The sequence below is a fragment of the Enhydra lutris genome, unplaced genomic scaffold (assembly GCF_002288905.1).
Source record: "Enhydra lutris kenyoni isolate GAN:26980312 unplaced genomic scaffold, ASM228890v2 scaffoldscaffold1, whole genome shotgun sequence".
Classification (NCBI taxonomy): Eukaryota; Metazoa; Chordata; class Mammalia; order Carnivora; family Mustelidae; genus Enhydra; species Enhydra lutris.
Genome location: NW_019154085.1, coordinates 75761262 through 75905440, shown reverse-complemented (window position 1 = coordinate 75905440; position 144179 = coordinate 75761262). Strand labels below are relative to the sequence as shown.

Genomic DNA, 144179 nt, shown 5'->3' with positions numbered 1-144179 from the left:
AAATTTTTCTATTTCTTCAAAAAATGCTGTTGGAATTTTGATAGAGATTGCATTGAACAAGTAGATCAGTTTTAGTACTATGGACATGTTAACAATATTAAATCTTCCAATCCGTGAGCATGAGATGTCTTTCCATTTATTTGTGTTCTTTTAAATTTCTTTTAGCAGTGTTTGTGGTTTTCACTGTACAAGTCTTTCACCTCCTTAGTTAGATTTATTCCTAAGTATTTTATTCTTTTTGATGCTATTGTAAATGTCATTGTTTTCTTATTTTCCTTTTTTTTTTTTTTTTTGGACTGTTCATTGTTAATCTGATAGATTTTTAAATAATTTGCCATTATCTGTCTTCCTTCTTTGCCATGATTCCTTTTTATAGTAAGTCCACTTATTCATGAGGCAGAACAGGATGCTAGGGTCTGTGTCCCTCTGATGTGTACCCATTTCACTGTCAGTATTCTCCATGTTTCCAACAATAGTAACTTCAGTACTTCAGGAGAACAGAATCAAAACATAGAATCAATCAACATAGTAACATAGGAGGCTCCTGAGATTTGTTTTTCCCATAGATATACCAAATATACAGGTGCACATTGAGGAATTCCCCATGAAAAAGATCCAGAAACCAGCTGAGTTACTTCAGTGAAAATACACTGAAATGGGTAGGAAAGGCTGAGACACACTTTTGTCATAAAACCCATGCCATACAATCAGAATGGAACTCCCAATTGCCAAATTCTTCTTGAGGAGCAAAGGGGGTTGGGACCCACATCTAACACTCCAACTTTCAAGATTCCCGCATTTAAGACAGGTTCCCAAACACCTAGTTCTGAAAGCCAGTGAGGTTTTCATCTATAGGACTCACAAGAATTATATCAAACAGCAAAGCAGTTCTTAACTGGCTATCTCGGTGAAGGTACAACATAGAGGAAACAGACAAAAAATATCCATCTCCCATTTTTTTTTCCCTGAAAGGACTTTATCTGCACATTTCAAAAGCTGCTGCCTAAATGTCAGCAGGCACCTAGGGGCTCTGATCCTCCTCACAGACTAGGAAAGTTGGCACACATTTCCCCCATCTTCTTCCTCAGGCCTACTCCAAGTCACCAGTGATTCCCTGAGAGAAGCTTGTATATACATCTGTACCTCATTTTTTGCAGCTGCTGATGAAGGGATGGGTCTCTGGACTGCCTGGCTCTGACAGCCAATGGAGTTTCCATTCATGAGTTCCACAGGGATACAGCAAATAAAGAGGCAAATGTTAACTAGCTATCATCCCAGAGCTCAACACAAAAAAAGCAGGCAAAAATGTCCATCTTCCAGTCTTCCTCTGAAAGGGATTTACTTGCATACTTTAAGATCTGCTGCCTGAGGGCCAGGTTTCTAATTTAGCTTGTCTCTAGTGGCTGGCAGCCATCATCTCCAGACACTGGGAAAACCAACAGATACCTCCCATCTTCTTCCTCCAGCCTGCTCCAAGTAACTCACCAGTATCTCCTGGAAGAAGCTTGTATACATGTCTGTACTCCAACTTTCTCAGCTGTCTCCAGGGATAGATTCACAATCACCTGGCTCTCATAGCCAGTGGGGCTACCTTTCGCCAAGTCCCACAGAAGTATAGGAAATAAAGAAGAGGTCTTAACTGACTATCCCTCCAGGGCTCAACACAAAAGAAGCAGGCAAAAATGCTGCTCTCCAAGTTTTCCTTGAAAGGGATATAGCTGCAAACCTTAAAAGCTCATGACTCAGGCTTCTAATTTTAATACATATCTAGGTCCTGACTGTGAAAAAAATAGATACTTTCTCAGCTTCTGCCTGAGATTCCAGCTTCTAATCAATCTACATCTAAGTCCCAACTGTAATCCTTCCTTTTGGAACACTGATGGCCTTTCCCACTGGGAGCTGCTAAAACAAAGAAAGCATCTTGGTGAATCACAAATGTTTGAGAGAAAACCAAGAGCTTGCCTGGGCTGATTAACAAGGTTGATATCCTACATGAGATATTATGTCAAGAGTGCAAGAGGTGTTGCCAAAAATAGTCTCTGTTTTCCTATAGCCCAATGTGAAGGTATCTGAGGTCATAACATGCTGAGACCCTTCATGTCATCTCACCAACCTCAATCATTTTTTTTTCAGCTGGTATTTACTTAATGCTTTATATTTGTCAGCTATATGATCAACTAAGAAACATGAATAAATTGACCATCAAATTTTTAAGTAATCCAAAATAAAAAATTATATGCCTAGCTCTGTTAGATATGCTAAGTGGGAGATACAAAGGCCATGTAAGATTTAGCCCTGAAATATCTTTGAACATACAGACATATATATGTATGTCTGTACAAGGTTAGTAGAATCTTGTAGAATACAATCTAAGGCAATATATAATTATGTGGTCCAGAAAATGTATACCATGAGAAATAAGAGTTATGATTTTTGAACACCTTCACAGATTGTGTGAAGACTCTAAAGTTCTACTTTGGTGACTACCAAAATTCTTCTTTAACCAGTGAAGAACTTTGACTTTTTTGAGTGAAATAAGTCAAGCAGAAGAGAGTCAATTATCATATGGTTTCACTAACTTGTGGAGCCTAAGGAATAACATGGAAGATATTGGGAGATGGAGTGGAGAAGTGAGTTGGGAGAAATCAGAGGGAGAGACTGTGGACTTTAAGAAATGAACTGAGGGTTTTGGAGGGGAGGGAGGTGGGGGATTGGGTGAGCCTGATGGTGGGTATTATGGAGGGCACGTATTGCGTGGAGCACTGGGTGTAGTGTATAAACAACAAATTTTGGAACACTGAAATAAAATAAAATAATTTTTAAAAAAAGAGTGCAACAGGTGGCTCTTTTATGTAATATACAGAAACCAGCAGAGTCTAAGGAAATGAAGAACAGAGAAAAACGTACCAAACAATAGTACAAGATAAAACTCCAGAGACAGACTTTAATGACATGAAGATAAGTGATTAATCAGATAAGGAGTTCAAAATACTGGTCATAAAGTTGCTCACTTCATTCAGAAGAACAATTCAGTGAAAATTTTGACAAATAGAAAATATAACAGTGTCAATCAAAAATCACAGAGCTGAAGAACACAATAACTGACCTGAAAATCTCAACAGAGGGACTCAAAAGCAGAGTAGATGAAGCATAAAAATAGATCAACAGGGGCACCTGGGTGGCTCACTGGGTTAAGCATCTGCCTTTGGCTCAGGTCATGAACTCAGGGTCCTGGAATCAAGCCCCGCATCGGGCTCTCTGCTCAGCAGGGAGCCTGCTTCCTCCTCTCTCTCTCTGCCTACCTCTCTGCCTACTTATGATCTCTCCTTCTCTCTCTGTCAAATAAATAAAATCTTTAAAAAAAATAGATCAACAAATTCAAACGAAGGGATAGAACTCTTCCAACTAGAGAAGTTAGCAGAAAAAGCAATAAAAAAGAGTGAAAATAGCTTAAGAAATTTATGGGACACTATCAAATGGGCCAATATTTATATAATAGGGATCCCAGAAGAAGACAGAGAAAAAGACAGAAAGCTTATTCAAAGAAATAATGGCTAAAAATCTCCCTAACCTAAGGAAAGACACAGATACCCAAGTCAAAGAATCCTGAGAATAAAAAAATAAGAGAAATCCAAAGAGACCCTCTCTAAGATGCATTAAAATTAAATTGTCAGATGTTAAAGGTAAGGAAAGAATCTTAAAAGCATCAAGAGAAAAGTAAATTGTTATATACAGGGAACCCATATAAAACTAACAGCAAATTTTTCAGGAGAAAGTGCAGGCTAGAAGGGAGTTGGATGATATAGTCAAAGTAATGGGGGGGACAAAGACTGCTATCCAAGAATACACTACCTGGCAAAGTTGTCCTGCAGAACTGAAAGAGAGATAAGTTTCCCATACAGACAAAAGCTGACAGATTTTATCACCACTAGACCAGTCTTAAAGGAAATGTAAAAGTGACTTCTTCAAGCTGAAACAAAACGGTGCTAATCAATTACATAAAAATATATGAGAAGATTAAACTCAGTGGTAAAGGTAAATATATAGCTTAATGAAGAATACTCTAATATTGTAATGGCGGTAGGAAAATAACTGTTAACTCTAGTATAAAAGTTAAAGGACAAAAGTATTAAAAATAAATACAACTATAAAAATTTGTCAGTGGATATGTGATGCAAATAAAAAGATGTAAACTATGCTATAAAAAACAAAATATGTTGAGGGGAACTTAAAAATGTAGAGCTTTTGTATGCACTCAAAATTAAGCTGTTCCCAGCTAAAAATAGGCTCTTATAAATACACAAGATAATTTATATAAGCGTTAGGGTAATTAGAAGGCAAAAGGTATAGTAGATACACAAACAATAAAAAGCAAGAAATCAAAGCATACCATTACAGAAAATCATCAAATTACAAATTAAAAATTCTCCCTAGACAAAAAAGAACAAAGGATTTACAAAGGAACAAAACAACAACATAGCAAGACTAGGTCCATATCTATCAATAATCACTTTAAATATAAATGAACAAAAATTCTCTACTCAAAATATATACAGTGGCTGAATGTATTTAAAAAAAAAACAAAAACAGACCCAATTATATGCTGCCTACAAGAGACACATCACCTTTAAGGACACACACAGACTGAAACTGAAAGGATGGAAAAAGATATTGCATGCAAATTGAAGCCAAAACAAGAGGGAGCTACACTTCTATCAAACAAAACACACTTAAGCCAAAGGCTATAGCAAGAGACAAAGAAGATCATTATATAATGAAAAAAGAGGTGAATCCATCAAGAGAATATAACATTTGTAAATATTTATATACCTAATATAGAAGCAACTTAATATATATAGTTTATATTAATTGATATAAATAAATAGAAAGCAATACAATAATAGCAAGGAAATTCAACAATCTACTTTCAACAATAGGTAAGCCATTCAGACAAAAAAAATCAATAAGGTAACATTGGAGTTAAAGGATATATTAGAGCAGATGGAACTACCAGGTATATATAGAACATTCCAGCCAATAGCAGTAGATTACACATTTTTCTCATACACACATGATACTGCCTACCAAAAAAATGGATCATATGGTAAGCCACAAAACAAGTTGTAATAAATTGAGATCCTATCAAACATTTTTTCCAACCACAATGGTATGAAACTAGAAATCAATAAGAACACTAGAAAATTCACAAACATGTGATTGAACAACATGCTCCTGAACAATCAATAAGTCAAAGAAATCAAGAAATAAATCAAAATAATCTTGAGACAAATAAAAATGGAAACAAAAGATACCAAAACTTATGGGACAGAGTAAAAGCAGTTCAAAGAAGGAATTATATAATAAATAATTTAATAATTATATAAATAAATAATTATATAATATGTAATAAATTATATAATAAATAATTATAATAACTTGTATGATAAATAAATTATTAAATAGTAATAAAGTAAAAAGAAAGTTCTCAAACAACCTAACTCTACACCTCATGGAACTAAAAAAAGAATAGACTAAGCCCAAAGTTAGTAGAAAAGGAAATAATAACAATTAAAGTGGAAATAAATGAAATAGAAATTAAAAAGAGAATAGAAAAGATCAATGACGATAAGACCTGGTCTCCTTGAAAAGATAATGAAATGGACAAACTTTTCCTACACTTACAAGAAAAAAAAGTAGACTCAAATATATGAAATTAGAAATAAAAGAAGTGACATTACAACTAATACCACAGAAATATAAAGTATCAGAAGAGACTATTATAAACAATTATACAACAAATAATTTGACAATGTAGAAGAAATGGATAAATTCCTAGAAACATAAAACCTACCAAGACTGAATCATGAAGAAACAGAAAATTTGAAAAGACTAATTACCAGTAATAAAATTGAATTTGTAAATAAAAATCTCCCAACAAAGAAAAGTCCAGCACCAGATGGCTTCACTGGTGAATTCTACAAATATTTAAAAAGGAACTAATATCAACCCTTTGTAAACTCTTCCAAAAATAGAATAGTATGAACGTTTCCAAATTCATGTTACAAGGCCAGCATTACCATGATACCAAAATCAGCAAAGACTCACACACACACACACACACACACACACACACACACACACACACACACAAATTGCAAGTTAATATCACTGAGAAACATGGATGGAAAAGTCTTCAATTAAAAATATTAGCAGAGTTCGGGATATCTGTGTGGCTCAGTGGGTTAAAACCTCTGCCTTCGGCTCAGGTCATGATCTCAGGGTCCTGGGATCTAGTCTCGTATCGGGCTCTCTGCTCAGTGGGAAGCCTGCTTCAACCCCTCTTTCTCTGCCTGCCTCTTTGCCTACTTGTAATCTCTGTCTGTCAAATAAATAAATCAAATCTTTAAAAAAATATATTAGCAGAGTTCAACAATGTAAAGGATCACATACCATAATCAAGTGGGATTTATTCCAGGGTTGCAAGGATGGTTAAACACACACAAATCAAGATGACATATCACGCCAACAAGATGAAGGATAAAAATCATATGATTGTCTCAATAAACAGAGAAAAAGCATCTGACAAAATTCAACGTCCTATCACAGATATATTCAGAACATTCCATCCCAAAGCAACAGAATACACATTCTTCTCTAGTGCACATGGAACATTCTCCAGAATAGATCACATCCTGGGTCATAAATCAAGTCTCAACCAGTATCAAAAGATTGGGATCATTCCCTACATATTTTCAGACCACAATGCTCTGAAGCTAGAACTCAATCACAAGAGGAAATTTGGAAAGAACCCAAATACATGGAGCATCCTTCTAAAGAATGAATAGGTCAACCAGGAAATTAAAGAAGAATTGAAAAAATTCATGGAAACAAATGATAATGAAAACACAATAGTTCAAAATCTGTGGGACACAGCAAAGGCAGTCCTGAGAGGAAAATATATAGCAATACAAGCCTTTTTCAAGAAATAAGAAAGGTCTCAAATACACAACCTAACCCTACACCTAAAGGAGCTGGAGAAAGAACAAGAAAGAAAGCCTAAACCCAGCAGGAGAAGAGAAATCATAAAGATCAGAGCAGAAGTCAATGAAATAGAAACCAAAACAATAGTAGAACAAATCAATGAAAGTAGGAGCTGGTTCTTTGGAAGAATTAATAAGATTGATAAACCCCTGGCCAGACTTATAAAAAAGAAAAGAGAAAGGACCCAAATAAATAAAATCATGAATGAAAGAGGAGAAATCACAACCAATACGAAAGAAATACAAACAATTATAAGAATATATTATGAGCAACTATACACCAGCAAATTTGACAATCTGGAAGAAATGGATGCATTCCTAGAGACATATAAACTACCACAACTGAACCAGGAAAAAATAGAAAACCTGAACAGACCCATAACCAGGAAGGAGATTGAAGCAGTCATCAAAAATCTCCCAACAAACAAGAGCCCAGGGCCAGATGGCTTCCCAGGGGAATTCTACCAAACATTTAAAGAAGAATTAATTCCTATTCTCCTGAAACTGCTCCAAAAAATAGAAATGGAAGGAAAACTTCCAAACACATTTTATGAGGCCAGCTTTACCTTGATCCCAAAACCAGAAAAGGATTCCCTCAAAAAAGAGAATTACAGACCAATATCCTTGATGAACACGGATGAGAAAATTCTCACCAAAATACTAACAAATAGGATCCAACGGTACATTAAAAGGATTATTCACCACGACCAAGAAGGATTTATCCCAGGGCTGCAAGGTTGGTTCAACATCTGCAAATCGATCAATGTCATATAATACATTAATAAAAGAAAGAACAAGAACCATATGATACTCTCAACAGATGCTGAAAAAGCATTTGACAAAGTACAGCATCCTTTCCTAACGAAAACTCTTCAAAGTGTAGGGATAGAGGGTACATACCTCAATATCATCAAAGTCATCTATGAAAAACCCACCACAAATATCATTCTCAATGGAGAAAAACTGAGAGCTTTTCCCCTAAGGTCAGGAACACGGCAGGGATGTCAATTATCACCACTGCTATTCAACATAGCACTAGAAGTCCTAGCCTCAGCAATCAGACAACAAAAAGAAATTAAAGGCACCCAAATTGGCAAAGAAGAAGTCAAACTATCACTCTTTGCAGATGACATGATACTATATATGGAAAACCCGAAAGACTCCACTACAAATCTGCTAGAACTTGTACAGGAATTCAGTAAAGTATCAGGATATAAAATCAATGCACAGAAATCAGTTGCATTTCTTTACACCAACAACAAGACAGAAGAAAGAGAAATTAAGGAGTCAATCCCATTTATAATTGCACCCAAAACCAAAAGATACCTAGGAATAAACCTAACCAAAGAGGCCAAGAATCTATACTCAGAAAACTATAAAGTACTCATGAAAGAAATTGAGGAAGACACAAAGAAATGGAAAAATGTTCCATGCTCATGGATTGGAAGAACAAATATTGTGAAAATGTCTATGCTACCTAAAGCAATCTACACATTCAATGCAATCCCTATCAAAATCCCATCCACTTTTTTCAAAGAAATGGAACAAATAATCCTAAAATTTATATGGAACCAGAAAAGACCTCGAATAGCCAGAGGAATATTGAAAAAGAAAGCCAAAGTTGGTGGTATCACAATTCCAGACTTCAAGCTCTATTACAAAGCTGTCATCATTACAAAGCCAGTATGGTACTGGCACAAAAACAGACACATAGATCAATGGAAGAGAATAGAGAACCCAAGAAGAGTAAATGAAACAAGATGGAATTGGGAGGGAGACAAACCATAAGTGACTCTTAATCTCACAAAACAAACTGAGGGTTGATGGGGGGAGGGGGGTGGGAGGGGGGGTGGGATTATGGACATCGGGGAGGGTATGTGCTATGGTGAGTGCTTTGAAGTGTGTAAACCTGGCGATTCACAGACCGGTACCCCTGGGGATAAAAATATATTCTTTGTTTATAAAAAATAAAATTAAAAAAAAAAAAGAATCATGAGAGAGGGGCACCTGGGTGGCTCAGTGGGTTGGGGCCTCTGCCTTCGGCTCAGGTCGTGGTCCCAGGGTCCTGGGATCGAGCCCCGCGTCAGGCTCTCTGCTCTGCGGAGAGCCTGCTTCCTCCTCTCTCTGCCTGCCTCCCTGCCTACTTGTGATCTCTCTCTCTCTGTCAAGTAAATAAATAAAATCTTAAAAAAAAAAAAAAAGAATCATGAGAGAAAAAAAAAAATAGAGAACCCAGAAATAGAGCCTCAACTCTATAGTCAACTAATCTTTGATAAAGCAGGAAAGAATGTCTAATGGAAAAAAGACAGTCTCTTCAACAAATGGTGTTGGGAAAATTGGATGGCCACATGCAGAAAAATGAAATTGGACCATTTCTTCAAACCACACATGAAAATAAACTCAAAATGGATGAAGGACCTCAATGTGAGAAAGAAACCCATCAAAATCCTTGAGGAGAACACAGGCAGCAACTTCTTCGACCTCAGCCACAGCAACTTCTTCCTAGAACCATTGCCAAAGGCAAGGGAAGCAAGGGCAAAAATGAACTATTGGGACTTCATCAAGATCAAAAGCTTTTACACAGCAAAGGACACAGTTAACAAAACCAAAAGACAACTGACAGAATGGGAGAAGATATTTGCAAACGACATATCAGATAAAAGGCTAGTGTCCAAAATCTATAAAGAACTTAGCAAACTCAACACCCAAAGAACAAATAATCCAATCAAGAAATGGGCAGAAGACATGAACAGACATTTCTGCAAAGAAGACATCCAGATGGCCAACAGACACATGAAAAAGTGCTCCACATCACTCAGTCTCAGGGAAATACAAATCAAAACCACAATGAGATACCACCTCACACCAGTCAGAATGGCTAAAATTGACAAGTCAGGAAATGACAGATGCTGGCGAGGATGCGGAGAAAGGGGAACCCTCCTACACTGTTGGTGGCAATGCAAGCTGGTGCAACCACTCTGGAAAACAGCATGGAGGGTCCTCAAAAAGTTGAAAATAGAGCTACCCTATGACCTAGCAATTGTACTACTGGGTATTTACCCTAAAGATACAAATGTAGTGATCCAAAGGGGCATGTGCACCCGAATGTTTATAGCAGCAATGTCCACAATAGCCAAACTATGGAAAGAACCTAGATGTCCATCAACAGATGAATGGATAAAGATGTGAGATACACACACACACACATACACACACACACAATGGAATACTATGCAGCCATCAAAAGAAATGAAATCTTGCCATTTGTGATGATGTGGATGGAACTAGAGGGTATTATGCTTAGTGAAATAAGTCAATCAGAGAAAGACAACTATCATATGATCTCCCTGATATGAGGAAGTTGAGATGCAACGTGGGGGATTTCAGGGGTAGGAGAAGAATAAATGAAAAAAGATGGGATCAGGAGGGAGACAAATAATAAGAGACTCAATCTCACAAAATAAACTGAGGGTTGCTGGGCAGAGGGGGTTAGGGAGAGGGTGGTGGGGTTATGGACATTGGGGAAGGTATGTGCTATGGTGAGTGCTATGAAGTGCATAAACCTGGCAATTCACAGACCTGTACCCCTCGGGCTAATAATACATTATATGTTAATAAAAAAAAAAATTCAACGTCCTTCCATGATGATAACACTCAATAAACTGGGTATAGAGGAAACATACATGAACATAATAAAGGCCTACATGACAAGCCCACAACTAACATCATATTCAACAGTGAAATGCTAAAAATTTTTCCTTCTAGATCAGAAACAAGACAAGAATGCCAATTTTATTCAATATAGTACTAGAAATACTAGCCAGAGCAATTAGGAAAGAAAAAAAAAAGATATTCAAATTAGAAAAGGAAAAAGTAAAATCATTTCTATTTGCAGATAACATAATATCATATATAAAAAAACTTGAAGAATCTACCAAGAGCCTGTTAGAATAAACAAATTAAGTTGTAGGTTACAAAATCAATACACAAAAATAAGTTTCATTTCTCTAATCAACTATCAAAAAGAGAAATTTATCCCATTTATAATAACATCACAAAGAATAAAATACTTAGGAATAAATTTAATGATGGAGGTAAAAGATCTACACACTGAAAACCAGAAGACATTGATGAAAAAATTGAAGTCATAAATAAATGGAAAGATATCCTACATTCATTGATGGCAAGAATCACTAATATTAAAATGGGAGTACTACTCAAAGCAATCTACACTTTCAGTGCAATCCATATCAAAATGCCAATGAAATTTTCTACAGAAATGGAAAAAATAATATTAAAATTTATATGAAACTGCAAAAGACCCTGGAGAGACAATGCACCTCGAGGAAGAACAACAAAGTGTACTGCGGGAGGCATCACATTTTTTTTACTTCAAACTAGATTACAAAGCCATAGTACTGAACACAGAATAGTACTGGCATAAAACCAGACACATAGATCAGTGAAACAGAATAGAGCATCCAGAAATAAACAATTACATAGATGGTCAATTAATTTCTGATAAAGGAGTCAAGAATATAAGACAGTCTCTTCATTAAAAAGGTGTTGGGAAAACTGGATAGCCATATATAAATGAAAAAACTGTATCCCTTATACTATACACAAAAATCAACTGAAATGGATTAAAGACTTGAACATAAGACTTGAAATCCTAAAACTCCTAGAAAACAATATAGGTGTGTAAGCTCTTTAACTCTGGATGTGGTAACAGTTTTTTGGATTTCACACCAAAAGCAAATGAAAAAAAAAGCAAAAATAAGCAAGTGGGACTATATCGCACTAAAGTGTCTGCATAGCAGAAGAAACTATCAGTAAAAACAAAAAGTTAGGGGTGCCTAGGTAGCTCAGTCAGTTGTGTCTAACTCTTGATCTCAGCTTAGGTCTTGATCTCAGAGTCATGAGTTCAATCTCCACATTGGGCTCCATGATTACCATGGAGCCTACTTTTAAATAAATAAATAAATGTAACCTACAGAATAGGGTGGAAGAAAATATTTGCAAATCATATAGCCAATAAGCAGTTAATATCGGAGATATTCAAGAAACTCATACAACTCAATAGCAAAGGAAGGAAGGAGGAAATGGGTAAAAGACTGAATAGACATTTTTCCCAAAGAAGACATATGAATGGCCTGTAGGTACATGAAAAGGTGCTGAATACCATTAAACATCAGGGAAATGCAAACCAAACCATAATGAGCTAATACCTCATACCTGCTAGGGTAGCTATTATCAAAAAGATAAGACAATACTGACTCCAGGGGAATGCAATGTTTCATTGACCTTGCTCACATACTCCTCTGATTGGGTAAATAGATAGTTTCCTCAGGTAGAGCAGAAACCCCAAAGAGAAAATTAAAGTCTTCTATGAAAGGGACAAGTTGAGAAATGGACACGGGAATATAAACAACAAATGAACACTCTAAAAATGCCACTCAAAGTATCAGTGCCTGAGTTGTTTGTTACCAATTAAGGACAACATAACAAAAGTTGTACTATAATGGAAATCACTATGCCACTAGATTAAACATAGTTTAGCTTATATTTATTTATTTCATAATAAGACTCAGTGAAACTGACATCATGTGCCTCCTAACACAATGCACTGAAGTGGGGGGGAGCACATCATCACTTTTGGGGCTTTCCTACCAAAATGCACACATTACCTAAATCTCATCATGAGAAAACATCAAACATCAGACAAATCCAAATCGAAGGGCATTCTACAAAATAAATGGCCCATCTCTTCAAAAATGTCAATGTTATAAAAGGCAAATAACAAAACAAAACAAAACAAAAACACCTGAGAAACTATTCTAGACCTAAAAAGACAAAAGAGACAAAGCAACATGTGCTCTAGGACATCCTTTTGCCATCAAGGACTGGTAAATTTGCAAAAGTTGCCTAAGATCTATAGATTAGAGGGTAGTATTATGAGAATGTTAATTTCCTGATTCTAATCATGTTATGGTTACATAAGAGAATATCTTTGTCTTCAGAAAATAAAAGCCAATCATTAAAGGTAAATACACAATTTTTATAGCTTCTTCTCAAATGATTCACACACACATACACACACACACACACACACACACGTACACAAGAGGGAGGTGGTGAAGACAGAAATATTTGTGCATATGTTTGTGTAGTGGAGAGAAAGAAAGGATGATAAAGCAGATGTGGCAAAGTGTTAAATGTGAGAAATCTTGTTTAAACACATATACGAATTTGTTGCACTATTCTTATAAATTCCCTGTAAGACTGAAAGTATGTTTATTTAAAATTAAAGGAAAATAAAATTTTAGAGTTCATAAATAACAGCAACAATACAAATGCTTCTATTTAAATATTCACTCAACTTGCTTAAAATGCACATGTAATTTTTTAGCTATTGCCTCAACGTCTTATATTTTTGGAGTATATAATTCAATATACATGTGAACATATGTAAGAATATGAACTATTTGAAATAAAAATGTTTTTTTTAATAGGAAGCCAGAAAAACAGATATATACGGACAGTCTTAGAGTGTGAAAAGTGAAATTTTAATACTGATTTCATGAAATTGGGGATTTTTAAAAAATTGTTTAATTTTTCAAAATTTAAAAAAAAATTGAAATCCTGCCTATACTTCCAGAAAACCTCCTGAAAGCTTTTTAAAGATAATGTTGAAATCTTTAAATATCAAATCCAGAAGAAAAAAAAAATGAATGCAGATTTACTTGGGTCCAGAGCCCTGCAGATGTCCAGAAGTCTCACCCAGAGCAATCTCCAGAAAGGCCCCATCTAATCTTCGGTCCATTACTGTAGAGATGCCCACGGGTACTTGACTTCTGTGCCAGACTTAAAGGCAATCAAATACTGGCAAACCTGGGGTCCTGCCACCTTAGCTGTCCCGGCAGTCATTTTTTGCAATCCTGCCATCTTTTTCTCCCACAACAAGGCACCACCATTGAATGGGGCCTAATTTCCTCATGCTTACAGACATTCACCTGCAGCTTTCTCCCTGTCTTACTATGTGAGCCTCTCTTCCCCCTCCACTACCCATTCTCCCCTCCAGGTGTACCTGCCGGCAGAAAACAAAAGCCAGCAAAAATCTTAGGCCAAGTGGATTCTATTTCCAGACCTATCACTAACTTTCCCGGAGGAAGGTGGTCTCTATCTACCTGCAGGCTTGAAATGGGGAAAGTAGAGAGTATAAGGAGAACAAATACAGTACATCTTCATTTTATATTCATGAGCCTAGCAAGACCCATTTTTGTTGCAAAGAAAGAACATTTGTTCAGTAATCTTCCTGATATGCCGTTTAGCCAATTTTAACTCGCCCTGGAATAGAACAGTGCCAGCTACTGTTTCAAATGGTTAGAGCAAATACTGTTGACACTGTGACCATGTACCTGGGCCTCTGCAGAATCTACCTTGGTGGACTGTTCCCCTAAAGGATTTTTAGCACAAGCACTGGCATCTCTCTGACTGACGCCTTTCTCTGGCTACAAAAGCATGCTTAGCTGGAATGCAAGCCAGCCTGCCAGAAGAAATTAACTCCCTCAGGAGCAACTCTTAGTCAATGAAGGATTACACTGTCCCATTAGGGGCAATTACGAAGTATGTTCTCTATGCTGTCCAATACAGTAGCTGCCAATAAATGTGCTTATTGAGCCGTTAAAGTGTAGCTGGTCCAAACAGATAGCCATTTTAAATGTAAAATATACACTGGACTTCTAAGACATAGCATGAAGAAAGATAAACTATATCATTAATATTTTTATTGATTAAATGCTGAAATTACAATATTTTGGACATATTTTTCTAAATAAAATATAACATCAAAATTAATTTTACCTTTTTTCTCGCTTTACTTACTAGAAAATTTAAAATTACATATGTGGCTTATACTACATTTCTGTTGGACAGCACTATATATAGTTTATTAAAGTTCTTTTGCAGAAATGAGCTGTAAATGCCCACACTAACAGCCCAACCATTTTGATTTGATATCTCCCCCACTTTTGTCTGCACTGAAAACATTAATTTAGAAACTGTGACACACTATAAAACGGTGGGGGTTTTTTGGATGGAGTCTTGCATAGATGAGATCAGATTTAAATCTGTGCCCGTTGTAGGCATGGCAGAAGATTTGTATTTGGGGAAAGACAGCTCCTTGGTAAAATAATATATTTTTATACCCCTTTAGGTTTAGCAAAGCAAAGGAGAAAATGGTAATGGAATCCATGAGACCATGAGAAAGGAATCTGCTCTATTTTCCTTGTGGCTGCGTGTTATCCCTGAAGAGATTATGATGATGTTGGCTGGTTTTTGCTTTTCCTTGAGAAACCTTGAGACAGAGCAAGTGGGGGACCTTCACTCCTGAGAGGGGAAAGCAAGAGTGAAGACACATCCATCTGGGGAAAATGAGTCAAGCCCAGAGCCACAGAGACAAAGGAGGGGAAAGGAAGGAGAAGGCCTACTAAGGAGGCTCTTTGGAAGGCAACTCTAGGAGAAATGGCACCCAATGTTTCAACTTAGGTTTCTTTTCCTGAATTGCATTATCATCTCTTGAATGCTTTAGTAAAGTTTTATAAAGTGCCAAAGCTGTGTGCTTTGGGTAATTAAGGGTTAGGAGCCATGTCTGTCTTTGGGGCAATAACTAGTCTGGTAAGAAAACTAGATGGAAGACGCATACGATGGTGATAAGCAGAAAAGCCTGAAGCAGTGATTTTGTGGGGAAAAGTGACCAACACTTTTCCAGCTAATAATAATAATACATGCATGTTTTTTAAGCCAGACACCTTTGAACTACTAGGTTCCAAGTATTTTCATAGATCATCTCATTCCATTCTCGCAATAACTATGTACATAATATTATTATTATTCCTGTTTTATAGATAGGAAAACTGAGGTACAGAGATACTAAGTAACTTGATCGGGATCGAACAGCTAGCAAGTCAGGTACAAAGACAGAGTCAAGGTACAAATTCTGGTGCTGTCTTAGGGCTGTAACCACTGTGATATTCTATCTCTTGGGACAGGTTTGTGAAATAAGGACCTACTCCCTGTGGATTTTCAGAAATCAGGAGGGAAATCTTCTAAGAGAACTGTATGGCAAATCAGGCCCTTCACAGAAGATCTCAAGTAGATGGGAAAAAAATCATTTTTCACAAAAATTCTCAAAGAGACAGAAAATTTGAAAGGAGAGAACCAAGTTCCTAAACTTCACATACATAATAATTCCTAGTTAGTGATCAAACGCACTCGTTAGTGATCAAACGCTAACCTAGTTAGCGATCAAATGTGGAGATGTCCTGTATTTCCTTTTATACCTAAACATCCCAATATATTGAACATTGACTTTTAAGCTGTCCAACCAGTTAGCATTTTTTCCTAGTACAGCTTTGAGTGTATGACAGAGTATCTGTAGTATTCTAATACAGTGTTCACTAATTTGCTAACTATAGATATATGACTTTAAAAATACTACAAGTGATATTAAATTTTAACTCAATATAAACCTCAACTTCAGGCAGTGAAATCCCCATTATTGCTTTTCCAGGGTATTTTCATTCTACTTAATCCAAGGATTATCAGACACATGCTGCAGGACTGAATGAGACTGTAGAGACTCTCCCTCTTCATTATTATAGTCTGGCCATTTTCCTTCACTGAATTGCTTATTCAGATGTCCACAATTTTTTTTACCAAATTCCTTATTCAAAAGACTTAGAAAAAAAGACCTTTTTAATATGCTATATATGATTTAAGCAGGAGAAAGCTCAGCCATCACCACTCTTCCTTCCTTGGACTTGCTCTTTCCCTATGATTTTTCCCATGTATCTGTTCTCCATCCCAAACTTTGTTTCTGTAAGGATCTAGACTTTTGGAAACCAGACCAGGAAGACCAGCAGGCCTGTAGCATCCCATTTTGTCATATCTTACTGCTCAGGAATGAGCCAAGAAAACCAACTGCTTCCATGGTAGAAAGGAAAAGGAAATCCCTAGGAGCAAGAAACTGTCAGTATTTCAAAATCATTATTCTGCATAAGGTACTTCACCTTTTTACATACATTATCATAGTTCATCCTTAAATAACCCTAATGTTGTTTATCGTGTTGTTTAATGTTACTATTATTATTTATGCTATTATTGGCATTATTTATCTATCCTCAATATTGCTATTATTTATCCTCATTTTATAGTGAAGGAAACTGAGACGTGGTAGTTTGGGCTACCTAGCTGCAGTGATAAGGCAGCCTCTGAGATGACCTCTGGACTTCACACCCTTAGGTCATCCCCTCCCACTGAGTTTCAGATGATCCAGCGACTTGATTCTAACCAAAGGAAGATGGTGAAAGTAATGAGATGTCACTTTTAAGATAAGTTGTGCCTTCTCTCACCCTTTCTCACTTGTTTGCTTTGATGGAAGCCAGCCACCATATTGTGAGCTGTCCTAGGGAGAGATCCTCATCAATGCCAGGGAGCTGATGCCACCAGTCAACAGCCAGTGGGAAGCTGAGGCCTGCCAACCACCACAGGAGTGAGCCTGGAAGGGATCCTCTCCCACATTGGGCCTTGAGTTGACTGAAGCTCTGGCCAACACCTTGACCACAGTCTTGTGAGAGGAGACCAAGCCAGAGGACCCAACTAAGCTGCACCCAACCCCTGTCTTGCAGAAAATGTGAGATAATAAATGTTGTTTTATGCACTAAGGCATAAGGCATAGTGTACTAAGGCACTAAGGCTTACTTCTAAGCCTTAAAGTAATGTATTATATGACAATAAATAACTAGGATAGCTGGTAAATTTAAACTCAGGTGATCTGGCTCTGGACATCAAGTTTTAGCCAGCATGCTCTTCTGCTCCCTAGGAATTGGGATTGGTTCTCTCAGCTTCTGTCACGGAGGCCACCATGTGCAGCCAGTCCCAGTATGTTCCCTCCTATCTCCCAAAGGCCCGAGCAGTGCCGAGGTGCCAGCACAGAGCACACACCACCCTCAACACCTTCTCTTGTACTAAAGAAAGATTCCTCTCCTTTTGCTTGAACTAAAAAGTCACTGGTGGGGTGCCTGGGTGGCTCAGTGGGTTAAAGCCTCTGCCTTCGGCTCAGGTCATGATCTCAGGGTCCTGGGATCGAGCCCCAAATCGGCCTCTCTGCACAGTGGGGAGCCTGCTTCCCCCACCCCCCAGCCTCTCTGCCTACTGTGATTTCTGTCAAATAAATAAATAAAAATCTTTATTAAAAATTATTTTTAAAAAAAGTCATTGGTAATGCCGGTTGGATTCTTGTATCCATTCTCATTACCATTTCAGTTATTTCCCTCCTATTCCCTACTTTCTCTTTTTTTACTGTTTTTCTGCTCCCTTTTTGCTCTTCTTCAGTCTAAGACCTTATTTTCCTCTTTATTTCTATGTTCTCCTGTAAACTCTCTTCTCCTGCTTCTATTTTCACTTACAGAAAAAGGCACTATTTGCCACCTGGAAACTTTACTGCTTGTTTGAAAAGAACAGCTTTCTGGAAACATCAACAGAAGGAAAAACACAGGTGGAGGGTGGGCTTGGGGGGATGGTGCAAGAGAACCCTCTTTAGTGTTTTAGTTTTAGTGTTGCCACCCGCCTCCTATATCAAAACATCCCTTAGGGCAGTTAAAATCTGCTGGCCACCCCAATTAAAGTGTTTTCAAAGAAACTGTCAGAAATAGTTCCAAGAGCACTTTTAACTTATTACATGTGGGTTGCATAAGCACTGGAAGCTTGTTAAAACATTCAAAATATGATATGAATTGAGTCATACAACAGCGGGGTCAAAGCTTTAGCTTTTCAGTGTGACTAACATGATTGTCTGGGACTCAGGCACCCTGGACAAAAACAGATGTTAAAGAAAATCAATTAAAGGATATCTTTTGCTCCTTCCAAGAACCTACATTGCTAACTTTAAAAATATGCCTGTAATTCCTTTGTATTTGGGTTAACTAAGCTTTTAAGCATAGCTGTAACAGGACTGCTCATATTACAAATCAGATATGGGAGGCAAAGGTAAATCTTTATTTGATTTAAACGCATTTTACCTTCCTCAAGAGCCCTACCCACTAGATTGTGTGGAAAGAAAAAACAATGTGCATAAAAACAAGCTGTTAAGCTGCTCCTCTGGATCCAAATGAAGAGTGAGATTTAAACAGCCCCTTTCCTATTTCTCATGATAACTCAAGGGTCATCCTGGGTAGGACAGTTCTGCTTAGAGCTTGGCAGACACTTACCACCCTCTCCCTCTCATCACCTCCTTCTACAAAATGCCAGTAGCAGCCCTTCTTGGCATGCTGACAATCTTAACCATCCTTACATACTTCCAAACCACCACCATCTGGGTCAGTAAAGGGAGGGTCTGCCCTCCCTTTAAAAAATAACAAATCTAAGTAATGCTCAGATATTTGGGTAAATTACTTAGTGTACGAGACCCTTAACTCCCCCACCTCCTCCCCAAGATGGCATCTGGGCTTTACACAAAAAGGAGTTAGCCAGGACCCTTAAATCAGTGTAGTGTTCCCAGGTCCTCATGTCTCCAAGACAACGTTCATTACTCAGCTGGCTGGCCTCCATAGTTAAAGTCAACAGCTAGTGTCATTCCTGAGCTGGTCTCCATATAGAGTCAACCCTTGTTGATACATGATTAAAGGAGAATTATTCTCAAATGTAACACTTCAAGTATGACCCTGTTGCACAATTGATTTGTCCAATCATACCATGGTACAAGGGAGGAAATATTCTTATTGATCCTATGTAAAAAAATCACATTGCTGTGAAAGTAAAGAGACTCAGTAAAAATATTTGTTTCTCAATTCTTAGAAGTCAGTGAGCATCAGATCCCAAAGGCAGAGTCTATTGAAGATTTGAAATGGCTTTTAAAAAAAAAAAGAAAGAAAGAAAGGACTCTCTCCTATGTGTATGAGAAATACATTAATACCAAAAATATTCTGAATAAAATAATATTCTGAATAAATTATCACATTAAAATTTTCCTCATTAATTTATTAAGTCCACTGTAATTAGTATTTATTTTAGGGGCATCTGGGTGACTCAGTAGGTTAAGTGTCTGCCTTTGGCTCAGGTCGCAATCTTGGGGCCCTGAGATGGAGGCCTGTTGGACTCCCTTGCTCAGGAGGGAGTCTGCTGCTTCTCCCTCTTCCTCTGACCCTCTTTCTGCTTATGTGCACTCTCTCAAATTAATAAAATCTTGCTAAAAAATACTTACTTTACTCTGTTTTGGATCAAGCAATTAGCTTTGATAAATTGCATCATCGCCTTTTGGACAGAAAAGAGTCTTGCAAATTCTGACTTGGTCTATGGGTACAGACTGAAAGTTTCCTAAGCAATGTTACCTTGGAAGATTGTACCCAAGTCTCTATTCTTTGAACTGGCCATAGTTCAGAGTACTGACTGCAGTCTCTTTCCACGGGGCCCTGAAACTGTCTCTTCTTAAAAACATAATCACTAGCTTGTTTCCTAAACTGAATCTCAGGCAAGCTCCAAAGGGAAGCAGATACCTGTTTAACGACGAGGCTGAATTGTTATAGACAACTGATTAGAGTACCAGCAAAATCAGAATGAAGCACAGTAAAATTTTGTATTGTCTATTTTGTAAGGGTTTAATCAATGTTTCCCATGAACTAAGAACCTATTGTGGACAATAAAGGCAGTGAGAAATTTCCAAGGCCTTCCCTTAAAATCTGCCACCTGTGAGATTTTTACATAAACTTATTCCAGGGAAGGCTGAGCTCTCTTCTGCTCTGACAATTCTTCCCATCCAATTATTACAAGAGTAATACAGAACATACCAAACAAACCTAATAACATCTAGCATCTTTCCAGTGGTACCGGTTGTGTAAGATATAGAAATGCAGCATTCAGACATTCACATCCCTCTTCAAGAAAAGACTTGTGGCATCCAACTATTAACTCCTTCAGTTGGCTTCTGCTTTTGAGCTCAGGTCATGGTCCCTAGCTAATGGCCAAGCAAGATGTGTCACATGGTTCTAGAGTTTCACCCAATGCAAGACTCTTCTTCTTTTTTTTTTTTTTAAGATTTTATTTATTTATTTGTCAGAGAGGGAGAAAGAGAGCAAAAGCAGGGGGAGCAGCAGGCAGAGGGAGGAGCCGGCTCCCCACTGAGCAAGGACCCTAATGTGGGACTCAATCCCAGGACCCTGGAATCATGACCTGAGCTGAAGGCAGATGCTTAACCGATTGAGCCACCCAGGCATCCCTGCAAGTCTATTCTATTAAGCAATCTTCACTCTAGACCTCTCTGTTGAGGTTTCAGACACCTCGTCAGATCTGCATCATAGTACTGTTGACTCTTCCCACTCAAACCTATTTCCTGTCTTCTTCCTTTCTCAGGTGTTACTATCACATAAACCATTTATATGCCTGTCTTCATCTCAGTGTCAACTTCTCAGAAGACCTAAATGACACCAGTGGTACCAAGAATGACCAAAAAAAAAAGCAAGTGGTAAGTTGGAATTTTGAGACTATATCCCTAACTGCCTAACTGGCAAAGATGAGCCCATTCCAGATGATATGTGCAGCACAATTAGTCTTTGGCACAGTACCATAGCACAACTGCTAAGCATAACACTAGATAGGAAGAGTTTATTGATTTGGGGGTACTTTCTTGGAATACAGGATTGAACTCTCTGGAAAGGATCCAAGGGGACAGGGCAAATTCACTGGTAGGGTGACTCCCAGACACCTGGAGAAAGCAATGACTTGTCTTGAGTAAAAAATGAAATACCTAAATTGTCACAGCTGACCCCAGAGAAAGGAAATAAAAAGCCCAGTCAAGTGGGTATGGGAGAGTGAACATAGGAGGCCAGAAAACCTACCAGAAAAGTATTTTCCACAGGAGGGAATGGAGAACATATCATTCCACAAGGCGAACAGGAATGTGCTAGCTACAGGGATATTAGTGTCATGAGGATGTCCACTGCTGGCTCCTCTTTACAGGTAAGAGCTGACAACAGAAAAGGCTGTCTTGCCATGTATGAAAAAAACCAAAGATAGCATGATCCTCAATAGTGAAATACTAAGAGCTTTTCCCATAAGATCAGAAACAATACAAGGATATCCACTCTCAAAACCTTTATGCACCATAGTACTAAAGTCCTAGCCACAGGAATCAGACAACAAAAAGAAATAAAAGGCATCCAAATTGGTAAGGTAGAAGTAAAACTTTCAATATGTGCAAATGACATGATACTATATATGGAAACCCCTAAAATCTCCACCAAAAATCTACTAAAACTGGTAAATAAGTTCAATAAGGTTGCAGGATACAAAATCAATGTACAGAAATCCATTGCATTTCTCTACACTAATAATAAAATAGCAAAAGCAGAAATTAAGAGAACAATCTCATTTACAATTACACCAAAAATAACAAAATACCTAGGAATAAACTGAACCAATGAGGTGAAATGTATATACTCTGAAAACTACAAGACATTGAAGAAGACACAAAAAGATGGAAGACCATTCCATGCTCTTGGATCAGAAGAATAAACATTGTTAAAATGTCTATACTGCCTAAAGCAATCTATACTTTTAATGCCATTCCAATCAAAATTCCACCAGTATTTTTCAAAGAGCTGGAGCAAATAATCCTAAAATTTGTATGGAATCAGAAGAGACCCCGAATTGCTAAGGAAATGTTGAAAAACAAAAATAAAACTGGCGGCATCATGTTACCTGATTTCAAGCTTTACTACAAAGCTGTGATCGCCAAGACAGCATGGTACTGGCATAAAAACAGACACATAGACCAGTAGAACAGAGTAGAGAGACCAGATGTGGACCCTCAACTCTATGGTCAAATAATCTTCGACAAAGCAGGAAAAAATATACAGTGGGAAAAAGACAGTCTCTTCAATAAATGGTGCTGGGAAAATTGGATAGCTATATGTAGAAGAATGTAACTTGACCATTCTCTTACACTGTACACAAAGATAAACTCGAAATGGATAAAAGACCTCAACGTGAGACAGGAATCCATCAGAATCCTAGAGGAGAACATAGGCAGTAACCTCTTCGATATCAGCCACAGTAACTTCTTTCAAGATATGTCTCCAAAGGCAAAGGAAACAAAAGCGAAGATGAACTTTTGGGACTTCATCAAGATCAAAAGCTTCTGCACAGCAAAGGAAACAGTCAACAAAACAAAGAGGCAACCCACGGAATGGGAGAAGGTATTTGCAAATGACAGTACAGACAAAAGGTTGATATCCAGGATCTATAAAGAACTTCTCAAACTCAACACACACAAAACAGATAATCATATAAAAAAATGGGCAGAAGATATGACAGACACTTCTCCAATGAAGACATACAAATGGCTATCAGACACACGAAAAAATGTTCATCATCATTAGCCATCAGGGAGATTCAAATCAAAACCACATTGAGATACCACCTTATACAAGTTAGAATGGCCAAAATTAGCAAGACAGGAAACAACATGTGTTGGAGAGGATGTGGAGAAAGGGGAACCTTCCTACACTCTTGGTGGGAATGCAAGTTGGTGCAGCCACTTTGGAGAACAGTGTGGAGATTCCTCAAGAAATTAAAAATAGAGCTTCCCTATGACCCTGCAATTGCACTACTGGGTATTTACCCCAAAGATACAGATGTAGTGAAAAGAAGGGCCATCTGTACCCCAATGTTTATAGCAGCAATGGCCACGGTCGCCAAACTGTGGAAAGAACCAAGATGCCCTTTGACGGATGAATGGATAAGGAAGATGTGGTCCATATACACTATGGAGTATTATGCCTCCATCAGAAAGGATGAATACCCAATTTTTGTAGCAACATGGACGGGATTGGAAGAGATTATGCTGAGTGAAATAAGTCAAGCAGAGAGAGTCAATTACCATATGGTTTCACTTATTTGTGGAGCATAACAACTAACATGGAGGACATGGAGAGATGGAGAGGAGAAGGGAGTTGAGGGAAATTGGAAGGGGAGGTGAACCATGAGAGACTATGGACTCTGAAAAACAATCTGAGGGTTTTGAAGGGTGGGAGGTGGGAGGTTGGGGTAGCCAGTTGGTGGGTATTAAGGAGGGCACATATTGCATGGAGCACTGGGTGTGGTGCAAAAACAATGAATTCTGTTACGCTGAAAAGAAATTTTAAAAAAAGACATTGATGAAAGACATGTAAAACAACACAAATGGAAAGGCATTCCATGTTCATGGACTAGTAGTACAAATATTGTTAAAATATCCATACTACCCAACAATGTAATCCTTATCAAAATACCAACAACATTTTCATAGAACCAGAATAAATAACCCTAAAATTTGTATGGAACCACAGAAGACCCCAAATAGCCAAAGCAATATTAAAAAAGAAGAAAAAAACCGAAGGTATTACAATTCTAAATTTCAAGATGTACTACAAAGTTGTAGTAATCAAAACAGTATGGTACTGTTACAAAAACACACAAAGAGCAATAGAACAGAATAGAGGTCCCAAAAATAAACTCACAATTGTATGGTCAATTAATCTTTCACAAAGAAGGCAAGAATATGCAATGGGAAAAAAGACAGTCTCTTCAACAAATGCTATAGGGAAAACTGGATAGCTACACATAAGAGAATGAAACTGGACCACTTTCTTATACCATACACAAAAATAAACTCAAAATGGATTAAGGATCTAAATGTGAGACCTGAAACCATGAAAATCCTACAAGACAGCACAGGCAGTAATATATCTGACATCGTCCATAGCAACATTTTTCTAGATATGTCTCCTTAGGCAGTGGAAACAAAAGCAAAAATAAACTATTGGGATTACAACAAAATAAAAAGCTTCTGTACAGCAAAGGAAACAACCAACAAATCTAAAAGACAACCTACTAATTGGAGGAAGATATTTGCAAATGACATATCCAATAAAGGGTTAGTATCCAAAATATATAAAGAATTTATACAACTCAACACCATAAAGACAAATAATCTCATCAAAAATGGGTAGAAGACAGGAACAGAAATTTCTAAGTAAAACACAAATTGCTGCCTCTTGTATCCCCTACAAGAAAGAGAAAAGCACAGTGTCTAAGAGGGTGCTTTGAGTTCTGTAAGCAACATACTTCATGTCTAGGAATATTTTTGGGGCCTTCATGCCAAGTGACATAAAAACCTGCCAGCCTTACAATCTGGCAAAAGAGCTCTACAGCAGGTCTGAAGTGATGGCACAAGGAGCCTTGACACTTGTGGTGTAGGATCTGGCACACTATAGGGTGTTAAGAGTTGCCACTTTTAGAAAAAGACCCATTGTGGAGTTTATAGAAATCATAGTAGGAGAATCCCAGTTCAGGAGCCCAGAGTTCTTAAAAAAAATTAGATCTCAGCATGCTACTGGGAAAAAAAAGGGAATGTTTGACCATGGGACACTAAATGATACAAAATGAAATTTGTGTTGTTGAACCCATCATGTCATAAATTCTGGAAGGTCCCACCATAATTCATCATAAGATGAAAGTATTCTATTTGGGATGGAGTGCAAGAAGATGAGAAGGCACAAACAATTCACATCAACAGACAGTACAGACCTTGATGTCACCCTTCAGTTGCATCAACACCCCTCTCTCAGCTTGCACTGATGGCTGTATTGGGTAGGGATGGTGTCTTGAACAACAAGCTGAAGAAAGAAAATGGCTGAACTTAGCTTACAGCTGAACTGGCTGAGTCTGTGGATGAAACCTGAAACTGGACAGCAGCTACAGCATAGCCTCTCTCTAAAATTGCCTTGAAGACAGCAGTGGGACAAGCTTCCTAATAGGTAGAGCTTCAGAGGGTGCAACTGGTAATCCACTTGTATGAGAAGGAAAAGTGGCTTGATGTCAGAATATAAATAGATTAACAGGAAATGGCAAAAAGCTTGGCTGGCTGGTGTGAGGTCTTAAAAGAAAGAGATTTTAAAAATTGCAGACAAAGCGATCTTAAAGGGCTACGTGTATGTGGATATGAGTACTGTTGTGGGTCAAAAGTGTGAAGATATTTTGAACACACATCAATATCCACAAGAAAGCATACATTATGGAATAAGCACTAAACAACCAAGTAAACAAAATTACTCATCTAGGTGATGTTAGCCTGTCTTTGCTCATGGCCACTCCAGTGATGGCACAATAGACAATTGAGTGAAATGGTCAGGGTGCCAAAAATGGAGTCTATGCATGGAGCCCATGAGCATGAAGCCCATTTACCATAGCTGACCTACCTACTGCCTCATTTGCACATTCTGCCAGCAAAAGAACACAATGTTGAGCTTCTAATATGTTTTCACTCCTTTAGGAGATGAACTAGCAGTTCCATGGCAAGTTGACCACGTTGGAAACTTTCATCCTGGAAGGGGAAGCAGTTCCAACCCATGGGAATAGATTAGCTATATTGGGTATGAGTTTGCACTTCATACCCACCAATCTTTATCCAGCACCACTATTTGGGAACTTATACAATGCCGGATTCACCGACATGGAATACAATACAATATAGCATCCAACCAGGTAATCACTTCATAGTAAAGGTAGTGTAGGAGGGTGCCTGTTACCATGGGTTCCACTAGTTATATCCAGAAGTTGGAGGCCTAAGAACACTGCTGAGGGTAAAGTTCAACACCTAACAGGAGACAATACAAGGAAGAGGTGCTGTTCCCCAGGATGCAGGAGACTCTGATATGGGTTAAAGTCCCCAGTAGGAACAATACATGGGTCTACACGACAAGGGATTAAAACGGGATTAGCCCCATTTACCGTCATTCCCACTGACCCATTCCTGCAATTCTGCACTTTGTGGAATTAGAGGTCCTAGTCCCCAAAGAGGTTATATTCTTGTCAGAGGACACAGCAAGATGAAATAAGCTTCCACATCTGCTGCATGGGCACTCTGAACTTCCAGCGTTCAGAGACAAATAGGCAAAAAGAGGACTCAACACCCTGGTAGGAGAAGTTAACACTGATCAGGAGGAGAATGTAGGCTTGATGTTACATAACAGGAACAGGTAAGAAGATGTGTGGCACACAGGTGATCCACTTGGGCATCTCTTAATGCTACCTTGCCCAATAGCGACTATAAATAGGCAAGTACAGCAACACCTGCATGAGAAGACAATTATTAATAGGGGCTCAAATTTCTCAGGAACTAGGGTTTTCACACCACTAGTTAAACTACTGAGACCAGCAGAACTGGTAGCTGAGAGGGAGAGGAATTTAGAATGAATAGTGGAGGAGAAAGGTTCAGCAGCGGCTCAAGGCCACCGGCAAAGATGGGGACTGTAGTTTGTTCTACTAACTTTTCTGAGTTTCTCTTCAGGAAGAGAGGCCACTGGAACCCCGGAGGAATTACTAAGTGTATATACAGAGTGGATCTGAATGATGCAAGCAGTGGACTGTGACAGTCGAAAAGAGATACTCTGCTCAGATACCTTTCCAAGAAAAAACTCTGCTAGGAGTGTGGTTAGGTGACAGATTTCAACTGTTAACACTTCCAAGCACATCTCAGGGTTGTTGTTTTTGTTTTTGTTTTGTTTTTTTTTCACATCTCAGGTTTTGAATCGAGGCCACATTTTTCTTAAGGGGGCTCCAGCCAATGACTGAGCAAGAATGTGTTATGAGAGCTGAGCCATTTTATCACAGTGGAGGACTCTTCATCTTTGCTCTGGAGTTACCCGTGCCCAATTCCATTTCCTCCCTTTTCCTTTTACCATCTGACATTCTGAACCCTATATCACAGTTTGCTTCCTGAAGCAAATTCTGAAAGGACAAACTTGTCTTTTCCAGCTCCATCTAACTCCCCTAGCTTCAACTCTAACTTTCTTACATCTATTGATAATTGAAGGGGTGGTATTGTGCTTTTTATTCAGATACAGATACAAATGTTTATCAGATTCAGCTCCTGTTCCCTGTGTTGGTACAACTGAAATCTATTCACTTAAATATTTAAAGACACAAAAATGTGCTTTAACTATGGTCAAATGTTAAATATGAAAAAGAATAGATAATACTGTTATGTAGTAGGAATTAAGTCACCTACAACAAGTGTATCAACTAATTCAATTCTTGAAAGTATTCTATGGGGTAGGTACTAATTTTTTTCCCTACCTAACAGAAAATGGGCACACAGTGTTGCCCAAGAAAAATCATCCAGGATTACCTCAATAGAAAGAGTTAAACATAAGTAGGCCCGCTCCAGTGTCTTTATCTGTAATTGCTATACTCTTCTGCCTCAAAGAAAGGGTCAGTAACGTAAGTTCTGTAAAATTCTAATAGAGAAATGTTCGGAGAAACCAGGCCTGATGTATAGAATGTTAAGTAACATAAAGATACAGTTGCTATAGCAAAAGATAATTTTTAAAACAGTAAGAAATAGTTAGGCTTTGATTTTGTTACTACTGTAAAGACTAAGAAAACTATTTCACTAATTACCTCTGATCTCTGCACCGTCTGCTATTTCCAAGTTGGCCAGCCAGTCTCCTTACCCTCAGGATGTCTTGCCAGCTGGTACCTTAAACTCAAACAGAGGCATCATCCTCTCTACAAAATTAGCTTCTCCTCATTACTTCACTTTGTTTGTGGTCCAATATTCTCCCATTCCCGTAGGCTTGAAATCTTGGATCGTTAAAGACACTTAACGCTTCTGACATTTTCGCTTATATAGATTCTTCATATAACTACTGAAAAGAGTCTGAAAAAGGTGTCTGTTATTCTTAAGATTTTCACGGAAAAGTGACTAGAAAGGTCTATTTTTTGCCAACGGTAAAGAACTAGCTTTAGAGTAAATTTTGCCAGAACCTCATCACTACCAATCTTCAAAGAAGCCGCCGGGATGTCCCCGGCTCCTACCAAGAACTACAATTCCCGCCCTACATTGCGATCTTCACAGCCTGGGGGGGGGGGGGAAATTACAATTGTGACGTCATTTCCGCCCTCCCAGGCGGCGAATGCCGGACTTTGTAGTTTGAGTTAACTTCTCTTTTGTGGCAGTCTTGGAAAGAGAAAATTAAGGCCAGACCAGCTGCTCTAAATTTGGTATTACGAAAGGGCATTTAAAGTAAGTTAATAGGATAACGTTTTAAAGTGAATTTAGCGTCAGGTTTTTAATGTATTTCACGTACCGCCTTCCTCGTACTGCCGGGCCGGGAAGGGGAAGTGACGTGAATCCGGTGTAATGGCGGCGCGGTGTAGCTCCAGGTAATTACCGAACTCTAGAATCGCTTCAGGCAGCCAACCGAAGTGGGGTTGGCGGGTTGCCGGTACGGGTGGGAATTTAAAGTGGACCAGGAGTGGGTGCCGCGTGGCTGGGACCGCCGTCGGCAGCGCCAGGGTATGCGTGGCTTTCCTCTAGGCGCCCGGGGCCCGCGAGGCCGAGGTGTGTGAGCCGGTCGGGCGGAGGAGTCTGAGCGGGTGGGAAGTGCGAGCGTGAACTCCGTCCCTGACTGCGCGGTTCCTGGTGAGGTTCCTGCGGCTGTCTCTCCGCGGTGTCTTTATTGCGGAAGTCCAGCGCTGCGCTGGGCCTCTTGTCTTGTCGGCGCGGATTACTTAGAGCTTCTCCAGTCGTTTGGAAATCCCAAGGCCCCTTTTTTAGTGTCCGGGCTCCAGGCGGTGGGAGTGGGATTAATGAACTGTAGTTAATTAGAAAATAGCGGAAGTTCCGCTCTTATGCCCCTTTCTAGCGTAATATACCTGTACAGCTTCTTTAGAATTTCATTAGTCGTTTCTTTTCCATTCATTTGCCCCATGAAGGTGCTTTCTAGTATTTAGTCTTGGGGCTTTTCGTTCCTTTTTAAATGAGCTCTCTGCCGTCTTTTAATCCTTCCATAAATTGATCTATTTCCAGTAAGGTGATACTCCCCAAGTTGGGTCTCCAGTGTGTCCAGCCATCGAGCTTTGGATCTTTCTATACACTTGTACATGTCGGTAGTGGTTCATTTCGCTGAGTCTAACTGCAGTAACCACTTTACTTATTTTGACTTAATCCTCACAAAGACTTTTTGAGATTGAGAAGGAAAAACTTTGAGAAAGAAAAACTTTGAGAAAGAATATTCCAGATGCAAGAAATAAGTGGTGATTGAAAGCATAGTAAGAGTTCCCTTTACATTTTTAGGTGTCCCACAGACTGACAATAGCAGATAGAAAAAACGAGCAGATTTGTCCTTCAGAAAACTAGTTAACCTACCTCCTCCTTCTCCTATTTAAGCTTGTTTTAGGATTGCCTGTGAACTTGGGAGTTAACCTCAATTATGATCCTACTATAGAAAAGCGAATTTAGAATTGGCATTGAAAATGTGACTTCGTTCGCAGAAGCGTTGTGACAAGCATCATCTGTAGGAGAAGGAGACCTACTTGGGTTGATGCTGGATGATGGACTAGGAAGCCAAGACTCCAGTCTTGATTCAGCCCTTACTAGGTCTCTCACTTGGGGCACCTTACCTAACATCTCTAGTCTCAGCTTCTTCATCTGAAAAATGTGAATAATAATAATATCTAACTTAGTGAGTTGTTTTGAGGATAAAGGAAAATGATGTGTATAAGGCACTGTGCACAGTGCTTGACATAATGTAGCTATTATTATTACTACTGTAACTACTACTGTAATATAGTTGATGAGTTCTCTTGCCTCACTTCTTGTCCTTTGGTTTTGAACGTTGCCCTTCCACTTTTAAGTGCCCATGCTGCTTTCATGGAGCATTTCCCACCTCATTTGGCTGGGGTCTGGTTAACTGTTCTCCCTGATGATTGTACATTGCCAGTTGGTATACATTAACGTCTTGTACCTGACACCATCTAAGAGCGCACACATTTATAATGTTTGTGCCCTAACTTAAACATTATCTTCTGTTTGTTACCCACTTGTATCTAGAGAATGAATTTTGTACTACCTGATATGTCCCTAACTTGATATAAGTTATCGCTAGCCTAGAGCTAGTTTAAGAAAGAGTTAGTTATTTGCAATATGCTGATCCTACTGATGACTCTGTGGGCTTCCTTGTGGCATTTCTCTACCATCTAAACTTTGAAAATTTTAGCATGGGAAGGTGATAAAACAAAAAGGCCTCTGGCATGTTAGTTTCAGCAAATTTCTGGACTAACTAAATGTGTAGCCTAAATATTTTATCCGTGTATACATTTCCCAAGTGGACACTGGAAGAGATAATTCATTGCCTATAAGAAAGTGCAAATTTTCAAAGCATTTTCTTCAAAAATAATACATCAGGAGAGGAAGTGATGGATTAAAGCAAGCCTTTGCTATTTGTAGCCAAGTTAGTAAGTCTTTTCCCAGAGAACAGATACCAAAAAGATAGCATAAGCTGCCTTGGTCTGGAGACATTAGGGCTCCTGTGATTATAGAAGCTAATGGGAGCAAAATTATACAAAGAGCCCAAATGTCCACTGAGTGATGAATGGATAAAGAGGATGTATTATATATATTATATTGTGGTATATATATTACTCAGCCATCAAAAGGGATGAAACTTGGCATTTGCAATGACATGGGTGGAGCTAGAGTGCGTTATACTAAGCAAAATAAGTCAGAGAGGGACACCTGAGTGGCTCAGTTGGTTAAGCCTGTGCCTTCAGCTCAGGTCATGATCCCAAAGTCCTGGGATCAAGTCCCACCTTGGGTTCCTTGCTCAGCAGGGAGCCTACTTCTCCCTCTGCCTCTCCCCACTGCTTCTGCTCTCTCCCTCTCTCTCTCTCTCTCTCTCTCACAAATAAATAAAATCTTTTAAAAAAAAGACAAATACCATATGATTTCACTCATATGTAGTATTTAAGAAACAAAACAGGAACATAGGGGAAGGAAGGTAAAATTATATAAGACAAAAACAGAGAGGGAGGCATAGTTAAGAGACTGTTAACTATAGAAAAAAACTGAGGGTTGGTAGAGGGGAGGTGGGCAGGATAATGGGCCAAATAGGTGATGAGCATTAAGGAGGACACTTGTAATGAGCACTGGGTGTTATATGTAAGTGATAAATCACTGAATTCTACTTTTGAAACAAATACTACGCTGTATGTTAACTAACTTGAATTTAAATAAAAACTTGGAGATAAAAAATAAAATAAAACTCATCTTGAGGGAGAAATGAGGGAGGAAGAAACTCAGTGAAGATTCATATTTTTCTTAACTTTGGGCCTAATTCAAATGAATCAGGATAGACAGAGTTCAGCTCTTCCAGGTGAAAAGTCACCCTGTGACTCCTTCCCTCAATTATTTTATCAAGACAGTTTTATTCTAGATTTGGTGACAGTTGCCTCAGTAATGGAATGTAGTGCTTTGTATCTGGGGGCTACTTCATAAATTTCTCAGTGGAGGCCACCACTTCCAGGTTTTCTTTAAAAACTTAGATTGTGTTGACTAAGTGGCCCTTTAATTAATAATCAGGCCACTTTCAAAGCTGTGCTGTGAGTGTTGGCAGAATATCAGCCAAGCAGGCAAGCAGAGGAACACATTTTTGGGGACAAGGAATAAAGGGGCATGAATGTTTGAAGGCATGAAGTATATTCAGTAATAGACATGGTTTAGTAAGTTGAAGTAACTGTATGTTCAGGGTCAGATTTCCTCTTGCAATGCGTTTAAAGGAACTGGTTTTTGTTTTTGTTTTTCGTTTTTTTGTTTTTTGTTTTTTGTTTTCATCTCAATAGGGAAGTTTATTCAGGGAGCTCTCCAGGTTAACATGGAGTGAAGACAAGGGATAATGCCTGATAATAGTGCTATCTTGATGCAGTTGATGGCAAACATTTTGGGGGTTCCTCGAAATCAGGGTTGATAGGTAAGACAAGTCTGCTGGGGTATTCTTTGGTAAAGCATTTGTCAAAATATCATTATAGGGAGTTCTGTGTAGGAAGAAATAGGGATAATCATTAGAAGTCTACATGCCCTCCCCCCATATTTAATTTTAGAATTGGAACCTATTAAGTGGCAAGCACAGTCCTAGGTTCTCGATACACAGTAGTGACCGAGAACCTCAGAATCTAGGGATCTCATACAAGGTCTTTTCATGCTTTAGCTTTTTGAATCTCATGTTCCATCTCATTTCTGCTCAGTTTTCTGTATATACTCTGTACTCTGCTCAAACAGCTGAGAATCCCCTAAACTCTTTTATGTCTGGAGTCTTTACACATGCTGATTTTTCCCCTTTCCATATGGGAAGTGACCTTTCTTCTCCCCAACCCGTGCTCCTACTTGTTCTTCAGGTTTCAGCTTCTAGAACCACTTCTTTCTGTATGCCCTAGATCCACTTGGTTGCACTTCCTCTTTTCCAGAAGTACTATGTCTATAACATTGCTACAGCACTTGGACTTTTCTTCTCTGCCTGAGGATAGGAACTTTCATCTCTTAGACATCAGTACCTTGTGTGCACTGTAATGTGTGTATCTCCTCACTATTCACAGACACTGCCTTTAATCTCTATTCTTGATTTCAAAGAATAGGGGATAAAGTAAAAAACTAGAAAGAAAAAGACCATGACCATACTGCTCTTTCTCTTAACCTTATATGTTCTTATTTTTTTCTGTAAGTACTTTACTGTACAACTTCTCAAGGTGTCAGTTTTCACTCCATTCTCATCATTTTTGTAGTCCTCTTTACCTGTTTGTGTTGTACAAAGTTTCTCAATTTTTATGACCTCACGGAAGAGTCTCTTCTGCACAAACTCGAACTTTAACACACAGTGAACAAGGAAGCATTCAGTGGCTAAAAAGAAACACTAGAGCTATTTCTTGACTACAAGTCTGTTCCTTTACTGTTAAGTGGTGAGGGTTACAGTATAGATTTGAAATTTAAGGTTTTGTCTCTTTTTTGTATTGCTGAAAATTGATGTAAACTTAGTTTAGTCACTAGACCAAGAAAACCCAGGATGATAATATTTGTTCAGTGAATGAAGATGCTGGAGTTAGTGAGGAAAGTTAAATCCTGTTGCCATGCAGTTGAATTGTGAACCAAGGGATATATGGGCAAGATGAGGTGGGCTTTGGAGAATATAAATACAAGTGACTGAGGGTGCTGTAGGTGCAGAGAGCTCCCTTAGGATTTGTTTTTATTCAATAATTAGAGGAGTGCTACTGAACAATAATTATATGTAGAAATAGATTGTTGATAATTGGTCCATTGAGACAGAGTTTCCATTTAAAAGCTTAAAAGGTAACTTGAAAAGCATGAAATAATATTGAATATATTGTGGTGGAATGTGCTTTTAATTTAAGGACAAGGTTTCCCTGTGGGCAGCTTTGCAGATATTTAAAGGAAACTTTTGTCCTGTATGGGTGAAATATAATGGAAATGGACAAGTTTGATGTATACATAAATAATTAATATTTTAGAAGCAAGTTGGAAAAGTTCTTATAACCTAGACATAAAGAAGACCTTGTGAGAAATGTTACTGGAAAGGTCAAAAAAAAATTGCCTTCCTCTGAAATGAGATTAAGGTTGTCTAATTATGGAAGCGTTTGAAACCGAGCCTTCCCCATATCTTCTTCTGTATACAGTAGCAGAGAGAATGAGGAGGGGGAGTAGATTTGATTTTTTGTCCTATTTATAAACTTGAAGGTAGAAATATTAAGATTTGGTACTAATTGGGAGGAAAGAAAAGGAAATTGTCACTTAGCTGACTTTGTAGGTAGTATCTTAGAGGAAGAGAGGTGGTTTGAGGAGAAGAGGAAATGATGATTACCAAAACTTCCCTAGTTCTGAGGGCCTTTGAGGCGTCCACATGGATTGATTCTTTTTTTCTATAGACATTTGGACATAAAGGTTTGGACCTCTGTAGAGAAGATGAGGCAAAAGTAAAAGTCATTCTTGTAAATGTTAGTTGAAAGTGTGAGGATGGAGATAGTCTTCCAGACACAATATGGAGAAAGAAAAGATAAAGACTATTCATTTGTTCATTTAACAAATATAGATTGAGGGCTTTCTGTATTAGGAAAATGGAAATGAGCAAAACAGTCAAAATGCATAAACAAAGATTAAACTCTACAGGATAGTAAATGTTAGAGGGGTAGACAGAGAAGAGAGACAAGGAAAACCAGATAAATGTGGTCTTTTCAAGAAGAGAGATTTAGCAGTACCAGTTGCTAGACCAGTGTCAGGTAAAAGAAGGAAGTGGCCCCTGGATTTAGCAACAGGAAAGTCATTGTATAACTTTAATAAGTACTATGGAGTAGTGGGAGTGGAAAAGCAAACTGTGGAGTGTAAAAGGGGTTAATGGAAGGTTAAGAATTATAGGCATCAAGTGCAGACACATCTGTCAAAATAAATATTAATAAAAATTTGACTCTGTAGGAAAAGAGAGAATGGAACTTGAGAGGGAACAGGATAAAGGAATTTTGCCCCACAGATGTCATAATTTAGATTTAAATGAATCAGTAAAGAAGTTCAGTATGTAGAATTTTTCTTGAAAACCAACTAAATTGGAAAATAAAGAAAAAGCCGATAGAAATTTTGAAACAAAAAAATTGACAAATTCCTGTTCTTAAAGAACCTACATTCTGGTGAAAAGGAGTACATTAGAGAATATTCCTATGTATCAACAAAAGAATTTTTTTTTTTTAAATAAGTAGCATGCTGAAATGGTCATCTCACTTTTTGATTTATTTGGTTAAGTACAGACCATTTTGTGCCAACTTCATGATACTGGGAAATGAATGAAGGATAATAACTCCTCATTTTATAATGAATAATTTTAGTATGGCTGTTGGTATCACTGAGTTCATTAAAATGTTAAGAAATTCTATATTTCTCTACACAGAGTCAGAAACTAATCTAGGTCTTTTATATTTTGTCCATTCCTATATAAAGAAAAACAGTAATGCAGGTTAAAAACAGTCTATACAACTTTCATCCCTGTATTTGAACATGGGAATCTTCAGTCATTCAAATGGTTCTGAGTCAAAAAGCACACCTGATTTATTCATTGACAAGGAAGCAAACAACAGAGAGTACAGGTCTCCCAATTATTTATAATTCTTGGAGCCAGAACTGTTTTGACATTCAGAGTTTTTCAGATTTTAAAGAAATATAATGCACATATATTTATGAAGTAATCACTCTTTTGGGATCCAAGGTAACATCTTCTAATCAAACACATTAGTATTTCTGGGAAGAGTCACCTTAAGTCTCAGGTTGGTACCAGATGAGTTTCCCTTGAGCTTAAGAAAAATCTTTGGAAGTTGTGCTGACCATAGCATAATGTATAGAGTTGTTAAGTCTATATGTTATACACCTGAAACTAATAGAACATTGTGTGTCAACTATACTTCTATTTTAAAAAGGATAAAGAAAAACCTTTGTGTTTTCAGAGCTTTTCAGATTTTATAATTGCAGGTAAGGGATTGTTACTTGTACCTGGTGACTTTTTCTCAAAATGATAATAGTGTTTGGGGGCTTTTATTGAAATTGTAGAACTATGCTGAATTAAATCACAAAATCATTTTTCCTTATGTGACATATTATGGGGCATATTTCTCACTAATATGTACACATTTTTAAAAATAACAAGAAAAAACAGTAGGAAAGCTTTTTTTTTGTTTTTTTTTTTTTATTTTATTTATTTATTTGACAGAGATAGATCACAAGTAGGCAGAGAGGCAGGCAGAGAGAGAGAGAGAGAGAGAGGGAAGCAGGCTCCCTGCTGAGCAGAGAGCCCGATACGGGACTTGATCCTAGGACCCTGAAATCATGACCTGAGCCAAAGGCAGCGGCTTAACCCACTGAGCCACCCAGGTGCCCCAGGAAAGCTGTTTTCTTAAACAAAAGATTTTTTTGTTCAATACAGATATGTAAAGACCATAGCAATCTTGTCATAGTTATGACATATATAAGTTAAGAAATGTGGCCAACCTGTTTTTCATATCTGTTGCCTGGGAAGGAAAATCACCATGTGGAAGGGCCAGGGGCTTGGGTCCTATTTGGGGATTTTCTTGAGGATCCCATTATCACCTCCCACCCCCATTCAGTTTTGCGTTTAGAACATATTCAAACTAGTTTTTCTTTTGAATACTGTTTAATATTATCACTTTCCCAGTTGAACAACTAAGTTGGGTCTGTTTGTTTGTTTTTTTTAACTCTGTTACAATGGTTCAAGTTTGCCAAGTGTGCTGCTATGTAGAATGCCTGAGAGCAAACTAAAGGGAATCTACTTTGTTGACTCCCTTTTAATTTTTGATAGTAAGTTACAGCAAGTTCCTTTAACATTGGTTGAGGACACCTAAGGGCCAATGGTAAGAGTACTCAACCAAAGTCATTGAGAAACCAGTGCATTTCAACCATTAGTTGAGTATGAATTTTTGAGATAATTGCAAAATTTACAATTTCACAGTTTGCAGTTAACAGCCTAAAGTGCATCCTACAATTGTTATTAAATATTTTGCTTTCTGATGCTTGTTGAACTGATAGGAAAATTATTTCTAAACTTCATCTCCTTATTATAAAATACCCTCCTTGTTCAGGGGAGCAGGTGTGGTTTTGCTGAGTTGCTTACTTGTGACAGGAGAGAGAAATTTAATAATTCATCATAAAATCCACACAGTGATACTAGGAAGATCAGTGAGAGCTATAAACTCTAGATAATTTGCTCTCATTGCTGGAATTTCCAATTAGTCTGAGTATCAAGCATGCACATGTTGAACTCTCAGAATTTCCCTATGAGCATATTCTGTATAAATCTGGACGATGATAGGACTTTATGCATTTTGTGTTAGAACTGTAGTAGCAGTCTACTTTATAATAATGTCAATTTCACAGTTACATTTTGGGACATGGAAATCTAACAGATTGTGTTTGATTGCCAGAAAATTACTTGCTGATGATGGGCGAAGGGTAGAAAGGGAGAGACGATACACACTGATCAGAAAGAAAACTCACCAAGTTTAGATAAGTAAGGTAATTTGAAATAAAATACACAGAAGATTGCTGTGTGTATATATGTTTAGGTAAGTTGAGAAGAGAAGCCAGGTTTCAGAACCAAGGAAAATGTTAAATTTTGCACAATAGAGTTAAGTGACTTACTTGCTTAAAGAGTGAATTCTAGCTATGTTGATTAAATAAAGGGAATCTTTAACATATTATTTCATATGTTTAAAAAGAAGTAGATAGGGCCTTATATTAATATCAATACCTTTGCTCTCTGGAACTTTGGGCAAATGGATCAGTTTAGGATAGGAAAATTTTCTATATCTGTTTACATTGTGTAGTTTACCAATTTGGTGTCAGTATATTAATGTTACCATTTTCTTTTTTTTTTTTCTTTAAAGATTTTATTTATTTGACAGAGAGAGAGATCACAAGTAGGCAGAGCAGCAGGCAGAGGGGGAAGCAGGCTCCCTGCTGAGCAGAGAGCCCGATGCTGGGCTTGATCCCAAGACCCAGGATCATGACCTGAGCCAAAGGCAGAGGCTTTAACCCACTGAGCCACCCAGGTGCCCCATTGTTACCATTTTCATTGGGTTGCAATATCAGATGGTTTTGGCATCAGAAAAACCTTTTGGTTTTTAGCTCTGCCATTTACTAGCTATAATTGACTTGGACACGTTGTTTTAAATCTTCCAATCTCAGTTCTCCCATTGAAGAATGAGGTTAAGGGGCACCTGGGTGGCTCAGTGGGTTAAAGCCTCTGCCTTCAGCTCAGGTCATGATCTTGGGGTCCTGGGATCGAGCCCCACATGGGGCTCTCTGCTCAGCAGGGAACCTGCTTCCCCTCTCTCTCTCTGCCTATCTCTCTGCCTACTTGTGATCTCTGTCAATAAATAAAATCTTAAAAAAAAAAAAAATAGAGGGGCGCCTGGGTGGCTCAGTGGGTTAAAGCCTCTGCCTTCGGCTCAGGTCATGATCCCAGGGTCCTGGGATCGAGCCCCGCATGGGGCTCTCTGCTCCACAGGAGCCTGCTTCCTCCCCTCTCTCTCTGCCTGCCTCTCTGCCTACTTGTGATCTCTGTCTGTCAAATAAATAAATAAATAAATCTTTAAAAAAAAAATAGAAAAATGAGGTTAAAAAATAAACAAAGCAAGATAATTGTGAAGATTGAGTAAGAAGATACAAATGAAATGCTTAGTGTTGTATCTTTGTGGCTGCAGTAATTTATCATTCTTTATTATTGCTGTTATCTTAATATAAATTATACATTTCAGAATTCTAAAATGGGAAGTATATGTACTTAATTGGTTAATCTCCGGATATCTCAGGAATCTTATTGTAATGTGCTCTATAGTGTCAATGGTAAATTAGTTTGTTGAAGAGCTGCTGTATACATTGACAGCTCTCCTATTGGCTGGTTTTGAACAGTAATGGTTAGCCTACATTCACCAGTGCACATCAGCTTTGGGACACCAACCATTTTAGTATTTTTAATTGACTTTTGTATCATTGGAACACGTTTATATAGTTGAGGAAAATACTTAAAAAAATTTTTTTAATGTATTTGTATTAGAGAGCCCCCATGCGTGAGAGTGGGGGAGGGGCAGAGAGAGAGAATCTTTAAGCCAGACACCCCCTGAGCATGGAGCCTGATGTGGGGCTTCATCTTACAACCCATGAGATCACAACCTGAGCCAAAACCAAGAGCCAGATGTTTAACTAACTGAGCTATCCAGGCACTCCAGAAAATACTTTTTTAAAAGTTCGCATATTATTGGCATTAGAGCTGAAAGTATCTCCATTATCAACTTGGGCACAGTATTTAGGTAGCAGGTGATTTTAAAATGAGTCTTATTTCAGGTACATACTAAGATAAGTCCTCACAAATAGAAAATATGTAATAAGGATTTAAATAATGCCAAGAGTCCATATCCAACCCTATCTTTTCTTCCCCAAAAAACCATGATGTGAATATACTAATTTCAGCAAGTTCACAATCGAGTTGGATTAGAAAGTGTTCATCCTTTATGCAGAAATAAGAACTTCAGCTCATCCTCCATTTTAAAAGGAAAGTTGGGTAGAATTTATTAGTCCTTTGAGTTAGTACTGAGTTCAAGTTAGTAACATGGGTTCTACTATATAAATATATATAAATATATCCCATTTTAGAGAAGGGAAATTGTTCAACTCGGGATCTAAACAAAGGCCGCACATTACATTAACTCTGTTAAGTCTCTTTTGTTCTGTAATAACTATCCTGCTTTTTTTCCTTCTTTTTCTTCTTTTGTCCCCCTCGCATTGAATTGTTTGAGAAACTGGGTCATTTGTCATATATGTTAAAGCTCATCAGTGAGTAATCACCAATAACATACCTAATTAATAATCAAAGTCAAATTTATTAATTTGATGCAGCAAGGGAGACAACAAACATACTCTGAGGGACCATGGAGTACCTCAAAAAGGGGGCTTAAGAAGGGTACTTACACACCTTGTGAGAGTAGAGGTAGTTATCAGAAAGTCCTGTGGACAATGAGTTACTGATTAATTTATGTGATAATATTAGAATATTAGAGAGTGGAATCCTCCATGGAAGTATAATACAGAATCAGTTTTATAAGGACTTAGTCATTGATTATCCTGGATATAAGAACAAATTAAGGACACTGACAATTCTCCAGGCTTTTAATTTGTCCATAAAGTATTTTTAGGCAGAAATTGTAAACTAATGAGTTGCTAGAACAGTAGATGGTCGTATCTTTAGAACATGCAGGTTCTTGAATACATTTCGCGATCTTACTTTGGAACGGATGGATCTAAAGTAACTAGAAATAAGAACTTGACCATAGCTAATCCATGATAAGTATATTGTTACTTAAACTGGCATATTTCTGATTTGCAAATTAGTGGAATCCATTTTACAAGTAGTGATTTACATTTCTTTTGTTAGTTCTCTCTTCATAGCTGTCATCAGGGTTATTTTGAAATTTTATTAGTACCCCTGTTTACTCAGCCTAAGCTGCAGAATAGACCATTATCTTCTGGAAATGCAATCAGTCCATATCTACACTGTTTTTCAGTGGGTCATGATCATGTATCAGGTTTGTGATTGTCATAATATCTCTGGTGGCAGATTTTCTTGCTGTTTGTGTTAAATGATCATTTGACGTTCTGGTGGCTGCACTGCATTTAAGACTCTGGAGATTCCACATTGGTGATTGCAACATAGGCCAACTATACCGGGATTATTATATTATCCCTTATTTTCCAAAATCTGAACCTTTTAGAAAATAACCAAGTGACTTTTCCTGTAAATTGTATATGAGTTATTTTGCTTTGTCAGTATCCGAAGAATTAACACCAAATCTGGAGATTGTCAAGGACAAGGATCTTGAAGTACCATGATAAAAAGGCCTAAAAGTCTAGTAATCATTTAGAAATATGTTGTCCAGTATGTAAAACTCTTACAAAAATGATTTTCTCAAATCCACTGGGCACATTTGAAGTGCTCAATAGCCACATGTGGCCAGTAGCTGTTGTGTTAATGAAGTGGTGACTGACGGTGTAGAATATGAATTTTCCATCAATGCAGAAAGTTCCATTGTACAGATTTAGAAGCATCAACCAGCAGAGAGGGAAAAAAAATGAATAAAGAAGAGGACAAAACCCAAAAATATGCAAAGAAATAGCATTGCTAGTGTCAGAGGAGGGAGAGCCTTATTCTGATAGCCTTAGGCAGTAGCAGTTTTCAGTGTTCTCTGCTTCGGAACCCAAAAAGTCCTGGAAATCCGTGACGGGTGATGTGTGGTGGTGATCACAGCAGCAGTGTCCATCAGGTTATTTCCTGTAAATAGTGAACAGTACTGAGTAGAGTCTTTCACTCAGATTTCTTTTAATGTTCTTTCTGCATAATTCAATTCTTAATGTTAGTTTATAGAAGTATTTAGGTGACTGTAGGGAAGCAGAAACTCCTGTGGACAATAAGTAACTGAGTAATTTGTCTGATAATATTAGGATATAAGAGAGTGGAATCCTCCATGGAGGTAAAATATAGTATCAATCTTATAAAGACTTAGCACTGATTATCCTAGACATAAGAAAAAATTAAGGACACTAACAATTCTCTAGGCTTTTAATTTGTCTATAAAGTGTATTCCAGATCTCACTAATTAATAAGTATATTTAAACCTATAGGCAAAAAAATTTTTACGGGAATTTTTTCAGTCCTTATATATGACTATATGTGAAATTTGTATTGAGTTTACCTAGGAAGGTAGTTAATGTAGGTTTTTTTCTCTTTTCTTGTCTCAATTTTTCATGTCTTACATTCATTTTAAGAATAATAAAAGCACTTTATAAACATATTTTGTCATCTGAATTACTCCATTTCAGTGCTTAAATTTGTGCTCCTGCCCATGTTGCAATAATTACTTAATTATTATGGCGTATATCTTAAAACTCCCAAAGAACCTGTGCTGTGGTAGTCATTGCATAACCAGTGAGAATTTTCTCCCTATGAGTTGGTGCCAGAATGTCTCAGATTTAAAAATCACTGATACTGATATTCTTTTGCATCCATATATATGCTTCTTACCAGTGAGTTAGTATGGATTAATACATTTGGAATGTATGTGTCCCTTTCCAAATGATTGTTGACTTTGTATTTCACTGTTAGGGAGGTAGGCTATGAAGTCTCTGTATTTTACCTAACTAGTTCATGGTTTACAACAAATTGAGAACCAAGATTTCTCATCCAAAATTGGAAAGCTGAGGAAACCTGGGGAAGAGTTGGATACTGGAAATACCTTGGGGATGCTTTCATAGAATCAGCATGCCTAGGCATGCCCTCTGCCCACACATATGTACATACACACACACCTGATGTAGTAAGTCAGCTGAGCCCCCATATAGGTACTAGTACTTACATCAAACAAGTGTTCAAGATGTAATATAACTTAATGACTTAGGGAACCAGCTTTACATTAAGTAATGATTTGAAACTTGCACGTGCACCAAAAAAAAAAACAAAAAAAACAAAACAAAACAAAAAAACGACAAGCCACTTTGCTTGAGCGGGCTTAATTAAGCTTTGCTTATCAATATAGATTTACTTTTTATAACTAGAATATAAGCTCCATGTAGGGAGGGGATTTTGTTATGATTGCTCACTACAGTCTACCCCACATCTAGGAGATGCCTGGCAAAATAGTAGAAGTGTAGTAAATATTACTTGTTGAATGAGTGTATATGTAAATAATACTGGTTGATAAACATAAGGATTTGTTAGACATGATATATTGATTGTGCTGGTAGGGGTAAAAAAAATAACCATTACCTTTAGGCAAGAGTTAATTGAGTAAAATTTTGAATTTTATGGCCCTGTACATTCATAGCCATAAAAACAGGACCTTTGAAGAAAGTCATGTAAAAAAAGAAGAGTCCTATGATTTGTATATTTTGGCACAAAGTCATCTTGTTGTGGCGCATGGGACCTAAAACCCATCCCGGACAAGGTCTGTGCCTTTGGGGTTGCCTCCACCTGAGAGGAGGGAGAACTAGCTTCTGTTTGTTAGACATGTTTGTTTATTAGTATTTCATATAATTAGCAGCTAGATTTAGGTCTGCCATCCTTTTTTTTATTTGTCCCTTCTGTTTTTTGTTCCTTCTATCCTGTCCTTTGAAATTATTTAAATATTTTTTTAAATTCCATTTTAATTTATCTATAGAATTTTTTACATTACTTTTTTAGTCATTGCTCTAGGAAACACAATATGTATCCTTAACTTCCCACAAGTGTCTTAGAGTTGATATTATCATCACTTCACAAAAAATTTAGAAACTTTAGATCATGTAGGCCTATTTTACCTTGTCCTCCTATATGCTATATATCATGTATACTCCCATCTACATACACTGTAACCCCTCAAGATATTGATTTTTGCTTTAAAGAGACCACCATATTTTTTCTTAACTTTATTTCTTTATTTGACAGAGAGAGATCACAGGTAGGCAGAGAGGCAGGCAGAGAGGGGCGGGGAAGCAGGCTCCAGCTGAGCAGAGAGCCCGATGTGGGGCTTGATCCCAGGAGCCTGGGATCATGACCTGAGCTGAAGGCAGAGGCTTAACCCACTGAGCCACCCAGGTGCCCATATTTTAAGTGACCACCATATTTTAAGTGAAGGAAAAAGTAGCCTTTTATGCTTCCTGAGAAAGTTACCGTTTCTTCATTCATTTTTCAAGTCTCCCAACTGGTATCTTTTACCTACAGCCTGAGAACTCTTGCATTTCTTGTAGTACAGGTCTGCTGGTGATACATTCTCTTACTTTCTCTTAGTTTTCTTTTGTTTCTTTTAATTAGTAAATGTCTATTTTCATTCTTAAAATTTATTTTTGCTGGAATTGTAGGGTAACAAGTTTTTTATCTTTCAGCACTTTTAAGATTGTTTGTCTTCTGGTCTCCCTAGTTTCTGATGAGAAGTCAGCAGTAATTTTGAATGGTTATTTCCTTGTATGTAATGCATTTTTGCCCCTCTTGCTGCTCTCAGCATTTTCTGTTTATCTTTGATTTTCAGCAGTTTGACTATTGACCATTATCTACGACCATGTCCATAGGGGTGGTTTTCTTTGTATTTGTTCTACCTAGGATTCCCTGAGCTTCATGAATCTGTAAATTTATGCACTTTGCCAAATATGGGAGAAATTCCCTATTTTTTGAAATTTTTTTTATTCCATTTTTCCTCTCTTTCCTTCTTGGACTTCAATTACACAGGTATTATGTCCTTTGATACTGTCCCACATGTCCCTGATATTGTTCATTAAATTTTTTTTGTCTCTCTGTTTTTAGATTGGTTAATTTCTTTTGATTTTACTTCACATTCATTGACTTTTTTTTATCTCCATTTTGCTTTAAGTTTTTAACCAGTGAATTTTTTGCTTAATGTATTTTTCAGTTTTAGAAATTCATTTTGGGTTCTATTTTCTTTTTGTTTTCTTTTGCTTTGTTTTTGCTAAACTTTCTTATTTTTATTCCTTGCAAGCATGTTTTCCTTTGCACTTTTGAATAAGCTTTAAAAACCTTGTATGCCAATTCCAACATCTGGGTCATGTCAGTGTTGGTCTTTGTCTTTTTTTCTTAAGCTTAGACCACAGTTTTCTGATAAGTTATTTTTAATTGTATCCTGGGCATTGTTATTGTTACGTTAAGACTATGGATTCTGTTATATTCCTCTGAGGAGGAGTGACTTTTTAGGTAATTAACTTGGTTAGTCTTAAATTGTAAGTTCTCTTAGGTGGCTGTTCATATCACAATTCACTTCTTTGATCCTTAGTAATACTCTGTTTTGCACATGTGTTGGTTTAGAGGTGGTCAGAGATTTGGGTACCTTGGGCTCCTCTCCTCTGGCTGTTTCCCTGATGTGCATGCCCTAGGGGCATGTTAGTCTGACTGCAGCTACAAATACAGAAGTAGTAATGTGCTTTAGATTGCAATTATCTTTTATAGATTATTTGTAAATAATCTCATATATATTGTTTGTAAGAACTTTGATGCCATGCCAACCGCAGTAATAGAAATTTTTCTTAACCTAATCATTTGTGTACTTCCCTATCTGCATTAAATGATGGTCGCTCTATGTCACTTTATAGTGTCAAGATTATTTGTGTAGGTGAGCTAGTGGAAAAAAAATTTAATTGAGTATCTTTAGGCTAAGTTTCTAGTTATAGGTTCACCACTAACTGGTAGTATAGCTTAGGACATTGCAAGGACTTACCCGACCTTCAGTATTTTTGTCTTTAAAAAGGAATTGAACTGGGTGATCTATGATCCTTTCTGGCATTCAAATACAAACATTTTCCTAGTTGTATTCAGTTATTTTGGTACTAGGGACAGTTCTTTCTGATATTCTCTACCTCTTTTAATTCTCTTATTTTCTTCTATCTCATTTGATTTTTGTGATTTCATTGCAGTACACAAAACCATAAACCACTTAGATATGCAATTACAATTAAATACTCAAATGGTAGTTCTCTGTTAACATAAGTAGCAATTCAGCATTTTTTAAAAATTCCTAAAATATAATTAACAGATGGGTACTGAAAAAATGTTTGTTTTAGCATTTAATGTTGATGACTAGGTTTATTCTGAGCCAAATAACTTAGTTCTCACACCTGCATGACTAAAGTCATGTGCCTTTGATAGATTACGTTAAAATTTAATTATTTTAATTTAACACCTTGTATTTTTCTCAGCATATTTATTTTTGAGTGATCGTTATAAGAATATTGGATAATTCATTCTTAGTTTATATAAAAACATGGGATATTTTATACTCAGTTCGTATAGATTTTATCTTATATAATTATTCTGTTCACTTATTTTTTATAATATCACAGTACTATTTTATAATGTGGGTTTAGGTGTCCCTCATGAAAGCAATTTGAATAAAGTTATCTGACATCAGTAATTAAATTAATTTTTGTTCCTCTCAGTCATTAGACTAAAATACCTTATGGTGCTTAATAAGTCCTTATTATTTGCTCTCTTATGCAGAGTCTTTTCTGTGATTGTGTTCTTTATACATTGGTATGTGAAACTGTTTAAGGAATTTTTGAATTTTTATTTAATTATTGATTATATATCTGTGCCTACTAATTAAGAAAAATGGTCAAATGTTCATTGTGTGTAAATAATAAGCTGTTATGTCAGATACATTTTATCACTGTTAACAAAGCCTTCTTTGGTATACCTTTCAGGTGACATTTGCAGACAAAAAAAGTTAAACTGTCAAGGAATTCATACCATTTTCTACCTGTTACTTGGAACAACTTAAGGAGTCTTTGATTTATCAGATCAGTTGGCAACAGAAAATGAAGAGTAGCGTGGCACAGATAAAAGTAAGTGTTTGAAATTTATAATGAAGAACATAAACTTGTATCTGTCCCTTAATCAAAAAATGCATTTATAGAATTAGGACATTAGAACCAGACAGTAGAAAGGCATCATACACATATCTAACTTACACAATTTCAAGTGTAGCCACATGGTCACATAGAAGCAGTAGTGTGCAAGAGGGCAAGTGAGAGAACGTGTAAGATGTATGATGTGTGTGTATCCATGTACATGTATGCATGTATGTCTATCATTGCCTCCACAAATCAAAAAAGTGCATGTGAGTGAGCACCTGCCAAAGAATAATTAACAGGGCAGGGAATTCCACCATTCTTCTTAAAGATTATACTTCCCTGAATGAGCATGAAATGGAAGACAGGCATCTCCTTCCTTAGTTAATCATAGTTCCTGCATGTCTATCTACGGGGGAGACTCTTATTGCATTTCTGGTGCATAAACAAGCTCTTTATTCTGTGCTCTCCGTTAGACATTATACACTCATTTATTCAACAAATATTCACTGAATTCTTATGTCCTAGTGACTGTTCTAAGCACTTTACATAAAATGGTGAACAAAACAGAAATCCGTGTTCTCATGGAGTTTGTGTTCTAGTGTGGGAAGACAGAAAATAAATTATAAACTTAATCCATAAGTAAATGGTGTAGGATAGTGGTATTAAGAGCTAAACTTATGCTACAGACAAAAGATATGGGGTAATGTTGATCATTAGCATTGGGGGTTGCAATTTTGGATAGGGAGGGCCCACTGAATAGGTAGCCATTTGAGCAGACTCTTGAAGGATATGAGGAAGTTAGCCATGCAAATAACTGGGAAAAGAGTATGCCAAGCAGGTGGAACAGCAAGTATAAAGACAAAGAGTCTAGTGTGGCCGAGGCAGGTTATAAGAAAGGGAGAATAGTAGATGCAGTCAGAGCAGTAACAGGAGCCGATAACTCTGTCTACTCAGAGCTGTTCCTCTGCCTGTCAGTGGACTTAGCAGGAGAGCAAACCATTCCACTTCTATTCAACTGCACAGATCTACAAGCAGACGCATCATGCCTTGGATCTTGGAATCAGTAAAGGGGAAGGTATATTTTTATTTAATTACAGATCTAGGCCCTGCTCCCTTCCTCTCTCCTCCACCAGTTCTGCACCCCTAAACCACCTTCTTTAAAGAGAAACAGTAAATTGAGCTTAGCAGGGGACACTAGGAACTAGCCCTGGTGCCTGGTAAGTGTTTAATAAACAGAATTGATAGACTTACAGACTGGGGCAGGCTCTGCCGCCATCTTTGCTAAATTCTGTAGGGTATAAGGCTTGGTAGACACCCAGCCCATGCTTGCAGATCTCTTTTGGTGGGAGTTCACTATCTCAAGCTAGACCCATCTGTCAGTAGATACTTTCATATATTGTTCTGAAATCTGCCTCTTTGGGGCTTGTACTCATTGTCCAATGGCACTTAAGCAGTTAATTAATTGTGGACCTAGTAGCTGGTAGACTGTGCTGAAAGTTGGCAACATAAAGAAAGCGGAGAACTGGTGTGGAACTGGCTCTTGATTGAGCCATGTTAGACGAGAGCACTCAGATTTAGCCGGATACCTTTTCCACAGAGGGAGATGTGTCTAGTCTTTTCAGAATCCTCTTCCTGCTCCTCTTACACTGTGCTTTCTCCACCTTTACCTCCTGTGGTCCTGGTGGGTCCTCGATGGCACCGTCCCATCCTAGGAGTGGGTATCTTCTTCAGTCAGCATGCCCTCCAAGCTTAGTGGCTCAGCTCTGTCTACCAGTTTGTAGCCTAGTCTGCCTCCTTTTCTCTATCCTGTTAGCCACAAACAAGTCTGCTAACTGGGTGGGGCCCATTTTTACCTCAGGTAAACCTCACATCTTCCCCTCAGTGTTCTCAGGACTCATTTGCTGGGTTCAGGAGGGTTCAGCTGAGGATCTTTGTTTTTCCACTGATCCTTAGCTATCAAGAACCAAGTTTTCTACTTGTTTCAGCCCTTCCTCTCCTTGCTATTAAAGACTGGTTCCTGAGCCTAGTGGTTGCTCAGAGATCTGTACTCAGGCTCCCTGCTCCACTCACCTTTTCATACTGCTGTCTTTATATTGTTAGAGATTATAGGGAACCACATGGTATAAACATTTGTTTTGCTTAATGAACAATTGGAGAATTTTTTAAGGTAATTTTGACAATATATTATTTTCAGTGCCTACTCTGATTTATAATCTGGACACTATGATTAAGAAAAGAGGAAAATTCAAGTTATTATTTGAATCTCATCTCAAAATGATATTTTACATAGTGAAATCCTGTTCAACTACCAAAACCTAGTTCGAATCCCCCTCTACCCACTGTCATTCCTCAGTATTCAGTTATTGTTCCCTACTCAGGATGTCCTGTTAGCACTTCTCTGTGTGCCAGTCACGTTAACTTAATCGTATTTACAAAATCCTGATTCACGACTTCATTATTTTTGGTTTCCCCCCTTGCTTACAACAGATGTTGCGGAGATGTGTTAAAAATCATTAGCACAGAACTGAGGCCTTCTCCCTAATGTAATCAAAATAATTGCTGTGCCTTGTAAAAGAAAAAGTAGACTGTAGTTTTGTTCTCTGTCTCTCTCCCTTCCCCCTCTCCTTCCCCTCTTCCTTCTCGTCCTCCTCCTCTTTTTCTTTTCTCTGTTGCTCTCTCAGGAACATATAATCTGATACGTTTAATTGTGGAAATCTTTATAGCCATCTTTCCACTGTAAGATCATAAATTCCTTTGAGGGTTTTTCCTAACTTGTATCCTCCAGAGTGTCTACACAGGACAGGCTGTGTTTTATAGAAAACTATATCATACATGTTGAACAATTTTACCTCATTTTGTTGCTAAGTGAAGTAATTTTTAAAACTTTGTTATATACATGAGAAACAGGATTTTAAGATGGTTGCATTCAGTATAAAATAGCATCCAAACTATGGCTATCGTAAATTACAAATTTTGATCACATACTTATTACTCACCTAAATAGATTAGTCTAGTTTGTATATACTATTAGAAAAATTCAATAGTTGATGAGACTGTTTGGCAGTTTACTTGTGATAATGTTAGACTCAAACTGCTGTTAATTAGTCATAAAATAAGAGAAAGTTGGAGCTTGTTTATATTTCTGTGCAGTATAATTTTCTATCCTTAAACGTTCTTTTTCCCATTAAGGAGGCAAGCATCTAAATGTGCAGAACAAGTTGTTCATTATTTTATTTCCTTTTTCTTAGCTTTTAAGGTAAAGCTACTTTTAAAAATCATACTGTTTTTCCTTTCTTATAGTTCAGGTTAGTTAAAATGGTTTTAATCCTTAAAAAAAAAACTGGACAATATGAATGTTCATCAGTGATGTAAAAATTTTACCTATTTACAGAGTTAAATATTTTGCTTTTTAACTGTTTTTGGATTTTTAAATTAGGATTTGTTCTCCAACTGGATAGTTTATATCTCTGTCTGTGTGACATTTCTCTTCAGTTTCATGTTATAGTGGAGTTATTTATTTGTATGTCTTGCTATTTTTCAAAGGACTTGGCATAGGATCTCTCTCTCACAAATCGTGTTTTTCAAATCTGTAGAATCTAACATAGTGCCATATAGGTCAGACATTTGAACAGTGTTTCCTGAAAGTAAAAATGAATTTTCATAAATAGAGTTGGTTTCTAGAACTAAAGTGTTTTTTTTAATTTATTTTTTAATTTTTTATAAACATATAATGTATTATTAGCCCCAGGGGTAAAGGTCTGTGAATCGCCTGGTTTACACACTTCACAGCATTCACCATAGCACATACCCTCCCCAATGTCCATAACCCCAACACCCTCTCCCTACCCCCCACCAGCCCCCCTCAGTTTGTTTTGTGAGATTAAGAGTCTCTTATGGTTTGTCTCCCTCCTAATCCCCTCTTGTTCTAAAGTGGTTTTTATAAGCCAAAGTAGATTCAGGGAGATAAGTGCAGTATTATAAGACTTTGATATAACCACAAGAGTGAACTCTTCTTGCTAGAAGACCTCTGGCCCTTAGTCATGTTTTTCACCAAGAAAAAACTTTGGTCTTGTTTTTCACCAAAAGGCGTTTATAAAAGTGATGTTCTGTATATTTAAAACAATATAAAGGAATAAAATATCAACTAAGTGGCATTGAAAATTTGAGAATTATTTTCTTCTACTTTGAATTTTTTTTTTATTAAAAAAAGTATGTGGTCCATAGTGAAAACATTATCTGCCACAGATACCCACCTTGGAGGGCCTAAAAATTTTGTTTTGTCTTACATTCTGTTTACATGAATTATTCTTATGATTAAAAAAAAGTTTTGAAAAAATTTGTAAAGCACTACCAATTTTCTGAGATGCATATTTCATTTTCTGCGTTTTTTTAACATAATTTTTAAAAATAACCCCTCCCCCTCATTCTTTTCCTTTGAAAGCATTCTTCTGGTCATGACAGAAGGGAAAATTATAATTCCTATCAGAGAACCTCTTCTCCAGAAGACAGGTAAATAATTTTATGTGCTCCTGCAATTTAAATTTTTTGTAATAAGTTTTAAAAAATTATTTATCTCTTAGGTTCTTCATTTTAGGGTGAACAGTTTCTTTTAGATGGTTTTGCAGTATTACTTGAATAAGCTTGAGGACAAATCATTTTTGAATGGCTGTTCTAGGAGTTTCTAGTAGATACTTCTAGATTTTATCTAATTTTGGAGGTGAGAGAGAATAATTTCAGCATGCCCAATACTCCATAAAAGTTTTATAAAATGAAATGAATCCTGAATGAAACACTGAATGGAAGTTTATAAAATGGAAAACTGAGTTGAAATCACCTTACTTTGAAGTGCTGCTTTTATTGTTACTACTATCCTTTACATAGCTCTTTATAGATTTCAGAGTACTTTTATGTATATATCATATCTTATAATTGTATTAAGATGAAAGATCTAGAAATATTACTGTTAATGTTCATCAGGCATTCATAGTAGTACTTCAGTTATTTCACTTAGTGAGCTATGATCATTAAATAATTTTAAATTTTAATAAATGATCCTTAAGTTTAATTTTTAATCAAATTTAAATTAAATTTAAATTTTAAATTTTAATAAATCATTAAAATAATTTATGATGGTAGAAGCATCCTCTAAACTTCCTTCCAGTGGTTTTCATCTCTTCCTTACCACATACATACTTTCTTCTTATTTCACTCCGTTGTTTCTAAAAACTTTTGTTTCATGGACATTGAATTAATTGTCATGGTTTGCAAGTGCTTAGTACCTTTCATCAATCACCTACTTTCTATCTTTAAAAGAAAAAAAACACCTTTCTACATGCACAGAAAAACATGTATATCTCTATGTTATATAAATGACTTATAGATGTATACAGTTGACCCTTGAACAGCACTAATGCCCCCCTGCCCAGTTGAAAATCTGCCTCTGTAACTTTTAACTCCCCAAAAAACATAGCTACTAATATCCTGCTGTTGGTAACATAAACAGTCAACTAATATTTTGTATATGTTACATATATTATATACTCTATTCTTACCGTGAAGTAAGCTAGAGAAAAGAAAATGTTATTAATAAAATCATATGGAAGAGAAAAATACATTTGTAATACTGTGCTGTATTAGGAAAAATTCAGTACCCACACAATTCAAACCCGCAACTGTTCAAAAGGTTAGCTGTATATAAAATATGAATTACTATATTTATTACTATGTATATTTATTATGTGTATATGTATTTAACTTCTCTTAAGGTTCTCTGACTTTATTGATATTTAAAGTTCAAATGGCAGATCTTATACTGTCATCCTTGTTTGCTAATAATTTAAATCCTTTCTCACTGCTATTCAGTAAAACGGGTTCAAGAATAATAGCCAGTGTTTTTTGGATATCTCTTGGAATGAGTTAAACTGGTCTTCATCAAGGCCAGCCAATGACATTGATGTCATTTGTTCATTGCTTTGATAAAGCATTTGCGGGGTGGGCTTTTTTCATGCCAACTGTATATGAAATCCAGATATACATCTTTTACTTTAGACAGTGTGAATCAGGATGACAGGTTTGTTTATGTGAACTCCAGTAGTTGTTTTGTACACAAGCTGAAAGCTTTTATAATCAAGACTAAATGAATGATGTCAACAAAAGAGAAGTTGAGAAGTTCGGTAAGATGTTGTTCAGTCATAGAGTTGCTTCAGCATTATCAATATATGATTTTCATAGGTATCTATAACATAGCTTTCATCTTATAACTTTGGTTTTCTTATTTTATGTGTTAGATATGCAGAACAAGAAAGATCCCCTCGGGATAGAGATCACTTTGATTACAACAGGTCAGACTATGAGCATTCAAGAAGAGGGCGTTCTTATGATAGTAGCATGGAGTCACGGTTAGTATTGGAAATTTTAACTACAGAAAAATCATATTTGTTTAAATTTTCTTTATGCTTCTTAAAAAACCGTAAAAGTAGCAGCTAGCATTAAATGGATGTTCTTAAGGACCACGCTTTCTAATAAGGACTTCATGCAAATTAACTCCTTATTGCAGTAAGTATATGAAGTAGTTATTATTGTGTGTTTTATGGATGAAGAAACTGAGGCAGAGAGAATTTAAGTCATTTGTTTGTGTTTTAGAAGCATGTCAGTGGAAAGTCCTGGTCTGACATTGAGCCTAAGCTCTTATTCATTATATGGGACTGTATTGTATGAGGAGTTAGCAGTGTGAGTTTTTTAGATTCCTTACTGAATGAAAGTCATTTACATCATATGACATAGAGTGATCAAAATATACTTTCCTACATGATGGCACTGGGACAGTGAGAATGACGTTACCAGTCTAATTTTTATCTAAATAGAACTTATTCTTTCTTGAGCCTTGGAGAATTTGGCTACCCACCCTGTTAGTCATCCAGTTTCAAAAACTTGTCTACCAAATGTTATTGTTCACGAAGGTCTGTATCCTTTTGATGTCTCCCTCATATTACCCATTCCATGACTATTAAAACTATACTCCCCACTAAATTTTTGATGAAACTCCTTTGCAGTTTGGAGCTAATCACATTATTTGCTATCTGCAACCTAAATTTCCTTCTCACCACTTTAATATATACCTAAAAGTAAAATGTCAGATTAAATTAGCCTCCAAAAGCCAAACTCGTCTGCTGTCACCTTAATGACCCCTCGGGAGAACCAGCTACCATAATTGGTGAGCTAAGCATCTTGCATTCTTTCTCAAATACTGTTAAGACTCTTACAAACTAGATATTATTTTTCACAATTTCTCAGGGGAAAAAAAAAAGTGAAGTGGGTTTAAAGTGATTATGTAACTTACCTGAGTTTGCAGTTGCCTACTTGGTAGATAATGAAAGTGGGATTTGAACTCAATTTTGACTCCCAAAACCCATTTTTTCTTCCATAATCTCTGACTGTATTACTTCATTGTAACTGTGTTTGGTCCAGTGCATGTACATAAGTCTCATTTGATTCATACACTCACACTGTGAATCAAGCAGACTGTGTATTATGTAGAAAATAAAAGCTAACAGTATGAAAGCATTGGAAGAGAAATTTAGACTTGAAGAAGACTCTGTCATCTCTGCACTCGACAGGAACAAACAGTGAAATTGTAAAGATGCAATTTTATCATCCAGTTAGCTGTCTTACCTAGTGTTTCTTAGAAGAATGATAACCAATGCCAGTAAATCCCTGCTGTAGTTACTCTCTTGAAGCCTTCTACACTCACAATAAGAAGCAACTCAGTTACAAATCAGTGCCTAGATTGCAGTGCACCTGCCTTTGTAACTAACTGGGATATCTGTTTGGAACTACTTTTTTCCCCCTTCTGTTCACTCTGTCTTCCCGTATACAGTGGTATACTTCAGGTTCAAAACAAGTCCTCTGAATCTACCTGGCTAGGTGACTCCTTCTCTCTTTCTTTGTAAGTTGTATTACTATATATTAAGACAGACTATCTCAATTACAGACCCCCCAGATCTAGCTAAAATCTATCGAGTGGGTTCCTGGTAATAATGATAAATGACACTTGTTTTTATTTACTGTATTCATTTAACTAATGGTTGCACAAAGCATGAGCAGAATGATCTAAGTTTCCAAAGCAGTATAGGTTAAAAAAAAAAAAACAAAAAACACCTAAGTGGACAGACTCTTCCCTCAGAAATGATAGCAAAAAAATAAGAATTTACTCTTCCTGTTAGTTCTTGATAGTTTCAGAGAATAATAACTTTGATTTTTAAAAAAATGTTACCTTAAGAAAGGATACTCACCTACAATAGTCAGGAAGAGTTACAGCAGGAAAATAGTTATTTTTTTCCCATCTCAAATAACCAGATGTTTCTGATATTCTGAGGTTTTAAATGCCAGTTCTATCAAAAAGTAATTTCAAATGTTACAGTTTTTTAGGACATTTTTTATTCCTGGCTTGCCATTATTAGAAGTATGCTCTGGTTTCTTCTTTATACAGTTTATTATGTACATCATGGTCTAAACTGTCTTGTTAAAACATTGTTTCCATGTCACTCTCGTACTCAGAAACTATTAATGAGTCTCCATTGACTATTATAAAAAGCTTAAAGTCTGTTTCTTGTCTTAAAATTTCATACCTTGACTCAAACTCATCTTGCCAACTACCATTATACATGATTCTTTATTGTTTTCTGACAGTACTACTTAATAACTTGAACATCCTACTCCCTTTTCCAGTAGTTATTCTGTTCACTAGTTGCAGAATGCCCTCCTTCCTCCACCTTCCCACTCTTGCCCCAGTATAAAGTCTGTCAAGCCTTGAAGCCCTAGTTTAAGTTACATTTTTTCTATGAAGCACTTCCTCACCATTCCAAACCACTTGCCCTTGTCTGAATTTGTGGCCTGCAAATGGTCTTGCTCATTTGGTATGCAGCTCATTTAAATATGTAATTTAGAGGGCGCTTCGGTAGCTCAGTGGTTTAAGCCTCTGCCTTTAGCTCAGGTCTTGATCCCAGGGTCCTGGGATCAAGCCCCACATCAGGCTCCCTGCTCAGCAGAGAGCCTGCTTCTCCCTCTCCCTCTGCCTGCTGCTCTGCCTACTTATGCTATCAAATAAATAAAAACCTTTGAAAAAATGTAATGTATGTAATTTATATTATCTTTTCTCCATTAAAAAAATTTTAATATTACAGAAGTAGGGACCGAGAAAAACGCAGAGAAAGAGAAAGAGATATGGATCGTAAAAGGTCTTGGAAATCCCCAACTCCTGGGAGAAGAAGCCCAGAACCATCAGTAACCCAGAGTTCCTCTGCTCAGGATGAACCTACTGCAAAGAAGAAGAAAGATGAGCTGGATCCTCTTCTTACTCGCACGGGTGGAGCATATATTCCTCCTGCAAAGCTCAGGATGATGCAAGAGCAAATTACAGATAAAAACAGGCATGTCAATATCACTGAGTTTTAAAGTAATGATACCCTCACTGAAAAAAAGTCAACCATGGTCTAATCAACATGGGCTATTGAGAGTTCACATTATTAATCCACAGTGGTAGAGACCTCAAATTAGGTTTTTCTTCTTTACTCCATAAGCTCCCTTGGAGCTCTGCTTACTATTTGCCCTGACATTAGCTCAGCTTCTTTAAATGAGTGTGGCTCTGTTTCTATGAAGCTTTCTTTACACAAATGGGCTGTAGGCTGCATTTGAGTCATGGATGTAGTTTGCCAACCCCTATACTAATCTATGAAATGAAGTTGACCATGAAATGAAGTTGAATCTTCTCTACTCCATAGTCTTCTTAGACCATACCATTTCAGACTAATTTTTTGCTAAGGCAAACAATCAAAATTCATTTATGAACATTCACCCTCAAAACACCTTCACTTCCTTTTCAAAATGATTGAGATGAGAGGAGCTATACATGAAAGTATAGCTAAGTTTTCAGGACCTCTTTCTTCAGCGGCATGAAAGAGGATAATTACGGAAAATGTGGTCCAGGATTGAAATGGTCACTCAGTTGCCAGTTAGGTAACAAAAAGATTGGGACAAAGGGTAGCTACACTTTGAGAAAAATAGATTTCGAAGTGAGCCAAGAAAGAGTATTCCCACATCTTTCATAGATATTTTAATGGCAACTTGAAAGTACTTGAGACCCTTACATAAATGAAATCTAAATTTACTTCATGAATTAGTTTGAAGTAGAAATGTCATGTATAAAGTATAAATATTTGAAATAAAATTTTTAAAATTTATGAGCTAGAAAGGGACATTAGATGACATTAAATTTAAAACTAATTAGTAAGTTTCTTTGTATGTGTCATATTCCAGTACATGGTAATAATGACTGCAGTGTTATGTTTAGAAGGAATTTGGAGATGGCTTCTGTGGTTAGCAGGAGCTTCGTGAGCATGTAGGCCTTCTGCTCTCTGCTCTTAGGAGGCGGCAATGGTGGTAGCTTTAGTGAGTCATTGTCTCCAATCCAGCCCAAAGCAATCCTAATTATAAAAGACCAGAAACATTGTTATTAAGCCATGTCTTTCTTATTTCCTTATAAATAAAGTGGGTGGAGATGAGTCCCCAGTACACGTAATTTTACACTGATTCCTAGAAGATAATTTCATACAGTTTAAGTCTGCTCATAGCTATAAAGGGGACAAGGTGAAGTAGAAGTCTCTTAAGAGAAGTCTATAGACTTTACTTTTAGTAGATAGTAAGTCAGGAGAATTGTAGGCTTCTTAATTAGGAAGTGCAGTTGTACTTGATTATAGTTTTTGTTTGTTTGACCAAAGTTATAATAGGAGAGATTGTGATTATATATCAGCAGTCTTACTCATTAGGCTAGTTTTTAAGCCATTGATCTTGTTTCTCAAATAGTAGCATACCAAGGGGTTAGGGTTGGGGGCCCCTGGAAGTGTTGCACCCACCTCAAATGCAGGCTTTTAGGAAGTACATGATCTATAAGGAATTTAAAAACGATATAATTAACTGCAGATCAGTCTGCATTTTATCCTCACTGTCTGCTGAGGACAATGTCAGTGATAAAGTACTCTTCCCCCCAGGGTAGACTGCTCTCACCACCTCTCCCTTAGTATACCACTCCAGAACAGGGATCCTTAACCTACAGACCTTCAAGAGGCGCAAAGGTAGAATTTGGCAACACATAAATATAAATGGAAAGAAAAAAATTGCATCTTTATTTTTACTTTCCTCTAACTAAAATTTAGCATTTCTTTCTATCAGGAATAATATAGGCAGTAGGTAGCATTAACAAGAGTATTTGCTGCAAATATATGAAAATATTGCTTATATCCATGGTACTTGGAAATTAAAGAAGTTATTAGTTCTACCACCACTTCTTGTAATTTAATGTGTTAAGAACCACATAGAATTCTGTATCAAACTTTTTTCTTTTCATGCTCTGAAAACTATTTAAATATGATTGATATCCTTTGTAATTCTATATATTTATATATATTACTCCAAAAAAGTCCTTCAGCTTCACGAGACTACCAGAGAAGTATAAGGAAGATGAGGAAGATAAGACGCTCTACAGCTGAAACCATATTCCACGGGGAAATAAATATAAAAACCATAGAATTACAGAGCTTTAAAAGACCTTAGGTGTTACCAAGTTAAACCTAAACAAATCTAGTTAGGCTAAATTATTTGCCTAAGGTCTGAGTTAAAAAACAAGCAATACAGATGTGGGACTACTGCCTAAATGCGGACATGTTCTTTAAAATACAACAGTCCTTCCGCCCTATGATTTCATGTGACTCCCTTTTCCTGTATTTATTGCCATTTCTTTACAGTTTAAAATATTTAATCTTGTTTTCCTTATCATGCTTTTATAAAAAAGGACAAGATAAAAATCTCCTTTTAAGGCTTATACTTGGATACTTCATATTATAATTTAAAATTTTTTAAAGTTGTCATTTTAAAATTAAATTTAAAGACAATTTTAGCTGAAGTATTATAATGTAAAATAAGTATGTATTGAATCTAATAAATGAATGTTATAATTTCCAATATACATGGATGTAAAAACAAAACATTATATATCCTTATATAATTTTATTATGTTATTAAAGAGAAATGATCTGTAGTTGAGCATATATACAGAACATCAAATATAGGTTTAGATATTCCTATAGTCATTTATTTTACTGCACTTTGAGGTCATTTTGTGAAAATAATGTTAAAAAACAAAGGAAGCCTAAGTACTTTTTATGTTCTTATTATAATCTCTGGTTACTGTAATTGTTGACTAAGTTTTCATGTTTATTAAAATCAATTCTTTTTAGCTTGGCATACCAGAGGATGAGCTGGGAGGCCCTAAAGAAGTCAATCAATGGTCTTATCAACAAAGTTAACATCTCTAATATAGGTATTATTATTCAAGAACTTCTTCAAGAAAACATAGTTAGGGGAAGGTAAGCATCAGCTATTTTATTTAAGTATTTCATAGCAGTTTTTCAAAGGAACAGAATACCTACATGGACAATAATTGTTGATTTATTGTGCTACTTCAGTAGTAGTCGAGAGTAATTATATAAAAAGCAGTTCTTATAAAAATGTACGGCCACTAACAAATAACTTGTACTTTACCATTAGAAATTGTGCAGTTTTTGCTTTTGAAAAGGTCTAATGTCACATAATGATTTTTGTGTAGACATTTGTTTACTGAATACTTCCAATAATTTAAACTCATAAGGAATAATGAACATTTTATTTATATATGTATATATAATTTTAATTTCTAATGAAAAGTGGGAAGGTGTAAGAAAATCAGTGATCAATGTTAGAAAAGCCGAAGGGAATGACAGTCATTTTTTGTGTAGTTTTAATTGGTTGTGATTTTAAAAGGATCAGGAAATAAAAATATGTCATATTTTTTTTTATTTTGAAATCTGAAGGATATTTTCCTGTGTCATTTCACATGACTCTGATTTATCATTTCCAAAACATTGGTGAGGGAGCAAGTAAAGTAAGATGTAACATGTTGTGGGGATATAGAAAGTTGACCAAGAGGCAGCTTGTCCTCAAAGGTAGGTAGGTAGAGTGCTCCCATTTTAGTCAATAAGCAGCAGAGGCTATATGGGTTGCTTAAGATCTCACAATTTATATAAGCTGGGTTTTCTTTTCTCATTTTCTAGTCTGTTGATTCAGTTGTCAAAGTTAAACCTGATAACTATTAAGATAAACTGTTTTCCTGCCTTTTGGCAGTCCAGTAATTATTTGTCATTACATTGCTAGAAATAACTTTGCATCTCTCCCTTTATCAAATGCATATAGAACCATGGTCATTTCAAAATGAGTTAGAAGTGGAACCTTGTTGACTTTTTTTTCTTTTATAAACAGAGGCCTGCTGTCCAGATCTGTTTTGCAAGCGCAGAGTGCTTCTCCAATCTTCACCCATGTTTATGCAGCGTTAGTGGCAATTATCAACTCAAAATTTCCACAGATTGGGGAATTAATCCTTAAGAGGTTAATTCTTAATTTCCGAAAAGGCTATCGAAGAAATGATAAGGTATATATGATGGGCATGTTAAGTCGACAGCTACATAGGGACAGACTAATAATCCAGTATCAACAGTGATAAGCAATGTTGATTGTTACTTAGGAATTCTTTTTAAAAACTGCGTTTCATGAGAATATTTTTTTTGTTCCATTAAATATCTCTGGCTGCTAACAGTGAGCCACAGAAATGATAGCTATAACTGTAGGATTATAATTATTTAGCCAGAAATGACACTATTTCACATTTAATAGTTTTTGTCTTGTAACTTTCTTACATCATAAAAATTATCCTGTGTGCTATGTATTTTAAATAAAGTATGTAATAAATAAGCTATAGATTTAGTAGTTAAATGAAAATTGGTTTTAGTTTATAGTTTAAATTGTCTCTGCCTTCACTTTTCAGCAACTTTGTCTTACCGCTTCAAAATTTGTGGCACATCTTATTAACCAAAATGTGGTAAGTAATTCTCAAAATTTGGTACCATGCAGTGGCATTAGACATCACATGCTTGATGCCACTTCACTGACACATCTCTATCTTTATTTTGCCTTGTGGTCTTTCAGAAGAGAATCTTAGATGATATTTTAGTTTTAAAACTGTAATAAATGTGTTTAATATTCTTAAATAGAAAAAGGAACTCAGAACAAATATTTTATCAAATTGATCTGACTCTTAATATTGTACGTGGTTATTCAGCTACAAATTATTCCTTCAAAGAATGTAATTTAATCATATTTATAAGACAATAAAGTTAATATTTCCTCCACTCTTTTCTACCGTACCTATTGTTGAGAATGTAATACTGATATTCTATAAAAAAATCTTTTCTCTGCAGCAACTAGTATATAGTCATATATTCTTAGAATCAGTTTATAGAGGCACCTGGGTGGCTCAGTTAAACGTCTGCATTCGGTTCAGGTCATGATTTCAGGGTCCTGGAATCAAGTCTTGCATCAGGCTCCCTGCTTAGCAGGGAGCCTGCTTCTCCCTCTCTGTCTCTCCACTGCTTTCTCTCACTCTCACTCTCTGTCTCAAATAAGTAAATAAAATCAAAAAAAGAGAAAAAAAGAATCAGTTTATAAAATGTAAATGAAATAATTTTAATCTGTTTTAATTGCAAGTAATTTTCTCTTTATGTTCAGGTTTTGTGTTTATTTTGTATTCATTCATTCACCTATTTGATGGTTTTTTTTTTTATTTGAGAGTTTTGAATTAGCTTCTATTTAAACTAATGAAAAATAGGATTTCTCTTATTCATACTCAAAGGTTTCCTTCAGATGTATATTATGTTTAATTATATATAAGAGGAAGAATTTTGAAGTCATATTTAATCTTAATTTATTTACCATTATTTTCATTCTTTCCAAATGAAATTCCCATGTTCATTCTTAAAAACCCATTAGATTTTAACATAATGAGTTAAGTTATTATAATGATAACTTGTTTCTTAAGACCATGGGGACTTAATTTCACATACCTATGTGAAAGCACAGAAAGTAAGTTTTGGTTTTTGAATGTGTATTCATTTATATTGAAAATATTTTTGGCATTGCCACAAAACTGTTAAAATGTTAATTATGTTAGGTCTTTCAGCTGTGGTACAGGGCAATATTTTCTTATCACTGATACAAGACTAAGACTGTTAGACCTCCACACCATACTACAAAATAAAAGCAATATATATTTTAGATGTTGTGCTCAATGGAAAGAGTATCTTCCTAAGTTAAGACTTAGACTGTTTACTCCCCCATCTCAAAAAAGTATCTGACCTTAGGAAGGCATATGTACTGGTGGCTTGAAAATGCTTCCTAGTACATTTCCTTTTCACAGCAAAGCTGCTCAATAGAATTTTATTCCCATCCTACCTGGCATTGTTTTTAAGTATTAAATTTTTAGCATAGTCACTGTCAATAACTTGATTTAGTTTAAAAAAAAAAAAAAGAGGGAAGTATTTTAAAACCTTCCTTGAGTCCCAGATATTTTCTGATAAAATTGTTCATGTAATTTAAGAACTATTTTCTGTATAACAGAATTGCTGATAGAATGAACTAGGAAATAGATATAAAGAGTTGTGGTTGTGAAGAACGGCATTAGAAAAAGTGTAGCATAATTTTTAACTTCTATTTTGAAACTAATTATGGCATTTCCTGTAGATATTTTATTGTTTCCTTTATATAATATATAAGAATTATTTCTTCTGGAGATAAATCAAGTAGTTGTATTTAATGTAATCAGTTTAGATTTTTGGAACAATCATCTGGAAATTTTTAACAGACATAATAAGAGTGAAAGAAAAATTGTATCCCATATTTGGAGTATTTCTGTATGCATTCTAAAACTTTGCTCATCATATGTATAATATTATTGCTGTAAAAACCAGATTTGCCAATTTTTTTAATTACTATCAATAGTAGGTTAATATATGTAAAAGCATTTTCTCAATTCCATATGTCTTCATTCTATTTAAGGCACATGAAGTTTTATGCCTAGAGATGCTCACTTTGCTCCTAGAAAGACCAACAGATGATAGTGTTGAAGTAGCTATTGGTTTTCTCAAGGAATGTGGCCTCAAATTAACACAAGTGTCACCAAGAGGAATCAATGGTAAGTATATTACCTTGGTTTGATATTGAGCTTTTGTTTGAGTATTATAATATCTTTTGCTTATTTTATTGCTTTTTTCTTTCATTTTAACTTTAGCTATATTTGAGCGCCTCCGAAACATTCTCCATGAGTCTGAAATTGACAAAAGAGTTCAATATATGATTGAAGTGATGTTTGCTGTACGGAAGGATGGATTCAAGGACCACCCAGTTATCCTAGAAGGCCTTGACTTAGTGGAAGAAGATGATCAGTTTACCCATATGCTCCCTTTGGAAGATGACTATAATCCAGAAGATGTTCTTAGTGAGTTAGAGTTGGGGAGGGGCAGGCTACAGGGTGAGTTGGGAAGTGGGGCACCAACAAATGTAAATAGAGAAAATAAATAATTTTTAATTTTTTTTAAGATGTTTTCAAGATGGATCCTAATTTTATGGAGAATGAAGAGAAATACAAAGCTATTAAGAAAGGTATGTAGAATTTTATAATCTATTTTGGATAAGTAGAAGCAATTCATGTAGATATGTAATACTGGTAGGAAAGCTTAAATCACTGACCTAATGAAATCTCTGCTATTATGATGCCATTCTCTTCAGTTTTTCCATACATTATTTTTCTTTTCATTATTGTTTCTCGTTTGTGGTATTACTTCATTCTCAGTTGTTTACCTCATTGTCCCTGTCCTCTTTCCCTCTATTTAAATTGTACAACGCTTAAGTCTCATTCCTTTTAAGAAATGTCTATATTGGGGTGCCTGCGTGGCTGGCTCGATTGAGCTTCTGACTCAGTTTTGGCTCAGGTCATGATCTCAGGGTCCTGAGATTGAGCCCTGTGGCACACTCCGTGTTCAGCGGGGAGTCTGGTTGAGATTTTCTCGCTCTCCTGCCCCTCTATCTGTTCATGCTCTCGCGCTCTCTTTCTAAGATAGATAAATAAAATAAATGAATGAATAAATCTAAAATATATAAATAGATCTTTAAAAAAAAAAGAAATGTTCATATATTACTAGTAGCCCTTATTTGAACTTCACGACCACTTAAGAATTGGTGCTTAAATTGATGTCTGATATAATATTCAACTAGATGCTATACTTTTATTATAAAGTGCTATACTTCATTATTTCTTGAGAGCAGATTGATGTCCTGATAAAATCAGTCATAATTCCAGATAGGCTATCAGTGCTCAATAAATTAGTGAATTGATTATTATTATCATTTGTACATCATCAGTATATTACAAGCACTAACTTTGGATAGATTTTGGTTTGTATTTTGTCTGTGCCATTACTAGATAAGTGACCTGGTACAAATTATTTGTTTGATATAAAGTTACTTGTTTGTTTAAGGATAAATAAAATATAGTGCTTTGTATTATCATAGAGCAAGGATTTAGGCAATGCTTTTTTTATTTTTGGACATTTGTATTTCCCTTGAGTTGTGATTTTATGTGAGAAGCACTTACTGTTCTGAAAGCTCAGGAAGACAGTAGGAGGCCTAGAGCTCTGTCATTTCCTGCATTCTGGCTTTAGTCCAGACTTGGAAGTAAAATGAAGTAGAAAGTAAGGTGTAAGCAGCTTTCCATTTCTATACATTATTCTAAAAATCTGGTACAATAAGTAGATTGCTCTCCTTAGGTGCCAATTTCCTAGGGGCATTTCACTGCATTAGCCAGATTCCTTTTGCTATTACAATTTAGTTTCTAAACATGGAGAATTCCTTAGACCCATTTTGCCTTCTTATGAACTTCTTTTTCTACAGTATCACTCAAAGATTCTAAATGGTTTTATGGAATTTTTATCATACCTAGTAGGATTTTTTTTTTTTAACTTGGAAATTCCACATCCATTTGTTTAGGATATCTGTGGTTGAGCAATGCCAGGAAAGTAGTACTTTTCTTTATTGTAGCACTTAAACTCTTTGAACTTAAGTTCCCTTTATACTCTTGAAAATTATTTAGGACCCCAAAGAGCTTTTGTTTGTGTGGGTTACATCTGTCGACACTTACTTTATTAGAAATTAAAACTGAGAATATTAAAATCATTTCAAAGTAAGAGTAATAAACAGTGTTATACATTACATACTTTTAAGAAAATAACTACTTGATGAAACAAATTTAAGAAAAATGCCATGTTTTATATATTTTATACAGTTTAATGTCTGACTTAATAGGAAATGGATTTTCATATTGTTGGTGATTTCAATCTCTTGCAATAGGTTGTTTTTATTGAAGTATATGAAGAAAATTGAGCTTCATAGATAATATGTATTTGGAAAAGAGAGAAGCATTTTAATAACCTTTTCAGATAGTGTGTATATTCTTCCTTAATACTGTGCCAGTATTTAAAAGCTAATTGTTTCTTCAAGACTAATTGCAATGTGAAACCTGAAACAATATTCATGAATTTTCATACTCTATTACCTTAAAATCCATTGGCCTGTCACTTTGAGTGGATCTTTTACCCATGTATGATTTTGCAGCATGTTCCATTGGTCATTTAGAAAATACCCATTCATCAGTTATGCATATCTTCTAAGTGTTAATGTGTTAACATTATCAAAATTAAATTAACACATTAACACAGTATCAAGAAATCACATTTATTAGTATTCCCACCTACCTCATCAGAGAAGTCTAAGTATTGGGAAACTATCAAGCTCACAGGAATGGATCCAAGTTCTCCAAAATTCTAATTTTCTCTTGAGAACTCCTATTTTGTAATGGTAGTAAGTACTGTTAATTATTTTCCTTGAAGTGACAATCTCACTTTGTTTATATTTGAGAAAATGTCTGCCAAATGCCTAACAATTCTAGTTTGCCAGCCATTCTTTCAAGTAAAAATGGAAAACTTCACTAATTGACCTTACAAGTCAAAGAGTCACACAAGTGCTTTTCTTTGAGGAAACCATCACCATTGTGCATCTGTCTTTAACAGAAAGGCTGTGTATGAATTCATGTTTTGCTACTCAGATTATTTGTGTTTACCCTTCAGAACTGAGATTCAGTGAAATTAGTGGTTTTCTACTTCCTCCTCGAGGGCATCCTCAGGTCAAACTGGCTCTTTTCCCGCCTCCAACAGCATGGCAGTAAAGAGCACAGTGACGGCTGGTGCAGTCTGGTGCCTTGATTTGTGCTCAGATTGCAGCAGTTTCAACTCCCATTGCTTTCAGACCCTTGTAGATGGCAGCACAGAGAAAAGGCAGATAATGTCTGGGTGTTGTTAGGAAAATAGTTGTGACCTCACAGACCACCTGACAGGTCTAACCAATCCCCCAGGGACTCACAGACCATACCTTGAAAGTGCTGCTTCATTCAGTTAGTGAAACCCAGTTGTCATTGACTAAGTGATTTCAGTAAGTAGATTCTTAAGTGGAGAGATGAGAGGATGATGTAAATGACTAGACAATTCATTTGACCTTCATTCTTTCATAAAATGTTCTTCTAGAACTGGCATAAAAAAATGGCCACAGCAGGAAGTGGGCACAGCTTTAGTAATTAGCACCTTAGCGTGACCCAGGTGCATTTGTGTTTTAGGTTTTACAGCATTTGGGAAGACAGCAGGAGTGCCTGTCTTCCTACTATTGAATACTAAATAGTTTCCTCTTTTGTCTGAGCCACATTATGTAATAGGAAACTAGACACTTCAGATTATTTCTTGAGGTCACATTTGGTAGAGATATTCCTGGGATTTGTGTGTCAGCTAAGGGCTGACTGACAGCTCTTTGTTTCAATAAAATGATTTATTTTTCATGGTATGATGTTTTCTGATAGCATTAAATATTATATGTGGCTGCTGATTTATAATGCTCAGTTAAATATAAGAAATTAGAATTTCCCTAAAAGTAAGTTTACCCGAAAACTTTATCTTAGAAACTCCGATTTTAAAAGAAATGCAGAAGTGAAGTGTTAGCCGGGTTTGTAAAATCTTTATCAGATCAACAGAGTACACACCATTGGGCAAAATATAACTTTAGTTTTTTTCATTTGTTAATTATTAATGTGATGACTAGCCTTAGGTAGTTTCTTATTTACATCACTGTTTTCATCCAGTTCTAGACGTAAGCTGGATTTTAAGAAGTGATTTTCCAGTGAAGTGCTCATCTTACCAATTTTTTTTTAAGGCTTTTAGACTTCTGTTTCTGATATGGACAGTTGTAAGATTAATTATAATATTCTATTTAATAGGTACACATTAGAATAAAAATCTCATTACTGTTTAAACACTAAATTATGCAATTATTTTTTCTCCCTTCTTTGTCTTTCATAGCCTAAATTCTTGTTTTCTATATCTACTTTAGCTTTGTATAATAGACATCTCCTTTCTGATGCTGAACTAATAATATTTTGACTCCAATGTACTAGTTTCCAATCTTGTTTTTCCGGTGCTCTTGCTCTTTTGGAAAACTTCATCTACTTTTTTTTGTTCTTGTTCTTCTCTTCCTGCCCTTATTTTATGACCATTTTCTGCTTGGCAGAAGAATGATACAGATGGCTCTCTGACCACCTAAACAATAACACAGGCCCATGTGCTCACTTTGTTGGGTGATAAACTGTAGCCACTGTGGATTTTGGTGAACTGAGAATTATCTTCTCAGAATGAGATTCACGTGTATCACTTGCTCATTAATATTTTCCCATACTTTGTTCTGATAGAAATTCTTGATGAGGGAGATAGTGACTCAAACACAGACCAAGATGCTGGAAGTAGTGAAGAGGAAGAGGAAGAAGAGGATGAAGAGGGAGAAGAAGATGAAGAAGGTAAAAGTATAGCTCATTCAAGTAATATTGTAAAATACTCTGAAATTAAATTAATTCTAAAGCAGTTCTCTAAAATAGTGGTTCCCAATCTCTGGAGGGCTGGGGGCTGCTCCTGGCTTCTAGTAGGTGAAGGCTAGGGATGCTGTTCAACATCCTACAAATCACAAGACTGCCTTCACCACAACAGAGTGTTCTTTAGCCCAGAATGTCTGTATTGCTCAGGTTGAAAAACCCTGCTCTAAAAGTATTAAACAAGGAAATCATTTTGTAATATCAGCATAATTTTAAGTTGACATTTTATGCCTTTGAGTATAAACTGTGAAAAAGATGCATTCGTGTTGAGTGCATGTGATTCTGTAGCCCAGACATGAATGTGACTGATGAAAGTGGCCAAGTATTTATTTGCTGTTCATTTTGGCAGATAGAGTGGGGAGGCCAAAAGCTGTGTCTGCACAAAGCAGGCATGATGTTCTTCTTCAGCTTCGATTGCTTTATTTCACAGAAAAATAAGCTCAGAACTTTATTTTGGTTAAGTCTTAGTTAAAACATCAGAACATACATAAGACTGGCCATTATTTACTTAAATTGCGTATTTGAAAATATTAAAAGTATGTCTTTCCCTTTTAGGACAAAACATATTTTAGTTCTGTCCTAAAATGTAATTATTCTTCTACAACATATTTTATAAAAATAAATTCAGTTTTTTTCTGGTGTCTTTCTTACATAAAACATTTCCTGTGTACTATATTTAGCTTTAGAATTTCTTTACGTGAAAATACTGTTCAAATAAGAAATACTAAATATAGAAGTTGTCATGCATTAGATAAGAGAAGATTTTGACAAATACACATATTTATATTGGACCCATCTAGTCTGTCACGATGATCCAGTTTTTTCTGAGACTAAATTTCTAACCATAATTTACAGTTCTTCCAAATTATCAAGCTACTGTTTATAATTCTGGAAATAATATTTTGCCAAACAACAGCATGAGTGCTACCTTTTATGTCTAAATGAGCAAACGACACAGAAACAAAAATAATATTTCTGGCTTGATTTTGGACTTCTTTGAACTGACAAAAGTTATTAAAATACTTTAAGATACAGCAGAAGACTAGAAATGGCTACTTTGAGCTCACAAATACTATTTTACACTGTAGAAAATAGCATTACTGTTAAACTCATAGATTCTAAATACTTATGAAAAATTAGGGGCGCCTCGGTGGCTCAGTGGGTTATGTGGGTTAAGCCTCTGCCTTCAGCTCAGGTCATGATCCCAGGATCCTGGGATCGAGCCCCGCATTGGACTCTGCTCAGCAGGGAGCCTGCTTCCCCCTCTCTCTCTGCCTGCCTCTCTGCCTACTTGTGATCTCTCTCTGTGTGTCAAATAAATAAATAAAATCTTTAAAAATAAATAAAGTCTTTATTAAAAAAAAAAAGGAAAGAAAGATTATTATCTGGAGATACATTTTCAGTCCTTCACATTTATTTTTGTAGTTTCATAATTTTGTTATGTTTAATTTCTTTCAGGACAGAAAGTGACTATTCATGACAAAACAGAAATTAATCTAGTCTCATTTCGTCGTACAATTTATCTTGCTATTCAGTCAAGGTAAGATACTGTAGCTCAGTTGATCTTTATTTTTGAAAGAGGATGGACAAGAAGATGGGATTTTTTACAATCTGGTGACAGAAAACTAGATGGCACTTTAGGGATTCTCAGACTACCTGCCCAACTTCATAGATCCCTGCTGTTGATTCTTTGTTTCAAGAGAAAATTATCTTTATTTGTTTGGAAGGTCTAATTGTGTCACAGAATTTAACTTTTTTTCTTTTTTTTTAAACTGTGTCGTTCCTTATAGTTAAATATCACTAATAAAAACCTGAAGACAGCTTGGTGTTACAGAGCTGGCACAGTATGTAATTGTAGTGGAAATTTATTATTTTTTATTTGGTTTCTAATTCTGATTCTAAGCAGAGAAGCACTGTTATGATAACTTTTGGACACTGATTTTTTTGTGTGTGCAGATGGAAATGAATATATATGGAAATAGGAATTAGGAAGGTTTTGAGGACCCTTTGAAGTAATGTTAAGTAAGAACTACTGCGATGTCGGGGCGCCTGGGTGGCTCAGCGGGTTAAAGCCTCTGCCTTCGGCTCAGGTCATGATCCCAGGGTCCTGGGATCGAGCCCCACATCAGGCTCTCTGCTCAGCAGGGAGCCTGCTTCCCTTCCTCTCTCTGCCTGCCTCTCTGCCTGCCTGTGATCTCTGTCTGTCAAATAAATAAATAAAATCTTTAAAATCTTTAAAAAAAAAAAAAAAAAAGAACTACTGCGATGTCATGTGAATATCTTATTCCCTTTGAAGGCTATGAGTTTGGTTTGGAAGAGAAATAAATGAAATATTAAATGCTTAGTACATCTGTTATTTTTTATGCAAATCAGCCTATTGATTTAATGGCACAGTGTTTACATTTTGCACCGGAGGAGGAATGTTTTCTCAGTTTTGTTTTCTTACTAGGTTTTGTATATTTCCATTTAGTATGATGTAATAGCAAAAATGATTCATACGTAGGAGTCATCCTGTTTTTATTCTGTCTGAAAACTTTTTGGCTTAGATTCATCTTCAGAAAGAGAAATGTTACAAAGCAAAACATTGGCTAGAAATACTTTTGGTTTATCCTTACCTATTTCTTTGCCTTTTGCATGGAAGAAAAATCCATTAACTATGTTTTCATACAAACTTAAAGTGGAAAATGAGAATTTTTTGTTATAGGTAAAAATTCTTACAATTTGACCTTTCATTTATCCTTTTTTAGAAATTCAACAGTAATCTGTTGTAAACAGCAGATTCACTGTTTTAATATTGGTGTTCACATTAACTTTGAAGAGTTACAGTAGAGCTGTTTGGATAATTACTTAAAGGAAACTGGTTTTTTTTAGTTTACCAAACCTTAATAGTCCTTGAACCACAGAAAATATTTTAAAAATGAAAGCATTAGACAGGTGACAGTCGGAATTACGAGTGGTATCAACTCTAGTAATGGCAATACCATTTCATGTGTTGGTATTTGTTAAGCGTTTTGAGCCCCTAAATGTCTGGTAAAAATAACATATATATGACAAAGTTTACTATACTTAAAATCTCATACATATTTTAGAAAGAACCACAAAGACTTTGGTAGACCAGACGTTTAAAGGACATGGTCGAGGGATTCATGTAATGGGATCCTGAATCATAAAGTTACTAAACAAATATCAATCTAGACTAAGAAGTGCTATTATTGGTCGTTAAAACAGCTAAAGTGATTTACTGTGTGTTTTTTTTTCTTCAAAGCAACAGCACTGACTTTAGGGAGATACAGGTAGACCTTGGTGGGAATTTAAATTGATACGCTCTTTATGGAAAGCCTTTTAGTAACATGAATCAGGACCTTAATGTTGATGCCATTTGACCATTTTTTGAAATTGACAGAGAATTATATAGAGTTGTTCAGTACAAAAAAGAAAAAGACCATCTTGTCCAATACAAATAATCAAATGTCTAGTTTATGCCACTAGTGAAAGTTAGGCTAATGGGGAATTGTTATTGGTATGGGCAAGTGGTCTGATTTAATGTGAAATGGGGCAAAAACGGCATAGATTATATAGTACTGTACCAGTAGTATTTTTTTATTAATTTTTTTTATTTTTTTATAAACATATAATCCAGTAGTATTAAGTGTTTAGATAGGTAGACAGATTCTAGAAGTGATACATTAACATATCAACCATGGTTGCCTTGAGAAGAGATTGGGTTTTTTGTGTCTGTGTTTTCCAATTTTTTTGGTATTTTTCAAAAGTCTTATGTTTACAATACACCAGTCTCTACCAAATATAATATAAATCAAGAATGAAATATAATCATCTAGTCAGATGGCAGTGAGGGCATTTTATACAGTTTGCTTTTGGAAATCTTGCAGACAGAACTAAGGTCTGACAACTGAATTGTGTGGTGATTTTATTTTTTTAATTTCTTTCCTTTTATATTTGTTGACTGATCTCATCAGTACTCTTAACTTCTTACTATCCTGGCTCTTTAATGACCCTCTCTCATTTACATAAAACATAAAATGGTACAGTTGGTTTTGTTGTTGAAAAGTAAACATTCCTGTTTGTTCTTGTTTTCAAATGTTGCTCCACTCTGATTTTTCATTATTGAAGCTCTAGCATCAGAGGGAGGTGGGTCTATCATTTTCCCACCAAAGTTTCTTAGATGGAAACATCATTAAAACCATTTTGTAAACACAGCTGGAAAACTAGCATCACGTAAAATCATTTTTCTTTACTCTTCCCCTCAGTCACTTTTTATTTGTATTAAACCTGAAATTTATTTGACTTAGCAACATAAGATAACTGTAATATCAAGCAAATTTAATTCATTTAATATTTACATTTAGTACAACTTCAAAACAGTCTCATGTAAGGTGTTACCAGATACTTCTCAAATAAAACAAGAACAAGGAAAATAGACTGTTAAACAGCTAACTCACTGGTACTTATTAGATAAACAAAATTGTAAAGTATTTTTCTTAATTAATTGACTCATTTTTCAGAAATTGCAGGGTTTTTTCCTGCATATTAATTCTGTTTTTAAATCAAAACTATGAAAGAAAGTGTCACATCTTTCAAAATACTTTTTGGTAATATTGTTGTATTGTTGAAGTTTATCAACTACAGTTTAATATTTTAATCTTAGTGCCAGATATTGTTTAATATTACCTGTTGCAGAAGTGCTTTCTGATATATTTCTTTATTCATTTTAGGTTTTGTTTTTTTTTTTAATTCCATTACATTGTACCATCCTGGGTTATTACTCTGTTATGCTTACAGAAACTCAGTATCAGAAGCTGAGGAATTAGATGAACCATAAAACTAAATTTATAGTCATTCTATTTCAGTGACTATTTATTTTATACTGCTGATATCCAAAGAATGAAGATTTGAATATTCTACACAAAGTACAAATACATTAGCATTATTCATGTATTGAGCTCACATTAAATTTGGTAATTCTCTTAAGTATATTGGAAATATTTTTAATGAAACTTAATGAATGTTGTATAAAAGCAAATTTTTTTCCTTGTAAGTGATTTTGATTATTTACTATTTTTATACTTAGTTTTTGAAAATGTAGAAGCACTGTGGTTGGGTATGAATCAAGATAACTTGTAAATGTGGTAATTAAGTACTAGATGTCAGGCTGGGCTCTGAAACATCTTTTCCCTCTTCCTGTCTTGGGTCAGAGATAAGTGGAAATATTTAGCAACATCATAAAAATCTGTCTACTTTCTGTCTATATATTTGCCCATTCTGGACATATTATATAAATGGAATCATACTTTATGTGGCCTTTTATATCTGACTTTTTCACTTCACGTAAATCAGAGTTCATCCATGTTGTAGTACGTCTCAGTACTTCATTCTTTGTAGAATTAAGAGCTATGTCTTTTCTACATACAGGACACAGTACTGTGAAGTTACAGTTAAAAAGTTATTTTAAACAATTGTTGAAGTAAGATCCTTGTTTATGAAAGAGCAAGTTTTTAACCTAACTGTTGTGACCACTTTGTCTCTACAGTTTAGATTTTGAAGAATGTGCACACAAATTGCTTAAAATGGAGTTCCCTGAAAGCCAAACAGTAAGTCACAATAATATTGTTTATAAAAATGTTTAAGACAGTTAATATAGGTTTTATGAATTGAAATAATAACTCAGTATTGAATATTCATTTTTTAATGTAGATATTCTAAAATTTTTAAATAACTTAAAAATTAGTTCTGGGGTGCTTCATAAATGCTCCTCATTGCAGTGAATTAAATTGGCTGCTTAAACGGGATGTAGGAAAAGGAGGAAGTCTCTGATCCATTGAACTTCACAGAAAATTTTGAGTGGTTGCCTGTAAATCAAATGGTAGCTTAAAATACAATAGGAAATTTGTTCCTTAATGAATTGCCTACTCTATCTACTTACTGCACTAAAGCATCTTTTGTGGTAGAAATTATAATGATCACCATACATGTTGTTATATCACTTAAATTGGATATAGAAGACTCATTTTTTTCATTCATTAATGCAACAAAATGTATTCAGCGTATACTACATGTCAGACTCTCTACAGGATACCAGGGATTCAATAATCCAGTATATGTTAGCCCCCCCGCCCCTTAGTCCATGGGACTCATAATCTTACAACTTAGTGTATACTTCACTGTTGAAAGTATCATAGAACCCTAATGCCAAAAATGATAAAGACTGGATTGAGTAGATTATCTTGGGTGTTTTTTCTAATTGCATTCTTAGTTAGATTGTTCCCTGCCCATCTCCATTGAGCCAAGGCTTTGGGGGTTTTGTTTTTCACACCCTGGTTTACACATGGTAGACCCAGCAGAGATGCTAGAGTGAATATATCAACTCTAGGCTGTTTCTATTTCTAAAAGATCTTGACTATCTGAGCTGTTACCGTTAGGTGTAAGTGCTTTGTCTTAAGGTTCTGAATATGATCTGTTACGGGGATTGGCAGACGGTGGCCCAGGCCCACTATCCATTTTTGTAAACAAAATTTTATTGGAATACAGCCATGCCCGTTGATTGGTATATTGTGTATAGTTGTTTTCACCTTATGGCAACAGAATTGACTGGTTGCAACAGGCACTTTATGGCCTCTAAAGCCTGAAGTATTTACTATCTGGCCTTTGAAAAAGTTTACCAATCTTTTTCTAGATTATAAATTTCTTCTTGAAATGCCATGATATGTAATTCTGAGAAGAAATTATTCTTTTCAAATTTAAAAAGTTCTTTTTTCCCCCTCTTAAAGTTTGTTTATTAGTATATTAGTAACAGTGTACCTATTTGTACCCAGGGTGCACTTGATTTGTTCACTTTTGAAAGGAAATAATTAGTGAATTAACCTTTAAAATTATAATTGAAACTGAAATTACTATATGATCTTGTCACATTATTAGAGGAGTATAATTAAGTCATTTTAAGTTTTATTAATATTAATTCAGAGGGTAGTTGTTCTAGAACTAACCTCAACATATTTTGATAGCATTTGGAAGAATGTCTTAGTGCATCTATTTTCATTCACTCAAAAGGCTCTCCTAAAATTGCTGTAATATTTAATTAAAATGTTAAAATATTTGATTATGATAAGCCACAGGGAATAACTCTTATAATTGCATTTAGTCTAGGGAAGAAAGTAATTTGTTTTGCAAGTAGCACTGGCTTATTTAGCAATGCTATGAGCATATTACCATGTTATATTGTTTAAAACCCGATTAACTGTTATGTTATTGTAAAATACAATGTTAGTAGAAAGAGTTGAAAATGCATTTTAATATATCAAATTAACGTAATGTGGCAGAATTCAGAAAACCTCCTTTTAACTTTTTAGTACTATATTAAATTTTGACATAGTACATCTTTTCAGAACTTACGCATTAATAAGCATTTTGTTTAATTGAGGTGAGTTATGATTAATCATAAAAAAATAATAATTTAGTAATGTAATGACATCTGAAAACAACTTCAAATTGTGAATTAAGGCCTTTTAAGTAGATTGCTTTATAAGTAGATTATCAACTTCCAGAATAGCGCTATCCAATAGAACTTTTGCAATGATGAAAATGTTTGTGTTCTACACTGTCTAGTATGGTAGCCACTGGTCACATGTGGTTTTTGAGTACTGGAAATGTGGCTAGGGTGACAAAAGAACGAAAATTTTAATTTTATATAATGGTATTTAATTAATTAGCTAGGGGCTAGCATGCTAGACAGCACAGTTCTAGAGTATCTGTTCTGTGCTTCTTTAGGACCCTTTTCCTCCTTCTTGCACATGGATATATGCAGTAAATATAGATAGACCTAAGTTTTAAAAATAGTTACAGTAGGGTGCCTGGGTGGCTTAGATGGTTAAGTGTCTGCCTTCCGCTCAGGTCATGATCCCAGCATCCTGGGATTGAGCCCCACATTGAGCTCCTGGCTCAGTAGGGAATCTGCTCCTCCCTCTCCCTCTGCCTCTCCCCTGCTCATGCTGTCTCTCTCTATATCTCTGTCTCAAATAAATAAAAGAAAAGAAAATATATTTACATATTTACTTAGGTTGCGTCTCACATTGTTAAATATGACAAAATGTCAAAATTGCTAATTGAAAATACTAAGGTGAAATTAAATAGAAGTAAAAATGAACTGCAAGGGTATATATTATATTTCCTATAATAAACATATTATTATATTTATATTTTCCATTTATAGAACACAAATACATTGCAGTTACTATGTTTGGAAAAAGAATAATTTTTAACTTTTGGTAAATGTTTTGTAGAAAAATATATACTTAGTCAATTCTACAGCAGTGGTCAAAGAATGAATTTAGGCCTTTTTAAATTTTGTCTCCATTGATCTGTCCATGTTGTCTGAGTTTCTTTGTCTATGAAATTGATATAATCAATACATACTTCATTACAATATTTTAAAATTATAAATCATTTGTGATGATGGTATTTCTGGTCCTGGATTAACTCTTGCATTTATTAGCTCAACAGAATTTTTGCACAGGAGTTGTCAAGGCACAAAAATAGCTGATTAGACAGTGTATTACTCCAGTAGTTATGGAATGATTTAATCTATTCGTATAGATTTATCAATAGATCTATATGTGTAGCATTTATTTTGAGGCTAGAAAATCCAGCCACAGAGGTGTTTATTTCCTTTGTTCTTTTAAAAAGACCTTTTATTAACCAGAGTATCATTTAAGTTAATGTTGTAACTATGCTTATTTATGCTTCTATGAAGACTCATGTTCTACCTTTTCCATACTAATTAAATATATTCCTTAATAATTGAGTTTAAAGGTATATAACTGAATTATTAGGTGGCATATTGATCTGTATTTTTAAAGATTTTGTGTAGACTCTTTTTAGAATATAGTCTATTCAGTAGTCTCTTCATGGTATATCTGTTTCATATAGTAGATATTCTTGAGTGGTTCATACTTAATATAAATTTAGAATTTTATAATCAATCTAATTAGCATGGATGACTATGGAAACTGTCAGCCAGGCTAAAGGCTTTGAAAAACTATACAGGTATGACATAGATTGAATTTCTTAATTTTGTCCTAATAACTTTAGCTCACAAAGCTTTGGAAGTTTTGTGTATTTAAACCCTTATTTAAAATTTCAAACTGTCTCTATCATATTGATAAATTATCATACAGCATGGATTCATTGTTTTGTGAATCACTAATGCAATTTTTTTTCCAAATAGAAAGAACTCTGCAACATGATACTTGACTGTTGTGCCCAACAAAGGACATATGAGAAATTTTTTGGCTTATTAGCTGGGGTGAGTTACAGCCTCATTTTTCTTGTTGGAATTTAGTAGAATCGCTAGGGGAATCCATAACATGAATATTGTGAATTAAGGTGTCTGCTTTGTGGTCTTGTCTAATATAAGAGCAAGTCTTTGCTAAGAGCTTGTTGCTCTTCCCTCCCTCAGGTTTACCATCCTCCGTAGTTTCCTCCTTTCCTATTTCATTTTGCAGTGCCTTATTAACATTGCTTATGACTCTTCCAGAACTTTTTGAAATTCTATATGCTTTGTAACAGTTTCCCAAAGAGGACAATTAAATGTTGCCTTTTCAAAATCTCAAAGCATTTTCTGAAGTCAAATACATATTCAGGCAACACAAATAGAGCATGAGCTAAAATAAGTTTTTAAATCTAAACTGTACCCACAGAGAAATATATTTGCATAGTATATAAATGTATGTGTCTATGATAAGCTACTTATATAATTTTGCTTTAGTGTATAAATCCCAGGTAAATAGGGATGATATATATTACCTTCTTTTTTTTTTTTTTTTTTTTTTTATAGAGAGAGATCACAAGTAGTCAGAGAGGCAGACAGAGAGAAAGGGGGGAAGCAGGCTCCCTGCTGAGCAGAGAGCCCCATGCGGGGCTCGATCCCAGGACCCTGAGATCATGACCTGAGCCGAAGGCAGTGGCTTAACCCACTGAGCCACCCAGGCGCCCCTATTACCTTCTTTTTTAAGCATTCCATCATATAGCACAAAAAGATTGAGTGATATGATATACAAAATATTTACTGATTTTTGATTCAGTAAATTTAGAAGGATCTAATATGCTCATAATGGTATTGAGAGTCAGTGTTTAGTGATACTGACCTTCAGTTTTTTTATTTATTAGCGATTTTGCATGCTAAAAAAAGAATACATGGAATCCTTTGAAAGTATATTCAAAGAACAATATGATACCATCCATCGCTTGGAAACAAACAAATTGAGAAATGTTGCCAAGATGTTTGCTCACCTTTTGTACACTGATTCACTTCCATGGAGTGTAAGTAGATGAACTGATATTTATTCTTCCTTCCTTATCCCATTATTCTCGAATAGGTATTAAGTATAATATAACCATGGTTTTCCTATGTAGGAAATGTACTTTAAAATGATATGTATAGCAAACTTTTATTGTAATGGCTATCTTTGAGGTTATATTCATACAACGTGGGATTGAGAAGTTAGGTAAATAATGTGAGTGTAAGAAACACCACCTGTGATGATTTTAACAGCCCTTTTTAATAGTGCTTTTTCATAGTGATGGCTAATGGTCCTTTCAGGGGAAAATAGAGATTTTCCTCTTCTCTGTGTGTGCACACGTGCATATATACTCATACCCACGTACATGAATAGCTTTGTGGTCCATGCATCATATAGTCAGTTCTTTAGAACAAGATAAGATATCCTTGATACACAAATGAATACTGGATTGGAATTTAAAATGCATTCGTGATGCTGGAATTTATTGTACAACTGCTGTTCATCCAACAGCCATTCATTTAGTTACCAGCTCTGTGCCCAGTCACTTGAGAGAGATACTGGGCATCCAAAGTGAACTATATATGATCTCTGCTTTAAAGGAACATACCATATAAGAAATACATAAGGTAAGATATGCCCATAGCGCCAGTACAAAATAACAAGTGATAGGTTATAAGAAAAGTTGAAAGTTGAAAGAAAAGTGAAGTTGAAAGAAAGAAATTACATCCAAGAGGAAAGAAAGAGAGGATCACACTGTACTATACCACAACCTGATGGTAGAATGAGGCAGCAAAGTGACCTTATAAACGTTAGATAGATTCTTGTAATATTGTAAGTACTAAGTATGTCTAGCTGCATTAATAGGTATTTTGTAAACTGGCCTAGGAGCCTGATTATAATAATATTTTTACTTCTTTTTTCCCCTCTGGGAATGAAAATGAAATCAAAGTTTTAAACAATCGAAGCAAATGAGTTCCTGGAACATAGAAACTGGAGGTTACTTTTAGTTTTATTTGTCCTAAAACATCTCTATTGGCTTCAGTTTTTAAGCCTCAATCTTAGTATTCAGAACAAACCATACTCTTCCTGTCTTTACCCTTATTGTATATGTACTATACAAAACTGTAGCCTAATGCGTTAAGTGGCATTTTGCCCCAAACCCCTATATATATATATCCAGATTTTGATGAGTGAGTTTTAGGAGCTAGTAATCTTTGCTTCAGCATTATATACTTACAGCAGAATATAAAAGCACATTACTCCAGAAAGAATGAACTCTATTTCTGTAGTGTCTTAGCATTATGAAAATTAGCATAGAGAGATAGTCTTAAGCTTTGCCAAGAAATAATACTTACTAGGACAAAGAAAGATACTCACAGATAATTCTTTAGAGAGGCTTAAAGTTATAAGTGTTGGTCATTTTGTCTTATCTTTAGAACAAAATAAAATTGTCTTTTAATTTTAATTTTCAGGTTCTTGAATGTATAAAGCTAAGTGAAGAAACCACTACATCGTCCAGTAGAATTTTTGTTAAAATATTTTTCCAAGAACTGTGTGAATATATGGGTCTTCCTAAACTTAATGCAAGATTAAAGGATGAGTAAGTTTATCATTATGCATGTTTTATTCTTACTGTCCTCAGGAATTTTCCTCCATTGTAGCAACCTAAATCCACACTTGGTTGTAAAAACAAGAGTTAAGCCCCTAGGTCTTTGTTCTTCCATTAGTTACTACTCTGAATCTCATGTTCTGTGGCACAGGACAACATGCGGTTTTTAATGTTGGATTTTAGTTGCAGGAGAGTAAACACAGAATCAGTGCCTCTTTTAATTTAGTTAGAACACACAATTATTTTGCATGTTCACTGGAGTTTTCTAATGAGTATTACAGTTTTCTTTTTTTTTTATGATTTTATTTATTTATTTGACAGACAGAGATCAAAAGTAGGCAGAGAGAGAGGAGGAAGCAGGCTCCCTGCTGAGCAGAGAACCCGATGCGGGGCTCAATCCCAGGATTCTGGGATTATGACCTGAGCCGAGGGCAGAGGCTTTAACCCACTGAGCCACCCCGGCGCCCGTTTATTTTCATTTTTAACCCAAATTTGAACCTTAGAAAATTAATTAATTTTTGTTATCAGTGGTAATTATAAATGTATTTAGATGACTCAGTCATGTAGTTCAAATTATTACACTGAATGAGAATCTTGTTCCAGGACTATCATGTAATCCCTACACCTGCTTTCTTATTTCCAGTTTATTCAGATATTACTGTTGACTTCTACTTCATTCACACTGCTGAATCATCCTTTCAGATTTCTTAGTGACTGCCTGCCAAGTCAAGTACTTTTTCTCAATCCTCCTGCCCCCGGACTTTCCGGCCTTACTAATGCAGTTGGCCACTTGCTCACTGTGGCTCCTCACTTTCTTTTCATTCTGCCTCACTCTTCATGGTCTCTACTCTTCAGCCTACCTCTCCTCTTTGCCACAGTTTCCATTCTGGCTTCAACATGCCCTCTCTGGGCTAGTCCATCGCTCCTCTTGGTTTCATAGACTAACTTACCGGTGCCTGTCTACTTCACCAGGTTTATCTCCTCCCTCTCCATAGACTTCACCAACATTGCTCAGCCTTGTTCATGCTTCCTTACCTCATTTCCAGAGCTAGAAATCCCCTCTTTTGGTCTATCCAGCAAAACTCTTAATTATTTTTCTTGTATGTCACTTTTTTCTGTGTAACAGTTTGTCCTGACCCTGCTGGTTAGTCATTCAGTGTGGCACTCAGAACAACATGTCCAAACCACCTTGTATTGTTCCCATCCCTGGAAATAATGATTGTATGCAGTCTTCATCCATGATTTCGTCCTTTTGTTGACTTTTTTCCCATCCCCCAGTGCTGTGCACAGTGCTGTGTGTGCATGTGTGTGTATATATATACAACAGAGATTTGTTTTTACTTTATTGTATACATTCACGTACTATGTGTATGTGTGTGTGTGTGTGTGTGTGTGATTGTGTATGTTATACAATATGTATGTATGTGTGATGTATAAAAAAGTTTTTAAAAACTTCTGTGGGGCGCCTGGGTGGCTCAGTAAGTTAAGCATCCAACTCTTGGTTTCCACTCAGGTCATGATCTCAGGGTTGTGAGATCAAGCCTGGTGTTGAGCTCCGCACTCCTTGAGGAGTGTGCTTGAGATTCTTTTTCCCTCTCTCCCTCAGGCCCCGCACCCTGTATGCCCGTGTGCCTAAGCTCTCTCTCAAATAAATAAATCTTTTTTAAAAAAACCTCCTCTGTTGTAAGTTTAGTAAATTATGACTTGACCCTACTTATTTCATTTAAATAGCATGTAGCCTAATTTAATAAATTATGTAAATTGCTTACTTAATTGTATTTCATTTACCAATTTAAAAATACATAGAAAATCTGAAAAATGATAATATAAGAAATTTGCCTTTTTATCTTTAAGCAATGTGTTCTCTTTTGTTCATTTTCTTTTCTTGTTTTAGAACCCTACAGCCATTTTTTGAAGGGTTATTACCCCGAGATAATCCAAGAAACACTCGGTTTGCCATCAACTTCTTCACTTCAATAGGTCTTGGAGGTTTAACGTAAGGATAGTTTTCAAAATTTTATTTTCATCTTATAAAATTATCTCACAGGTGCCTTCAAAGCAGAAACTAACAGAGATTATATCTTTAATTAGGGATGAATTGCGTGAGCATCTCAAAAACACACCGAAGGTCATTGTGGCACAGAAACCAGATGTTGAGGCAAATAAATCCCCTTCTTCTTCCTCTTCCTCTTCCGCGTCCTCCTCTTCAGAGTCGGCCTCCTCTGCCTCTGACTCGGACAGCAGTGACAGTAGTTCAGAGTCTTCCAGCGAAGACAGCGGGTCTTCATCCAGCAGTAGTCAGAGCTCTGCCTCAGGTATGGAAACTCACTTCTAATGGATTGGGCTCTTTTCTAACAAGTATATTGCTGGTGATGTTTACAGCAAGGGAAGAAAATAATTTGATTGCTTGATTATTTTAGAGTTCAGTTGTTTAAAAGCCACAATTAATAATATAAATGATCATCTATCACTGCTGGAGCCTGTAGTGAATTGCATCATTTATAATGCTAAGATTACCTATTGGAATCCTCTTCATAGAAATGAAGATATTTCATTGCAAATACTTACTTGAGTGACGACTGAAATGCCATTCATTCATAGTTCCTATAGTCCAGTTTATAGCTTTCCTGGTAGTTCTATTTTTAAAAAAAATTTTTAAAAAAGAGTTTTTTACTGTAGTGAGGTCATGTTAGCTACCGATAAATGCCATGCATTCATTGCACACATCGTAAGTGTAAATGTTCATGAAGAGAACACATCCACATGCTAGCTACCCATAACCAGAGTTACTAGCTACTGCCACTCTTCCTGTCCACTGCCTCAGGGCAGCTACTACTCTCATTTGTAATTCCGTAATTCATTATGCCTGTTTTTAACTTTATAACTGTGTTTTGTAAACTCCTTTGTGTCTGGCTTATCTTTCACAGTTACTTTTGTGAGATTCATCTGTAATACTGCATTTAGTTATAGTTCCTTCAGTCTTATTGCTGTATAGTTTTCCACTGTATGAATATGCTACAGTCTATTTAACATTCCTTTTACTCAGAAGGAATTTAGATATATAAATAGTAGTCCTGTGAATATCCTTATTCATACTCGGTAAATATGTGTATATGTACCTATGTGCATTTCCGTTGGGTTTGTCCTGGGAATCACTGGGTTGTAGGTTGTGTGTATATTTGGCTCTAGCAGTTACTGCCAGCTTTGCAAGTCAGTATTTCAGTTTACACCTCCATCAGCCATGTTTGAGAGTTCCAGTAGCTCCCATCCTCTCAGCACTTTGGTTGGATATCTTCTTCAATTTAACCATTCTGGTAGATATGTAACGGTATTGCATTGTGGTTTTAATTTGCATTTTCTCGATCATTAATGAAGTTGAACACTATTTTATAATGTTATTGGTCATTTGGGTATTTTCCTTTTTGTGAGTGTCTGTTCAAATCTTTTGCTACCCTTCCCCCCTTTTTGTTGTTTTATGAAGTTGTCTCTTCTATAAATTTGTTGTTCTTTAGGTTTTCTGGATATGTATCTTTTGTCACATGTATGTATTGCAAATAGCTAGTTCCATTCCATTCTTGTCTCTCCCAGCCTGTGCAGCTGCCAAAGCTCTGTTGGTCTCTCTGTCCCTCAGCAGTAACCCTGGATCAGCAGATGCTCATAGGGAGAAAGTGGCTGTAGAATGTCAGCTTACTTCTCCATGGTTCCGCCCTCTCCAGAATGCTGGCCCTTAATCAACTTAAAAGAAAGTTGCAAATAGTACAGAAAATTCCCATATAGCCTTCACTCAGCTTTTCCTAGTGTTAGTATTGTATGTAACCAGAGTTCCATTACGGAAGCCAGGAAATTAACATTGTAACAATACATTAAACATATTCTTACTTGAATTTCACCAGTTTTTCCATTAATGTCCTTTTTCTTATTCCAGGATCCTACTTGGATTGAACTGAGTTTCTTCTAGTCCTCTATAACCTATTCCTCTCAGGCTTTTCTTGGCTTTAATGGCTCTGAGACTTTTGAAGTCCTCTGGTCACTTATATTTTAGAATTGGTCCCTCAACTCAGATATCTGTCTGATGTTTTTACATGATTAGAATGAGGTTATGCATTTTTTGGACAGAATACCATAGAAATAATGTATTCTTAATGCATCTTATCTTGGAGTTCATAATATTGATATGTCTTATTGGTGACATTAACTTTGATCACTTGGTTAAAGTGATATCTGCTCAATTTCTTTTGAGCAGAAAAGGACAGAAACTCCTTTTCTCTATAAATGAATGTCTTGTAGGGAGATAATTTGATACTATGCAAATCTTCTCTTTCTCCTCTACCTTTCACTCTTTAATTTTAGCATCCTTCTTTGGATCTTGTCCGCAATACTTAACTACTGTGGTGTTTGCCGAATGTGATTTTTCCATTTGTCTTTTTTCTTCTGCATTTAGTGATTGAATTTCTTCTGCAAGAAAGAATCATCCCTCTTCCCCACCCCCACTTATTTATTAACTTTATATTTTATCAGTGTGGACTCTTGGGTATTTACTGAATTAGTTAAAATCCATTACTATAATTTATTTTGTTGTTCAGGTCATATCAGCTTTGGCAGTTAGGACTCCTTCAAGTTGACCCTCTGTTCTTTCAACATACACCTATCCTGTCCTTTTTTTTTTGAGCACTGCCTTTCTTTATAATATCTCAAGCTGTTCAAGATCTTTTAGTGCCTTTAAGCAGAAGATTTTAAATTTTTATCTGGCGTTTCTAGTTGTTTTCAGCAGGGGCACTGGTCTTCCACAGCTTTTTCCATCCTTCCTAGAAGTAGAAATGCAGTAGTAAAGGATTTTTTTTAAATGTGCCATTTTCTGAGAAGGTCTGTTTTGTTTTCCCCAGGATCAACCCTGTTTTCTTCCATCACAGTCTCTTAGCCTGAATAAGAGATAGTCTTATTGTCCAAAATCATATCATTTCTTACTTTTTAATGCATATTTAGTGGCAGGAAAGAGTAGTTGGGAGGTTGATCTTTACACTCTTGTTCTCTGGCTTATTGCACTTAAAAGAGTGTGTGTGGCAGCCAGAATTGTGGGACTCTCAGTATTTTATATTATTAGAGCAAGATTGCGGTTGCCCACAGGAAGTCTTATTCTTGAATTAAAATACGTTAACATTGTTCATTTAATATTCACCTCTTAATTCTAAAGAATTTGGTATTTCATGATATCTGTTTTGAGAACAGATGATAACACAGCTTGAATTGCTGCAGTAAGGAATCTTGCTGATTCAAAATTAATTTGCCTCATCATACAATTTCAGTAGAGAGTTTTCTGTTTTATTAGTAAAATATTAAGTAGCATAAAAGCAATATGAACTGTCCCAAAATTAGAAAATTGTAAAGCAAACACCCAACAGTGGGTTGGTTGCCTATTATGGTAGGGCTCAGGGTTTTATGTCAGCACTGCCATGAGAGTGGTGAATAGTAGGGACAGAGAGACGTTGATTTAACACACAGCCAGATGGTTTCTGCTTGGGTAGCTACAGCTCAGCTGAGCTGCTTGGTAGGAACCAGAGAAATAAATCCTTAGTGGCAAACCAATGGACTATGCCAAGGATAGGCATTCGGCAGAAGAAATACAGGTTGGTACAGTGAGATTTAGGTGGAGACAGGACGAAGGTAGGCAGTTTTCTACCATATTTTCTTTCTGTATATGTATGAATTTGACAGAACTTTTGGTCTTCTCAGCACCTTTGATTTATGTACCCAAAGTAAATAACACAGATAAACTGATTAAATTTGTTTTATAGCTTAAAATTTCACTGTGATTATTTAATATTTATATTTGTGATTATATCAGTAAGATTGAATTGTTCTCAGCCATTTCAAAAGAGTTTTCTCAGAAATCAAGATAAGGCCTATGATTATGTCTTTTTTTTTTTTTTAAGATTTTATTTATTTATTTGACAGAGAGAGAGATCACAAGTAGGTAGAGAGGCAGGCAGAGAGAGAGGGGGAAGCAAGCTCCCCGCTGAGCAGAGAGCCTGATGTGGGGCTTGATTCCAGGACCCTGAGGCTTAATCCACTGAGCCACCCAGGCGCCCCTATGATTATATGTCTTAACAAGTTTCTCTTCCTGGTGTAGATACTGCTTCTCTGATAGCACTGGAGAGCAGAACTATTGTTTTTGTAGGAAGAGGTTTTTATTTGAAAAATACATATTCATGCTGTTAAAAAACACAGTAAACAAACACAGTAACCCCACTTCCCCACCTTTAGGAGTGATGTTGTTCACATGTGTGCTCACTGTGTTTTTCTTAACATGTCAGATCTGAATAATATTCCCTATGACATAATGCACAGGGCTGGAATTTCTGTTTTTGAATAAAATTTATAAGTGGAAATGTACCTGTTAGTCACTTTATAAAAAATTTTACATTTGCTATAGTCTATTTAAAGTTTCTGTTTATAGCTTTGAGTCTAAGGATCAAAACAGTACTTTGGTGATAAGATACATATTCTTAAAAATTACTCATCTTGTAAAATATCCTGTTGTAAGACTTGCCATTCAATTTAGTTTTGCATCCGGTTTGTCTGAATTAATAAACCTACAGTGGATTAATAAATGTAATTGTTAAATTATTAAATTAAAGATTAAAATAAAAGCTAACGATTTCATTTTACGTATGCAGATAAAGATAGAAGAAAGAAGGGACAAGGAAACACCAGAAGTAAGGAAGTAGATAAATTGATCAGGAAACAACAGACCCATGATAGGAAACAAGAAGAAAGAAGGCCAGAGCAAAGGCATCGGGAAACACGGACTGAAAGAGAAAGAAGGTCAGAAAAACATAAAGATAAAAATTCAAGGGATCCAAATTGGAGAGATCCCATAACAAAGTACACTTCAGACAGAGGTGTTCCTTCGGAACGAAATAGTTACAGTAGAATCATGAATGACAGAGACCAAGAAGCACACACAGATTTGGAAAATAAGTATGGTGATCCTAAAAAGAAGAGAGGAGAGAGAAGAAACTCTTTTTCTGAAAATGAGCACAGACACCGAAATAAAGACTATGAAAATGTTACAAGAAAAGATAGATCAAAGTCAAGAGAAAAGAATAGAAAACATTCAGGTTCTAGAAGTGATGAAGATAGGTATCAGAATGGTGCCGAAAGGCGATGGGAAAAATCTAGTAGATACTCTAAACAATCCAGAGAATCAAACAAACATCAGGACTGGCGAAGAGAAAAGTCTCCAACAAAGCAAAAAAAATAGTTCTACAAAATTACAGAAACTGAACATGCCTTATATTCAGTTGAAACAAATTATTTTTTATATTAACGAACTTTATAAGAATTCTTGTATAAAGTACTGGTTTGTATTTGTACATTTAAAAATTTTTTCATTTTAACATGTTTTATAATTGGTACATCTCAAGGCCCTCCACATAAAATTATTTGAGAAGTTTCACCAGAGAGGGATGTAATTCTTGCTTATATTTTGTTAATAAAATGATCAAATGCTCATTGAATCAGTGATTTTTTTCATTGACAAAATTTTTTTTCCTGATAATGTTTCCAGTTGTTTATAGAATTATTATAATGAATTATCAGTGGCTTTTTTTTTTTTAATAACTAGAGACCAAAATAGATGAACCATTTCAATGTAATATTTTTGCTTTGTCAATGAGATGCTATGAACCTTTTTAGGAGTCACCATTTTTTTTTAATAGGAATTATTTCAAGTTTTATATTACATCTTGAACAAAGTAGATATGTATAATTTTTTTAACAAGTGTTTTGATGAAGCTAAGGGTATATTAGTCTTTTAAACAGATGCATAGCTATATTATTTAGAATTAGGACTTATCTCATCAATAACATTTCTTCTCTTTGGACTGCTAGATTAATATTTAATTGAAATTCTTTGTGATTAGTGCTTTTTCTCAGCCTTGAAGTTATATCATTGTTGGTAAGGTAATGTGTATTTAACTTTTAATTTAGGTTAATAGGTCATTGGAAAACGTATAGTCATGAGAAATGTGAACAGCCTAACTGTGAAATAATTCCAATTTTTTTAAGAATTTTGAAGGTTTCCATCATTGTAACTCTCACCAGTTAACATGTGACCATATTATTTATTACTTTTGAAATAAAATATTGCCTCTGAAATTTTAGATTTGCTGACATTTAACCTACTTACCAAATAGACTGTTTGTGCTTATTCACTTTTAAAGTACATAAAGTCCATTTTAGCTGATGTCTGGTTTCAAGAATAATGGGACCACCATCTTCAATGTTTGACTTTCAGGCATTCTCTGATTCAAAATGTTTTTTATTTTTGTTCAAAAACTTGAGTATAAATAACAATAAAGTCCATATAAATAAATATTATCCTCTCCTCCTATCCTCCTGCCCCTGCAAGAGGGGGGAAAAAAAAAAAAAGAAGAGCATTAATTGAATATGACAGCCTGAAAAAATTCTTCTTAGTGTTTTCTTCTACTGTGGTGGTTAGAAGATTCTGAGTTGTCATTAGAAGGTACTGTCATGGACACAGTGCATTTCACAAAACTATGAAGCTTAGCAAATCGGATTTATTTACACGTAGGCTATGAGCCCTAAAGGAAAATAAATGAGAGTTTATTTTTGTAACCGAACACTGGTCTTTGGGGGTGGTAAAAAGGAAGAAAACTGGAATAGAAGTTTTAGCTTATTTTCTTCACTTTAAGTTTATAATTTCTAAATGTAGAAATGGGAAATGGTTTGATTTATTAAGTTGTTAAGACCTTAAAGATTTGTTAGAATAGATAATTTTTTAAATGTAACAAATACTGAGCTTCTATTATGTACACAGACATATTCTAGGAATATAAATAAACCATGAAGAAAACAAGAGTTTCAACTCTTAACAGGGCTGATACTATGGTAGGGAGATGTGGTGGTCATGATACTGGGGGGTTTGGGGTGGTTGGTAATTTTCCATAAGAAGGTCAGAGATCTCTGATAAGGTGATGTTTGCCCAGATTGTTGAAGGAAGTAAGACCTTAAACCCTGTGGACTACTGTGGGGAGAACCCAGGCAGAAGGGATTGCTGAAGTATAGATGTTTATTTATAACAAATATTGCCTGGGAATTTATGTTAACGTTTACTATCCAACTAGTTGGATTTTTCTTCTCCTCACTATCTTATTTATTTTTAACAAAAGCAGTTAACACCTAACTCCCTTCAAGCAGAAAAATATCTGAGTATAACTGAGTCATATCAGGGCACAGTCAATAGGGGCCTTTTTTTTTTTGCCTTCAGGGTGCGTTTCTAGCACATCAAATGTGATAGGCTCAGATGCCCCGCCCTGCCATTTGGGCAGGTTTTTCCACTTTCATCCTTTTAAAATGCAGACAAGAAACATGTTGACTATGTCTGCTGTTTCTGAATTTTTACTTCTTAGGATTAGCGTTTTTTGAGGATCAGCTGAATCCTGTGTATTTTGCATGCCATTACTCACTGTTTGTCAGTTTCTCAACTTCTCGGCGTCCAAGGTTTCTCTATCCCTACTGTATCCCCAGCCACCTGCGCCCATGGTCATTCACCTTATGTTGACTTCAAAATCCACACCATCTCGGAAAGCTCTTCTTCAAGCATCGTACTTTAACCACTGCCCATCCCACTCACTCTCTAGTAGTGCTAGTCTAGGAATCCGATCATTTCATCAAAACTTCAGATGTACTGACTTTGTTAAAATTTATCATCCCCCCCCCCCGATTCTTTCACTTGCTTTTAGGAAAAGACTCAGGTTCATATTGAGTAATTTATTACCATTTCATTTGAAAACTATTTGGCTAACTGCACATGTAAATCTTACTAGGTTTTTATCTAATCTATACCACTTGCTGGCTGTTGCCTTGGGCAGGTCCTTTACCCTTGGTGTCTCCATTTGTGTCCATTTCCTCCTGTGGACAGTGGTAGAATGGTAACTCAAATAGTGAATGGTCTCTGTGGCATGAACAGGGCCTGGAGCTAAATGCTCAGTGTTAAGGTCTTTTTTTTGGGTTTTTTGTTGTTGTTGTTGTTGTTGTTGTTTTTTGTTAATAAATGCTGACATAGTACCAGTAGACCAGGAATTGCAAACTCGAATACAGGGGATAACACAAATAAGATAAATCAGCTTGGGGAATGAACTGGAGTGACAGAAAGGCAGCAGTAGTTACTCAGCGTCATCCAGTTGTGCCTATAAAAAAGACCAAAGATTGACAAAGCTGCCTGATTCTCAAGAGAATTGAAGAAGTAGGATTTTTATATGACTCCTGATTTTTAAATGTTGACAGTGATTTTTTTTTTTTTAAGATCAAAACGGCCCGAAGTTGTTAAAAGTCCAAACAAAATGATCCCTTCAGGTGAATTGCCTTTTGAATAGCTAGTTTGTGATTCCACTGTAGTTCCTCAAAAGCTATTTATTATTTTGTCTTGAAATGACAGCTTTCGTTATACAAACCTCATCACTGTTTCATTTTCTGCTCTTCATTAGAGTGGGAGGATAAGTCCTATCATCTTTCTTAAGAAAACTCATTTACTTCGCTAACCTCAGCAGCCCCTCTTGCTCTAAAACTTTTGCCAAGTTTTAGTTCTGTATTTCATTGGCCTACTCCTTAAAATTTCGTATATCCAAAATACAATTCATTTTTCCTCAGATCCTCAGCCTTTCTAACTGCCGCTGATTCCACTAATCTCCCATCACTTTTGAGTTCCCCTTTCCCCAAACCACCAAACTGCAACAGTATCGTTTTAAAAGATCTATTATTTATGTTAGAGAGGGAAAAAGGGAGGAAAGGGCAGAGGCAGAAGGAGAGAATCTTCAAGCAGACTCCCTGCTGAATGTGGGAACCCACTGTGGGCTGGCTCTCCTCTCAGGATCTGCGAGATCACAACCTGAGCCAAAACCAAGAGTCTGATGCTTAACCAACTGAGCTAACCAGACACCCCTGGATTTGGACAGTAGTTTATGCATCATCCTCCTGTGTACCAAGTACTGCTCCAATGAGAGAGCAAAAAGCAAACAGGCCCTGTCTTTTTTTTTTTTTTTAAGATTTTATTTGTTTATTTGACAGAGAGAGAGAGATCACAAGTAGGCAGAGAGGCTGGCAGAGAGAGAGAGAGATCACAAGTAGGCAGAGAGGCAGGCAGAGAGAGAGGAAGGGAAGCAGGCTCCCTGCTGAGCAGAGAGTCTGATGTGGGGCTCGATCCTAGGACTCTGGGATCATGACCTGAGCTGAAGGCAGAGGCTTTAACCCACTGAGCCACCCAGGTGCCCCCAGGCCCTGTCTTCAATTGACCCTAAATCCTCGCAAGGGAAAACAAAGCTTAAAAAATAAAAACTTGGGGCACCTGGGTGGCTCAGTGGGTTTAAGCCTCTGCCTTCGGCTCAGGTCATGATTCCAGATCCTGGGATCCAGCCTCGAATTGGGCTTCTGCTCAGCAGGGAGCCTACTTCCCTTTTTCCTCTCTCTACCTGCCTCTGCTTGTGATCTCTGTCTGTCAAATAAATAAATAAAATCTTAAGTAAATAAATAAATAAATAAAAACTTAACACTTTGAAAAATGTTAGCTATTCAGAAAAACCAAAAGAATAGTGCAGTGACCACCTATAAACTACCTCGATTCTGATTTCAATAATCTAAATCCTTATTTCCATTCTGTTACTTTCTTCTACACGGAAGTTCAATGACTCCTCCAGCTTACAGGATAAATATAAATTCCCAGCCTGTTATTCTAGTTTCTTTAGTTCAAGTGTTGTAGATAAACAATGAATCTTGGAACACGGCATCAAAAACTAATAATGTATTTTATGGTGACTAACGTAACAATAAAAAAAAAATTTTTTAAAGTTCAAGTTCAACCTGTCTTAATGATTGTTCTAGGAGCTGCCATCCTTTGATCACTACTACATTGTAGAATGTTTAGCGGCATCCCTGACCTTAACTGGTAGATACTAGTAGCACCAGGTTCCCAGTCCTGACAAGGTCAATCCATTGTCTCCTGACATTGCCAACTATGCCCTCCAAGGCAAAGTATCCCTAGTTGACCACGGTAACCATAGACCTAGCACTTAGGAAATACTCTTCAGTGGATCACAATGATAGTGTTTGTTCTGGACGAACCACTGTGCCTATTCATATAAAGCTAAGTCTATTATACTGCCCTCTTCTTTTTGCAAGGGCAAGATTTGTTTTAAGAGACTATTTAATATTCACTTAATTGAGTAGTGGACAGTAATATTCCAATTGTTTTTGTTTAGCAAAATTTTCTGATATTCTAGAGAAGACATTCTAGTTGACATTTTAAGAGGTAGGTTTTCTGCAAACAGTAGCATGATTATTAGCCTGTTAATATGATTGTCTCCTATAGGTTCTGGTTTCTCACTGTAGCTACTTATAACCAACACATTTCAGAGATGGAAAACAATGAGCTGTGACTATTTTATTATTTTTAATCCTACAATAGAGAATTAGATTATCCAGTATCCAAACGCCTTAATTTTTGATCAAACACTTCAGTGACCATCAAATGGTTGCTGAAGTGAATTAACTGGACATTTAATCAGTAATTTCATGCATTATAAGGCCTAAAGGATTAGCCGAATAGGATTTTATCTCCGCCAAGTAAGACTATTTCCTGGAACAAGTATCTGGTATGAATTAAAAGTCCTTATGAGTCCCATACTCTATATAGCACTGTAACCAGAGATCTTTCCCCACTATTTCTGTGACCAATACATGAGAAGTCCCCGTGAAGGCTGTACCGAACAGCTGCTGTTTCTGTCGAAGGATGATTTCTTCTCTCTGATCCAATAATTTGGGGAACTTGCCAACAAAATCCCTCCCTGGCCGGGCCATACAGAATATCCAATCCCCTGAACAATGGAATTGGTTCAGGAATGAGAGCATGTGACCCAAGCTGGTACACTCAGAATCCTTCCCAATTATTCTTTACTTCAGAGCATGAAACACAGGACCATGTCTAAGGGTACACAGAGCAAGAAGGGTGGTTATTGAAGCTGGAGCAACCATAGTCCTAGGGAAAAGGCCAGTCCACAGACCAGTGCACTCAAGAGCGAGCAGCCCCCAACTAGGTGAGGAAACAATTCTGTTTGAGTCCCCAGATAAACTGAACAGTGGCAGAAGCTACACTTCCCAGGTATGAGTTAATGAATCCTTTTTTCTATTTAAGCTGCTTTGATTCTGATTTATACCACTTGTGATAAAAACATCTGTATTAATTCATGGTGATTCCTCTTGATGGACAGGATGGAATCATTTGGGCAGCTATTCCCACCTCGCCATATTTTTGCTTGCATACTTTTACTTACAGAAGGCTAGAAGGAAATAAATGTATACCCACTAAAGATGACCTATGGGAAAAAAATACAACAAAGTACCTGTGGGTGGCTCTTAATACTTCACGGAAACATCTAAATGAGTGATTTAAATGAGGTTAATTTTATTACCAGTGATTTTACATGAGGTTAATTTTAAATGAGGTTAATTTTATTACTAGTGACCTATTTCTATAAATAACAGAACCTCACTTTTCCTACAGGACTCTCCTTGGGCTTTGAAATGTATTGCACAGATGCAACAGGTCAATTCACAAACAAAAATTGGTTTCATATTACCAATGAAAAGGACTAACTGCAGCTATTTTGAGGGCTATATTACCACCCTTAAGCCACAAAGATACTTTACCTTAACAACTAATGTATCCTCCTGATCATTTTACAATATGAAGTACTGAACAGTAAGAACACTGCAAACATTTGCAATCTTACACATAAGCAGCCTGAAAATCCCATTATATACAAATACCTGCAGACTCTTCCTTGAAATACAGGAAAAAATGTGAAAAGTCAATATTGCCACCATTCCTCAAGTTTTGGGAACAATTTTGCTTATGTCCTAATATTAATTTTTGTCTAAAAAGGGAGAAGGTGAAATTCCTAGGGGTATTTAGCCCTAAGAGGGAAAAGAGAGGAGGAAAAATTGTGTTTGCGCTTAATGAAAGATCCTGAATTGCTCATCTAGGCTAGAGGTAAGTATTGGAGAAGTGATAGGAGAGGTGGGAGGCACTGGGGAGGAGCTGGTAGCTGCTGATAAAAAAGAGTCATCTTTTACTGTACATATTTCTCAGAGGTCAGAAGTTCAATCTTACATTCCTTTGTATCTCCAGATTCAAATCTAAAAACCTCCTGTAGATGCTCAATGAGCATTTGAAGAAGGAATGAGGAAGCAGAATATTTTGGTTATTGCTAAGCAGAATAATCTTATGCACTTCGGGATTCTTGGGGTTTTGTGAAATTTTAAACGCAGATCAACTACTGTTAACTCAATTGGAGTCCAAATGTAACTATTTTGTCATAGAGCATGAGAAACCAAAACTCAAGAACATATTAGCTTAAAACCTGGGACACCAAAATGAAGGCAAAATTTATGCATAAGAGTGTATTAGAGGTAAGATATATAAAAAGCAGAGGGAGTATAAATGAGTAGAATCATTTTAGAAAATTGTTTGACAGTATCAGCTAATTTTGAATGTACATGTTCCGTATTCACCAGCAATTCCACTCCTATGTGTTCAACAATATAGTAGAACACCCTTGGCAAGTGGAGAGAGGTTGGTGAAAGGGTACACACTTTCAGTTATAAGACGAATGAGGTCTGAAGGTCTAATGTATAACCTGGTGACAATAGGTGATAATACTACTTTGTGTAATTGAAGTTTGCTAAAAAGGTAGAACTTAAATATTCTCCCACAAAAAAGTGAGAAGCGGGATGATAGGTTAATTATCTGTGAGGAGGAACTCACAATGTATACATACATCAAATCATCGTTTTGTATACTTTAAATACCTCATGATTTTATTTGTCAATTGTCAATTATACCTCCATAAAACTTAAAAAAAAAAAAGATACTGCATCTTGGTTACCTAGATACACAAACATTAAAGAACACTGTGAACATTTTCAATCTTTTTTCTTCCTAACAGAAATGTGTACACATGTTCACCAAAAGATGTTTACAAGAATGTTCATAATAGCATTATTCTTAATAGCAAAAAATTGGAAACAGCTCAAACGTAGTACTACACTAGACTGGATAAATAAATTAGTAGTTAATTCATGCAGTGGAATACTGTACAGAAATAAAAATGAGACCATAGCTATGTCCAACAACACAGATAAATCAAGAGAGCATACATGGTGAACCAAAGAAGTCAAACACAAAGGAGCACACACTATATGTTCTCAACTATATGAAGTAAGAAAACAGGCAAAATGAATCTAGTCAGAATAGTGGTTACTTTTGGGGAGAAGGTAGGAAATGTTGAAAGAAAGAATAAATGGGACTATGGGGATGCTGGCATTGCTCTAATTCCAGACATAGGTGTGAGTGTCACATTGTCTTTATTTTGTGCCAGTGCATTGACTTGTAAATGCTTAAGATTTGTACACTTTCTTCGCAGTAGCAAACGCAAGTTAAAAGAAAAAAGATACAGATGTATAAAATCTCCTGTAGTAAGCTGTGCTTTTGACCTTCTTCCCAACTCAAATACAGTAGCAATTATTGCCTGATATTTATTACAAACAAAGGTGTGTGATGTGGGAAATTGCACCATAGTCCTTTCTCTAATCCCTTTCTTCGCGTCCCTTACCAGTAAGAGGTCTCTGTTGAGACTAAATGAGATGCCCAACACTGAAGCTGAGTTTTTAATCAGATCCTAGTTACAGTTTTAGCCTTTTTACACTAAGAATCTATTTTACACTAAGAATCTACACCTCTGCAAGAGGTTTGAATGTAGGTATATGACTTGCTCTGGCCGGTGGATTATTACCAAACATGGTGCACAGGGAAACGTGAATAGTCTTAGGCACTGGAGCTTGTCCTCTCCTGATGCTAGAAATCGTTCCTCTATCAAGTGCATGAGCCCAGGCTAAGCTTGCTGGATGATGAGCAGCTGTGGCCATCCTGTTAGCTGACACTGAGCCAACTGTCACACATGAAAGTGAGCTCTGCACCCCCAACAGCCCCCGTGCAGATCAACCAACCTGCCAAGCACCAAACATGAGTGGGCCCTGACCTGGCTGGCACAAAACAGAAAGCAACACTCAGAGCTTTAAGAATTAATCGGAATTAATCCTCTTTGAAATCATCGGTTTTAGAGTAGTTGGCTATACAACAAAAGATAACTGATGTATACAATAATGATCCCTGAACATTTTTTAAAAAAGATTTTATTTATTTATTTGAGTTAGAGAGTGTGAGGGGGAGAGGATCAGAGGGAGAAACAGACTCCCTGCTGAGCAGGGCACTCAATGCTGGACTTGATCCTGGGACTCCAGGACCATGACCTGAGCCAAAGGAGCTGTTTAACCAACTGAGCCACCCAGGCACCCCGATCCTTGAACTTTTTGCACAGAAATTAATATAATACCTACCACATCACTATTACACATTTAACAAAGGTTCTTTTTTTTTGCAAATTTTTAAAAATTTATTATTTTTATTAACATATAATGTATTATTTGCCCCAGGGATACAGGTCTGTGAATCTCCAGGTTTACACACTTCACAGCACATACCATTTCACATACCCTCCCCAATGTCCATAACCCAACCACCCTCTCCATCCCTCCCTCCCCCCAGCAACCCTCAGTTTTGTTTTTAAAAGATTTTATTTATTTATTTGACAGACAGATACCACAAGTAGACAGAGAGGCAGGCAGAGAGAAAAGGGAAGCAGGCTCCCTGCTGAGCAGAGAGCCCAATGCAGGGCTTGATCCCAGGATCCTGAGATCATAACCTGAGCCAAAGACAGAGGCTTAACCCACTAAGCCACCCAGGTGCCCCAACCCTCAGTTTGTTCTGTGACATTAAGAGTCTCTTATGGTTTCTCTCCCTCCTGAACCCATCTTGTTTGATTTTTTTCCTTCCCTACCCCCCAAACCCCCACTCTGTCTCTCAAATTCCTCATATCAGGGAGATCATATGATAATTGTCTTTCTCTGATTGACTTATTTCACTTAGCATAATACCCTCTAGTTCAGTCCACATCATTGCAAATGGCAAGATATCATTTCTTTTGATGGCTGCATTATATATACGTATATGTATATGTATATGTATATGTATATGTATATGTATATATATACATCATCTTCTTTATCCATTCATCTGTTGGTGGACATCTAGGTTCTTTCCATAGTTTGGCTATTGTGGACATTGCTGCTATAAATATTTGGGTGCACGTGCCCCTTCGGACATTTGTATCTTTAGGGTAAATACCCTGTACTGCTGGGTCATAGGGTAACTCTATTTTCAACTTTTTGAGGAACCTCCTTGCTGTTTTCCAAAGTGGCTGCACCAGTTTGCATTCCCACCAACAGTGTAGGAGGGTTTGCCTTTCTCCGCATCCTCCCCAACATCTGTCGTTTCCTGACTTGTTAATTTTAGCCATTCTGACTGGTGTGTGGTGGTCTATCTCACTGTGGTTTTGATTTGTACTTCCCTGATACCGAGTGATGCTGAGCACTTTTTCATGTGTCTGTTGGCCACCAGTATGTCTTCTTTGCAGAAATGTCTGTTCATGTCCTCTGCCCATTTCTTGATTGGATTATTTGTTCTTTGGGTGTTGAGTTTGATAAGTTCTTTATAGATTTTGGATACTAGCCCTTTATCTGAAATGTCACTGGCGAATATGTTCTCCCATTCTGTCAGTTGTCTTTTGGTTTTGTTGACTATTTCCTTTGCTGTGCAAAAGCTTTTGATCTTGATGAAGTCCCATTAGTTCATTTTTGCCCTTGCTTCCCTTGCCTTTGGTGATGTTTCTAGGAAGAAGTTGCTGTGGCTAAGATCAAAGAGCTTGCTGCCTGTGTTCTCCTCAAGGATTTTGATGGATTCCTGTCTCACATTGAGGTCTTTCATCCATTTTTAATCTATTTTTGTGTGTGGTGTAAGGAAATGGTCCAGTTTCATTCTTCTGCATGTGGCTGTCCAATTTTCCCAATACCATTTGTTGAAGAGACTGTCTTTTTTCCATTGGATATTCTTTCCTGCTTTGTTGAAGATAAGTTGACCATAGAGTTAAGGGTCTATTTCTGGGCTCTATATTCTGTTCCATTGATCTATGTGTCCTTGAAGTTCTGCCAAGTTCTGCCAGTACCATACTGTCTTGATGATGACAGCTTTGTAATACAGCTAGAAGTCTGGAATTGGATGCCACAAACTTTGGCTTTCTTTTTCGACATTCCCCTGGCTATTCTGGGTCTTTTCTGGTTCCATATAAATTTTAGGATTATTTGTTCCATTTCTTTGAAAAAAATGGATGGTATTTTGATAGGGATTGCATTAAATGTGTAGATTGCTTTAGGTAGCACAGACATTTTCACAATATTTGTTCTTCCAGTCCATGAGCATGGAACATTTTCCCATTTCTTTGTGTCTTTCTTCATTTCTTTTATGAGTACTTTATAGTTTTCTGAGTACAGATTCTTTGCCTCTTTGGTAAGGTTTATTCCAAGGTATCTTACGGTTTTGGGTGCAATTGTAAATGGGATTGACTCCTTAATTTCTCTTTCTTCTGTCTTATTGTTGGTGAATAGAAATGCAACTGATTTCTGTGCATTGATTTTATATCCTGACACTTTACTGAATTCCTGTAGAAGTTCTAGCAGATTTGGAGTGGAGTCTTTTGGGTTTTCCACATAAAGTATAATATCATCTGCAAAGAGTGATAGTTTGACCTCTTCTTTACTGATTCGGATGCCTTTAATTTCTTTTTGTTGTCCGTTTGCTGAGGCTAGGACTTCTAGTAGTATGTTGAATAGCAGTGATAACAGTGGTGATAGTGGACATCCCTGCTGTGTTCCTGATCTTAGTGGAAAAGCTCTCGGTTTTTCCCCATTGAGAATGATATTTGTGGTGGGTTTTTCATAGATGGTTTTGATGATATTGAGGATTGTACCCTCTATCCCTACACTTTGAAGAGTTTTGATCAAGAAAGTATGCTGTACATTGTCAAATTTTTTAAAAACATCTATTGAGAGAATCATATGGTTCTTGTTTTTTCTTTTATTAATGTATTATATCACATTGATTGATTTGTGGATGTTGAACCAACCTTGAAGCCCAAGAATAAATCCCACTTGGTTGTGGTGAATAATCCTTTTAATGTACTGTTGGATCCTATTGGCTAGTATTTTGGTGAGAATTTTTATATCCGTGTTCATCAAGGATATTGGTCTGTAATTCTCCTTTTTGGTGGGGTCTTTGTCTGGTTTTGGGATCAAGGTAATGCTGGCCTCATAAAATGAGTTTTGAAGTTCTCCTTCCCTTTCTATTTTTTGGAACAGTTTCAGGAGAACAGGTATTAATTCCTCTTTAAATGTTTGGTAGAAGTCCCCTAGGAAGCCATCTGGCCCTGGGCTCTTTTTTTTTTTTTTTTAAGATTTTATTTATTTATTTGACAGACAGAGATCACAAGTAGGCAGAGAGGCAGACAGAGAGAGAGGAGGAAGCAGGCGCTCTGCAGAACAGAGCTGGGCTCTTTTTTGTTGGGAGATTTTTGATGACTGCTTTAATCTCCTTCCTGGTTATGAGCCTGTTCCGGTTTTCTATTTCTTCCTGGTTCAGTTGTGGTAGTTTATATGTCTCTAGGAATGCATCCATTTCTTCCAGATTGTCAAATTTGCTGGCATATAGTTGCTCATAATACGTTCTTATAATTGTTTGTATTTCTTTGGTGTTGGTTGTGATCTTTCCTCTGTCATTCATGATTTTATTTATTTGGGTCATTTCTCTTCTCTTTTTGATAAGTCTGGCCAGGGGTTTATCAATCTTATTAATTCTTCCAAAGAACCAGCTCCTAGTTTCATTGATTTGTTCTACTATTGTTTTGGTTTCTATTTCATTGATTTCTGCTCTGATCTTTATTATTTCTCTTCTCCTTCTGGGTTTAGGCTTTCTTTGCTCTTCTTTCTCCAGCTCCTTTAGGTGTAGGGTTAAGTGGTGTACTTGAGACCTTTCTTGTTTCTTGAGAAAGGCTTGTATGGCTATATACTTTCCTCTCAGGACCACCTTTGCTGTGTCCCACAGATTTTGAACAGTTGTGTCTTCATTATCATTTGTTTCCATAAATTTTTTAAATTCTTCTTTAATTTCCTGGTTGACCCATTCATTCTTTAGTAGGATGCTCTTTAGCCTCCATGTATTTGAGTTCTTTCCAACTTTCCTCTTGTGATTGACTTCTAGCTTCAGAGCATTGTGGTCTGAAAATATTCAGGGAATGATATTGGGATTGGAATCCCAATCTTTTGGTACTGGTTGAGACCTGATTTGTGACCCAGGATGTGATCTATTCTAGAGAATGTTCCATGTGCAGTAGAGAAGAATGTGTACTCTTGCTTTGAGATGGAATGTTCTGAATATATCTGTGATGTCCACCTGGTCCAGTGTGTCATTTAAGGCCTTTATTTCCTTGTTGATCTTTTTCTTAGATGATCAGTCCATTTCAGTGAGGGGGATGTTAAAGTCCCCTACTACTATTGTATTATTGTTGATGTGTTTCCTTGATTTTGTTATTAATTGGTTTATATAGTTGGCTGCTCCCACATTAGGGACATATATATTTAAAATTGTTAGATCTTCTTGTTGGACAGACCCTTTAAGTATGATATAGTGTCCTTCCTCATCTCTTATTATAGCCTTTGGCTTAAAATCTAATTTATTTGATATAAGTTTGCCACCCTAGCTTTCTTTTGATGGCCATTAGCTTGGTAAATTCTTTTCCACCCCCTCACTTTAAATCTGGAGGTGTCTGTGGGTCTAAAATGAGTTTCTTGCAGACAGTATATTGATGGGTTTTGTTTTTTATCCATTCTGATACCCTGTGTCTTTTGATTGGGGCATTTAGCCCATTTACCTTCAGGGTAACTATTGAAAGATATGAATTTAGTGCCATTGTATTGCCTGTAAGGTGACTATTCCTGTATATTGTCTCTATTCCTTTCTGGTCTAATACTTTTAGGCTCTTTCTTTGCTTAGAGGACCCCTTTCAATATTTCCTGTAGGGCTGGTTTGGTGTTTGCAAATTCTTTTAATTTAGTTAGTCCTGGAAGCTTTTTTTCTCTCCTTCTATTTTCAATGATAGCCTAGCTGGATATAGTATTCTTGGCTGCATATTTTTCTCACTTAGTGCTCTGAATATATCATGCCAGTTCTTTCTGGCCTGCCAGGTCTCTGTGGGAAAGTCTGCTGCCAATCTAATATTTCTACCATTGTGTGTTACAGACTTCTTGTCCTGAGCTGCTTTCAGGATTTTCTCTTTGTTACTTCAACTACTAAGTTTTACTATTAGATGACAGGGTGTGGACCTATTTTTATTGATTTTGAGGGGGGTTCTCTGTGCCTCCAGGATTTTGATGCTTGTTCCTTTTGCCATATTAGGGAAATTCTCTATTATAATTTGCTCCAATATACCTTCTGCCCCTCTCTCTCTTTCCTCTTCTTCTGGAATCCCAATTATTCTAATATTGTTTCATCTTATGGTACCATTTATCTCTCAAATTCTCCCCTCATGGTCGAGAACTTGTTTGTCTCTCTTTTGCTCAGCTTCTTTATTCCCCATCATTTGGTCTTCTATATCACTAATTCTCTCTTCTGCCTCATTTATCCTAGCAATAAGAGTCTCCATTCTTGATTGCACCTCATTAGTTCCTTTTTTGATTTCAGCCTCATTAGATTTTAGTTCTTTTATTTCTCCAGAAAGGGATTTTATTTCTCCAGACAGAGTTTCTCTAATATCCTCCATGCCTTTTTTGATCCCAGCTAGCACCTTGAGAATCATTATTCTGAACCCTAGATCTGACATATTACCCATGTTTGGGTAATATGTAGCTGTTGGTACTGCCTCTTGCTCTTTTTTTTTTTTTTTGTGGTGAGTTTTTCCACCTTGTCATTTTATCCAGATAATAATACATGAATGAGAGAATAAAATACTAAAAGGATGGCAAAGACCCCAGAAAAATGTAAACAAATCAGAGGAGACCCCAAAATAGGGGAGAAGAAAGGGGGTAAAAAGAAATTATATATATATCTATATAGATATATATAGATATATAGATATATAGATATTTGACTGGTGAATGGAACAGAGCCATATATATATGTATATATATCGATATATATACATATATATATCTGACTGGTGAATGGAACAGAGCCATCCACTTGATTTTGGATGTGCTTTGGTCTCTTAGAAGAAACTACCTCCCAAAATTTTAAAGAAAGAAAAACTTATTTATACACAAAAATAAGGGTAAACCAATGAAGGGATGGAATATGACTGTAAAGATGAAAATTTTTTTAAAAATTCTAAAAAAGGAATTGATAAGGGTGCCTAGGTACCTCGGTGGGTTAAAGCCTCTGCCTTCAGCTCAGGTCTTGATCCTGTGGTCCTGAGATCTAGCCCCATGTCGGGCTCTCTGCTCATTGGGAAGCCTGCTTCCTCCTCTCTCACTGCCTGCCTCTCTGCCTACTTGTGATCTCTATCTGTCAAATAAATAAATAAAATCTTAAAAAATAAGAATTGATAAGATAAGTTGATTGGAAAAAAAAAAAAGAAGAAAAAGCAGGGGGGTGGGGTGGGGTGGTGGAATGTGCTCAGGCTGGAGACTAGAACAAAGCGCTATGCTAGATTTAGAGTATATTTTGATCTACTAGAAGAAATTGTATCCCAAAATTTTTAGAAATATAAAACCCTATATGTATACAAAAAATAAGTTCAAATACAATGAAGGATAAAATATGACTATGATAATGAGTGTTTAAAAAGTGGTTGTTTTTTTTTTTTTTTTGGAAAGTTATTGTTAAGATAAACTAGCTAAAAAACGTTAAAAGAGGAAAGAGGAAAAGTTTAAAAAATTAGAAGAAAAAAAAATTTAATTTAATTTAATTTTGCAAGACTAAAGGATCATTGGGAGAAAGCCATGAATTCCATTCTTTGCTTTCCCCTCCTCTGGAATTCCACTGTTCTCCTTGATCAGTGAGATTGGTCTTGGCTGGATGTTCTTGCTGATCTTCTGGGGGAGGGGCCTGTTGCTGTAATTCTCAAATGTCTTTGCCCGAGGCAGAAGTGCACTGCCCTTGCCATGGGCCAGGCTAAGTAATCTGCTTGGTTTTGCTCTTGGGAGCTTTTGTTCCCTGATCACTTTCCGTAGAGCTCTGGAGGGTGGGAATGAAAATGGCAGCCTCCCAATCTCCAGCCCAGAGGGGCCGAGAGCTCAGGGCCCCACTCCTCAGTGCCAAACCCAGCAGATTCCTGCCTTCAGAGGAGGAAGTTGAATCTCCCTGGATCTGCCACTTGTGGGGTCCCTGCTCAAAGAGCAGTGGTCTGACTGTGCTGTGGATCACAGTTTAAGATAACCCCAAGCTGAGAGCTCACTCCTCAGCTCTGTCTCTGTAGTCAGCTTCCTCGCTCAGATACCTGGGAGCTCTGCTACACTCAGACACCCCGATCTTTCAGTGACCCCGTGGGTCCTGAGACCACACTGTCCCTGTAAGGGCTCCAGCCCCACTTAGCCTTTGGAGCAATGTCCCTCAGTGGAGCAGACTCCTTAAAGTTCTGATTTTGTGCTCCACTGCTCCACCGCTTGCCAGGAGCTGCCCCTCTCCCTGCAGTCTAACTTCCCGTCACCTCGGATTCACTTCTCCACATATCCTACCTTTCAGAAAGTGTTCAATTTTCTGTTTCTAGAATTGTTGCTCTTCTTCTCTTGGATCTCCTATTGAGTTTGTAGGTGTTCAGGATGGTTTGATAACTATCTAGCTGAACTCCTGCAACCTGATGTCATTTCAGTCCACTACTCTTCTGCCATCTTGCCTCTCTCCTACCTTTAACAAAGGTTATTGATAATTATGGAGATTTCTTCTTTTTCTTCTAGTCTTCTCTTCTAAATTGTCAGTTTCACAACATAAACCCCAAAGATTTAGCTTCATAATTATTAAAATATTTTAAATGTCTGTTGCATTGTTTTTAATCACTGTTGAGTTTGTTTTGTTCTGTTTTACTAAACCAGCCTCTTTGAAATCTTCAGGAATAATCTTCAGATATGTCATTATTTTGCCCCACAAAACCATGCTGATTACTATTAGCAATCTCTTTAGAAAATAATAAACAAAACTGTTCTTCAGCAGTGCACAATTTTTTTTAAGAAATATATTCCTGGGGCACCTGGGTGGTTCAGTGGGTTAAAGCCTCTGCCTTCAGCTCAGGTCATGATCCCAGAGTCCTGGGATTGAGCCCCGCATTGGTTTCTCTGCTCAGCAGGGAGGATACTTCCCTTCCTCTCTCTCTCTCTCTGCCTGCCTCTCTGCCTACTTGTGATCTCTGTCTGTCAAAAAAAGAAAAGAAAAGAAAAGAAAAGAAAAGAAAAAAAGAAATATATGCCTATCAGAGAAATGTCAAATAAATTTACTGTGGAGGGTTGAGGAATCTACTTTCCTTTAAGCCTTTGGAAGAAAGACTTCTCTCCTTCTCAAACATATCTAAAGGTAATATTTTGATCTCTACTAATCCAATGATTTCAGTTTATGCCTCAAATGAAACATAAAGATGAAAGCTGAGGAAAAATTGGCATGCATTTTTGCAGTGTAGTAAGATGGCCAGTAATTTTTGCAATGTTCTTAATCCTAAGAGACTTGTGGTTTATAATTTGAGTTTTAGGAGAATGCTATGTTATCAGTTAGTTCTTTTGGCTGTACCTTTGTGGGCCAAACACCTATCTCTTGACTATTGCCATTCTGGTATGTATTGCCAACCAAAGACACAAAAGAGAGAAACTCTGGTGAATGATTAACACAACTACGTGGCCATAATAGGAAGTGTTAGAAGAACTCATGAAAACAATGAACAATATATGTGAAAAGATGGGAAATTTCAGAAAATATATGCAAACTATAACAAAGAACCAAATGGAAGTCCTAGAAATGGAATTATGATGACCAAGATGAAAGATTCATCAATAGGGTTATAAGCCCAGAGGATGCACCATACATAGGAATGAACTAATGAACTTAAGGATAAGTCAATAGAAATTAAAGTGAAACACAAAAAGAAAGAAAGAAAAGGGGGAACACATATCTGAGATAAGTCAATAATACATGTAATTGGAGTTGTAGAAAAAGGACAGAGGGAAAACGGAACCAAAAAAATCCTAAATTGATGAAAGTCATTAATCTACATATCTGAGAAATTCAGCAAACCCTAAGCAGGATAAATATAAAGTGAACTAAAGGAAGGCACATCATAATCAAACAGCTGAAAGACTCAAAGGTAAAGTCTTGAAAGCATCTGGAGAAAAAAATACATGGCATACAGGTGAGCAGCAGTAAGAATGTTGACTAACTCCTCATTAGAAAAAAATGGAGGCTAGAAGAGTATAGAGCAATTTCAGGTGCTGAAAGAAAAAAAATGTTATCTAATATTCTATATCTAGCAAAAACTGTCTTCAAAAATGAAGGTTAACACATCTGTCTATGAAGAAAAACTGGGAAAATACTCATCTTCATCAGATCTTCAATAAAAGACATGCTAAGAGGGGTGCCTGGGTGGCTCATTCAGTTAAGCATCTACCTTTGGCTCAGATCATGATCGCAGAGTACTGGGATCAAGCTCCATGCTTGGCTCCCTGCTCAGCAGCAAGCCTGCTTCTTGTTCTCTGTCACTATCTCTATCCCTATTTCTGTGACTATTTCTCAAGCAAATAAATAAACTCTTAAAAAAAAAAAAAAAAAAAGACGTGCTAAGAGAATTTCTTGAGACTGAAGAGAAAATATGCCAGGTAGAAATGTCACCAGATAAAAAAAAAAAAAAAAAATATATATATATATATATATATATATATACACACACACACACACACATATATATTCAAATTTTATTTTGGAAATTACTGATTCCTTAAATTAAAGAAGTATATTGTATGGTTTATATAATACATAAAATTAGACATAAAAGAAGAGCAGCATAAAGAGAGGGAAGGGAGGCAACTCCACTGCTATAAGGTGCTTACACTATTGATGAAATAATAGACATTTTGGGGAGATACTCTGTGAAATTTAAAGGTGTGTATTGTAATCCCCAGAGCAACCACTAAGAAAACCACAAAGACACATACATCAGACTCTTCAAAAACTATTCCTAGATAAAAGACATTTCCTAATAATAAAACAGAAGATAATATGTAAAATGCTTGAAGTAATTAGTATGAAATAGACAAATCTGGTGGGAAATTTTAGCATCTCCAGTAAGTGAGAGAGCAAGTAGACAAAAAATTAGTAACGATACAGAAGATTGGAGAAACTTTATCAACTAACTTGATCTAATTGTCATTTATAGAACACTATAGCCCAAAATAAGAGAATATAAACTCTTTCCAATTGAACATAGAAAATTTATCAAGATAAAAATAAAGAAAATTTATCTAGATAGATGATATATTGAACTATAAAACAAGTCTCAATAAATTCCAAAGGTTGAAATCTTTGAAGTATATTTTCTGACCACAAGAGTACTAAAGTAGAATTAATAACATTAAGATGTCATTAAAGTTATTAATCTAAAAAAAATCTCCAAATATTTTGGGAAATAAACAACACATTTCTAAATAACTCATGGACTGAAGAGGAAATCACAAGAAAAATTAAAAATATTTAAAATGGAATAAGAATTAAAAAACAGCATTTCAAAATTTGTGGCATGCAGTTAAGCTGTGCTTACAGGTAGATTTATATTTCAAATATAAATGCTTAAATTAGAGTATATATAGTCATAATAGAAAGCTATATTATGAGCTTATTTTATTTTATTATTTATATTTTTATATTTATTTTTATAAGATTCAATATATTAGGGGTGCCTGGGTGGCTCAGTGGGTTAAAGCCTCTGCCTTCGGCTCAGGTCATGATCCCAGGATCCTGGGATCAAGCCCTGCATCGGGCTCTCTGCTCGGCGGGGAGCCTACTTTCCCCTCTCTCTCTGCTGCTGCTCTGCCTACTTGTGACTTCTCTCTCTGTCAAATAAATAAATAAAATCTTTTTTAAAAAAAAAAAGATTCAATATATTAGAAAGAAAGATGAAATGACCTATGTTTCCAACTTAAGACCTTAGCAAAATTAGAGCAAGTTAAAATCAGCATAAGTAAAAGAAATGATCTAGTAAGATAGGAGTTGAAATTAGTGAAATAGAAAATAGACAAAAACAGAAAAATGAACAATGTTACAAAAATTGGGTTTTTAAAAAGAGTAATAAAATTGATAATTATCAAACAGGACTGATGAAGGAAAGAGATAGAGCACAAATAGCTAATAACAGGAATGACAAAGGGGACATCATTATATACTCTACAACAATTAATGGGAAAAAAGGGATATTATAAATAATTTTATACCAGTGGGGCACCTGGGTGGCTCAGTGGGTTAAACCTCTGCCTCCGGCTCAGGTCATGATCTCAGGGTCCTGGGATCAAGTCCCGCATTGGGCTCCGTGCTGAGCAGGGAGCTGCTTCCCCCTCTCCCTCTGCTGCTCCCCCTGCTTGTGCTCTCTCTCCTTCTCTCACTCTCTGTCAAATAAATAAATTCTTTAAAATAATAATAATAATAATAATTTTATACCAGTAAGTCTAACAACTTAGATGAAATAGGCAAATTCAAGGTAGATAGAAATTATAAATTACAAAAACTAACAGGAGAATACATAGAAAACTTTTATAATCTGTATCTATTAAAGAACTAAAAATCTTCATATAAAACCAAATATAAGACTTCCCACAGTTTCAGAAAATACAGGAAGAGGAAATACTTCCCAGCTTGTGTTATGAGGCCAGATTTCCCTGATATTAAGATCAGACAAGAATATTCAAGGAGAGAGGGGCACCTGGGTGGCTCAGTGGGTTAAAGCCTCTGCCTTTGGCTCAGGTCATGATCTCAGGGTCGTGGGGTCGAGCCCCGTGTCGGGCTCTCTGCTCAGCGGGGAGCCTGCTTCCCTTCCTCTCTCTCTGCTTGCCTCTCTGCCTACTTGTAATCTCTGTCTGTCACATAAATAAATAAAATCTTAAAAAAAAAAAAAGAATATTCAAGGAGAGATAATGACAGCCCACCACACACCCACTAAAATGGCTAAAATGAAAGTGAGTGACAATACCAGTGTAGGCAAAGAGAGAATCAACCAAATCTCTCATACATTCATGGTGGGAATGTAAAATGGTACAACCATTCTGGAGAACACTTTGGCAGTTTCCTTTAAAATACATATTTGTTTATAATTCAGCAATTCCACACCTGAGTATCTAAAACAAATTAAAATATAGTGTTCACTAATGCCTTGTACAGAAACATTCATAGCAGTTTTATTTTAGTTGCTAAAAACTGGAATCAGCCTAGGCAGCCATCAACAGGAAAATGAATAAACAAATCATGGCATACAATATAATAAAAGGCATGAGGCAATTTATAAAATATGCCACATGAAAGAAGCCAGACACAAAAGAGTGAATATCACATGATTCTTGAAAGATCAAATTCATTCACTGATATTAAAAATCAGGACAGTGGTTGCGTGGGGTAATAGGTTGACAGCATAGGGGTACAAGGGAAAGTTCGGGGGGATGGCAGTGGTGGATATCTTTGTAAGTGATGGGGTTACACAGTTATGTGCATTTGTTAAATTGGGTTGAACTCTATGTATATGTACATTTCACTGTATATGATTATACCTCAGTAAATATGGCTGGAAACCAAAAGAATATTTAAGACGACTTAATTTAGGTCACTTAAAATAAAAATTGCAAGCTAAGCTATACTTTTCAAATAGGAAACAGTATTCACCCTCAGGCATATTATAAGATAGCTTACTTTTTTATGTTAGAAAGACTGAAGCAACTCCCAATGACGTTTTTTTGAATTTTTACCTCATTTTTTCCCTTACATGATTTTGTAGACTGTAATTTTATAGTAAGTTGAATTCAGCACTTCAAAAGGTCTTTTCTCTTTTCTCTTAGGATTTGATTATTCAACTAGTTATCTCAAATTCTTTGAAGCCTAAGCAAATTCTTTGTCTCAAAACCTACCAGTGTTAGTGCTTTTCTTACCAATGGGCCTTTTTCTAACCCTTTCTTTCTATAAACACATTATGTCCCAAATTAAATCACTGTTATCTTTGCCACTGACTCTGTTTGGAACGAATGTAAATCTCAGTAGTCTTATTATAATTTCACCAGTCCCAGATCTCTAATTAATTTGTTACTAAATATAATTAAGAAACTGAAGTAATTCAGTTTAAGAATCTGCATAAGTGCCAAAGAGTAATTTAAAAGCTTCCTTGATTCATTGGAAACTTGATACTATGTTCTTACTCACCAGAGAAAAAAATAACCCAAAGAAGCCTTCCCAACTTCTGTATGCAGCTTTTAAAAATTATATTTATCTGTAAATAAAAGACAAGGTCCCAGAAAATTGGATCACCTGAGTTTGCTATTTTATGCAAAGACATTTATCATGTTAGGAAACCATATGCTTCTTTCTTTTAAAGTGTGTTTATCCTTATATTTTTATTGTAAATTTAATAGTTTCACGAAAGAAAATTTTTAAGTATCAGAAAAGATGGGAAAATAAAAATACCCATAGTTTGAACTCAAATGCAACTACAATTAACTCTATGGAGTATTCCCTTTCAGGCTACTTTATAAATAATAATTAAATATTGACAATGTAAAAGAGTATTTATTATATACTTTCAGAAAAAAATTAGAAGGAACACTTGTGTACCCACTGCCCATTTTTTGTTGTTGTTTTGTTTTGTTTGTTTGTTTGCCTCTGTGGCTGCTGCCCACACCCTGAGAGGCCAGGCCACTGCTCCCTCAGTTTGCCGCTGCTGGCTGCGGCCACCCAGCACCTACAACACTGTCCCCGTTGCCGATTGTAGAACAGAGAATATGTGGTAATATATTATTTTATATATATGTAAATAATATATATTTTAAAGTCCTAGATGTACATGACCCAATGCTTTACTGCATCCCACACGTAGCTATTGTCCTAAATTTAATACTTATCACCCCCATGCTTCTGTTTATGGATTTACTCCACAGGTGTCCCCCTAATCCTTCTGTCACATCTCTTAACCTCTCCTACCTATTTGCCACCTTTGTGACATGTTTTGCTGCATTTTGGATACTTTCTTCAGATCTGCCTTCTGATTTTCCAAATGAGCGCTGTCTTCAGCTTCTTCTCATACTCTGCTTGAATTCTCCACAGAGTTTTTAATTTCCATTATTGATTTTTTTATTTCTAGAAGCGTTGTTTCCTTCAAGTCTATCTTTTCTTCTGTTTTAATAACTCTCCGTTCTCATATTTACAATTCTTTTATTTCTTTATTTATATTAAACTCGTTTCTAATTTGTGCCCAGCTTATGTATTTAAAACTTCTGGAGATCTGATTTTACTGTCTTGTTTCCTACTGTCTTATTTTCTTGTGTGCTATTTTCATTTTTTAATATGACCTAATATTTTTCCCTTGTGATAATTTTTGAGGCTGAGTTATAAGTGTGTTGCCTGAGAAAGGATTTGCATTTGTATCAGCCAGAAGCCTGGGGATTCTATCAACCGGGACCGCACTTTTGAATTTTGGCTTAAAGTTTTGTGAGCCACATAAGCAGTATGAGTTTCAGGTCCTGAAACTTTGGTGACATTGAAATTTTCAGGGAAGATATCTTGCCCTCCCACCCAGCATCCAGTTTGTTTCCTTGTTGATTCCTTCTGTGGAATAAACTTATTTCTACTTCTTTCTCCTACTAACTGTGGAGCTCTTTGGGGCCCCAAAGCTATGCAGTCCACAATAAGACTCTCAATCATTTATAGACCCTTGGATTTGTTTCCTAAATTTGGTAAATGCATAAGGACTGGGTCTCTGGGGAGGGGGGAAATTCCTGATCTGTATCGCTTGTCAGTTTTTATGTTATAAACACTCTGAAGGCTGATTTCTAACTACCAGTGTGAAATATTGAACATGAAGTTGGGAAGAGATATGTATAGTCAGCACTCAGGGCTGGTGGTAAGAGCTCCACACTCCACTGGTCACATTATACATGGCTCAGAAAATGGAAGCTTAATTGACTAGTTTGGCATGTCCTTCAAAGTGGAAAGACAGGTGAATAATTGCTTACCATCTTGGATTTCCTCTTTGGTCTTGTATTAGGCTATTTCTACCATCTTGGCAGTATGTTTTAAAAGGAGGAGTTTAATATATTTGTTTCATTTATTTTTTAGCCCAGAAATTTCTCTTTACCCAAGGGACTATTGAGGCTATCTACTCAGCCTTATTGTCAAAAATAGAAGTTCTGTTTGTTTCCTTCCTTTCCTTTGAAAATGCAGAGTATTGGGACACCTGGGTGGCTCAGTTGGTTAAGCATCTGACTCTTGGTTTCAGCTCAGTTCATGATCTCAGGGGTGGTGGGATCAAGCCTTGCATGGGACTCCTTGCTCAGTGGGGAGTCTGCTTGAAAGATTCTCTCCCTCTGCCCACCTCCTCAAATAAATAAGTAAATCTTAAAAAATAAATACATAAAAATGCAAAGTATTGTTTTTATTTGGTAATTATAAAGATATTACATGTTAATTATAGGAAATTTGAGAAATATAAGGAAGTACAGAGAAGAATATTAATGCTCATCCATTAGCTCATTACCCAGAGCTAAGTACCAATAATATTTTGGTATTTATTTTTTCCCATCTTTATATTATGTACATGCATGTGCATATCTCTGTGTTTTATCTAATTTTTGCCATATTGCATCTACCACTTTGTAATCTATTTTTTATTTCTTCATAATATTGAATGAATTTTTCTCATGTCATTAAATATTCCTCCACAACCTATTTTTATGGCTACATAGTGTTTTCTCATATGAGTGAACCATAATGACTGATCATTTATATTGTTTTTAAGTCTTTGCCATTACAAATAATGCTGAAATGAACATAAAAAGTGTGTTTCTGGTCAGTTTCCTGGAGCAATGAATTTTTTCCTTGAGCTTGGCATTGAAACAATCTTCCTCCATGGTGTTAGACCATTTTTCTCTTATTTCTGCCTTGCTCAGCTGTATCTCATTCTGCAGCAACTCACTTTTTCCTATTGTATCTTCAATTCTTCATCATTAAAAATCCTTTATAGATCTATATTTTTACTTTGTCAGCCAAACATATTAACCATTTAAAAAAATGGTACCATGATGAGATATATAGTTAAATGCAGTTTTTTAAAAGGCCAAAGGAAAAATCTGCTAAGTACTTTTTCCAGTTATGTATTCACTAAAATCAATTTTGCTTCTGGGTATTGATGACTCTATTAACTATTGATATGGCCACCTTGTAAACTATCAAAAGTATTGCTTCCCAGCAAATAAAAGATATTTCCAGTCCATTGTGGCCATGTTTGGCAAAGCTGTAGAGATACAGAACAGAAGCACTCAGTAAAACCGGTATTTGCAACAGAAGTGAGTCATTGGCTTATGAGATATTACAATGGAGGTCAGTCCTTGCTCACTGAACACTCTACATCTTTCCTCTTGCCCTATGACTTGTTTTGATTGAATCTCTCTTGGTGTGAATCATCTATCAGGAAAGGACAAACCAAGAGAAGGTGAAGAAATGATTCCAGGTTGACCCCTGTGAAAGAATATATTTAATATAATACAAGCTTGAGATAGGAAGAGTAGGTGATATTTGCCTAAAGATTTGTGATCAAAATGAGAACATTTGAGATTGTTAATAGAATATCTCTTATGTTAAAACTAACTCATCTCAAAAATTCAAGTTGTAGAAATAAATAAAAGTAACTTCTCCAATAGAAATAGTTGGCAAAGGGTGTCTAGGTGGTTCAGTCAGTTAGGCATCTGGTTTCAGCTTGGGTCATGATCCTGGGGTCCTGGGATCGAGTTCCACATCAGCCTCCTTGCTCAGTGGGGCCTACTCCACCCTCTCCCTCTACTTGCCATTCTGCCTAGTTGTGATCTCTCTCTCTCTCTGTCAAGGAAAGAAAGAAAGAAAGAAAGAAAGAAAGAAAGAAAGAAAGAAAGAAGAAAGAAAGAAAGAAAGAAGGAAAGAAAGAAAGAAAGAAAGAAAGAAAGAAAGAAAGAAAGAAAGAAAGAAAGAAAGAAAGGAAAGGGAAAAGAAAGAAAAGAAAAAAGAAAACAAATAGTTGGCAATCTCGGGGCACCTGGGTAGCTCAGTCTGTTAAATGTCTGACTCTTGGTTTCAGCTCAGGTCATGATCTCAGGGTCATGAAATTAAACTCCTCCAGGCTCCAGTCTCAGCAGGGAATCTGATTGGGATTCTCTCTCTCACTCTGCCACTCCTCCCATGTACTTGCTCTCTTTCTCTCAATCTCTAAAATAAATAAATCTTAGAGAAAAAAAAAGAAATGGTTGGCAATCTCATATGAAATCAGAAGCTGTTTAAATATCAGGCTTTAGGGGGGCACCTGGTGGCTCAATTTGTTAAGCATCTGCCTTTGGCTCAGGTCATGATCTCAGGGTTCTGGGATCAAGCCCTGGGTCAGGCTCCCTGCTCAGCAGAGTCTGCTTCTCCCTCTCTCTCTGCCACCCTGCCCCTGCTTCTGCTCTCTCTCTCAAATAATAAAATCTTAAAAAAAAAATGTTATGTTTTAGTTTTAGAAGGATTAGGGAAAATATTTTTGACTAAATTCAATTTTCTCTACCCCAGGTGAGTGATATATCTATAAAGACTCTCTTCTACTCACCTCCTTCTCCCCTATCCATGGTAAATGTTAAATTGCTAGTCAGTCTTATCCCTGATATTCAGTTCCATGTACTTAGATATATAGTATGTAACAATGATACATATTTCCTATTTGATCAGTTCTTATTCACCCTTTATCCAGAAGCAAAAACAACTTTGTTAGTATCACTTGCCCTACCCATGTCCTAATATAACAGTGTACTAGATGATAAGAATATAGATTTTTTTTTTTTTTAGACAATTGAGTTGAATCCCAGACTGCCACTGGTTATCTTTGTGGCCTTGGTCGAATTACTTGATATTTCTTCCCTTTTCTTCATCATAAAATGGTCATCATGAAGCTTATTTCACAGGAAGTAAATGAGGATTAAATGAGGGTAATACATGTAAATTACTTAGCATAATATTAGGACTATACTAAGTGTGCTAAATATCTTATTAACCATCTCAATACCTATTTTACACAGTCACACTTTATTCAACCGGTATTTATTAAGTACTTGTATTTGAGGAAGTGGTTAGTAAATTGGAAGAGTATATGGCACACTTTTTGTATGTATGTATTTTTAATAAAAGTATGTATTTAAGGTATACTACATGATTTAATATATATATAACAGTGAAATGATTACTACAGTTAAGCTAATTAACATATCATCTCACCTAGTTATCTTTTGTGTATTGTGATGAAAGCACTTGAAATCTACTCTCTAAGCAAATTTCTATTGTTTAATATAGCATTATTAATTATAGTCATCACACTGTACATTAGATCTCTAGATATATTCATCCAATATAACTGCAACTTTGTACTCTTTGACCAACATTTCCCCATTTCCCCCACATCCCTGCCCCACCTCCCTAACCACTGTTTTGCTCTCTGCTTCTTCTAGGTATTCAACTTTTTTTGGATCCTACATATTAGTGAGTATCCTGCTTATTTCACTTAGTATGATGTCTTCAGGGTCATCACAAATGGCAGGATCTCTACCTTTCTTAAGGCTGAATCATATTTCATCATATGTATTTGGATATATGTACAGATATAACATATATATCATATCTTTACATATGACATATATGTATATATGTGATACATGTTATATATGAATACATGTGTATATATATATATATGACATATGCATATGTATCTATACCACAATTTCTTTATCCGTTCATCCATCAACGGACACTGATGTTGTTTCCGTATCTTGACTATGCTGCAATGAACATGGGAGTGCAGGTATCACTTTAAGGTAATTATTTCATTTCCTTTGGGGGAAAGCGGGTTGTTGGATCATATGATAGTTCTATTTTTCATTTTTTAAGGAACCATCATATTGTTTTCCTTAATAGCTGTATTCATTTACATTCCTGCCAACAGTGTACAAGGACTCGTTGCATCCTCACCAACCTTGCTATCTTTTATTTTTTTGATAGTAGCATGGCACATATTAGACATAAGCCAACCTTTATGAAGTTTACAGTCTAGTTGAAGAACAAATTTTATACACTTCACACATGTACATAACATTATATAGACCAATATATAATAACAATGTGATATACAAGGAAAAAGCTTGGGTTTAGGAAAGGGAATGAGATTTGTGTGGGCTGGAGAAATAAGCAAGTCTTTTGAAGGAGATTTAACAATTAATAGTACGATGAGTAAGAACTCGGGATTTTGATTCAAAGAGATATGATTTTGAAACAAGATGGAATTGGGAGGGAGACAAACCATAAGTGACTCTTAATCTCACAAAACAAACTGAGGGTTGATGGGGGGGGGGGGGTGGGGGGGGGGGTGGGATTATGGACATTGGGGAGGGTATGTGCTATGGTGAGTGCTGTGAAGTGTGTAAACCTGGCGATTCACAGACCTGTACCCCTGGGGATAAAAATACATTATATGTTTATAAAAAATAAAATTAAAAAAATTAAAAAAAAAAGAGATATGATTTAAATTCTCTTGCACCTTTAACTGTGATCTAGAACAAATTTTTAACTTTCTTATGCCTCAGTTGCCCCATTTGCAGCACGTTGAGTCCTTAGACATAGGGTCATCTCGAATATTAAGGAAGATTATGCATTAGAGTGATTAGTGCTGTTCTTGATTCATGGTGGGTGCTTTATAAACGTAGTGGTGGTGTAGAAATTGCTATAAATGAAGACAGGGATGAGATGAACATAGAAGCTACACTCAGATCAATTTTTAATGCACTCCTATTTTGTTATTTATGTACTTGATATGATTTTAAGGGAACTAGACAGGAGCTTAATAAATACCACTTGAAGGGAGTGATGATCATGCTTTATTTGCTATTCCTTATTGAACTTTTTAATAAAATACCAAGGATTTTTCAGGCTAAATTATTAAATTTAAGTAAGTTTCAGAGCCGAAACACAGTTGTGAATCATTTTAATTCTTTGTAGGGTATACAAATTTTTTAAAACCTTCTGTACCATAATGTTAATTTTAAAATCAATTTATTTCCTAAAGCCCTGTTTCTATTACTAATGTTTACTTTATCCCATTACTTTTAGATATAGTTTCAGTTTATGTAGTTTTGTCTCTTTCTTTCATAAAATTATATTTATTGTTCTCATAATAACAAACATACATTTGAATGCAAAACACAAAAGCCTTCAACAGTGAGGCTATTAGTATACCTACAAGATAAACAAGATTGAGTTAGAGACATTTCCATCTCTGATGGATAATCCAGAGGCAAATATGTTGAATAATAAAACCTGTTTTGGTGCTATATTAAATTATTGAAAATCTGAATGGTAAATGTTAGTATATTATAAGGCTTGATGTTTATTATATTCCCTCCACTTTTATATTTTCTTCTCATTTGGCAAAGTATTATCATCATTTCCATAACGCTGACTATACCAAATATCAGAAAGAAGTATTTTTGAGAGTAATTTCTATCATCAGAACCTGGGCTCTTTTCTTTCAGAAAAACACCAGCTGATTCTTCTTTTAAAAGTTTGGGTAATATCAGCAATTACTCCCCAACTAATAAAGCTCATCCTTTGGAAACTGAGAAGGAATTAATTAATCACAAGTTCATAAGTGGTACTTCAGTAGATGAAAGGAAATTCTTCCAGGAGACAGAAACCAATGGCTTAAGGTTGTAACACAGCATGAATAAAGGAAAATGAAGAGAAGCCAGTCACAGACAGGGCTGGGGCCAAGAGCTTTAGATCCCAGAAGGTAAAGGTGACTCTTCAGGATGGTGGGCATTGAGGCAGTGTCATAAGCAGAATACGTGAGACTTTTTGGTGCTCAGAGTCAGCACTGGCTACTGAGACAACAGTAGCCAGACATTGTAGGTGTTGCTTTGACAAGAATTAGTAGCAGCGTTTGACAATTCATTTATTTTTTATGTAGTCTCATCACTAATATTGACTTTTATGCTCTGACTATTCTCTGAATTAAGATGGGATATTCACTCCTCAAAAAGGAAATCTTTGATTTGGGGGTAGGCATCAGGGTCAGAGGGAGTCCTTTACATCTAAGGAGTCTAGAGTTCTATGGACTGGGTACACGTACATTTCTTCAGCTCATTATTATCCTTGGGGAATTATCTTTTCTCCGAGCAGTCCCTACACAGCGATAGCTGTGTCCTTGAGTCTGGCATTGACAATTGTTTCTAAAATCCTGGCTCTAAGACACTCTTTGGTAATCCATTAGACACACAAGGAAAAACATTACTCTTTCAGGTCACTGGGACTACATTTATTGAATTTCTGTTTTAAGAGATTAAATGCTTAGTCAGTCAACCTTTATTGAGCACACATTGAGTATCCAACACTACATTAGATGCTGTAGGAAGGCAGAAAAGATATAATAGATGAGGTTCATTCTAATTTTGACATAGGAAAAATAAAAAGACAGAAGAGCCCTTGAAATAACATGAAAACATGTGAAAGCATATTTTGTGTATGCATCACAGTCTATCACTGATCACACATATCATTCGTTTAGCAAATAGTTATTGCACACACATGATGTGTAAGACTAGGTTACTACTATCGTGTTATGAACTGAACACAGCACAGCCTACCTTTAGATTGTTCCTAACCTGGAAAATAGTTGTGACAAATATACAAGGAATTAGAATATGTGCCATGTGTCAAGTAACTGGTACAGATCTGAGATTGTTATAACTAAGGAAAGCATTATTAGAATATGTGATATTTGTGTTGTCTCTTAAGAGATGAGGAAACTGCAATGGAAGGACATATGCAAAAAGATTCCACACGGAAGAAAAACATAAAAGAAGACAAAGCATAGCCTATGTATTAGTTATCTAATGCAGTGTAACAAATTCTTTCCAAACTTACTTCCTTAAAACTATAATAATAATTTATTATCTCTCATGGTGTCTGTGGGAGGGGAATTGGGATTGGCTTGGCTGGCTGATTCTGGCTTGAGATCTGTCATGAGTAGTCATACCCTGGTCAGGGCTGCACTTATCTATGTGTGACTAGGGCCAGAGGATTGGCTTCCAAGGTGGCCATTTTATACACCTAGTAAGCTCAGGTTTGCTCTGGCTAAGAGTCTCAATTCCTCCTCAGGTAGGCTTTTCATGGGCTATGCTAGTGTTCTCATAGTAGGTGGCTGGTTGATGAGCAATCCAAGAGACCAAGGTAGAGACTGTGACACTTATATGACCTCAGGAGCCATTTCTGTTATATTTTGGTCATGCGGGCTAGCACTGATTTATGTGGGAAGGGGTCTTATAAGAGGATAAAGATCACAGGGTGAGGACATTGGAGGCCATCTCACAGCTTGGCTATCACTTCATTCAAAGTGAGGGTGATTTAAAAACAATATATGACACAGTTGGTTTTGGAAACATCTGCAGACCTCTATCAGGGGTTTCTTTGTCTACCCTCTCAAACTAGAATGTGAACACCTTGAAGTAAAAATGGTGTCCTTTATTCTGTTTTGTTCTCAGTGCCCAGAACACCCCTCGGTAAATAATAGACACTTCATGCATGTTTCTTGAAAAAGCGAATTAATAAGCATATGATGAATATGATCCAAGAGATAAAAATATCAGAAGCACAGGGTGAAGTCTTGATTCAGAAGGTGAGAAGCCACGTAAATGAGCCAGGGTTTGCATGGAATCTGGAAAAGCAGGTAAGGTGGCTAGTAAGAATTGTAGATGTTAGCCAGCTTTAGCCAAGTCTTCCTCTGGCAGACATGATTATTTCAGTCACTCAAAAAGTCTGTGTTAAGGGGTACCGGGGGACCTGTTGGGTAAAATAGTCCTCATAACAACCAGGGAGTTTGGATTGTCAAGACAGGTCTCTGAATCACAGCTCTGAGTTAGCCAACAAATAAGCCTTGCTTAATGTTATCACAGAGGTCACTGCACTGACACGTTTACTGTACTGTGATAGGTTGCTACTCTTAACCTTAAAGTTTCTTTGGTAGAAATGGTAAACAATTTGGAGTCCATTACTTGTTTTATTATTTGTTCTTCACAACTGTGATACACCATGGCCAAACCAGTTGCACTGAAGTCCCAAGTAAACCCTGTGGCTCAAAAAGAAGCAAAGGGGGACACAGACCTTAATATAGTTGCAATGCATCAAGATATCCTAGGAGCGCCTGGGTGGCTCAGGCGGTTGAGTATTCAACTCTTGATTTCAGCTCATGTCATAATCTCAGAGTGGTAGGATCCAGTCTCCTTGTTCCTCTCCCATTCCCCACTTGTTTCTCTCTCTATCTCTCTCTCCTCAAATAAAGAAATAAAATATTTTAAAAAATAAAAGAAATCATAAACCTAGAACCTGGACCTTATGTCTTAGCATTGTAGGCTGCTAGGTTCCTGCAGCTCACACCAAGCCCATACCCTTTTAGAAGTATAAATGTTAGGTAGCATATCTACGGGATCTTTGACCTGTTGGATTCCTCACTCTGCACAGCTGCCAGAACTCCAAATTTTGGGAACGCATCTGCAGAACAAAGGAGCCCTGGGAGCTAAATCTACTTCTACCATTGTGTGTCCTTCATCTGGCGCAGCCTGGTGGCTGGTTCTGCACTGAAACAAGGAGAACTTAGCCCTAAAAGGGCCCTAGTGGGCCACTTGCCCAGCCCTGGAATGTGGACCAGACTTGATGTTCTGTTCTCACTCTACTCCTGAGCACAGGACTAACTAAATTAGACCCCATCTATGTACAAACAGAACTGCAAAGTTACTAGAAACACAGAAGGCTCTGTATCATTCTTTTCTTCCCCCCACCTTAATTTATTTGAAGAAAGTGATTACAGTTGTTCTTGATAACACCATTAAAATAGGAGAGGTAAAATAGTTTCCTTGTACACATGAGATGCTATTGGGAAGCTGACAGGGATGGCATCTGACAGGTGAAGCCCTGCTTCCCACACATGCTTCCCTCATGAGGTGTGCTAAGGAGCTACATCCTCTCCCGGATGCAGCCTAACTAAGCAGAGGCGAAGTCAGAGGATATAGGAAGGAGGCTGTTCTGCTGGGGTGGCAGGGGGTGGTGGGGATGGGTCCAGGTTAGAGTAAATAAGCACAAGAGTTCAAACTCAAAGCTCTAAATGTTCTTTCATTGCTAACAAAACTGAGGAACTCTTCTCATGTGATAGGGCTGCAATTTGCTTTTGACAGTGGTGTTATCACTTTTTAAAAGAAGGAAGCCCAAAGGCAGTGGCAGGAGTGCACATATTGCAAGGAGAGAGCATGCCCAAGCCTGGGCACAAGGTCAGAACCAGCTTCCTCTGAAACCCAAGTGAACAGAATCAGCATCTATTCATGTACGCCCTCAGCCGGCACCCACGCACCCTTGCTCAACTCTTCCCTGCAACCCACTCTGCGCTGGAAATAGATTGATAGAGTGTGCTGTCAGACTTATGCAAGGCTTCCAGGCTCTCAGCCCTCTCTCAGCCTGATGTTCACAGTGAGAGTTTCCCCACGAGGTCAAGAGTTGAGGTTTCACAGCATTTCTCTGTAGAAGAAGAACATCTATGGAGTTGAGATGGTAATAAAACAAAGCAATTGGAGACTGTAACAGTATCTGGGTTCTCCATTTCACAAGTCACCTGTCTGGTACCCTCTCCTTCTCCCTCTCCCCACAAGTTCAGTTTTGCTCCCTAGTTGGGACCAGTTTTGTCCTCTAAAGAGGGCTAGGAAGGAACTCTGGTTCAGCATCATGTCAGTGATGCTGGTGGTCTTTCTCTAACTTTGGTGACCCAGGCTTACAGTGACTATGCACCTGCCGCGGACCCTGAACATCCCAGCGCCAGGTGTGAGTCCCTGTCCGGGGTCCCCCAGAGTATCCTCCCTGGCCGTGGCCAAGGTGGTCTCTTCCATGATTTGCCTGACCTGCCTTTGCCTCTGACCTTGGACCCTGTTTAATCCCTCTTTCTCAATTCCGTTGCATAGCAGCATTGCCCAAAAAGGGCTTGTGTGTGTGTATTCGTTTTTTTCCCCAGTTTTTTTTTCTTTTTGAGAAATAATTGATAAACATCACTGTGGAAGTAGAAGATATACAGCATGATGGTTTGATTTATATATGTCGTGAAGTGATTACCACAGTATGTGTATTAACATCCATTTTTTGTTTTTATTTATGCAAAATATGCATAACATAAAATTTACAATTTTAACCACTTCCAAGTGTACAGTTCAGTGGCATTAAATACATTGGTGTATAACCATCACCACCATGTATCTCTAGAACTTTTTCGTGTTCTTAAACTGAAATTCTATACCCATTAAACACTAACTCTCCTTCCCCTCCCTTCCCCAGACACTTTTTTACTGTCTTCATGGATTTGATCATTGCAGGTACCCTGTGTAAGTGGAATCACACAATATTCATCCTTTTATGCCTGGTATCATTTCCCTTAGTATAATGTTTTTAAGGTTCATCCCTGATGTAGCATGGGTTGGAATTTCCTTCCTCTTGAAAGCTGAATAATGTTTTATTCTATGTTTATACCATATTTTGTTTATCCACTCATCCACTGATGGACATTTGGGTTGTTTCCACCTTTTGGCTATTGTGAATAATGCTTCTATAAACATGGGTACAGATAGCTCTTTGAGTTCTTGTTTCCAATTCTTCTGAGTGGATACTCAGAAGTAGTATCGCTGGGTCATATGGTAATTCCATGTTGTTGTTTCTGTTGTTTTAAGAGACGACATAGTGTTTTTCACCAGCAATTCACAAGAGTTCCAATTTTTCCACATCCTTGCCAACACTTGCTATTTTCTGTTTTTTGATAATAGCTATGCCAGTGGCTATGAAGCAGTGCCCAGGGAGTTTAAAAAATTATCAGTGTCCTTGACTTAGTCCCAGAGACACTGACTTACTTATTTGGGAGTGAGGTCTTGTCAACAATATTTTGAAAACTTCCCAGACGGTGTTAATGTGCAGCCAGTGTTGATAACCTCTAATACGTTCTTGGCTTATGCTAGCTGACTCTATCCCATATTCCTAGGCTGCCTTCCTGGTCTCACACGAAGAAACAAAAGCTTAGAAGGACTTGCCAAGTCAGCAGTAATTAACAAGGGCTGTCTGACTCCAACCTGTGCTCTGTCTCCTTTACCCTAGCTGTGCACTAAAGGGCTATTTTCACAGGGTTCCCAATGCAATCTGCCAGCACAGAGCACACTAAACCCTTGGATCTGGATTGCGAGGTGTATTAGTTCCTAGGGCTGCTAAAACAAATGGCCATAACCTGGATGGCTTCAAACAATGGAAATTTAGTCCTTCACATCTCTAGAGTCCAGATGTCTGAAATCAAGGCATTTGTAGTGTTGGTTCCTTCGGGAGACTCGGAGAATCCCTTCCTTGCCTCTCTCCGCTTCTGGTGGCAGATGGCAACCCTTGGTGTTCCTTGGCTTATAGATGCACCACTCCAGTCTCTGCCTCCATTTTCACATGGCCTTCCCTGCTTTGTGGATTCTCTCCTTCTGTCTCTTATAAGGACACTGGTCATTCATTCAATGTAGGACCTACCCTGAATCTAAGATGATGCCCTCTTGAGATCCTTAAATTTATTTTATCTGTAAGGATCATTTTGTTTTGTTTTGTTTTGTTTTGTTTTGCACTTAAGTTCACATTTACAAGTACCTAGGGTTAGACCTCAGCAGATTTGGCAGGTGACACATAAACAAGGATTTTTCTGTTGGTCTTCCAAATTGTAATAAGGTCCATCATGAGTCAAGAGTTTAGCATTTACCAAAGCTCAATTTCTTAGAATCAAGGCTGCAACTAGACACACACTGGCATCAGATTACCAAACTAGCTGCATAAATCTTTTCCTCATGTCAAAGAGGTTGCCTGATTTTTTAGTCCATCTCTAAGGGGCTCTGGAGCAAGGTCTTATCTCTAAAATAGCTTTGAGACTTCCTTGGAGCCAGTGAGGCAGTGCCAAAACCCTAACTCAAACTGCAACAGAAATACCCAGACTAGAGCACACACTCTGCTTGTTCTCCCATCTTGAAAGGATCTGCTAGAGTAGGGGATGTTGAGGCTGCTCTACCATGGAAGTATCCAGGGCAAAAAGCTCCAGTCATTGGAAGAAACCCCATAGCAGTTAATGCCTCCCTGGTTGAGCTCCAAGATGACCATATTTCCACGGTGTCCTCTCTCCCTGTCTCCTTGCTTAAACTTATCCCACAGAGGCTTTGGTATCCACACAGCCTCCTGATGATTTCCAGGCTTCTTGGAAAGGAAACAACAACAACAAAATAAACCTTTTTCTCATGGAAAAGTCCAGGGCTGCCGGCATGCCCTGTGGTGAGATGGGAAGGCTCCTATCAGGCTATCTTCCTCTTCAGCTAATTTTACAATCCTGTTTGGATGAGAAAGGCCCATCCCTAATGGTCAGTCTCTCCAGACCCTGTATAATCTGCAGGCAGTTTAGGGAAGAGGAAATTGCATTTTGTCTCATAAATAACTCCACTGTGTGCCAGAATCAGGCCAGCCCCACTTTTCCAACAGTGCAGGCATCTGGGATGTTGGGTATAAAATCCTGAACTGAATTATTTTCAGTTTGGGAATGTTTGATAAGTTGTCTAAAGTGAGAACATTTTCTTTTTCTCAGCTTTGCACAGAATTGCACACGTGATCCTCACTCTCATTTTCTTTCAACATTTTGAATGATTTTATTACAAACTATGACTCCATTAGGAGTGAATACATCTGAGAACACCAAATGCAGTCTCCCAGTGGACTTAGCCATTTGTAAAAACATCAGAGAATCTATAGGCAAAGGTTTTAAGAAGTGAGAGAGGCAATTCATCAACTCTTCATGCATATTCTCTTGAATGCCAAGGAAATTAAATTTGTTTTCACCTACTGAAAACCACAGCACATTTTTATTAGATAAATATAATATGTGTTTAATGCTAATTTGCAATCAATTTACCCATTATGGTGAAAACCTAGTCGTACGTTTCTTTTCTCATGAAAAGTTTTGTCTCAGCATGTCCATTGGTGATCTAATTTGTGGGTCTATATCCTAATGTTTTTGTCAATTTACAACTTTTTATAGGGAACTGCCAAGTCGATCATTTTTATATTTTATTTTCTCCTGTTAATATGTTTAGTTAACTATATGGAAAAAGTACAAGTGGGTATGTGCCTTATTTATAACACACAAGCTTAATCTCCCCTAACATTTCATTTTCTCCATTTTATTAAAGATTTTTTTTAAATTTATTTACTTGACAGAGAGACAGAGGACAAGTAGGCAGAGTGACAGGCAGAGGGAGAGGGAGAAGCAGGCCCTCCACTGAGCAGGTGCCCAATGTGGGGCTTGATCCTGGACCCTGGGATCATGGCCTGAGTCAAAGGCAGATGCTTAACTGACTGAGCCACCCAGGTGCCCCTCATTTTCTTCATTTTTAATAGTTCTACATGAGTTCTTTTATAAGTCCTCTCAAATCTTAATAGGGTATTTTTGTTAGACATATACAAAACAACATAATATATAAAAGTTGTAGTGTACAAAGAGTTAACTGATATATGTAAAGATGTTCTGTCTTATTAATAATAACATAAATAAATGCAAATTAAAACTGCAAGGTAACATCTCTCAGTTTGGCACAAATGTAAAAGTTGGATAACATTTTGATCATTTAGAGCTGATGGAAGCAATCCTATACATTGTTGATGAGAACTGAATCAGTACATAATTTAAGGAATAAAAATGTTCGTGTCACTTAAGAAAGCCATCAGCATTAGAAATCAAGCCTACAAAAATAATTGCGCAAGTCTGTAAACACACACATACAAAGGACTTTGTGAAAAAAAATAATTTGAAATGAGTTCAGTGCCGTCTCTTGAGGCATAAATAAAGAAACTGTGGTTCGTACAATAGAATATAATACAACATTTATACAGAACAAGGTCAATCTATATGGCCCAGAAAGATGACCAAGGTATATTGTTACATGAGTTATGTAACCAACATGTAGAGAAAGAACAATTCTGTTTTTTTTATTATGTATGTATGTATGTATTTATTTATTTGAGAGAGAGAACATGCATGCACAAGCAGTGGAGGTGGGGGCAAGAGACAATCTTTGTGCTCAGACTCCCTGCTGAGCACAAAGCCCAATGCAGGGCTCAGTCCTAGGACGCTGAGATCATGGCCCGAGCCAAAAATCAAGAGTCAAATGCCTAACCAACTGAGCCACCCAAGCACCCCAATTCTGTTTTTTATTAGAAAAAAGTGTTTTTGTATATGCATAAGTGTGAGTGCATATAGGTATAAATGAGAAAAGTAGTGGAAGATAGGCCATGTACAACTCCCTTCAATTTTGTCTTATTAGAGTATTGTATTTCCCACCTTTCGATTTCAGTGTTAGAATAATAGAAATAACTCAGAGCAAATAGCTAATTTGATATAGTGATTATTAGAAAAATCATATATTTTCTTATACTTTTGATAGTTTTCTTTTTATGGTAAAAAGGCACATTATTTTTCAGTGTTCCAAGATTCATTGTTTATGCACCACACCCAGTGCTCCATGCAATACGTGCCCTCTATAATACCCACCACCAGGTTTGCCCAACCCCCCACCCCTCCCCTCCAAAACCCTCAGTTGATAGGTTTTTAGTCACTTATTCTTTAAATCATCTTTAGAATCACTGAGAAGATTTGGGAGTCTGGAAGTTATACAGTCATTAAGAAAGGGAGTAAAAGTGAATGTTTTGCGGGGAACTGTACAGATTACAAAGAATGTTGGAGAAAATTAGGGCTGAGATAGAGGAGCTAGTAAATTACAACTCAAAGGTGTTTTAAATTCGGTATCTAGTGTTAGAACTGTTCTGCTAGGGCTCAGTGATGACCAAAACCAGCACAGTCTGGCTGCTAAGTGCTGTGGAAGAGATAGGCTCCTCTCCTCCACCACTTCCTTCTGAGCACCTCCTACTCTTGACCTTGTGTGCACTGAGAATAGGTTAGGCAAGGCTGCTGCTCCTGTGAAGCTGGTGGGAGTATCTGGTGAGCAAATAAACATGGGGTGTTTCTGGTAGTGACAGGTTAGGAAGAAAACAAAGCAGGGACAGTGAGGGAGTGAGTAGGTTTAACTGAATTTATGTAGCTACTTTTGATAGAGTGATCAGAGAAGGACTTTCCAGGAAGGGCATTTGCTCTGAGATCTGAACATTGAAAAGGGGTAGCCCTGTGAAGATTGGAGAGAATGATGCTCTGGGCAGAAATAAAAGTACAAAAAAGATACATATATATGTAAAATCCCTAAAGTTGTTGTGGTCAGATGTGGTGGTCACTGTGGTCCTCTGAACAGAGATATTAAAACTCTAACTTTCAACATAGCTGTATTTGGAGATAGGGCCTATAAGGAGGAAATTAAGGCCATAGGGATGAGACCCTGATACACTAGGAGTGTGTCCTTATAAATGCTCTCTCATCCAGCTGTGTGAAGACACAGTGGGAGGCTGGTGTCTGTAAGCCAAGAAAAGAGCCCTCACCAGAAAACAACTGGCCGGCAACTTGATCTTGGTCTTCCTAACCACCAGAACTGTGAGAAAATAAATTTCTGTCATTTAAGCCACCTAGTCGATGGCATTTTGCTATGGCAGCCCAAGTTGACCAAGACATTAGGTTTAGGGTATATTGAAGTTAGAGCTTATAAAACTTCCTGACAGGTTAAAAGTCCAGAATAGGGGAAAAAAAGATTAAAGGTATTGAGGTTTTTTGCTTGAATGACTGCTAAGATGCATTAAATTTGATGGGAAGATGGAGTGGGAGGGGTAGTACAAGAAGGAGAAGAGGCAAAATCAGGAGCTTATTGTACACTTATTAATTTGAAGATCACCACCTGTTCGACGTTGTTATGGAGTCAGACATACAAGTTGGGGCCAAGTTGAATGTCATCAGCATTTAGACTGGGTTTAAAGCTGTGGTACTGGAGGAGTCCCTCTTGGCAGGATGTGTCCACAGGGAGCCCCATGGCATTCCAACAGTTTGAGGAACACTGAAAACAGAGAAGCCAGCAGAAGTAGAAGAAATTTGAGACACAGGAGAACACCAGAAACCAAGAGCGGGTAAGTATTGCTAAGAGGTTGAGTGAGATGAAAATAGAAATTGCAGCCTGGGTTGGGCAAGCAGAGGTCCTAGGGCCTTTAGATAATAGAAGTCTCCGTGGAGTAGAGTATAGTAGAGTAGAAGCCAAAGCCTGATTGGCTTTGAGTGAGAATGGAGTGAGAATGAGGTAAAGAAGTGAGTGTGAATGGAGGTAAAGAGTGAATGGAGGTAAAGAGTGAGAATGGAGGTAAAGAGTGAGAATGGAGGTAAAGAAGCAGAGACGAGTCATGTGTGGAATTGTGCTCCAGTGGGAAGCAAAGGAATGAGGCTGTCCATGAAAAAGTTGAGGATCAAGAGACAATTTTAAAAAATATTTTTGTGATGGAAAATTTTAAATGTATAAAAAAAGTAGATTCAATAGTACAATAGACTTCACACAACAGCTTTAAGAATGAACAATCTTGTTAGTCTGTACTGCTATGCACTTACATAGTTCTGTATTATTTTGAAGCAAATCCTATGTATTATTTCATCTGTACTATTTGAGAGTATTAAGAGACACAGACTCTGGCAAAGAAATATAATCACAATATCCTATGACACCTAAAAAGAACTGATAATAATCTCTTAATACCAAACATCTAGAGTGTTTAAAGTTCTAACTATCTCACAAACGTCACAGGCTTGAATGATTTGTTTGAATTAATTCCCAAATAGGATCTACACATTGCAAGTTCTTTTGGTTTGACATTGCTATGTCTTTTTTGTTGTTGTTGTTGTTGTTGTTGTTGTTGTTGTTGTTTTTGTTTTGTTTGTTTTGCTATGTCTTTAAAATCTTTTAGTCTAAATATTCCCTCTCCATCTTTTGTCCCCCTTGCAATTTATTTTCAAAGAAGCCAGTATCTACTGTAGAGTTTCCTATAGTCTGAGTATTCCTGATTGAACTTCTGTGATTTTGATTAACCGAGTTCTCTTCTTTTGTATTTCCCCCAAATTGGTGGTTGGATCCAAAAGCTTGATCAGAATCAGGTTTAAATATTTTGGTATGATTAATTCAGAGATGATGGTATGTTTATCCATCAAGAAGAACATAATGTCTGGTTGTCTTTCTTTTTGTGTTGTTAGCAGCCATTGATGCTCTCTGTCCAGATATATTAATTCATTAGGGATTGCAAAATGGTGACATTCCAATTCTATCCTTGCTTCTTTATTAGCTGCAATATTTCCCATATCAATTTCTGGTTACTTACTATTATAGTTTGGTTAGGAAAGACAGAATAAATGTTTGATTCTTTCTCTTTAACAGTTCTCAAAAATAATGAGTAAATTCTTTAGTATCTTTCAACAATGAATGATTTTTTAAAAATAATACAATGAACTTATGGATTTAAATATACTCATTGTGTTTCAATACAGCTTAGTTAGCACCCTGAAGTTCAAATTGCCCCATTGTGGACTATGGGAGCTTCTTCAATTTGGCCCCAGAATATTTTTAACATATCCTGGTAGTTCTTTATAGATTCCTTGCTATCTGATATTCTAGGCTTATCTTGTATGATTTCTATCTTACATGATAATCAGCTGTTTCTTCAAAGAGAAGAATTTTTATTTTAAGTATGAGAAACTGAAGCATATTTGTACATTGAGGGGGATAATCCAGATGAGAGGAAATAACTACAGGAGCACAATCCTCAGTAGGTAAGGGAGGATGGGACAGGTGGGAAGGTTAGCCATAGATTGGAACAGTGGCAGTTAATTCATTGTAATGGTGCACAGGGCAAAGCAAAATGTTCTAGAAATATAGGAGGTGTATGGGCGACTAAAAAATAAAACTGCCAGTATAAGTCTGCATTAAGTTGCCACGTTTCCCACTTATAAATTCTACACTTACAGGTATAAAACTCATCTAGTTATTTCCTCAGTCACTAACATGTTGAACACTTTTGTTGCCCTGTAAATAACTTCTACAATCAAAAATCTCAAAATAGGAGTTCCTGGGTAGCTCAGTCGATTGAGCTTCAGACTCCTGGTTTTAGCCCTGGTCATGATCTCAGGGTCATGGGATCAAGCCCCACATGGGACTCCACACTTTATTCAGAGTATGCTTGGGATTCTCTCTCTCCTTCTCCCTCTGCCCCCCCCCAACTCTCTCTCTCTCTCTAAAATAAATAAATAAAATCTTTAAAAAGAAAACCAAAAATCTCAAAATAGATGACTAGCAAACTTTTGAGATTTTTCATGGATTGTTAAAATTCCAAACTCAAAATGAAAATACTTAGCTTTCCAGATATAAACAGTGCTTATTTAAAATTATTTTCCTTTTAATTTCCAAACTGAGTATTCATTTACTCTTGATATATTTGAAAAAGTGAAAAATATTGATCTTGTGGTTTCTTTGATTTACTGGCTTGAATCATGACAATAGGAGGGTCTCTCTGTAAGTCACAAAGTTCCCAACTAATGAATGTCACTCACATACAAATGGCTATCCCATCTTCTCTGACTTGGCTAAAGAGGTATCCCCACCCCCTTCCTTCATACTCATTACTGCTGATAGATCTATTCCATTCCTCTCTTTACAGGGGCTGTAACATCATCTCTTCTCCCCATTTCCTTCTCATGTTTGTATCACTACATTATTAATGCTTTCAAGGAATGTCCAGATATTATAAAACAAAACAAAACAGAGAAATGTGAACAGAAAATAGTGAAGGTCTGTCTTCTTTAGGCCTGTTGTAGATGTACTACATGAGATTGGCACTCTCTCTTTTCCCCACCAGAATTCCTTCTCCCTTGGATTCTTGTGCCCCAGTTGGATGAAAGGGCAATTTGGAAGACATAGGATGGGTTTAAGTCATCTTGAAACCTGAAATATATCTTTTAATGCCATTCAAGCAAGAGACTACAAAAAGATAACCTTAGAACGAGCCTCTGACAAAGGAAGTGGATAGGAAAAAATAAGAGTAATGTAGGGAGGAGAAGAGTAATGATGGTAAATGTTGTGAAATATTGCTTAGAATTACCAAGCAAAGATTGAAAAAGGAAACTGCTCTCCATTCTCTTTTTTCTTTCTGTGACATCAAGTCTCCCTGGCCCCAGGATCCTGAAACTGATCTAGTTATTTATGGTACTAATGTGCTACAGGGCAGCAGCACTAGAGTTAAAAAGTATGATTTTTGACTTGGCTAAAATGATTTGAATGGAAAAATTTTATTCCAATTTTTAAGTAATCAGTTTTCAGACTATCTTTGGAGCCCAGTGTAATCATAAATTGCAAATACCTACATGAGCTGTTTATGCAAAGTCAAATTTTCAAAGTTCAAATTAGAATCTAATCACTTAGCTTGCAGAAGTATTCACCCTAGGATTCTTTAGTTCTTTAGTGTTTGGTTCCAGACCATTAACTACTTAATAGAGAATCTATGGGTGGGTTAAGCAGCCTAATGTATGAAGTTGGAAAATGTTAGACAAAGATAGAAGAAAAATGAATCTTAAATAAATTATAGGAAGATAAGAAAATAGAATTGATTTATCGATCGCTTCATCTTACAAATAAATCTATTTGTGAAAGTAAGGTAGAGCCTTAATTGCTGTTCACCAGGCACACTGTATAATTTTGTTGTAGTCTGTTACAGGGAAAGAGCAAGTATTTTCTTCTTACAACATGAAATACTTACCGATATTTCCTTATTTCATCCTATAGATTTATCTGAGTATTATATTACACGTTTAACTGAAATGTTTATATATCTGCATGCTCCTTGGGAAAGGAAGTGCAGTGCCACTGCCACACATATCCCAGAGAATTATTAAAGTTTAATGAGCATCAGTTAGTGAAAAATCCTAGAGCGATAATATAAACAAGATGGTGAAGTTAGGTTGTTATCTAGATAATCTGGGAAAATGCAGAGTTGTTTTGCTCAATTCTTCTAGATTTTTGAGACCATTCCTCTAGAATTCAATATTTACAACCCTGAGTGATTTGAGGGGGGCAGAAGTTTAGCAATCTGTCCACAGAGAGCCTTTGTTCTGAGCTGGCAACTGAATCACATGCATAGAAGGAAACCTCTCTCGTTTTACGTGAATCTCCAGCTGAAGGGTGAAAGCCAATAAACACTTCATAATACTAATTCAATTCAACTCGACAATAGTGAGCTCCAATCAACTGTGCTAGATGCTGGGATTACTGAGTCTGGAGTCTCATGGGGTTTATGATCTAGTGAGGAACACTAAAATAATAACACATTTTAACTTAAAATATGACATGCTCTAAAAGCAGTGTCTAAACAAAATTCCACAGGTATAAAGCAAGTAGACACATTTGTTCAGAGAAGTCTTTGTGGAAAATGCATCTTTTAAGACTGGCCTTAAAGGACATGGAAGTTTTTAATAGGCTGAGATGGTGAAAGATACTTTTCTAAAAGAAAAGTACAGAGGCAGGAAAACACAAGACATCTTTAGAGAACTATGAGATGTCCTGTGGGACTAAAACTTAGGCTGTGGGAATTTGCTGTGGTATTCAGAAATACAGTTCAAGACCCGAATTATAGGTTTTGGCAAGCTAAGACAAGACTACTTTCCTAATTGGCAATAGGTAGCTGGGGAAAGTTTTTGATAATAGATTGTTCTGCTTAGTGAAAGTAGCTCTTGTACCAGTTTGGAGGATTGGAAGGAAGAGAAACTGGCGTGGTGGAGATCCAATAGAAAACTTGCATTTGCCTAATGAGGAACAAATGGGGCTCTGAATTAGTGCAGGAGCAATGGGAATGGAAAAATGAGGTGGTTTCTAGGTTTTATCAAGGTAAGATTATGATAATCTAGTGACAGACTGGGGAGCATGGGAATAGGGGTGATGCAGGAGCCCCCCACATTTATGCAGAGGAAGAGAAAGGGAAAAATATGAAGATGTTATAAGTAAAGAGAAGACCTACCCTGTATCTCAGAAACCAAATGAGGAGAGGTTTTCAAGAAGAAGTTCAATAGAAAAAAAATTATTCAGAGAAACATAGTAAAATGAGGGCAAAGAAGAAATACATAGACTTAACAAAGAAGAATTTGCTGTTAATTTTTGTTAAGATTTGTTTAGAAAGATTTTGCTTAGATTTGTTTAGAAAGAGAGAGAGAGGAAGAGAGAGTCTTAAGCCAACTCCACGTTGAGTGCAGAGCCCGACGTCAGGCTTGATCTCACAACCCTGAGACCATGACCTGAGCTGAAACCAAGAGTCAGATGCTCAAACTACTGAGCCACCAGGCACCCAAAATTTGCTGTTAATTTTTTATAATGTGATGAGATCAGAAGCTGGATTGCAATGGGTTGAGAAGTAAATGAAAAGTCATGGCTTGGAGAAAACAAGCGTAGAGAATTATTTTTGAGAAGTGGTGATGAAGTGTAAATGAAAGAGGGTTGTTATTCTTTGAAGAGCATAAGACTGAAAAGAAAGTCTTATTAGGACAAGGAAAGCTGATTCTAAGGAGACAGAAAGGGGTGAGATGGTAGTCTGTTACACTGATGGACCCCCCCACCCCGCCGTGAGCTGTGTCTCCCAGTATTCGTGTCCTTGTGTCCCCTTGAATCTGGAATGGCCCGATGACCAATAGAATGTGATATTCTTGGAAATACTTCCAAGTCAAGGCATTAAGAAGACCTGACAGCTTCTACTTTTGTGTTCTGGAGAATCCAGACACCATACAAGAGCTTGAACCTGACACCATCCTGCTGTGGGGGAAACCCAAGCTATCCACATGGAAATGGCACATGGAGGGAGAGAGAGATGTCCAGCCAGCTCCCAGATGGTTTAGACATTCCATCTGTGGCACCAGACGTGAGGGGGAGAGCCAGTTTGGGCTTTCCAGTCCCAGAAGATGTTACTTGGATCACTGAGGAGCCCTGCTCTGCCCAAACTGCAGACTCGTGAGTACATGATTGCTGTTTGAAGCCGCTAATGTTTTTGAATGCTTGTGATGCAGCAATAGGTGCCTGGAATATGTGGTTAAAGAAAGAAAGAAAGAAACAGTGGGTGCCTGGGTGCCTAAGCTGGTTAAGTGTCTGCCTTCAGCTCAGGTCATGACCCCAGGGTCGTGGCATGGAGCCTGTGTTATTGTTGTCGGGCTCTCTGCTCAGCAGGGAGTTTGCTTCTCCCTGTCTCTCTGCTCTTCCCCCTGCTCCTTCTCTCTTTCTCTCTCTGTCTCAAATATAATCTCAGAAGGATGGAAAGAAGGATGGAAAGAAGGAAGGAAGGAAGGAAGGAAGGAAGGAAGGGGAAGGAAGGGAGGGAAGGAAGGAAGGCAAGCAGGCAGGCAGGCAGGGAGGGTGGAAGGAAGGGAGGGAAAGAAGGAAAAAATGTTAAGGAGACTGGCTGGCCCCCCAAAAGATGAGGGGAGACAGGATCAAGTGGGAAAACTGGTCTGCAAAGTGAGAACACTGCTTTTTTTGAGGCAGAAATGATTGAGAAAAAGATGGATAAAAATTGGGGGGGAAGGAAAGTGGACCAACTCAAGCTAGACAAGGAGGCACAGTGTTGAGAATGAGGGTTGCACAAAGGAGCTGAAAGCTAAAGAGGGGCAGGAGAAAATGCCAATTCTGCATGAAACAGGGGGTTCATCCAGGAAGGAGTAAATAAAGGGCAGAGTGGCTGTAAGCACCCCCCAGGTGAGTATGGTGGCCACGAATTGGTAATGAGGCCAACCACTCTGGGATTTTCTTACCCACCCTTACTGAGATTGATTTACCTCAGGGATCGAAACCTATTGGTTAGGTGGGTGAATAGTCATTCCATTTGCTTTAGGAGATGTGGACTCTAATTTATAAACAAATGTGAAAAAACGTAACCCAACTGGAATGTTCAAGTGTTTCAAAATCTTTTAGAGACCCTTCCCACTTTTGTAAAAGAATCTATGCACCTGCTACTTTCCCATTTGCAATACTAGAAATGATTTCCATTAGCAGTTGCTGAATCATATACCTGAGATTACAGACAATGCTATTTATACTGAAGAAATTGAGTGCACATCTATTTTAGCTTCCTGTCCTATTTTCATACTTCCATCCATTTGGATATTTGTCCCATATGTTGTCCTCAGCACTCTGTCTTAAACTGCTGTCTAGTTACAGCTCAAAAAAGTTCCAAATGGGACTTTATTTCAGTAGGGGGCTGTACTTCCCTTCAATCTATTACTTAACTGACAGATACTGCGAAGGTTAATTAGTCAGTTTTTAAAAGCTCTCTGTGGGGGCGCCTGGGTGGCTCAGTGGGTTAAAGCCTCTGCCTTTGGCTCAGGTCATGATCCCGGGGTCCTGGGATTGAACCCCTGCATCGAGCCCCGCGTCAGGCTCTCTGATCAGCAGGGAGCCCATTTCCTTTCCTCTCTCTCTGCTTGCCTCTCTGCCTACTTGTGATCTCTGTCTGTCAAATAAATAAATAAAATCTTTTAAAAAAATAAATAAATAAAAACTCTCTGTGATGGCAAAGAGAAAAAAGTGAGTTTTATACCCTTGAATGGTACAGAATGACTTGACCTTTTTTCTTTTTTTTTTAAATAGCTCCTTACGTGTGAAAGGTAAACTACTGGAGAGGTTTGGAATATGAATAGTTGTGGAAACCCAAAGCTAAATGATCCAATGACTTCAAAACTCTAATGGGAGTATATGACATGCCCATGTCACTAGTGAATAAAATCCAGTTGCTCCCACCTGGTCCCTCACCTTCTCTTGACTTCTAGGGGCTCCCTGTTCCCTGACCCCTCACTTCTCTGAGCCTCAAATTCATGGTTAGCTTCATAGTTGGCTTTGAACTCCTGATCTTACTGTTTTTTGGGGCCAGGACCTAACTGTGTTGCTTCCTTCAGTCTGGCTGTTCATTCTGACTCTGTGACACACTGCCATCAATACGCCTGGAGTTTCACACTTTGACGTACTTGCCACTAGGATGTGACCCCACTATAAGGAAAGAACTTGTGCCAAGATGCAAAATCCATTGACCTGTATCATGCAATGGCTGTTGTCATGGCTGAACACAGAGGGAGCCCAATGCCCTTCAGGTAGTTCTAGAAGCTACTAATTATGTTGATCACCAAGAAGTTCCAACGGGCCCTTTAAAACATGAGACGGCATGGGTTGTTCTGGTGGTTACATAATGTTCCAGTTACATTCAGTGGGAAGATCTGAGTTAGAGTTCATTACTGGTTCTTTCAGTCATTAGCTGGGAACTGATTTAGGACAGCTTTATGTTCATACTTACATGCTGGAAGTTATATATTAGGACAAGCGTAGACTGTCAAATTAAATGAATATCAGGCTGAAGGAAATTGAGGGTACATATCATGGTATGTACCATGGATGAGGAAACAAAGCATTTCAACTGAAATAAAAACACATTTTATCTATCCCAGTCAAACTACATGCTAAATAGATCGGGAAGGAGAAAATAGCATCAAACACATCTATGCTTGGAAACTGGATTGGCATCAACATAGCCAGGGAAGTTCAAGCCAGATTTGAGATGTGCTGAAAACCAAATTTCCTAAAGGCCTGGGAGACTTTGGCATGTAATACTGAGCCATTAAATTCTAGAGCGATTTCATTTGTGCCAGCTCCTTACCATCACCAACATCAAACTTGCCTAACTACATTGCAGTTTTACTGAAACTGAACTTTTCTTGGCCTGAATATGTGCAGAGGGTAAACGGCAAGAAAAGATCTGATCTGTTGCACAGAAAGCCCAGGAGTAACAGTCGTAGGAGGCTCGAGAATAAAGATCTCCTCAGACATTTGGCAGAACGATTTCCATGTACGGGATAGCCATTACCCTGTTTGCAACAACAGACAAGCAAACTCACTTTATATGAGGCCTTCTGAAACCATGATTAGGAACCAAGATGTCCCAAAGGTCCTAAAGTGAAGAGTGATGATCTCAGAGAACCACGTAAGGACAGGTAATTGCTACTCTCTGGAATGAAAAGGTTACTTTCGATACATGCTTGCAGTGGATGCTGTTAGAGGCCACCCAGATGCCCCTTTCAGGGCTGGAGTGTTCTTTCCCTCAGCTGCATGGGACCTTGGCTGCTATTGGCTCGCAAGCAATTTCCTAGCCTTCTGCCATAGAGAGCTGCCTTTCCCAAGGTCATGCCCCCTCCTGGGACAGCCCACATCCAGTGACTGTCCAATAGGGGCTACAAAGGCCTCTCTGCCTTGTCTTGATTCAAGAACCCTGAAGGGCCATCCCATCCCAGTTAATTAGTTCCTCAGGAGGACCATGGGAGGCCTCATTTCTATCAGCCTCATGTTCCTTCTCTCTCTGCCCTACTAACTTGCTCCCCGCATGCTCCAACAGGTGCTGTTCCTGAGAGCTCTCCTCAATAAAGCTCATGCAGGCAAATCTCTGTCCCAACCCCTTTCCCCAGGAACCCAACCGAAGGCGATGCTAATCTGATACTAATGGCACGTGGTGGGACAAAAATGATCAGCAGATGTTTGTTCCTGGCTTTCTTTTCTCCTACTCCTCTGAAGAGGAGACAGACTTTGCCTGTTTCATTTCTTGCCCACCTCCCCCAACTTCTTCCCAGCAGCCTACTGCCTGGCAGAGTTTTGACAAAGGGAGAAAGATGGTGGGGAGAAGGATGAGAACACTATGAGAAGAGGTACAGGAGAAGTTGTGCCAAATAATGAAACTTTGGGGGTGGAAGGAGGGGGTTTAAGAAATATCGTTGTGCTCAGCCTGGCCCTTCCATGGCATTGAAACAATGGAAGCACAGAACGTGGATTGTTCAGAAATTAATTTTTGAGACTAGACTGCCATTCCACCCTGAGTTTGGATCACAGCGGTCACAATTTTTAAGCTTTACGTGTGAATATAGGCAACCTCATCTTTAGATGTCAATGGTGTTTCAGGATTGTTTTAAGATGGGGCATAGTTTTGGGGCGCCTGGGTGGCTCAGTGGGTTGAGCTGCTGCCTTCGGCTCAGGTCATGATCTCAGGGTCCTGGGATTGAGCCCCGCATTGGGCTCTCTGCTCAGCAGGGAGCCTGCTTCCTCCTCTCTCTCTGCCTGCCTCTCTGCCTACTTGTGATCTCTCTGTCAAATAAATAAATAAATAAATCTTTAAAAAAAAAAAAAAAGATGGGGCATAGTTTTACTGAGTATAATCTACATTCTGTGAATGCAAGAATTTAAGTCAACAAAAATAGATTTATAGAGTCCAGGGCTTTAAACAAAAATTTTCATAATAATAGAAAAATAATTATTGTTTCAGCCTTTATCACGAGAGACATATAAACAACTAACTATTAACATATTCTTCCAAAACATCTACACATGTCAGCCATGTGCATGTGGGAGCTGAGGACAGCCAGACCGCAGACTCTAGGTTGTCAGAATTTACATGCAGGAGATGCTCCACAACAAGCCTTTTAGATTCTGTAAGTTACAATGTTTGCTGTAAAGCCCAAGACCAATGGCACATAAATGGAATTGGTGAGGAGTCTGGCCAGGCTGGAGTTCACACAAGAGTACCTGCTAGGGGTGAAAGCGGAGGTCCCTGTCACGATAGGCTCAGACGGCCCAGGACCACAGCCAAACTAGGCTCAAAGTGGGTTTGAGTTGGTTGTAAATCACAGCATCTTGAGTTTACAGGATGGATGTTTTTTCTATTTTCTCCTTTTTTTTCTATTGAGAATTGTCAGCGGTTTTTCTTAAGGTTAGAACATTTCCAAGAATAAGCCTTAAAATACAAATAAGCATTTTAATGATGAGCTTAAGACAAGTTTTCCAAACACTATTTTCATTGGGGTGTAGTTCCAAAAACTGGTAGTGATCATGAGCTGTTAGCAATCTAGGAATCAGATGCAGTGATGTTCCAAATCGACCAAGATGCTCCAATCTGTCATCCTTGGACTTGTTCTTTCAAGGCCTAATAGACAACATGTCCTCTTGAGGGTCTCTGTTCTTGAGAATGGTTGCTAAATCCAGGGACAAAGGACGAATTGGGGAAACTCGGGACAAGAAATTAAACATTCTTCAGAGAAAAGGTTGGGGTGTGGTGTGTTGCTCATGTCCCTTCTGTGGCCTGTGCTCCTGGCCACCTTTGAGGTCGATCATCAGCAATCAATACAGATGAGCTTTGATGTTTATTTTTATAATTTATCTTGTAATCGAAATTTTAAAAAATTAGATCAGAAGCATTGACATGTCTTTTTATAATGTTATCTGATACATGACATGTGTTTCTGTTCCAAAACAGAAATATGTAGAAATTTAGCACTTTGAATCTTACTTTAAAAAAACCTTTATATGGAAGTGTAATATATATATATATATATATATATATATATATATATATATATATAAAATGGTAAGTGAACTTTTTCCTAGTGTATAGCTCAATGAATTTTCATAAATGAAACCCATCCAGTTCAAGGAGCAGAACATGATCAGCATCTGATAGCTTCCCCTTCACTCCCTTCCAGCCACTGACACTCTCAAGGGTACTTACTCTCTTGACGCTTTATTCTTTGGGTTAGTATAGCCTGTTTTTTTTGTATTGTATGTAATTGGATACATAAAATCCAGACAGTCCCTGACTTAGGATGATTCAACCTAAGATTTTGCAGTTTTACAATGGTGCACAAGCAATACACATTCAGTAGAAACCATACTTCACATTGTGCGCATCGATCTTTTCCCTGGCTGGTAACAGGCGGCTCGAAATTCTCTCGTGATGCTGGACAGTGGCCGCCGCTCCCAATCAGCCACACAATCACAATCACGAGGGCAAACGACAGACACATAACTGTTTTGGTTTTCACTTTCAGCACAGTTTTCAATAAATTTCATGAGATAATCAACACTTTATTATAAAGTAGGCTTTGTGTTAGAGAACTTTATCCTACTGTAGGCTAATGTATGTGTTCTGAGCATGTTTAAGGTAGGCAAGACTAAGCTATGAAGTTCAGTATATTAGGTGTGTTAAATGCATTTTTGATTTATGATATTTTCAATTCTTAAGTCCAGGGAGATCTATGCATACTTTTAGTATCTGGTTTCTTTCAACGGACATCATGTTTGTAAGAGCCATCCTTCTTGTTGCAAGTGGCTATGTATGATTCATTTTTATTGCATAGTATTCCACTGCACGAGTAGACCATAACTTATTTATAAAACTTCCACACTTATTTATAATTTCGTCTTCTAGTAACATTACCCCTAAGACCAGATGCAAAAACCTAACTTCAGTTGCTTTGTCTGAATCTCTGAGGCCTAATGATGCCCTCTGGAGAAAGAGGCTACCCTCTCCCACATTTGTAATTTTTTCAGTGTCAGAAAGCCATTCTGGTCCACTTGGATAGCCCAGAGCTGTACTGTTAATCCAGTATAGCTCCTGGCCAGACACAACTACTGAGCATTTAAAATGTGACTGGTGGGAGCTAAGATGTGCCACATGGGTAAAACACACATTGTGTTTCGTAGACTTGGTGTGACAAAAGTAATGTAAGACAATCCAATAATTTTTACATTGAATGCTTATTGAAATAATAATTTAGGGGCGCTTGGGTGGCTCAGTGGGTTAAGCCACTGTCTTCGGCTCAGGTCATGATCTCAGGGTCCTGGGATCGAGCCCCGCATCGGGCTCTCTGCTCGGCAGGGAGCTTGCTTCCCTCTCTCTCTCTCTCTCTCTCTGCCTGCTTCTCTGCCTACTTGTGATCTCTCTCTGTCAAACAAATAAATAAAATCTTAAAAAAAAAAAAAGAAATAATAATTTAGGCCGAATGAAATATACTTCTGAATTAATTTCACCAGTGTGGGTTTTTTTACTTCGAAAACCGTGGCTACTAGAAAATTTGAAATTGCATAGGTAGCTTTCATTTGATTTTTACAGGATAGAGCTGACTGGGAGCACGGTCTCATTTAGGTGGCTCATTTAGCTTCTGTTAGATTCAGAATGTTAGACCAGATGATCCCCAAAGTCTTTTGTTGGAAAAATCTTCTGAAGGTCCAGGTGCCCTTTGGAAGCAGTATGTGGATATTCTCAGTCAAGGTACAATTGGCCCGTTAGCTGGTTGAGGTTGGTGCAGGTGAGAACAAGTGCACACCTGCCTTAGGACGTGAGCGCTGCACATGCGCTTTGGGGAGCCAACAAGCGTGGCTAATACATTAAGCGCCGCTACCACTTTAATTAAAAATGTGACAAGAGATGTCAGTTATAAAAGTATAGGAGACTTCACATTTCCAGCATCCATAGAGAGACCTCTTTTCGCTTCACTTAACACTGTTTATAGCTGCTGTTGGTTTAAATGGAAAACGTGGCAGCTAGAGTTCTAACGATTTATATATGGCAATATAATTTATATGAAGTCATTTTGGAGGCCATGTGAATAATGAAAGTGTCAATTAATTTTAAGTTTTTGACGACGTGTTTAGGTTTTATCATCCACAGGCCGTGTTTTAGATCAATTTCAAGCATTCATATTAAGGTGGCCCCACAAGTCCCAGAGCCATAAAGAAATTAAGATGATCCTAGTGAAATAGAAATATGATATGTAAGAATTGTTTCCAGAATGGAGATAGGATTTCTAACAACTTTACCGAATATCGTATTCTACTCATATGTGATGTTTTATTCTCACTTACTGCTTTTAGCCTGGAAGAATTTGGGACTGTTAAACATTTCACTGGACAGATTTTTAAATTTCTCGGTACATCTGAGTTATCAGATTTTTTTACCCACGTTTTCCTATTCTTCTCCAGTGTCATTATTACTCATTGTTGGCAAATACGCCCACATACCTCTTATCTTTCAAGTCATAAGGGTTTTGAATTATTAAAACCCTATAGAAATATGGCCTCTTGATTGTACATTATATTATATTCCTAATCCCCAGTTGCCCTAATCCCTTAATTAAAACTGGAGCAATTTAAATCATTGCAATGATGTTTTTGTGATTCTGTATTTTAATTGCATTTAAATGATGAATATTTGATGCTGTATGTTTGTCAGACAAATAGGAATAAGCACCTTAATTCCCCTGAAGAGAGTTAACTGCGATTTAAAGTTAGGAAAGCCTTGATTAAATGAATTAGGAAACTAGACATAACATGTAAATGCGTCCAAGGGGCAAATTCAAGGACTTCATTCTAAATACCTTTATGGGAAAAAGAAAAACCATGCTGATTTCAGAAAAGATTAAAAATTGAACAGGCCCAGAGTTTACATCAGGAAATGATCTGGTTTTAGAATCTCCATTATTTTTTAAGCTACTTTGGGGACTATTTTAGAAACAGCTCAGCTTCTGTGGAATGATCCTCTGAGTAAAGCACTGACTAGAATCTGTTTTTCTATCATTGGATCCTCACATAAAAATCAGCCCATTAAAGTCCTTCTCACATAATTTTGAGGAGGAATATAAAACATTTCTTCAAAGCAAGAACAGGAGGTGAAGAATGGATGTCTTGGGTGCTCCTCCGTCCTTGTCACCCGCAGCACTGTGCCAGGGAGGTTTGCACAAGGCCACTGAAGACAGAAAGCAAAGAATGCAGCCATTTGGCATTCTTCTGCAGGTACGAAAATAACCGTCTACACAGAATCCAGAAATGTTAGAGCTGGAAAAGGACCTTAGAGATGATTGTATCCAACTCACTCTCTTTATGAGGAAGCCAAGGTCCAAAGGGGAGGTGGCACACTCATTCCTGGCAGAGCATTTCCATTTAGAAAGTACATTAAGACAAAGGCAGGAAAACACACACATACTTTCTTACATGTGCATGTGCTTGCACGTGCACGCTCATGCTGTCCTTCTTACTCTCTCACTCTCTCACATGCGTGTGCTCGTGCACCCTGCCCTTCTGTCCTCAGTAAATTCTCCTGGGATGATATTCTTGTGAGGAGAGGAGGCAGCTCTTCTTATGTTAAATTTTATTTTATATTTCCTACTTTATTTCTGACAAATACAAATTGTACATATTTCAGGTGTACAATGGGATGTTTTGATTTACGCATACATTGGGCAGTGATTATTACAATCAAGCTAATTAACACACCCATCACCTCACATAGTTACTTTTCTTTTGTACACTTAGGATGTACTCTCTTACCAGATTTCAAGTATACAATACACTGTCATTAACTATAGTCACTGTGTTACCCATTACGTCGCCAGAAGTTATAACCATCTTATAACCAAAATTTCATCTTATAACCCAAATTTCTACTCTTTGACCAACATCTCCCCATTTTCCCTACCCCCGACAACCCCTCTGCTACTCTCTGTTTTTATGAATTCAACTTTTTTAGACTCCACATATAAATGAGATCAGGCAGTATTTGTCTGTGTCTTGCTTATTTTACTTAGTATAATATTCTCGGGTTCACCCATGTTGTCACAAATGGCGTGATTTTCTTCTTTTTAAATGGTGAATAATATTCTATTGTTTGTATTGTATATCATATAGTGTGCATATATGTATGTAGGTTTGTATACACATACCTACATACATACATGTAGGTACATACATATGCGTATACATACCTACATACATATATCACGTTGTTGGTGAGGATATGGAGAAAAGGGAGCCCTTACACACTGTTGACAGGAATGTGAATTGGTGCAGCCATTATAGAAAACAATATGGAGGTTCCTCAAAAAATTTAAATGAAGCCATCATATAATCCAGCAATTCCACTTCTGGGTATATATGAAAATGAAATAAATTCACTTGAAGAGATATTTGCCACTCCCATCCTCATTGCAGCATTACCCACAGTAGTCCGGATATGGAAATATCCTGGATGTCTGTCAACACAGAAGGGAACTCCTTAAATGGACTTGGAACTATCCTTTGAAAAGCCACTCATGAGAAATCCTTCAGAGGAAATTTTTCCGTTCCAGTGCTGCAGTCTCGAAGGAAGAAAGACACCTCATTTATCTTAAGCCCACAGTTGTCAATACTGTGTTGTATGCAAAGAAGGTTGTGTAACCTTTCTTATCAGTGTTGTCTGTGGCACAGAGGACACAGGCTTGGTTCGTTTACAACTTATACACTATCTTCTTCCAGAGGGCCCGTGTGTTTGCCTTTGTGTTGCCCCTCTCTGTACACGCACATGTATACGCAGAAAATGAAAGACTCAGTTAGAGGGTAAAGTCATTAACTACAAGCAGCCATAAGAGAACACTCCAATTTTTACCAGCAATTCGATAGATTGTCCAGTTCCGAAGTAAAATATTCAGTCAAAAACGTCCCACCTTATTTTGAGGTCTCCAAAGCCTCTGAGTTTGACTGAAAATATCAAACCGCTGCCTCCTCTAGGACTCTCTGATGTATTTGGCTCCCACACATTCTGCTTCTCCTGTCCCTCAAATTTCCATGCCCTCATTCGCTTCAGCACAGGGTTTCTCAGTCTTGACACTATTGACTTGTGGGGACAGATCAGCCTTTATTGGGGAAAGGGGGGCTGACCTGAGTGTTATGGATGTTTAGCAGGATTCTTGGCCTCTTTACACACTAGACGCCAGGAGCACCCATTCTCTCAATCATGACAATTGAAAATGTCTCCAGACATTGCCCCCACTTGAGAACCACTGCTCTAGCATGATTGCCTGTGGGGAGGAGTTGACTATATGATCCCTAATGTCTGCATACCTTTACCCAGTACTTGTGCCACACCTTGCAGGGGTCTGCAGCAGCTCTGGACCCTTTAGGTATGCCCAGGAAGGAACTTGGCGAGGTCCTTTCCTGGTCTTTGGGATTGCTGTGTTTTCCTGTAACACGAGAATTTCTGATTGAGAAATTGCCCTCATTAAGGACAAGAAGAATGTCTGTAAGGATGGAGACCATGGAAGGAACTGAGGTATTGGCACCTTCCTTGGAGGAGCCCCAACCCCCACCACACTTCCACCACTGACCCCACTTCTCAAGCAGGCTGAGCCCTGGGGCCCCAGCAAAAGAGAGGACATCTTTTGGTCTAAGAGCCTAGTTTCTGATTCTCGGGGGATGTCCACCCTCCCTGATGGTGACAGAGTTCCCTCATAGATGGCGTGGGGCAATGGCAGTGGGTAACACATTTATAAAAACACACAGT

General features: G+C 36.9%; 1 protein-coding gene across 3 annotated transcripts; it reads left to right on the top strand.

Annotated features, from left to right (window-relative positions):
* Positions 1–29267: 29267 nt before the first annotated feature.
* LOC111145224 (CWC22 spliceosome associated protein homolog) lies at positions 29268–87249 on the top strand. 3 transcript variants are annotated; one of them, XM_022500005.1, is made up of 20 exons: positions 29268–29300; positions 46708–46848; positions 51299–51366; positions 53204–53255; positions 56040–56285; positions 59148–59276; positions 60205–60373; positions 60767–60820; positions 62833–62968; positions 63065–63271; positions 63373–63435; positions 67616–67720; positions 69251–69332; positions 73341–73401; positions 77031–77108; positions 77972–78124; positions 79578–79705; positions 81609–81710; positions 81806–82029; positions 86389–87249. In XM_022500005.1, the coding sequence occupies exons 3-20, from the start codon at positions 51312–51314 to the stop codon at positions 86973–86975; spliced, it is 2631 nt and encodes an 876-aa protein (XP_022355713.1). In that variant the 5' UTR covers positions 29268–29300; positions 46708–46848; positions 51299–51311; the 3' UTR covers positions 86976–87249. The 3 variants fall into 3 exon arrangements, with proteins under 3 accessions (XP_022355713.1, XP_022355696.1, XP_022355704.1); XM_022499988.1 differs by having other exon boundaries at positions 53145–53255; XM_022499996.1 differs by lacking the exon at positions 29268–29300 and adding an exon at positions 29966–30026 and having other exon boundaries at positions 53145–53255.
* The last annotated feature ends 56930 nt before the right edge of the window (positions 87250–144179 follow it).

What these genes read in the sequence shown, in the direction of transcription:
- LOC111145224 (XM_022499988.1), top strand. Translation starts at nt 46,822, where the DNA reads ATGAAGAGTAGCGTGGCACAGATAAAA. An exon ending in GTAGCGTGGCACAGATAAAA is followed by an intron (nt 46,849 to 51,298) that starts GTAAGTGTTTGA and finishes TTCCTTTGAAAG; the next exon opens with CATTCTTCTGGTCATGACAG. An exon ending in GGGAGAAGAAGATGAAGAAG is followed by an intron (nt 67,721 to 69,250) that starts GTAAAAGTATAG and finishes AATTTCTTTCAG; the next exon opens with GACAGAAAGTGACTATTCAT.